Source organism: Tachyglossus aculeatus, chromosome 9, assembly GCF_015852505.1.
Source record: "Tachyglossus aculeatus isolate mTacAcu1 chromosome 9, mTacAcu1.pri, whole genome shotgun sequence".
Classification (NCBI taxonomy): domain Eukaryota; kingdom Metazoa; phylum Chordata; class Mammalia; order Monotremata; family Tachyglossidae; genus Tachyglossus; species Tachyglossus aculeatus.
The window spans coordinates 21,105,048-21,222,646 of NC_052074.1; the positions used below are offsets into that span (position 1 = coordinate 21,105,048).

The window sequence follows — 117,599 nt, forward strand, 5'->3', positions numbered from 1 at the left end:
TGGTTGCGGGTTTAAAAAACCCCCCAAATCTGTTGACTTTAATTGGCATAAGAGATTCAGACCACATAAAAGCCCCAAACCAAACTGATTAAAGATCCCTACCCAAAGGAATGTTTTGCTTTATTATTATTATTAATCATAACAATAGTGGTATTTGTTAATGAGCCCATTCTTCTAGACTGCGAGCCCACTCTTCTAGACTGTGAGCCCACTGTTGGGTAGAGACTGTCTCTATATGTTGCCAACTTGTACTTCCCAAGCGCTAAGTACAGTGCTCTGCACACAGTAAGCACTCAATAAATACAATTGATTGATTGATTGATTGATTAAGCACTTACTATGTGCCAGGCACTCTACTAACCTCTAGGGTAGATACAAGCAAATTGGATTGGACACAGTCCCTGTCCCATATTCATTCATTCAATCGTATTTATTGAGCGCTTACTGTGTGCACAGCACTGTACTAAGCACTTAAGATGAGGATCACAGTCTCAATCCCCATTTTACATATGAGGTAACTGAGGCATAGACTTACCCCAGGCCTCACAGCAGACAAGTGGTGTAGCCATGGTTAGAACCGATGACCTCCTAACTCTCAGGCCCATGCTCTACCCACTACACTAGAGAAGGAATGTCGCTCACTGTGTTCTGGAGGTTAGCTACCCAGAGAGCTCAAGAAGAAAAGAAATCCTCAAATATATAAAAGAGATTTTTCCTCCCCTCCTTTTCCTCTGGATCTTAAAATCAACACGGCCTTCAGAAGACTGCTCCAGTTGACTGTGTGTGGCAAGAGGAGGACATGAAGTTACATACCCAGCTGGGATAACCAGCCTTCCATCTGGCTGTGAGGCCTGCACCTCCTACAAAAGATTGAGCTCCTGGAGCGGTTTCAATCAATCAATGGTATTTGCTGAATGCTTACTGTGTACAGAGCACTGTACTGAGCGCTTGGGAGAGTACAACACGATGGAGTTGGTAGACACATTCCCTGCCCGCAAGGAGCTAATCAGCATCACCTCGAAGGGCACTCAACAACCAATGGCAGCCAAGATGTCCCCCAGCAAAGTCCCGGGACAGTTAGTTCACCAGCATCCAAGCCAAGTTCAAGGCAGTACCACTCTGCTGGGTGGGGCATGGGAGAAGACTGGATGACGGCAGGACAACCAAACGACCGCGACATAGGACACAAACAATACACGAATGCAAAATTTTCAGTTTTCAAGACACATCGAAGAGCATAACCTCAAACAATACAACCTAGCACGTTGCGTCAATCATCATTCTGATGTTCTTAAGCTTTTTTTAGTGGTATTTGTTACACACCAAGCGTCAAACACGGTTCTAAGTGCTGGGGTAGATACAAGTGAATTAGGTTGGACACAGTCCCTGTCCTGTATCTTTATATAGTCAATCTTTCCTCTTGTAACAGTCAGCCACCTCCCACCATCCTTACAGGAACCAAGTCTTGTTCACCCTTTATTGTATTCTTTCCCAGTGCTTAATACAGTGCTCTGCACCCAGTAGCTGCTCATTTAACACAACTGAGTGAAACCAATGACTTTCTTAATAGTACTTATTAAGTGTTTACTATGTGCTAGGCACTGTACTAAGTGCCGGGGTAGATTCATTTAATCGCCTTTATTGAGCGCTTACTGTGTGCAGAGCACTGTACTAAGCATTTGGAAAGTACAATTTGGCAATAGATAGAGACGATCCGTACCCAACAACGGGCTCCCAGTCTAAAATAGAAGTTAATCAGGCTGAACACCATCCCTGTCCCACATAGGGCTCACCATTTTAATCTCCATTTTACAGATGAGGTAACTGAGACCCAGAGAAGTTAAGTGACTTGCCTAAGTGACTTGGCTCTGCAGACAAGTGGCAGAGCCAGGATTAGAACCCAAGTCCGTGTTCTTCCCCCTAGGCCATGCTACTTCCCTGACTACCAGCCTGCCGGGTAGAAATCAGAAGACATGATGTTCTCCTAGGGCAAAGACTTGATCAAAACAGGGATGTAAGGAGACAGAGTCAAAAATAGAAACGGGCCTGGCATAGGGCAAGCCCACTAGTAAAACCAGGATCTGCCCTTCCTCGTAAACAAGGATGGAAAGTGTGTTGATTCTCCATGGCTCTTTTCACGGAGGGAGGACTTCACATTCTGTAAGGTCATCTTCAAATATGAAGGTCAGCTAAATATAGAATAATTAAAATGGAGACAAAATGTAATCCATTATTAGAGCTTAGTCTCCTAGTCCTTGAACAAAACTGTGTGCTTTACTGAGTGACTCGTAGTATGGAGAGTCCTGAAACAATATGCGTCACTTCAGAAGCCTCCACGAGTCACAAAATAGTCCTGCAAATTTGCCAACTGCACCTTTTAATAACATTTTTCCCTAGAGTTTACACGATAAATAGGGGAACGATGAACCCAGCATCTTAGAGATCCTCTTGGAAGTTTGCAAAAACACACTTTGAAACTTTGAGAAAATTTTTCTGCCTGTTCCAAAGTATATATTCAAAGTATTTCTTGCAACACAGCATGGCTGCATGTGGCAACATCCAAGAGTATCTCAAAGCTCTTTATGATGAGTAAGTTTTGAGTTGGAGGAAAAGAAGGCTTTTAATACTTGATTTTAAAGGAAGTGACTCACTAGTTCAGAGGGTGGGAGAGAGAGTTTTCCACATGAAAAGGCTAATATAAATGAACAGTGACTCCTTCTACCTCCAGCTACGGAAGCTCACAGGGAGAGGATCAAACGCCATTTTAAATGCCCTGAGTTTGCTAGCAAAAACAGGAACAATAAGGATTACTGCCAGTTACCCAGCCTTTGTGCACTTTGGAATCACCTGGCTCCTATCAACCTGATTAGAAGGTAAAGTTTTACAGTATTCGGACTAAATGATTAAAATTCCGGTGTTTTTTATTTTAACCTCAATTCTGCCATACACTTAGTCTGTTGCTGCTCCAAATCACACCTGAAACCTCCCGATATATTCCTCTTCTGTGATTAACAGTTACAAAGGGCAATTTTGCTAGCTAAAATCTCAACTGGGGCTCTAGCTCCTTTTTAGGTGTAGTGTAAGTAATCCAGGCAATCCACGCTTTAGCCTGCAGACATATGGATGCTTATTTTCTTGTAGCCAAGGGTCTGGCTTGCTACCTCACCTTGCTTAAAATCTCCCCGTTAAATTAATCTGTTCTTAGCACTGTACTGAGCATCGGGAGCTGAGCATCGGGAGGATACAACACAACAGAATTGGTAGACACATTCCCTGCCCACAATGAGCTCACACCCTCAAAAAGCATTCAGGACCCACTCTCCAGTATCCACGTACTACTGGAGTCCCACCTGTTGGCAGGTTTTCAGGTATCATCCAGAACCCCTCCTCTTACTCTTGGGTCGGGAGGTAGGTGACTCCCCAGATCAAAGGTGAACCTCAACCAAATCAAACTGGCAAACCAACAGCTGGCTGACGACCTATTGTCAGGAGGGGCTGGCTCAAGGTGTTCTATAACCCAGCACGTTCACGTCCCTTCTCTAATGTCAATCTACTCACTAGACTTTGATCTCGTCTATCTGGCCACTGATGCTTCGCCACGTCCCCCCTCCCCTTTCACATCCAGCAGACCATCACTCCCTCCACCTTCAAAACCTTATTAAAATCACATCTCCTCCAAGAGGCCTTCCCCAACTAAGCCCTCATTTTCTCTACTCCCTCTCCCTTGCCCTTGGATTTGTACCCTTTATTCGCCCCACTTTCAGCTCCACTGCACTTAATGTACATATCCACAATTTATGTGTGTGTGTGTATGTATATATAAAAATTCCATCCCCCACTCTAAAGTGTAAGCTCCTTGTGGGCAGGGAACACGTCTACCATCTATTGTAGACTGAACTCTCCCAAGCTCTTAGTACAGTGCTCTGCACACAGTAAGCACTCAATAAATACAATTGACTGACTGGTTTGGGACTTGAGGGAAAAGAAAGGTAAGTTAAAGCACAAACAGGAGATCTTCACCAATGTATTACTATTCTCCCCACCTTAAATCCCCCAACTGCCACTTCACAACTCCCTAGCATTCTACTCTATTACTTTCTCCTATCTAATTGATTTTCCCAGCTATCTCCCCCAGTGGATTGTAGGCTCCTGGAGGGAAGGGATCATGTCTTCTAGTTCTACTGGACTCTCCCAAGAACTTAATACAGTAGGTACCCAACAAATACTAATGATTGGAAAGAAGTGGAAAGCCTGAGAACTCAAAAGTGGGAGAGAAGGGCTCATTTAAACTGGCAGACAAATCCACAAACTACCAATGCAGAGCACATATTTCATCATGAAGTGATTTCTGTTGGGCTGTCAGAAGCCTTCCCCGCCCCAGTTTACCCTGTGATGCAAATGCTAATGAGCAGCAAAATGATCCAGAGAAAAGCAGGGGGAGGAAAGAGGGACAAAGGGACTGAATAACCACTGCCGATTAGATTAGAATTGGCCCCTGAGTTGGCTAGAGTGTAGGATGGAAAAACCACTTGGGGGGCTACCTGAAGTCAGACTCCTTAGCACAGGGCCTACTCCCTGGGTTCATGTCACAGCTGTTTTCTTTCTGGGGAGAAGAGCCAAGCAACATTTTCTCCCTAGCAACAGAAAAAGCAAGCAGAAAGTACACCTATGGAAAAAGCCGCTCACGCTTTTGGCGCGGTTTAAAAACACAAACAACATTTTCTATTAGAGGAAAAATCAGAGGAAAAAATCAGAGGAAAAATACCAGAAGAGTCATGTGAGCCTGTGAGTTGGCTTTTCTGTCTCTCATGTTTCCCTCCAATAGAGGAGTCTTGGATGAGATGGAGGGGAGGGGGGTGGGGAAAGAGGAGAAGGGGGGGGGAAAGGGAAAAATACAGAAGGGAAAGAAGACAAAGGGGAAATGATGGAAGGAAGAGGGGTGAAATAGTAGGAGAAGGGAAGAGGAGGCTATACAGGGATAGGGGAGAACCTGCTCCCCTCACACCTCCTCCACACCATTCTTTCATTCATTCAATCGTATTTATTGAGCACTTACTGTGTGCAGAGCACTGTACTAAGCGCTTGGGAAGTACAAGTTGGCAACAGATAGAGACGGTCCCTACACAACAACGGGCTCACAGTCTAGAAGGGGGAGACAGACAACAAAACAAAGCATATAGATAGGTGCCACTTGGGCCCTGGCCCAAGGGCCAGGAGGCTGCTGCCACTTGCTAATTCCCCTGCCAAAAGCCAAGTGAGAAGACTGTAGGCTGCAGAAGGTGATGGGAGGCTCCACGGTGAACAGCGAGAGAGGGCGACCAACAAGTGTGAGCAGGTTCAGGGGGCGAGTGTCAGCAGCTACTTGGCTATTCAACTTGGCCCTGCAGGTTGGGGGCTGGCTTTTAGGGCAACGTCGGCAGAAACATCCATCTGCATGGGAGACTCCCACTCTCTGTTGAGAGAGACTAATTCAACTACGGGGACGCTCAAGAACTTCTATACACCTTCACCAGCACTCGTGTGTAGATGTAAATACAGGGGTATTTATTGAGCGTTTACTATGTGCCAACCACCGTACTAAGTGCTGGGGTAGACAGAGTATAAGCAGACTGGACACGGTTCCAGTCCCATTTGGGGACTGTATGTACAGCATCTGGAGCACGAGAACAAAACGGGCTTTGTCCAATACAATCATCTCTTTTTGCCACTGCTTGCATTAGCTGTGTTTGTCTTATCTATTTGCTCGAGGTGATCTTAATATCCTTTCACATCCTACCAAGAAGCAGCATGGCTCAGTGGAAAGAGCACAGGCTTTGGAGTCAGAGGTCATGGGTTCAAATTCCGGCTCTGCCAACTGTGTGACTTTGGGCAAGTCACTTAACTTCTCTGTGCCTCAGTTACCTCATCTGTAAAATGGGGATTAAGACTGTGAGCCCATGGGACAACCTGATCACCTTGTAACTGCCCCAGCACTTAGAACAGTGCTTTGCACACAGCAAGCGCTTAATAAATGCAATCATTATTATTATTACCAAGTTCTCTATCAAGTTTTTTTACTGTATTGAGTCGGGGGTGGATGTCTATGTACAATGCTGCAGGAAACCTATTACTCCAATGTGAATTTAGCCCAACTGTTTTCTGGCTGTTTCATCTGATGGCACACCAATTTACTAGGCTTTGGAGGAGTAGGTGGGAGGGAGACTCTGTTGTAGATCACTGCAGGGTGGTAGTGGACACCCCCATACAGAGCTCCAAGGAAGCTCAAAGTTCAGCTGATGGAAGCACTTCTACTAGTAGGGATACCCAAGTTAGATGGAAGCCACGTAGCCTAGTGGATAGAGCACAGGCCTGGAAATCAGAAGGACCTGGGTTCTAATTCCAGCTCCGCCACTTGTCTACTGTGTGAGCTTGGGCAAGTCACTTCACTTCTCTGTGCCTCAGTTACCTCATCTGTAAAAGGGGGATTGACTGTGAGCCTTAAGTGAGGCAGACTGAATCTGATTAATTGTGGCTCAGTGGAAAGAGCCCGGGCTTGGGAGTCAGAAGTCATGGGTTCAAATCCCGGCTCTGCCAATTGTCAGCTGTGGGACCCTGTGTAAGTCACTTAGCTTCTCTGTGCCCTAGTTACCTAGTCTGTAAAATGGGAATTAAGACTGTGAGCCCCACGTGGGACAACCTGTTCACCTTGTATCCTCCCCAGCATTTAGAACAGTGCTTTGCACATAGTAAGCGCTTAACAAATGCCATCATTATTATACCTACCCCTAGTACTTAGTACAGTGCCTGGTACATAGTAAGCACTTAACAAATATCATAAAAAAAGATGATCCATAATCAGAGGGGGACAGCCAAATGTTCAGAGTATCCTTCACCTCTCAACCACCACAGATGACCAGTACAGCCCCTTGTGGGAAGAGTTTCAGACTTATCAAGCTGGGATCCCACTGTTGGGTAGGGATCGTCTCTGTTGCCAAATTGTACTTTCCAAGCACTTAGTACAGTGCTCTGCACACAGTAAGCACTCAATAAATACGAATGAATGAATGAACTCCATGTAGAGATGTTCTAGACACAGGAGGAACACATAAAATATACATATGTGAGGGCTGTGGGTGACTGACTGCTATTCTGGTCATTGTCTTTCAGGACTCTGGCTTGGAGTCTGTCCCAGGTGGCAAATGGAGGAAAGGGTCTCCTAGCACTACTTAAATTTCCTTCCATTCCCTTCTGAATCTCCTCCTGTCCTTATCTTTTTATTGCCTTTCTCAAATTCTCTCTCACATCTTAGAAGGAACCCACTTAACAGATGAGCCAGACACCTATAACAACCTATGAGGGTAAAAATAGGGATGCTAAGACAGTCAGTTGTATTTTGGAAAATCCAAGCGTACTAGAAAAAGACCTGTGCAAGGTTACAAAAAAAAAGTACAATTTCTACTACTCAGGAATTTATATTCTATTGGGGGAGATAGGACAAGAGCACACTCAAATAAGAACACATTAACAAATGATAAGAATAAGTACTGCATATTGATTCATTTTTGCAAAAGATACATTTCTGCTCAAACTCTCTCAAGAGGTTGGATACATCAGCAACGTTTCACTTACAATCCACAAACTCTTTTTGATCCACTCTGTCTCATCTCTGCTCATGGGTGTGTACCCCGATACCAGTCCCAGCCCCCTGGCATTTATATACACATCCTTTTACTCTACCATTTTCTTTATTTATAATTTAAGTCCCATCTCTCACTCTGGACTGAAAGCTCCTTGTGGGCAGTGATCATATCTATCAACTCTATTGTATTGTACTTCCTCAAAGATTTAGTACACAGTAAGTTCTCAAATACCACTGATTGATTACAATTAGGTTTCCACCCACTTCACTCCAATCAGACCAGACATTCTCCAAGGGTCCCAATTAGAGGGTCTCCTTGTAGTCAGTACCGCCAAGGTAACCGCTGTCATCTTCAGTGCTTAGAACAGTGCTTGACACATAGTAAGCGCTTAACAAATACCATTATTATTATTATCTTCCACAACCTCTCACCACCTTAGACATCACTGACTCATTTCTAGACTGTAAACTCCTCGTGGGCAGGGAACATGTCTACCAATTCTGTTGTACTGTACTCTCCCAAGTGCTTAGTACAGTGCTCTGCACACAGTAAGTGCTCAATAAATCCCACTGATTGGTACTTCAAACTCGGTACATTTCAAACAAAACTTCTCATCTGTCAAAAACACCATAATCCTCCCTGTTCCTGAAGTCCACAATTCCAGTGATAGACCTGACCTTTTCCTTTTAGTGCTCCTATGTAAATGCTTAATCCTGCCTATTCTTTCTTACCTGATTAATTCTCCAACACCCCAAGTAATGCCAACAGCTTTGCAATTATTTATGCACAGGTGCACCCCATGTTACAGGCACCCCACAGTACACGCACCCTGGGTACATTTATGTACTAATTGCTGACACACTCCAGTAACTAAGTCCTGCCCCAAGTTATATCCAATCATTCTGGTACATCATTTTTCACCCTGCCTCCTCCTCCCCCCACCCCCTCACACCACTCTGTTCTCACTCTCTCCTGGTCTAAACAATTTTCCTCACCTCTCCCAACTGGGAAGTTGGCTCTCCCCTACTACTGCCTTTTCCCACTGCAGTATTTTATTTTTTTAAGCGAGTGACTGATGCAGGCCCATGTTCAAGCCATGCACTACCCTTGGGAGGAGAGCAAGAAAATGTTACCGGGGTCCAGGCTGCGACCCTCCCAGTGGACAGACATCTGGCTCCCAGCTCTTCCTCCTTGTCCCAGGTGGCAGGGAGCCGGATTGGTCTGACCCAGGTGCCCCTCTCTCACTTTTCTCAGTTCAACTCCAGTCTTATACCCCCTGACTGAGGGCACCTGTGCTCCTCAAAGGTCTCAGCATCCCCTCTCCCCCAACTCCCAAAGGGCTCCAGTCCTTGGCCTGACAAGGCCAATGACCCTATGGAGCCTCTCCATAGGCTGATGTGAGTGGTTCTGGGGTTGTGGATTTCACAGATGGACACCCTAGTGGGTCTCCCTAGCAAAGGGATCAGCTGTTTGGCTGAGGGCAGAGATGGGCTCTGCCAGGGACTCAAAGAGGAAGGCGAGGTGGCGGTGGGGTGAATTGTCTCCCTCTTCTAGACTGTGAGCCCATTGTTGGGTAGGGACCGTCTCTATATGTTGCTGACTTGTACTTCCCAAGTGCTTAGTACAGTGCTCTGCACACAGTAAGTGCTCAATACGAATGAATGAATGCCTGAGGTAGAATCAGAGTCCAGGCAAGGAGACATCAGGATGGTCCCAGCCATACTTCAGTAACATTTTCTTGCTCCCCTTTTGCTGCAGTCAGTGTGTGTGGCTTGAGCAGGGTGCTGCATGGATCGTAAATTGGAAAACAAATAACGACATTGGAAGGGAAAGCAAGAAAACTAGGGAGTCTGGGTAGGCAAGGGCCACATCTGGGATACAAGGTTAGAGGGGAGGAAAGCCTCTAAGAAACATGGAGGAGAAGAGGTTGCATTACAACTTTTACTTACCACTAGTGAAGGTCATCATGTTGGGGCTCAGAACTAGCTATATGTTAGTATACAGGAAAAATGCACCTCATGATATAGCAGTCCACTATAGAGGAACATTTTCAGGGAACATAACCAGGCTATATCAAAGTATGTTTTTATGTCCTTCCTCTGCACATAGGCTGTGAGTGTGTGTATATATATTATATATACACATATTCAATTATTCAAATATTTGATCCTGATATTTTCAGCTTAATACGCATTTTATCCTTGTTCTTCCTCTTGCTCCCAATGCTTGTGAGGAATTTCAGTCTTCCTGTCTCCCCCATTACAACTGTAAAATTCTTGAGGGCTGAGAATGTGTCTTTTGGCTTCCGTTATGCTCCACCAAGGGTTTATGCTATGCTCTGTTCTCAGTGAATACCAATGATCAAAAACATACAAAAGGGCTAAAAAATATGAGGTATAGTAACGATTCCTGGTCCTTTCTACCTATATGAAACAATGACTATGATTAAACCCATGGTATGAATCAGAGTGAAACTCAAATTAAATAAACTGGGCCTAAAGGCTTCCTTGGGACATGGGATGGTGTATTTTTTTTTTCTTTTTTGCAGTCTGGCTACTTTCCTACGTGGTTAAAGAACGACCTGTGCAAGAAGGGTTCTCTACTAACCAAGTTTTTTTTTTTCACTGGGCCTTTACCCTCCTACCGTAGATTAAAATCTAAAGAGCAGCAAGGCAGTGGAGAAGGGTGAAAGGGACTTGTCTACTTATGTGGTTAAAGAACGACCTGTGCAAGAAGGGTTCTCTACTAACCAAGTTTTTTTTTCTCCTCCACTGGGCCTTTACCCTCCTATTGTAGCAGATTGAAATCTAAAGAGCAGCAAGGCAGTGGAGAAGGGTGAAAGGAACGTAATGTCCTCTTGAGTGCTTGCCAAAACAGGATTTATATGCGTGGTGAGATTCTTTTGGTTCAACGCCATCAACTGAAATACTGTTTGTTATATGTTGCCATAGATAATACACCAAAGAATCACAACGCTTTTAATACATGGGCCAGGATATGCACACTTATGGTCCAAATTAACTATAATTCTAACAGGTGAAGTTAAACCTCAGTTGCAGATATCCAATTCATCTCCTTCCTTCGCCCTCCACAAATACACTCCAGAAAACTCCAAAAGTTTTTAATCAGTTCTGGGGCAGAGTATTTCCGATACAGCCCCAAGAAACGGCGCGGTCATGATCCAAAGAAAACTTTTACTCAAACCGTTTCGCAGGCACACCCCTCTGAATAGACATTACTCCTCCTGACTCGTTCAAAGGTAAATCACTCGTTTCCAAAACCTGAAATCAGTGTGACTCACATATCAGCGTGCCCCGCCGGGAGGGGGGAAGAAAAAAAGCGCAGAGCCGTCCTCGACACGCGATGCAAATAGGGTGAAGTGAACCAATCGGGAGCGGATGGCGGTGATCGCACCAAAGTAGGTAAAAATGAGGGTTTCTCTTCTTTCTCTCCCCTCCTGCATTCCTCCTTTACCCCTCCTCCTCCAGTTGCTCCTAGGATAGCGTGCCCCGTCCATTCTCCCTGCTCATTCCCCGTTGTCCCTCCTCCTTTCCCATCTCCTCTCTCCCAAGCCCATTTTCCTCTTTGTTCCCTATCCTGTCTCCTCCCACCCCCTTCCAACCAGGCCCCGTTGACTGGCCGACGGGGCACACCTGGGCCAGGTAACTACTTCCATATAAGGGCAACAACCCGGGCCACGGGCTTTTGGGTCACGTGACCACACCCCCCTCCTCGTGGTCTACACCTAGTGCTGGGGGGGGGGGGGTCGCCTGATTGACAGCACGCACCGCCCGCCTCTGACTGACAGGCAGTCAATCAATCAGTCGTATTTATTGAGCGCTTACTGTGTGCAGAGCACTGTACTAAGCGCTTGGGAAGTCCAAGTTGGCAACAGATAGAGACAGTCCCTACCCAACGGTGGGCTCACAGTCTAAGGCAGATGACCGAGCCCCCCCAACCCCGCACAGCAGCGTGGCTCAGTGGAAAGAGCCCGGGCTTGGGAGTCAGAGGTCACGGGTTCTAATCCCGACTCTGCCACTTGTCTGCTGTGTGACCTTGGGCTACCTCATCTGGAAAATGGGGATGAAGACTGTGAGCCCCACGGGGGGCATCCTGATCACCTTGTATCCCCCCACAGCGTTTAGAACCGTGCTTTGCACATAGTAAGCTCTTAACAAATGCCATCATCATTATTATTACTATTACACACCGGCCGCCTCTGACTGACAGGCAGGTGACGGAGCCCCCCCAACACACACACACACCGGCTGCCTCTGACTGACAGGCAGGTGACCAAGCCCCCAACACATACACCGGCCGCCACTGACTGACAGGCAGGTGACCGAGCCCCCCAACACACACACCAGTCGCCTATGACTGACAGGCAGGTGACCGAGCCCCCCAACACACACACACACACACACACACACACACACACACACACACACACACGCCGCCTATGACTGACAGGCAGGTGACCGAGCCCCCCCAACACACACACACACACACACACGCCGCCTCTGACTGACAGGCAGGTGACCGAGCCCCCCCAACACACACACACACACACACACACACACACACACACACACACACCGCCTCTGACTGACAGGCAGGTGACCGAGCCCCCCCAACACACACACACGGGCTGCCTCTGACTGACAGGCAGGTGACCAAGCCCCCCCAACACACACACACACACACACACACACACACACCAGCCGCCTCAGACTGACAGGCAGGTGACTGAGCCCCCCAACACACACACACACACACACACACACACCGGCTGCCTCAGACTGATAGGCAGGTGACCGAGCCCCCCAACACACACACACACCAGCCACCTCAGACTGATAGGCAGGTGACCGAGTCCCCCTCACACACACACCGGCCGCCTCTGACAGGCAGGTGACCGAGCCCCCCAACACACACACACGCACACGCCCGCCTCTGACAGACAGATGACCGAGCCCCCCCCCAACACACACACACACCACGGCCACCTCAGACTGACAGGCAGGTGACCGAGCCCCCCTCACACACACACACACACACACCGGCCACCTCTGACTGACAGGCAGGTGACCGAACCCTCCCCAACACACACACACACACACCGCCTCTGACTGACAGGCAGGTGACCGAGCCCCCCCAACACACACACACGGGCTGCCTCTGACTGACAGGCAGGTGACCAAGCCCCCCAACACACACACACACACACACACACACACACCAGCCGCCTCAGACTGACAGGCAGGTGACTGAGCCCCCCAACACACACACACACACACACACACACACACACACACACACACACACCGGCTGCCTCAGACTGACAGGCAGGTGACCGAGCCCCCCAACACACACACACACCAGCCACCTCAGACTGACAGGCAGGTGACCGAGTCCCCCTCACACACACACCGGCCGCCTCTGACAGGCAGGTGACCGAGCCCCCCAACACACACACACACGCACACACCCGCCTCTGACAGACAGATGACCGAGCCCCCCCCCACACACACACACACCGGCCACCTCAGACTGACAGGCAGGTGACCGAGCCCCCCCCCCCCCCCCCCCCCCACACACACACACCGGCCGCCTCTGACTGACAGGCAGGTGACTGAGCCCCCCTCACACACACACACACACACACCCCGGCCGCCTCTGACTGACAGGCAGGTGACCAAGCCCCTCACACACACACACACCGGCCGCCTCAGACTGACAGGCAGGTGACCGAGCCCCCCTCACACACACACACACACACACACACACACACACACACCCCGGCCGCCTCTGATTGATTGACAGGCAGGTGACCGAGCGCCCGCCCCACCCCGCCTCGCTCTTCTCCCCTTCCTCCCTAAGCAGGTGAGGGGGACAGAGGGGACGATAAGGGCGGGTCCGGCCCGGAACCTGACGGACTGACTGACGGACTGACTGACTGACGGAGCGGGGGCCGTAGGGGGCGGGGGGTGGGGGGACAAGTGAGGGAAGGCGGGGCGTCGCCCAGCCGGGGCCCTCCCATAGCAACGGCGCGAGCCGGCCCTCCCGCCCGCGCGCGCGCCCGCCCGCCGGCCGGCCCTCCCGCGCGCCCAGGAGCGTGACGTGCGCAGCGCTTCCGCCGGGCTCGCGCCGCCGCCCGAGAGAGGCCGTAGTCGCCGCCCCGCGCCCGCCGCCACCTCGCACCATGGTGAGTGCCCCCGATCCCGTCCTCATCCCCCTGGTCCCCGACAGGAGGAAGGGTCATCATCATCAATCGTATTGATTGAGCGCTTACTGTGTGCAGAGCACTGTACTAAGCGCTTGGGAAGTCCAAGTTGGCAACCTATAGAGACCGCCCCTACCCAACAGTGGGCTCACAGTCTAAAAGGGGGGGGCAGAGAACAGAACCAAACGTACTAACAAAATAAAATAAATAGAATAGATGTGTACAAATAAAATAGAGTAATAAATATGGACAAACATATATACAGGTGCTGTGGGGAAGGGAAGGAGGTAAGATGGGGGCATGGAGAGGGGGACGAGGGGGAGAGGAAGGAAGGGGCTCAGTGTGGGAAGGCCTCCTGGAGGAGGTGAGCTCTCAGTAGGGCCTTGAAGGGAGGAAGAGAGCTAGCTTGCCGGATGGGCAGAGGGAGGGCATTCCAGGCCAGGGGGAGGACGGCGGGACAGGCGAGAGCGAGGTACAGTGAGGAGATTAGTGGTGGAGGAGCGGAGGGTGTCGGCTGGGCTGTAGAAGGAGAGAAGGGAGGTGAGGTAGGAGGGGGCCAGGGGATGGACAGCCTGGAAGCCCAGGGTGAGGAGTTTCTGCCTGATGCGCAGATTGATTGGCAGCCACTGGAGATTTTTGAGGACGGAGACGAGGCCCCGCTCCTCACCCCCTCCCCCGGCTGTGCCACCTCTTCCCACCGCCCCCCCCCCCCGCCAAACCTGCCTTTTCGGCCCGAGGAACGTCTCCCTCAGCCGGTCCGTTGCGTTCAGTTCACTCAGTCGTATTTACTGAGCGCTCACCGTGGGCAGAGCGCCGGACTAAGCGCTTGGGAGAGGACAGATACGATTGACCCCTCCCCTCTCCATCCCCCCCATCTTACCTCCTTCCCTTCCCCACAGCACCTGTATATATGTTTGTACATATTTATTACTCTATATATTTATTTTACTTGTACATATCTATCCTATTTATTTTATTTTGTTAGTATGTTTGGTTTTGTTCTCTGCCACCCCCTTTTAGACTGTGAGCCCACTGTTGGGTAGGGACGGTCTCTAGATGTTGCCAATTTGTACTTCCCAAGCGCTTAGTACAGTGCTCTGCACACAGCAAGCGCTCAATAAATACGATTGATGATGATGAAGATGACCCCTCCCCTCTCCATCCCCCCATCTTACCTCCTTCCCTTCCCCACAGCACCTGTATATATGTTTGTACATATTTATTACTCTGTATATTTATTTTACTTGTACATATCTACCCTATTTATTTTATTTTGTTAGCATGTTTGGTTTTGTTCTCTGCCACCCCCTTTTAGACTGTGAGCCCACTGTTGGGTAGGGACGGTCTCTAGATGTTGCCAGTTTGTACTTCCCAAGCGCTTAGTACAGTGCTCTGCACACAGCAAGCGCTCAATAAATACGATTGATGAGGATGATGATGACCCCTCCCCTCTCCATCCCCCCATCTTACCTCCTTCCCTTCCCCACAGCACCTGTATATATGTATAGAGGTTTGTACATATTTATTAGTCTATTTATTTATTTTACTTGTACATATCTATTCTATTTATTTTATTTTGTTAGCATGTTTGGTTTTGTTCCCTGTCTCCCCCTTTTAGACTGTGAGCCCCCTGTTGGGTAGGGACTGTCTCTAGATGTTGCCAGTTTGTACTTCCCAAGCGCTTAGTACAGTGCTCCGCACATAGTAAGCGCTCAATAAATACGATTGATGATGATGATAATTGACCTTCTAGACTGTGAACCCAATGTTGGGTAGGGACCGTCTCTATATGTTGCCAACTTGGACTTCCCAAGCGCTTAGTACAGTGCTCTGCACACCGTAAGCGCTCAATAAATACGATTGAATGAATAAGGTGCGGCTCCTCCCTGTGGGGCCGGGCCGCGATGAAGCCATCGCCAGCGGAATCGGGGGGCTCCTCCTTCCTGCCCCCTCATCCCTTCGTTAAAGGGACTGGTTGCCACTGGGAAAAATCGACTTTATGATCCAAAAATAAATCCCGGAGGGGAGGGAGGTTAGGATGCGGTTTCCAAAGGGCCTGGAAAAAGGAAACCATCGCCCGCGGGCCTTTTTTTTTTTGCCCCCTTTCTTGAATTAATTTTGTGTAATCATCCACCTCAGCCCGGAAAACAAGCCTCGTGTCCGAGAGGAGGTGTAGACGTTGGAGAGAGAAATGATCATTAACAAATAGGGTTTCTGGTTGATTAAAAACAGGGTCGTTTTGCAGCCTTTGTTTGTCCTATCTGTAAATCAGCTTCCAGCAGCAGCAGCCCTCTGGCGAAGGCTTGCCTGTCTGGAGGGTAACCCCTCCCTGCCGCATCTATCGATTTAGGGTCGGAAATTTTTGTTGGCCGAATAGACAGTTACGCCCAGCTGGAAATTGGTATTTCACCTCCTCCAGGAGGCCTTCCCAGACTGAGCCCCTTCCTTCCTCTCCCCCTCGTCCCCCTCTCCATCCCCCCATCTTACCTCCCTCCCTTCCCCACAGCACCTGTATATATGTATATATGTTTGCACATATATTTTTTTACTCTTTATTTATTTATTTAATTTATTTGTACATATCTATTCTATTTATTTTATTTTGTTAGTATGTTTGGTTTTGTTCTCTGTCTCCCCCTTCTAGACTGTGAGCCCACTGTTGGGTAGGGACTGTCTCTATATGTTGCCAATTTGTACTTCCCAAGCGCTTAGTACAGTGCTCTGCACATAGTAAGCGCTCAATAAATACGATTGATGATGATGATGATGATGGTATGCCAGGTGATGTCAACCCGCTCAATCCAACCGCTTTTAAAAAATATTGCCAAGTCATCCGCGCCACAAAGCCCTTCTTACCTCTGTATTCTGCAAAGATAACCATTTTTACCCACCATCGTCGAGGCTGAGGGGATCCTGAAGGTCAGGTAAAAGAAATTTCTCCCATTTCACCAAAGGCCACACAGCCTTAAGAACCATGACCATTTTTGGTCAATGATTTGCAAGCAGAGGCTCACCAGGCTTTTAGAGAGGACTGGCCTGTGTAACTGCGTTTTTAGAATCATTGTGTGCCGCCTCCATGTTAATGGTCTCAAAGGGTAGTCGAGCAGCCTGAGAATTTTTAAAAATTCAGGTCGATTTGGGGGGTCAGATTGTTTAAAATCAGCCCTTCTCAAGTGGCATTTCTATACTTTTGTTGAAAGAGTTTTAGCTAAGCTGCCTTCCCTGTGAAGGAATATATACGTAAAATATTTGAAACTGCAGCATGGTGTAGTGGCTAGAGCACGGGCCTGGGACTCAGAAGATCGTGGGTTCTAATTCCGGCTCTGTCACCTGTCTGCTGTGTGACCTTGGGCAAGTAACTTCGCTTCTCTGTGCCTCAGTTACCTCATCTGTAAAGTGGGGATTAAGACTGTGAGCCCCACGTGGGACAACCTGATCACCTTGGGGAAGCAGCGTGTCTCAGTGGAAAGAGCACGGGCTTTGGAGTCAGAGGCCGTGGGTTCAAATCCCGGCTCCGCCACTTGTCAGCTGTGTGACTTTGGGCAAGTCACTTCACTTCTCTGGGCCTCAATTCCCTCATCTGGAAAATGGGGATGAAGACTGTGAGCCCCTCATGGGACAACCTGATTACCTTGTATCTCCCCCAGCGCTTAGAACAGTGCTTTGCACATAGTAAGTGCTTAACTAATACCAACATTATTATTATTATTGTATCTACCCCAGCGCTTAGAACAGTGCTCAGTATATAGTAAGCGCTTAACAAATGCCATCACTATTATTATCGTTATTATTATTATGGCCTTCAATTTTGTGGCTCACCCTGGCTTGTGATATCAAAGAGCTTCTAAAGAATTGAGGATTATAGAGTCCTGTTGTTGGACTCTTGATAGGCTCGGGACTTAAGACGAAATGAAAGGTGTCTTGAAGTGCCGGACATATAAACTATTGTCTGAACTGTTTAGCTGTATCATTTGGTGGTGCTAAGATAGGATTATGCGCTAAAATAGGATTATGCAGTTTGACTCTTATTGGCCATACTCCTGGACTATAATTTGCAAGCCTATGCTTATCCATTTTTGATTGGAGAAGTGATCTGTTTAGTTAACAGCATTTCTCGTCTGAAAAAAATGAAGTATAATGAGGCAGTTTCTCCCATTGCCTATTCAAGAAATTGCCATTTCGGGGAACTAAATTGAATCCTTTGTGGCCTTGAAATCAAATCATCTTCCGCACCAGGGAGGACTGTAGACAGTGGGAGACTAGATCATTTTATTGCTATAAATAACAGCAGTTTTTTCCCAAAATTGAAATTTCTAAGTAGTGAGTTGAATCAGATACTTTTTCAGGTAATGAACTATCAATACTTGAACTTTTGGATGTTTTATTTCATAGTACTACACTACAGAAAATAACACATTTCTCTGAACCAGGATCCTTGAGCCCCATTTCTTGAACTACTTTCTTGCTCCTTGCCACTATTCTGGAAAGTTCAGGTTCTGATAGAGGGGCTAGAAGTTAAAGTCAGTACTGACTATATGTATATTTTTCATAGGTGTTTGGGATAGACTATAACAGCAGAATTGGGAAATGTTGGCCTCGTACTCCCAGAGTTAGACATAGGGTGAATGCTACACTGCAAGTTTTCATTAAACATGAGGTTCTACAAGAACATAACTACCATGTTATAGATCTGTGTGGACAGCCTTATTTGGACCTAACATTCTTTCCATAATGGTGCAAAAATAAAATCTTGTGTTTTAGCAGTAAACTATGTTATCCCTGGGCATTTAAGGGAGTGCTCTTTGGTTTTGGATTTTAACTACACTCTTGCTGCTAAACTTTTTCTGTTCACTTTTTATTTCTTATGCCTCTTCCGGGCATTAGAATGCATGACTTCATCAATTGCTACCTTTAGCATTTATGGAGAGACTAAACATTTGCACAATAGTTATTGCTTCTGTGTCACTGCACAAGGAAGCTAACTTGATTTTTCACTTCTTATACAAGTTTGTGCTCCCCTCTATGAATGGCAGCCAGCTTGTAAATAATAATAATAATAATAATAATAATAATGGCATTTGTTAAGTGCTTACTATATGCGAAGCACTGTTCTAAGCAGTGGCGGGGATTCAAGGTGATTAACATATACCATCACCATCAATAAATACAAGTGAATGAATGAAAATGAAATAAAACATATCTATGCCGTAATTGCACAAAAATTCTGTTTTCAAATAGCAACAAATCCCAAGTGGAACTAATATTCCCTGAAAGTAGAATGTAAGCCCAGTACTGAGTTTGTGAAGTGACCACTATGTGTACAGTGCTTGTTCTAGTGCTTGACAGTAAGGCACAAAGTTGGACAAAGAGGTCAAGGTTTAAGATATCAAAATTTATCTGAGAAGTAGCCATAGAAGTACTCTAGCAGATTAAAGGAGCATTGTTTTTTGACAAGCCTAGGGTAAGGTTATAGCAGGTATTGCACGCTAATCCACCACTGACAGTTTAAATGGAAGTATAATAGTGTTTGGTGCCCTACAGGGGTGATGTGAAGATTAATAAGTGAAATACTTGGATAATTCAACAAGGCAAGAAACTACTTAGGATGAGCATATATAATAACTTTAACTCTAAATATCTTATACTGTCAAGTCTTTCTTCCCTCCCATGTTACACTTCTCATATCAATGTAACATGAACGGTTACTGCAAAATGAACTGTAGACTAAGCTCCTTATAGGCAAGAATCTTGTCTATCAATTCTTGTATTTTGCAGTGCTCTGCACACAGTGAATGCTCAACAAATACCATTGATTGAATGGTGTGTGCTAAATTGAGCTTGATCATCTTATGTAATATTTTTCCTTGGGAAAGGGTATCTGTGCATGTGGAAACAAGGTTTTTGTACATAAAAATGCATGGTGTTTACTTTTCCCTGTTAGTGGGATTGGGGGTAGGGATTGTGAACATTCACGCTCAGATTTGATTTTTTTCAAATGACTTAGTCTGAGGAACACTTAAACCTCTGTTCTCTACTTCTGTTAATTTTTTTCTGAAGGAGTAAGAATGAACACATTTAAATTCAACTTCAATTCATTCCTAACTTTAAAGTTTGGTAGTAGCTGAGTTTAATTGTTACTGTGTTTTAGAGATTCATAGGCTCTTTTCGTGCCTGTGGAATTGATGGAGGAAACGTCCTACTCCATAAAACTGGTGAAAGTTGGCTCACACAGTGCATGATGATTAGGAGGCTATGTAAATATAGAGTAATGAATACAAATGACATGATACACGGCAGAAACAACCTGATTCTCACTATAAATATGTGACCAGCTTTGTTCCTTCACAGCAAGATGGCTCACGTACATGTCATGTGTTCAGTCCATCCTCATGCTTTGTGGAAACTTCTAAAAGCATACATTTTGATGTTGAATTTCTGATATTACCAAATCATTTGCAGTGCATGAAAAAATAAAATTTCACCTGAAAACTCATAATTTTTTTCAGGGAAAAAGGTCTCTAGAAAATACTTGTGTGAAAAAAAAATCAATTTAAAAAATGTAATTTCAACTCTTGCCATATTTTCAGGGCCCTGGATAAATTTAAGTAGAAAAATAAGTTTAATGGGCACTGTATTGGATGATTGGCAGAAGAGCTCTTTAACTGTGCTCCAAATGATTGAAGTCTTGTTAGATTGAAAGTTTAATATATCAACTTGATTACAAATCTTAGTGGAAAAAATGTATGACTAAATTGGATAGCCCAAAAGCAGGTTGGGGATGATTTATATTTTATACTGACTTTTTTTTTAAGGGAGCAAGGGACCTCTATTGTCCTTCCGTGTAAAATGATAGAACAATCACAGATAAGGAAAATTATTTCATTACCAATTATATTTTCTCTCTTAGGGAAAGGTATTGCTGCATTTAAAGTGATTCCTTTTTTTTTTTTTCCATTTTGACCAGGGTCATTTTCTCCATCCCCATTTTTAAAAATTTCCTACTGAAGTGGTTTAGAAAGATTTATGCCAAAAGTCATAAAGATCTGAGTGTTTTCTGGCCAAATTTGTCCTGATACATCCAACGTATCTTTAGAATGTAGCATTATACTCAGAAACTGGGTGCTGTGAAAACTCCTCAAATTTTATCTGTTTTTTTTTAAGACATTGTGATTGGTTAGAGCATATGCCACTTATATGGGAAAGTGGAAAGTCATGCTAGAAAAGTGATAAAGATTTGGCTGTATTCAGTTCAGGGTCTAATGATGTGTATTTTAGGGTGCTTAAGACACTGGTAGATATTATCACAAAGATATTAGTCATTGTTTTCCATGAGGCTTCAAAAATTGTGTAATGTCCTGTAGATTGAAAAGGGGGTGAGTATTTGGAACCAATGTAATTAATAAGTCAGTTACCTTAATTTTGATACCTGGGAAAAACATTCTAAAATAATTAATCAGTTTGCAAGCACTAAAAGAGTGTGTGATATTTAGGAAGCCACCAAAGAGGCTTTGTGAAGAGCCCATGGTGCCAAACCAATTAAATTTCCTTTAATGATATTGGCCGGCCTTTTTGTTGGGAGGGAAGCAATACTTCAACTTCAGTAAGACTGCCTTGAGTGACATTTCCTGTGATGATCTGGGAAAATATGAACTGGACTCATTTTTTTTTATTCTCTTTCATTTTGAACACATGTGCACCCTTCACCCTCTCTTGCCACAAGCTTGTAGGAACAACAGGTGATGCTTACAGAGTGCCTTTCAGGCTGCTCCTCATGTGCTTACCAGTCCAGTTTAGGGTGAGCCAGGTAACTTGGTTGTTTCCTGAAATCCTCAGGCCCTCTTCCTACTTATCCTTTCTTCTCCCACTACACCCCCACTCTCATGCTTTGTTCTTCCCAGGCCCTACTACTCCAGGTGCCTCCCTCTTATCTCTCCCACTGCTGACCTCTTGCCCAAGCCCTTCCCCTGCCCAAAATACCCTCCCGCTTCAAAGACCTCCTGAAAAATCACATCTCCAAGAGAGCTTTCTTGATTAGTTTCAACTGTCCTCCGTTTTGTCCACCTCCCCTGACAACTTCCACTTCAGCACTGCTCTGCCACCGGAGCACTTGTGTGTGCACAATCTTATGTACATAAATTGCATAGCGTATTACTTAGGAACCTAAGGTACATGCAGATGTATCCCTTGTTCTTTTCTCTCTCAAGTTAATTTAGTTTCTGCCTCCGGTTACGATTCTCAAGGTGTTTATATTTTATCTTACTAACTCTTTGGTATGCTCCCAAGCACTTAGTACAGTGCTCTGCACGAAGGCACTCAATAAATCCTATTGATTGATAGGATTTTCTAGAGGGAAAGCCATTTTTAGATAAGGTGTCAATCATTACTCTGATGACATTTGCTGGAGCAGAACCAATTTCAAGGAGGACCTGGGCTGTGTACCTTGGAGGAGGAAGAGGAGGGGGGATGATACCTACTTTAGGAAGGAAAGGGAGTCCTGGGTGTTGACCAAGCCAGCTGGATTCCAACAGGGAGGACCTGTGAGCACCATCACCACAAGGGATCTGCTAAAGGAAGTAGAGCAAGTAGAATAATTCAACAGGGTTGCAACCTCATGGGTTTATGTTAAGAATGAGTACCAGACAGGGATAGTGTGCTAATTCCTGGATGGGGGTTAAGATGCGGTAGCTGCTGAAACCTGGATTCCCAGTAGTTCATAACCAGACTGTACCTTTGTGGTGACCCTGCCAGTTTGAAAAGACTCATGCTCACAGGAGGGACCTGGGCATTTGGGATTCTCTCAATTGTGGATACAGGATGAGTTAGCTGATCCCCATGTGTTTCTCTTGCTTTTAAAGGGGGTCTGTCATGAAGAAATGTGGGATGAGTGCAGCAATTTGCTGAAGAATTATTGGGTCACCCTAGTTGGAGGCTGTGCCCTACCATAGCTATAACCAGCCATAGATACTAGGACACTGGCATGGCAATCTGGGCAGCCTCTGGCACCTCACTCCCCAAATGAAAAAGGACAAGATTTTTTTTTGTGTGTGTGAGTGTGTGTGCTTGGAAGGAGACCCAAAGCTGGCAGTATTCAGTATTACTTTGGCATACCAGGGATTTCCATCATTGCTCCATGTGGGAGTAGCCTGAATTCTTCGGTTAGAAGGGTTCCCAGGGAAGAAGTCTGGCCTAGTGGAAGGACCAAGTGTCTGGGAATCAGAGGACCTGGGTTCTAATTCCAGCTCTGCCACTTCTCTGCTCTGTGACATTGGACAAGTCACTTTATGTCTCTGTGCTTCAGTTTCCTCAACCATAAAATGGGGACTCAACACCTGTTCTCCTTCCTACTTTAGACTCTGAAATCTGTGTGTCAGGGACTCTGACCTGATTAATCTGTGTCTACTCAGGCACTTAGAACAGTGATTGACATATAGTAGGCACTTAATACCATAATTATTATTATTTTGTGCTAGTCACTGTACTAAGCCCTGGGGTAGCTACAAGTAAACTGGGTTGGACAATGTCCCTGTCCCACATGGGGCTCACTGTCTTAGTCCCCATTTTACAGATGAGAAAACTGTAAGAGGAGGAGTGAAGTGACTTGCCCAAAGTAATACAGCAGATGTCTTGGGGATTATACTCATATGGTGGCTGATAGCGCCTCGGTGTCGTAGGGTTTTGCAGGATGAGTTCTGGGTTGGGTATTCTTTAATATGCTATTTGTAACCTGTTGGAAAGAATTGAGTATGCTGATTGTAGCTGACATTGAATTGGGCAGAGTTGCTAATCTTGTAAAACAGAAAGGAAATTCATGTTTCTAGATAAAGTAGAGAAATGGCCCATCAAAAATGCTGGTTAAATTTATTGGGGACAAGTATGAGACCAAAAGAAAGAAATAAGACAAAAAGTATGGAAAAAACTGTTTAGGCCAGTTTATAGCTGAACATGATTTAGAGCCATAGTGGATGGATGACAAGGTGGAGGTCTGTTGTTGAAACCAACAGGACAGAATTACCTTACTGTGTGCTGTCTTGCATTTGGAGTGTTTTTCCTGAAGGGACTTCTTGTCTGCTATTTGCAGCTCACAATCTAAGTACCACAAAACGGAAGCAGTGTGGCTTAGTGATTAGAGCTCAGGCCTGAGAGTCAAAGGACCTGTCTTCCAGTCCTGGGTCTGCCACTTGCCTGCTATATGACCTTGAACAAGTCACTTAACTTCTCTGTGCCTATTACCTAATATGTGAAATGAGGATTAGGACTGTGAGCCCTATATGGGATGTGGACTGTGTCCAACCTGATTATCTTGTATCTACCCAGCAGTTAGTACAGTGCCTGGCCTGTAGTAAGTGACTAAAATGCCATTTGAAAAAAAAAAAAACTTGAATGGGGACCAGGGCAGAGATCCCACCCCTGGGAACTGGGATTACTTAACTCTTTAAGCATTAGTGTAAAGTAAAAGCTAAGTAGTTGATTAGCCCTTTTGCATGAAAATATTCTGGTCCAATTTACATTCTGATTGTAATATCTTTTCCTGAATGAATGCATATCAGAATATTTTAGGCTTAATAGGTACAGATTCCAAAAATCTTGAGTTGGTATCTTGGTTTTCTTACAGGGTGTTTCTGCAATTATTCCAGTGAGTCCTTTCCTTGTTGGGGTTTAGTTTTGGTTTTGGGGAGGGGGGGGGTTCTATCTAAATTGGAATCGAGATAAATTCTTAGCTATTAATGCTGCCAGGTTGGTAAATATTTAGTGTCTTGTGTTTATCAGTTCTAATTGTTTATGCCACTAAAATAAAATGTCTAGGGTGTTTTGTTTTGGGTTTTTTTGGAATGGCAGATATGAAGTTACACCTTATATGGTTTCATATGCAGAGTATTTTATGTTGATCCTTTAAATTTCATCTTTGGCTAGACAAAGGCTATTCTACCAGATTTAGTGATAGTTTTGGATTAGGAGACTCTGGAAATTATGATTCATGTTTAATTAGCAGAATGATGATCATACCTTGAATTTATATAGCAGTTTCTAGGAAAGATAGCCAGACTGTGGCAAACCATGTGTGGCTCTTTGGCTGTCCTACTGAAACTTGGACTACCCTAAGACTGATTCCATCTTCATGCATATTGTGCCCCATCCAGTAACGTGCAAAGGGATTGTGAGACTAGGGGACTGAGGATGACAGGACCTGCTTAATGTCCGTGATCCCTATATAGTGAGTTTTGGGGAAGTGGCATCGTTTCTTCTGATTTCAGAGGTTAGTGTCACTTCTGGGGGCTCAAACAGCTAACAGCCTGCTAGAAGTGATTTCTCAGGCCTCTGGACTTAAGAAATTCATATGTAGCAATGCTTCACACTAGGTAGATAGTAAATACCACTGATTGAAATGCCCAAATATTCAGGGGCTAGGTGTCTTCCTGTTCTTCTGTGACCTAACAGACTGCGAAGCGCTGCTTTTACACTTGGAAGAGTTCAATCAAGTTAATAGACTCAATCCCTGCCCACAAGTAGCTTATTATCTAGGAGAATGGCTGGCAAGACAGACAGTTGAAATAGGGTCTGGGTTCTAATATGGGCTCTGCCACTTGTCTGCTATGTGACTGTGGGCAAGTCACTTAACTGCTCTGTGCCTCACCTTACCTGTAAAATGGGGATTTTGTAGCTACCCCAGCACTTACAGTGCCTAGCACGTAGTAAGCATTCGACAGGTACTATTACAAAAAAATCTAACATGATTACATTAGGTAAGAAGGGGGCACTGGGACAAACCCAAAGAGCCTACAATAAAATCCATTTATGAAAACGTTTCATTTGTACTTCTAGAATATCTTGGATATGACAGTCTTACACATTCTAAAACTTACTTAAAAAACATAGAGTATTAACCCCCCACCCCCAAAGCTTGGTCTGCTTACCATAGTTTGCTTCCAAGTGATCGGAGAAAAGAGCCATTAAAACTCAGTTGTGGCTCCCACTTAGTCCCCTTCAGTAATAACTAGTGCCCACCACTAATGTGGAAGAATTGTATCTCTTGGGTGGGTGCCCTCTGCCTTTTTCTGGTTGGGGAGATTCTCTGCTCCATTTCCAGTAAAGCAAGTTTTCTTAAATACTTGGATGGCTACCTGGTGGTTAGGTTGGTTAGAAAGACTTAATTTATTTGCTTGCTTATAGAAATATTTCAGAGGTGTGGTTAGTGAGGCACACACCATAAATGCATTGCCAGAGGAGGCACCATCTTGTTGCTTCCAGTACTGTAGATAAGAAAGCAGAGGTGGACCTCCTTGAAGTTGGTGCTCTGCTTTCGGGTTGGGATGATTGAGAGAAATGGAAACGGCTTCTTCGGGGCCCTGGGATGGGAGGGAGGATGAAGCTGTTCAATCAGTTCCAGAGTAAAAAGGACCTGGCCCTTTCGTGTGGGAGAACAGTTGCAAAAGTCACTTGGGGTAGCCCAGTCAAATTGGTAGAAAAGAGGCAAATGTGATCTCTATTTCACAGATTGGGGAGAGGGAGCCTCTTTGAAGTCAAATTCTTTCACAAGTCTGACACAGCTGTGGCTGGAACCAAGATATCCACTTCTTGCTAGCAGTCTGTCTACTAGGCTTTCTTTGCAATAAGATAAGCATCTCTCAAGCATCCTGTATTTGGGATTTGAGTCTGTAGTATTTTGGCCTAGGATCTAATGAAGAATGAACTGAAAACCATGTTGCTTTTTTTCTCCGAACACTCTTCCTTGGGCAGGGTTGAAGCAGGGCAGAGGAGGGAGTTGTGAAGTTTCTGTGTATTCTTTCTAATTACCCTATGTGCCAACAGTGCCCAAACTGCAGCTTTTCTTCACTTGCTGTGCAGCCTTCCAGGAAAAGCCAGGTAGCATATGTTTTATTATTATTTTACCACCACTTGGGTGGCAGTGGAGTACATTCCTTGTTCAGTACCGCAGTGGGCACTTCTGCAGTCGTTGATGAATTGAACTTGTACTTCCCAAGCGCTTAGTACAGTGCTCTGCACACAGTAAGTGCTCAATAAATAAGAAAGAAGGAAAGAAAGAAAGAGAAAGAAAGAAAGAAAGAAAGAAAGAAAGAAAGAAAGAAAGAAAGAAAGACGGACAAAAGGGGAGGAATGTGGTGGGGTTTGGTTGGGGGGGTGATGAGAATTCCTCTCTTGTTGCTTTTACAAGTGCAAAACAGCCTTTCCTTTCTGTGGAGCATTGGCCTGATGCTTTTTTTTTAGATGTATTTCTTAAATTTAGTGAACAAAAAAAACCTTGTAGTTAGGTGGCACACCATGAAGGTTTGGTTTCACAGAAACTATTTTTAAATGGAAGTGGAGTTCTAGTACAAGGCTACTCTCCAGTGGTCACTGTACAGAACATTGAGAAACCCAAGTTGTGGATAACATATCTTTTTAAGGTAATCAGAAAGCTCTTGCTCTAATAGCAGTCTATTTTTGCTCCCAAGATTTTCCTAAGAACTGGCAGCAAACATTCATAAATTCTTTATTAAGAACCACAATTTCCCTTTAAATCTGTACTTTTTAAAAGTTTTGAAATGGGAATAAATTTGCCAATAATTTAAGCAGAAACTGGATTAGCCCAGACTTCTTGATGAAGTCAATTTTATATAGCTTAGAAAGTTGAAAAAAATTTTTGCAAGCATGAAGTTAACAATGAGAAAAAGACCGTACATGTTTTTGAATCAACTGACCTGTTTAAACGTGAAGTTTGACTTTGTGGGATATTATGAGTTAAGAAGTCATATGACATATTTAAAAAGCATTACTAATAAAATGTGCATGTTTTTACGTATGGGGAGAAACAAGGAGAAAGCTGTCCTGTTTGAAAATGACGCTATGAATGGTGACCTTTTGCATTGAATACAGGTGTGAGTTAAAACAGTGGCAAACAACCAACAGTCTCATTCATGTTACACACATATAGATTGTCCTTTGTTGTGCCGGTTGCTTTTGTAGCTCTTGGCATAGTTTTTTATTTTTCCACTTTGCAATCTTCTCAAAGCCTCGGCTTTAGGAGAGACACCCTCTCCCGAGCGCTGATCTGTCAGTCCCTTTGTCTTTCGGTTGTTCACTGTTGCACCATATGGGTTGAGAAGTAATTCCAAGAGCTTCCTTTGTTTAATTCTGTTTAGGAACCGAGAATATTGTCTTTGCCATTTTGTTTCTAATAAAGTACATAACTTCTAGCAAAGTGTTCCTCTCCGTGTTCCAGCAGTGCAGTGGTACCTTTGTATTCATGGCTTTTTGGTGTGCAATTTTGCTTCTCTGCGATTGCTTTTGCAACTGGACCCATATTCACCATTGCCCTGGCCCTGCAAACTCATCTGCCTCACTGGTTCCCGTCACAGCCCTGACTCTTCAGAGACTGGCTGGCCTCCAGTATATGATCTCTCCCCCACCCTTGCTTGCAAAGTCCAGACAGCCATGAACTGTTGAATAAACTTTCTCCATTTGGGTGTGGATGGTGTTTGTGGTTTCACCTCATTCTTGGGGGTTTCTCTACCCAATCCCCCAAGGATACTACTGAGGGACTTTTGTATATAGATAATAGTGATTTAGTCACTCTATGGCCTTACAAGGAAATTGATTCCTGGAAATGCCTTATGGTGAGACATGTCAGAATCAATTTCCTTGTAAAGGACAGTACTATAAATGGGGGCTTGTTTCTTGAAGGAAGGTTGGATACCCAGTTTTTACCAAAACTGCCCAGAGCCATGTACTCTACCATAGTCTAGACGTTCAGTCACAATACCGAAAACCCAAAGATATCATGCAGTGAATGTTGATGAAGTCCAGGATCCATAAGCCCGGCCCAACATTATGCCCAGTTACTGCAGGTAAGTCAATTTCCTCTCCACCCCTTCTGTCCCTGCAGCTTCCCAAACAGTGATTGGCAAGCCAGAATCCCTGCTTTGGCCTGGACAAAAGTGGCAGAAATGTTAGGCTGACAAACTCCTGCTTATATCCCACCCTGATTCAGTGTTGCCTTTGGACAAAGCAGAGAAACCCTCTATTAACTGTTCTGTCGTATCCACATGTTCCTTTCCCCCTTGCTCTCCCCACCCCAACTTTCCCTGTCCCTTCATTAAATCTAGCCAGGCCATCTCTTCTGTCTTAAATTTTTTGTGTAGCCTTTAGCCTCCTTTAGTGCTTCCGCCTCCCCTCTTCCCCACAGCTTCAAGTTAATGACTTGAAAAGGCGGCAGCGATGATGAGGAGAGAGCAGCAGCTTGGAAGGGGAATAAATGTCCTTTTTCCCCAGTCTATCTGCTCTTCCCTATCACTCTTTTCCCCATGACATGCTCCAAGTTTCCACCTTTCAGGCTGTCCTCCACAACTGCAGATACCTCCATGGTGATAAGAGGCAGAGATAACTGCTGGGAAGGCCAGAGAAGCCAGAGGGAATGTAGCAGGTCAAACCAAAGTGGCTCCCTGCTCTTGGGGCAAGGAGGCAGAACCAGGACAGGCATATGGCCCTCAGAGTCTCAGCCAGGTAAATTTTTCTGTCCCTTTTGGTGTCAGCAGCAGCACATGACTTGAGTGGGGCCTGAGCATGGCCCTAGTGTACAAAACAATCCTGAGTGGGATGAAGGGTGCTAAGGAGGCAGGGTTAGGGATCACGTTTTGGGGTGCGTGGGGCTCAAGAAATAATGGAAGTTGAGGAAGTGTAGGGCTTGGTTATCATGTCCCAGCTATCTCTAGACAGATCCTAATTAATTGCACGTAAGTCTGTGGGAAAAGTTACCTCGCTATGTAGCCGTTCACTACACATCCGTATTTCTGAGGCAGGCTTTATGGACATGTCCTGGAAAATGTCTGATGAGTCAGAGCTTCCACAGTAGGGCATTATTGGAAGTAACTGTCAGTTCTCCCTGCTGAATCCATCTGGCATTCAGGTAACCCCTCTCTCCCTCCTTGTGGCTGTCAAAATTATTTCCCCGGGCCATAAAGGAAGCAAGGGTTGTGAAGCTGAAACCAGTAGTATAAATGTGGAAGCTTTGTAAGTGCCTTTCATCTTAACTCGAAACATCAAGATGAGAACTGCCTGTAATGATATGATTTATCTTATTGATATCACCCATTTAAATCATAAAAATCACAAGAATGAGAGGCTCTTACCCCTGAAAGGGCATATAATAATGATGACATTTATTAAGTGCTTACTATGTGCAAAGCACTGTTCTCAGCACTGGGGAGGTTACAAGGTGATCAGGTTGTCCCATATGGGGCTCACAGTTTTCATCCCCATTTTACTGATGAGGTAACTGAGGCCCAGAGAAGTTAAGTGACTTGACCAAAGTCACACAGCTGACAATTGGCAGAGCAGGGATTTGAACCCATGACCTCTGACTCCAAAGCCCGGGCTGTTGCCACTGAGCCACGCTGCTTCTCTGTGGATATGGATTGTATCATTTTCCCCTCCCATTGCTCTCTCATGTCCCAGTTTTGTTTTTATGTTTTCCCTTTAGCCAGCAGGAGAGATTTCCAGTAGGGCTGTAGAAAATGAGAGCTGTGGAGCTGAAAGCAGCCAGATTAAACATGTCAAGAATACTAGAGAGCTTCCCTCTTGTCCTTCACCTTGCTCCTCAAATTCTTTTTTTCTCCTAATTACACACCTATTCCTCCTATTTGCCTTCTAGTCATTGGACTGTATAATGTTGACAGGATATCTAGAATTAAAAAACACCGAGCAAGTCTGATGGGAACATACCCTTGAGGATGAACGACTTTGTGATATAGTTTGGGGGATCCTGGATCGGAGGGAAACCACGGCTCCTTAAATCGTATTTATTGGGCACTCAACTGTGCAAAGCACTTTAGTAAGCATTTGGGAGAGTACAATACAACAATAGTCACATTCCCTGCCCGCAACAAGCTTCAAGACTTCGTACTAGGTGTGCAGCTTCACTGGAATCATGTGTCCACCACAGTCCTGGGAAAACACAAGTGATACAGAAAAACAAAAGTGAACAGAAGAAAGAAAAACAAAAGGAAACAGTGAATCAACATCTAGACAAGTACTGAAGGATTACAGTGCTGAAGTAGTTGAGATGATTGGAACCAGGTGAAGCCTTAGAATGTGGAGAAATCGAGTTTTGCAAAGAATGTGAGAGGGTTTAAAATTTTACAAAGAAAGGATGGCAGACTAGTTGGAAGGAATGGCAGAAGGGGTTCAGAAGGAGAGTAGGATGTAGGAAAGTAGGGGTCCTGGCTAGAGTGGAGAGCCAAGGAGTAGGGAATATGTGTTCCAACTTGTATCATGCCCTCCCAACTACTTAGTACAGTGCTCTGCACACAGTTAGCATTCAGTAAGTATCATTGATTGAGAGCCCAAGTTAGGCTGAAATAGCCAATCCAGGCAATTGGAGGAGTTTCTTAGCCCAGAGTCAGGTGGCCTAGTGGAAAGAGCAGGGAAGTCGAAGAGATGGGTTCTCATGCTAGCTCTACCACTCTGTTGTATTGTACGCTCCCTACTACTTAGTACAGTGCTCTCTGAATTTAGCGCTCAAGGATTTTTCCCCTTTTTTCTCCTTGCTTATATTTATTGAACACTTACTGTGGGGAGAGTACAGTACATCAGAGAAGCACATTATATAATGTTTTCAAAGCACTTAGAGCAATTTCTCTGGGGAAGGCAGTTCTTGAAAACAAGATTTGTTTTCTCATGGTGTTTTTTTTTTTTGTCTTGGAGCCACTGGCTTGTAAAATTTTAACTTGTGAGTTATGTGGTCTTGGTTATCGTCTATATCTGGAACACTTCCCCTGCTTCTGGCTCCCACCATTGCTAAAAAGAATGACACAAGCTTATCCTATAGTTAGGATCTGGTGGGCCATCCACATTTGGAGAACTGCTTATCAAAGTGAAGAGCTTGGTTTGGCTACCATTTAAAGGAAAGGGTGAAATTTTAAAACTATGGCAGGAAAACATGAAACTGGGAGAGGAGAATTATAATGTGGGGAAACAAAATGAGTGGTTCTATTGATGCCATCCACTTAAGCATAGAGATCCTGGAGTGAGTGTTCCAGGTTTATATACCGAAGTTCACATTTTCTGCTCAATTTCCTCCAAGCACTCTTATTACATAATCAAATTAGCAAGTTCAGCTGGCTTTAGGTTATCAATGCTCTTATCACCTAAACTCTCTTGATTTTATTCTTGATGTCTCAGTACAGCTAATTTTCAACCTGAAATATTTGATGAAAAATAATGGTCACATTATTAAGCGGCCACATCAAAGATAAGGAACTTACAGGTTCTTCAAAACCACTTCCTCAACCTGGAATAGCAAACAGCCTGGCTAAAAGCTTTTCTGGGCAATATGATGCCAGGTCTAACTTTTGAATCTTTGCAATAAGCCAAGGAGCTTTTTTCTCTCTCTTCTGTGATCTTTGTTTCTGTCTTAAAGATTCAATAATGAAAGTTAATTTTTGATGCCCCGTACATTTGCGGAAAACATCCTGTAAAAGTGAATATTGATTACTCTTCATCTTAAGATACAAATGGAGTAAGCTTGAATTTTTCATTTCTAGTAAGGCAATAATATTAGCTTGGTGGACTTTGGGGGATGATTTTTTTCCAAGACTCACCTCCTCAATCTAATGGGAAACTTTTGTCAAATGGGCAACTGACTTCTCGTATTTAACCTTAATTCCCTGGTAGGCTTTAGGCTTTGTAATTGGCAGATGTGATACCCAGCATTGGCTACACTATTAAAGCTCTGTGGACATTTTGCCTCTTGCAAGGTGTCATGTTTGAGCTTTTACTACGTAATAGTTTTGGTTGCGTCTGGAAACAGTGTCCCATGGTTTCAAGCACTCGGTCTTATCCAGACCTTGTTTCTGAGCACCGAGGTACCCCTGAGGATATGTTATCGTAGCAACTCCAAACTTGTGCAAGTGTACGTTTCAAAGGGTTGTCTCAGTGCTGGATGGAATGGTAAAAGGGTTCAATAGGGAGTGCCCTGGGAGCACTATAGCATGGAAGCCAAATCCCTCGCCACCAGTCCATCAGTTGTACTTACTGAGGGCCTACTGTGTTCACAGGATCAGACCTGGCACTTTGGAGAGAGTAGAAAACAGAAGTGTGGCTCTCAAGGAGCTTAGATTTTAACTGGGGAGGTATATACAAAATAAGGTAGGAGAAGCAGAGACTGGAAACACCTGTGTGGAAAAAGGAGTGCTTCAATAATAAAGTGTGTATGATATGAGTAAAAATTCTCCTGGTGGTTGGGAGTGTGTTAATACTAAGATGGTGGTCGTCGTGGGTGCAGTATGACCTGGGGAGAAAAAATATGAATTGGGGCAAGGCTCTTTGAAGAGGTGGAATTTGAGAAGGGCTCTGAATGTGGGCAGAGCTGTGTCCTGGCAGATTTGGAGGAGGGGGTTTCAGGCAGAGAGATGGGAGTGAGCAAGGGGTCAAAGGCAAGAGAGTGGAGATTGAGGCATGAGAGGAAGGTGAGCTTGGGAGGAGCAAAGAGTACAAGCTGTGGTGTTGTGGGAGAAGGCACACCTGAAGGGAATACTTTAAGTCCAATCTATCAGTCAGTGGTACTCATTGAGTAACTACTGTGTGCAGGGCACTGTACACCGAACACTTGGGAAAGTACAATAGAGTTGGAGGATACGATTATTGTCCCCAAGAAGCTTACAGTGTAGTGAGTTTACAGTCAGTGGGCCAGAGTTTTTGCTTGTTGCGAAGAAAAATGGGTTACCATTGCAGATTTCTGAGGAACAGAGAGATGTGTGCAGAATGACATTCTGGAGAAATGATCCTGCAGCAGTGTGAAGTATGAGGTGGGCGAGTCAGGGAGGCCTGTGAGGAGGCTGTTACAGTATACTAGCCTGCATAAAACAAGTGCCTAGACCAGGGTGGTGGCCTTTTGGATGAAGAGGAATGTAGAGGAGTGCCGGTTGTCTCTGCGTAAAGCAAGTGCCTAGACCAGGGTGGTGGCCATTTGGACGAAGAAGAATGTAGGGGAGTGCCGTTCTTCTCAGCCTTGGGTCTTCCACTGCCACCAAACATCCACTGCTATAAGGAATTGCCCTGCCCCTGAACCACTTGCAGTTCTCAGACCAGTCCTAGGCAAGAGCCTGGGTGTGTCCAAGATATGTCTGAGCTTGCCTAAACCCCACTGGGTTCCTGGAGAACCCAGCTCAATGTGGCTTGTGCTATGCAGTCTTCCCCAAATCTGTATAGGGCCCTAGGAGAGGCCTAGTATAGAGTGGTATGTAATGGAGAAAGCCTACATATTAAAATCTGTGTTAGTGTGCTGGTTCTAAGGGGATTTGATTAAGTTTTGGAGATTCCTTGTCACTTTGCCATCTCTTACCAGTTGTTTGGCTTCTCCATAGCCATGTAAACCTCTGAAACTATTTGTCTAGAGTTGAGTGACTTTATAATCAAAACTTCATAAAACATACTTTTATCCGAGCTATTAAATTTGTAGTTATTCCATTAGCAATAGGGAAATAGATAAGGCAAAGCACATAACAGTGATCACTGTGGTATTTAAGGGTTTACTATGTGTCACACACTGTAATAAATGTTGGGTAGATACAAGATAATCCATGTGGGCACAATCCCTATCTCAGGTGGAGCTCAATCTAATTAGGAGGGAGAACAGGTATTTCATCCCCATTTTTCAGATGAGGTAACAGCTCAGAGAAGTTAAATGCCTTGCTCAAGACTTAGCAGGTCAGGGTCAGACCTGGGACTAGAACCCAGGTCTCATAATAATAATAATAATAATAATAGTATTTGTTAAGCACTTAATATGTGCAAAACACTGTTCTAAGCACTGGGGTAAGTACAGGGTAATCAGGTTGTCCCATGTGGGGCTCATACTTTTAATCCCCAGTTTCCAGATGAGGTAACTGAGGCACAGAGAAGTTGTGACTTGCCCTAGGTCACACAGAAGACAAGTGGCAGAGTCAGGATTAGAACCCACATCCTCTGACTCCCAAGCCCGTGCTCTTTCCACTAAGCCACACTGCTTCTCTCCTTACTCCTCCAACATCCACATCATCATGGATAGAGAATACCATTGATTCTGTCATCTGCAAAGACTAATCTATAATATATTGGAAGAGTTACCATGGAATTTGGCTCTCATACATTTTGATTTTGTGTAAACTTATTGATACTTATGGCTTGCCATGCATAGGAAAAGCTGGGAGAAGAAACTGTTTTATCCATGGTATTTTACAATAATTATCTTTAAAAGAAAATAGTTTGTAGGCAAATCACTTTGTTCTATTTAGTGCCTTTACTTCTGGACAGTTGTATAATATGCCCTTTGGCCTCTTCTTCCAGAATTGAATTTGTTAGTCTTTGTAATTCCAGTGACCCTTACAGGCACATTTTTCATTTTTCAACATGCCTTAGACTTCAGCAGTTAGCCATACTGAAATTGTGACAGCTACAGAATCTTCTGTATGTTAATTATAAATCTTATTCTCCAATCAGAAAAACTAATATTAAATACTTGAAAGCTACTTGAAATGTTTGAAAAAAAAAATTGCCTTGGCATTATCTGACCCAGGCTAACTGGAAGGTTCAACTAAGGGATCTGCATTCCAGCCGTTCTGGCTTCAGAGACTGGAGATTAATGGCTGTTTGACAGGAATTTACAAGCAGAGATGTATCTTAAATAGGGAGTTTGAATGATTAACTCAACGTGTCTCTATGTTCTGGTTAATTATTTCATAATAATAATAATGATGATGATGATGGTATTTAAGTGCTATGTGCCAAGCACTGTTCTAAGGACTGTGGGGGGGCGGGGGGGATACAGGGTGATCAGATTGTCCCATGTGGTGCTCACAGTCTTAATACCCATTTTACAGATGAGGTAACTGAGGTTCAGAGAAGTTAAGTGACTTGCCCAAGGTCACACAGCAGGCATGTGGCGGAGCTGGGATTCGAACCCATGACCTCTGACTCCCAAGGCTGGGCTCTTGCTTCTGAGCCACGCAGCTTCTCAGTGTAGCCTTACTTTCCTTACTGAAATTTTCAATCTCACATGCCATAATCATGAAAACCATCTGAATCTTTACCTTAGGTTAGCTTAGAAATGGTTTATTTTTGACAACTTCATTGAGATTTAGGCATGAATACCAATCAGGGGTAAGTTGTGTGAGGGAGAATGTTTTCTATGTCTATCGTAATGAGGCTAGTGGAGCTTCCTGCTTTCCTTTTTCCAGGAAACCCACCATATTTACCTTCAGAAGCAAAAATACTTTATTGTCTAAAAGAATCAAAAACACTTAATAGTGCTCTGCCCTCACACACCATCTTAACAGAATTGTATCTACTAAAAACTACTTTCAGAGCACTTTATTAAGTTCTCAGGTAGTGGGTAGGGGAGAACCCAAGTGGGAGTTAGACATGACCCCTTTGTAGGATAGGGAGAAGCAGCGTGGCTCAGTGGAAAGAGCACGGGCTTTGGAGTCAGAGGTCATGGGTTCGAATCCCAGCTCCACCAAATGTCTGCTGTGTGACCTTGGGCAAGTAACTTCACTTCTCTGGGCCTCAGTTACCTCATCTGTAAAATGGAGATTAAGACTGTGAGCCCCCCATGGGACAACCTGATCACCTTGTAACCTCCCCAGCGCTTAGAACAGTGCTTTGCACATAGTAAGCGCTTAATAAATGCCATTATTATTATTATAGGGACTGTGTCCAATCTGATGCTCCAAATTTCGGCAAAGAACTTAGCATGTAGTAAGCAGTTAACAAATATCACTATTTTAAAAGCAAACATGTGAATGGTATAAGGTGGGGATAGGAGATTTTTGTCTGCTTTCAGTGATAATTGAAAACTTCTGTCCCTCAGCAAGAAGGATTTGGGAATCCTCTATGAAGAGATAATAGTTGAATCAGTGTAAGCAGATGAGTTCTCCAAGAGTGAGTGTAAAATGAGAAGGGAAGGGGACCCAGAATTGAACCCGAGGGACACCCACAGATAGGGAGGGAAGGCAGAGGAATAGTTGGTGAAAGGCTGACAAGTGGCCAGAGAGGTAAGGGGAGAACCAGGAGCAAAGTGTGGTGAAACTGAGATTAGATGGTTTGAGCAGGAGGGAATGGTCCAGTGCTAGGGCTGCCGAGAGGTTAAGGGCAGAGTCGAGTCCCAGAGGTCAGATCCAGGGCTTGAAATTCCTGAGGTTCTACTCACTCACATGCCCTAGAAGGACTTCTCAAACTCACAGCCTCCGCTAGAACAACCAGGGGCATCCGTGATGAAACAGGGATGCATGCCCTTCCTGTCATTTCACGTTCCAGATCCACCGCCCATCTTAGCCGTGCACTGGAATCATGAATTTGGCCAGCAGCCTTCCTTCTCACCTGATACTTTTTCACTGTACAACGAGTGTATTCTGTAGTTATAAGGTGGCATTTTAGTGCTGTGCCCTGTGGAACAGCAGAAGCATTGCTACCTACTTCTTTTACAGGTGGCCACTTTAAGCCCTTGTTAAGCCAGTCAATGTTTCTTATTATTATTAGCAATAGTAATAATAATGCTCTTAAGCAAGTACTATGTGCCAAGTACTGTTCTAAGCACTGGGGTAGATACAAGATAATCAGGTTGGGTGCCAGTCCCAACAGGGGAGCATACAGTCTAATTAGTATCACATGAATCAGTGGTACTTGAGGGCTGGCTTTCTGCAGAACGCTGCTGCTTTACCTTCAGAGGGGAGTAGGTGAGTTGTTTTCCTAGACTATGCACTTACAAGGTTAAAAGCAACCTTTCAATTTCCTAAATTGAAATACTTATTCTTAAGGGATAATGCTGCCTTGAATAGAATAATGATGTTTCAGTCAGTAGCTGAAACTTATGTACTTTAGCCCATTTGTTTAAAATAGGAAGAAATGCTTAACTTATTCTTTATTTTAACAGGCTTCAGGAGTGCAAGTTGATGATGAAGTATGCCGTATTTTCTATGACATGAAGGTTCGGAAGTGCTCCACACCAGAAGAAATCAAGAAACGGAAGAAGGCAGTTATCTTTTGTCTCAGTGCAGACAAAAAATGCATCATTGTGGAAGAAGGCAAAGAGATCCTCGTAGGAGATGTCGGTGTAACCATTACTGATCCCTTCAAGCATTTTGTCGGGATGCTCCCTGAAAAGGATTGTCGTTATGCTTTGTATGATGCAAGCTTTGAAACTAAGGAATCCAGAAAAGAAGAGTTGATGTTTTTCTTGTGGTAAGCATCTCTGTAAATGTCATATTTACTTGCATAACCGCTCCACTTCTGCAACACAGACAGGGGAGGGATTAAGGAATTAAGTATAGCAATTAGAGGAGCAGGAGAGAGGTGGAGAAGAGAAAGGTAAGAGGGACCTCATTACCACAAAAGTACTCAGCGATATGTAACACTTCTTTGAGTGACTTTAGCTCATTTTAACACTCCTCCTCCTCCTACCCTAGAGTGCAAAATGCAATCTTGTATTTCCTCTTCTAATCTGGGGGATGGAAGATATTGTACAAGTGACTACTTTAGCTCATCTACATCAAGACTTTTCCAACATCTACCCTGTGGCCATCCAAACTTAAGTGACCCTTTTCTGAGTTTAATGGAGAGCAGTGGAGGAGGAGGTGGTGACACACCCTAATCAGTGCTGTGAAGAGTGACAGGCAGGCAGAGACTGGCTAGTTTGGAGGCTAATCTAATTAGTCCCATCCCCAATTGGGACTGCTCAGGTCTCTGCAGAATTTCACAGCCCCCAGGGGATGGCATCCCCTTCTTTTATTTTGGTCTACCCCCCAAGTGTTGCCAAATGAAAGAGTTGACACAGCTCCCCTGCTCTATTTGGATTTTTATAGCCCAGATCACCCCCTGGTACCTTGTCCTACTAGCACTGTAGAATATTGAACCCAAAGTGAATCCAGCAGGATGTTTGCCTCATATAGATGCACTTAGAGTCTTTCAGAAGTTAGAAACTCTCATGATCTAGGGTAGCTGCTTGAAGCTAATTTTTTGACTGATTCCATTTTATTTAGGGCTCCGGAACTCGCACCTCTCAAAAGCAAAATGATCTATGCAAGCTCCAAGGATGCAATCAAAAAGAAATTTCAAGGTAAAGTACATGAGTGTTCCAGCTGGGTGATAGAGCTAGAGCCCCAATCTTGATCAGAGGTGGAGGTAATGATGGCATTTAAGTGCTTACTATGTGCAGAGCACTGTTCTAAGCCCTTTCTACAAAGAGCGGAGACTGGGAAACTGGTGTGGCCTTTCTTGCTGTTCAAGAGGGAGCAGGTTCACTAGAAAGCCAAGGAGAATGAAGTAGCTCTAGACATGTGGCTTCAGCCAAGTGAGATTGGTGTTAAACTCTTGTTTCAGAACACATTTTAAGTTTGATTTTGTTAGAGCCATTTGATTCCACTGGAGCTCTCAAATAGAGGGTGGGGGAGTTAGTTTTATTTCACCTATGAATTGTAAACTCCTTGTTCACGTGAGTGGCATGAGTGACTGGCTTTACAGGTGGATTGTCCATCTTTTTCACTCATCCCCTCCTCCTTCTGTTGGCCAGGCCCTCAGGCCACTTTTTCAGTCAGAAGGTGAAACCACAGCAGCCCCGTGTAGCTTACTACCACCTTCCTCAAGCTCTGATGGCAGAGATCTTTCCACTCTTGCCCCAACTCTGTGTTACAAAATCAGCTTAAAAGCAAGGGATCCATTTATTTTAAACACAGTCATACCCTACAGCTTTGCTGTTAATAACAGTTCTATCATTTGTGTTACTGAATCTGATGTATTGTGCCTTGAGACCTAAGGACTTGTCCCTGTGACCCCCTATCCATGTCGTCCCACCCCTCTTCCCTTCCTCACCCTTGTTAGCCTGGATCCCTTTCAAAATTGCAAGACTCTTTCTGTTCTAGTCCTGTAACTTCTAGTTCTCACAGGCCAGCTCCCCATCTGAATTCATCTCAAATGATCAGACTGAAGTAAATTTTTTTGTACCATCTTAGCCCCTATTTTGCTAAAATATTGTTCAACTCCAGTTGGAACTCAAGGGCCAGAGTACTATGAACTTCGCTACCAACAGGGGAAAAGCAGCAAAATTTGACAAGAACTGTCATATCGGTTAAGGATCAACTACTAAATTCAATCAGCACTCAAAGCTACACTACATTATATAGAAAAGCTACAGTTAGAACCAGATTCTCATTATTTTTCTGAGTGAACTACCTCATTTTGCACAATTCATTTAACATGCACTTTTACAAACTGACTGGATCAATTAAACACCGAGGCAACATTCACTCCTAAGAGAAGCAGCATGGCTTAGTGGAAAGAGCACGGGCTTGGGGGTCAGAGGACGTGGGTTCTAATCCCAGCTCCGCCACTTATCTGCTGTGTGACCTTGGGCAAGTCACTTCTCTGGGCCTCAGTTACCTCATCTGTAAAATGGAGATTAAGACTGTGAGCCCCAAGTAGGACAACCTGATTACCTTGTATCTACCCCAGCACTTAGAACAGTGCTTGGCACATAGTAAGCACGTAACAAATACCATAATTATTAACTAAGCCAATTCCAGTTGTAAATATGTTGTGGGAATGAATGAGTCAGCAGACTAAATGCAATTTCCCTTCTGTAATTCTTCTTCCTAGGGATAAAACATGAATGTCAAGCAAATGGGCCAGAAGACCTCAACCGGGCTTGTATTGCTGAAAAGCTAGGTGGTTCCTTAATCGTAGCTTTTGAAGGAAGTCCTGTGTAGACTACCATTCAGTGCCACAAGTTGAAAAGCTTCCACGTTTAATGTATCTTCTTGCTAAATATGTAAAGCAAATATATTTAGGCCAGGGTTTCACTGAAGGGGAGCTGTCTTGTCATCTTCTAGAATAAACCAGATATTAGTTATATGAACCTGTACAAATGACCCTAAATAAACCTAAAGTCTAAAGTTTTCATGGTGTGAATTAAATTTTTAATGGCCAGCTGACTGCCTGTCTAATGGGCAAGTTAGTATTAAGATTAGTCTCGAGCTCAGGGTTTTTAGTGCTTTAATAAAGATTAAAAAGTGGCCATAAAAGTGGAATGGAAAATCATCACATCCTCAGTAATGCCTGGAGTTACTTTGCCTCCGTCACCTGCAAGTTGGTCCTGATTTGATCGTAATTTGGACCCTAACATTTTTTTTTCTTGAGCTAAACTGAAACTGGGTTCAAAGGTGACCGTCTTAATATTAAAAGCATTTCTTCTCGTAAGTTCTAGTACCAATTCTAAACCAACACATTCACTAGATACAATAGTAGGTAAGACCGTCTTCACTTTAATCTTAACAGCTACTGTGTGATAGACTACCTTGAAACTGTATACGCGTGTAGGTAATACTAATCCTTCAAAGCACTGTTTGAAGCACATAGTCAAGACACAGGAAGCTACTTTTGGGGCCAAGGGTAAGTTCTTCCATTCACTGGCTGCAAGACATTGTTCTGATGAAATGTTTTCATTCCAGAAATCAAGGTGCATTTAGAAATGATGGTGCATTATCTTTATGCTTCTCAATTCACTAGGCAAATTGCAACTGTCATAATAAAAACTTAAAGCCTTTGTGTACATTGACAAGCCAAGAGGCTTTTTAATGGTGCACTCGTCAGGACATTGCTGCAACTTGTTCTGTAAGTCATGGAAGACCCAGATAGGGGAGGCTCTTTCCTATAGCGGTATGTTGATTGTCTCTAAAGGGGAAGCAGGTATAGAACATAATATTCACTATTATATAAAAGTTTCAAATGACTGTCTTAACACCATGGACATAACACTTTTGAACTGTAGAGATGCACAAGTAATTGAACCTAGAGGTAGCAGTATTGGCTTTATTTAATAAAGGAAGCGTTTTTAACTAGTCTCTGGTGTAAGTCTTTTTGTGCATTTTTCCCCTAACCAACTTGGTCCCAGAACTGAACAGCACAGGGTGGGTGGGTTAACTATGATGGGATTTGGAATAGGGCCGGTAGCCATGAAGCTCCCTGGCCATTAGCCAGACCTCTGGGCTGAAGGTATACCTTGATTAAAATAGCCTTCAGTAGCCACGTACTCCTAGCAAGAGAACAATAGGTCCAAGATAAAACTGTCAAAATTTAAGAGCACAAGTTAGCTTTAGTGCATGTATTAACTCCATTAAGGTGTGCGGAGGGAAGGAGATGGCGAAGGCACACCCACAAAATCTAATCCCTACTTAAGCAACCTTATTGATAAATTCCTGGCTTTTCTTCTTCCCATTTTCTTGACTCCCCTCCTTACCAAATACAGCAAGTTCTTAATTTGTTAGGGAGTTTTGCCAGATCTACAACCAATCCACAGGACCAGAGTTATGCAGTCCCGGATGCACGCCAACTTTTAACTCTTGAGGAACAGTCGATGGGGCGAATTTTCCCAGAGGTGAAACAGCCAGGCCCCTCTTTCCTGGCTTGGGATATAAGCCTGTGGCCTCTTTGTGTGCGGGAAAGGGAGACAGCCCAATTCTAGTGTGCACAGAGACACAGCTGAATGCATCATCCCTCAGCCCTTTAAAGTGGCAGTCTTACAACCAAATACTCTCACCTTTAGTGTCATCTTTGCAAGTAACTATCAGCAATACCAGTCAGCGTTTCCAGTCAACTGAAATAGAAAAGTTTACACATTCTGAGTTTTTCAAAGCTGCGCCTATCCTGTGACTAATATGCTCCCCCTGCATCATGTTGCCTGTGGAGACCTTTTTGAAAGAACTTGCTTATGCAGCCATTTCAGGAGGATAAGCTTGGTAGCAGGGTGACCTAGTAGATACCTGTGTTCTAATCCTGGCAAGTCACTTAACTTCTGTGTGCCTGTTTCCTCAACTGTAAAGCAGGGATTAAACACCTGCTCCCCTCCTAGTAGGACAGAGCCCCAGGAGGGACAGGGTCTAGGTCCAATTTGCTAAGGCCTTTGTGCCGAGGTAGAGTATATGCAAAAATATACATTCTCTCTACCTGAGCACGTAGGCCTTACGAATACCAAAATTAGTATTAAAGGACATTAGGAAGCCACAAGATGAAAGGTAGATCAGCCCTCACTAAACTGGGTGGAGCCTGACACTGATTTTGGGGTTGCAGGCCAGGCCCCAAGTCCTGCTGGCCCACTTTGCTGCTCCCTCCTTCCCACCCTCTTCCACCAGCTGCCATCCCAGCCAAAATAGGGTGACTTACTGAGAGCCTATTGTTCATCATCATCATCATCAATCGTATTTATTGAGCACTTACTATGTGCAGAGCACTGTACTAAGCGCTTGGGAAGTACAAATTGGCAACATATAGAGAAAGTCCCTACCCCACAGTGGGCTCACAGTCTAAAAGGGGGTGACAGAGAACAAAACCAAACATACTAACAAAATAAAATAGGATAGATATGTACAAGTAAAATAAATAGAGTAATAAATATGTACAATGAAGTACCTAACTAAAGGAAGGAAAAGTAACCCCGCTACCTCTCCCTCAAGATCTCTGACTGTTTACATGGACATTGGGATTCTTAAAGGAAGAGATAAAATATGTACCTAAACACAGTGCTCTGCACATAGTAAGCGCTCAATACAATTGATGATGATAGAAATAAAAAGTTAATTGTGCCTTCCCTTCTGTAATTCTATGTCTTTGCCCCCTTTCCCACCCCCCCCCCACCCTCACTCTCCACCCTTCTACCTTCCCACCACAAAAAAAGGGGGCAGGGGGAGATCCAGTTGCAAAAATCCTTCAAGGAAACAAAAGATGTTGAAATGGCCCCGATCAGAAATCACAATGGTACTTTTGGATCCAGCATGTATTTTGTTATTGACTGGCTAATCTCTAGAAATAATGAATTTGATGAGTCAGACCTGTAAACTGCTTTGTTCAGCCAGCTTGCAGCAGACAAATCACAATGTTCTTTAAAAAGACCAGAGTGGAACATTATGCTGTTGCTAGGAGGCATTCTGGTCAATTAAAATCACCTGCGTGAGGTTAGTCACATGATTCTTTCAAAAGCATGATCTAGAAACCAGCTTGGCCTTGGAGATTTCTGGGTACAGATGAGCAGACTGAACTTGAAAAAGCCAAAAAATCAGAGGGGTTACCAGCTACAGAAGCACATTATTTAGCTCGGGCCCCCAGTGCCCAAGAGCAAGTAGGCTGTGGGCTTATGTAAAACTATTTTAATCAAAATTGAAAATAGCTCATTCCTTAGTTCCTAAGAAGCCTGCAGTTAAGTCTGCCTCCAGAGGCATTAATGGCTGGAAATCAAGGGGTTGTTACTGACCAAAACGCAGCCCCAAGGCCAATTTTTGAAAGGTAGAGTGGGGGGGGTGGTAAAGTGCCATGGCCAGGGGAATGATAATAATAATTAACAAATACCATAATTATTTGTTAAGCACTTACTATGTGTCAAGCACAGAACTAAGCACTGGGGTGGATACAATAAAATCGGGCTAGGTCTGGGTAGGGTTCAGGAGATGGCATAGGGTAGGAGTAGGACAAACATAGAGGACTTGTTTGAGAAATACAGTTAAAACTATTGCTGGGATTTGGTGCCTGGCACATTTGACTTTCGGCATTTAAAATTTGACAGTTCCAATATCTCCACCTATCAGTCTCTATCAACATGACTCTATAAGGGGGTCAGATCAGTGAGCCATTGCAAAACCAGAAATAGGCTTCAAGCTTCAACAAAGGAGCTTAAAGGGGGACCTTTAGTCCCTCTGATGGCAGGAAAATACAACCCAAGGATCAAAGCCCAAAACCCAATTATTCAGGCACAACTGCTGCCACGAGTCCAAACAGGACTTCGCTCCGTCAGCTTAGTCATCACGACCCCGCTCACCCCCAAAACAAGGGTTTGCCCTGTATTCCGGGACCTGACATCACCTCATTCGGGATGATCTTCCCTGCTAAAGGAAGGGCCTTGTAGAACCACTTCTGCACCCCTTTGGTCCCCGGGATTTGAAGTAACACTGGACTTTTAGACACTTCCAGGAGGGCTGGTACATCGGACAGGGATGGATAAAACACAGAGGTCCAGCTTGTCTCTCCTGCCGATTGCCTTGTCACGGAAGCGGTCATCACAGTGAAGTTTTAGTTCACGTCATGTCCTATGGACTCTGCAGTGGATGGGCAGCTTCCATAAGGAGGATGTCCCATTTGGAAGGAACAGAAAACACTCCCTGGAAGTAATTTGGCTCGCTAAAGCTCCAGAGGTTCCATACAGGCAGGCCCAGAGGGTTTTTCAGTTCCTAGGGGCAGGGGAGGGCGAGGGGGAGTGAGGAAGGTAAACGCTAGCAGGCCAGCAAGCTGATAGGATTCCTGGAAACCCTTCAATTTTATACCTGTGGATTTTAGCAGAAAAACTCCCCCAGGGCTAAAGGTGCTGAGGGCATAAAGTTAAGTCCCTGCACCTTGTGAAATACACAACTACAAGCTACCGACAGCCTGTGGATCACACGAGGAATACCAACGGCTCACATGTGTATAAGGTCACAGCAGGGGGACCAGGCTATCACATTGACATAGGACTTTAATCAACGAGAAGAAAGGGTACTGGGTTTCCTGTGCCCCAAGACATCTTAGGGCAGGCTACCGGCCACTTACCTGCATTCCCATACTTGATCAATCAAATACGATTGATTGATTGATCTCCTGTTCTTGGCCAATTTAATCTCTGCTAAGTGAAGTGACACCCAACTCCTTATTTTCCTTTCACTCTGTGCCTGTCCCCTGCCCCTCCCGCCCCACCCCACCCTCAACACCCTTACCTCCCTTACCAGGGTGCGATGACCAATGAGGCCAGCGATAAAGTCAGACATTTCATCGGCTTGGGCCAAGGTGCTCAGGGCTCCCAAGACGGCAGTCAGGATGCTGAAAAGAAACCACTGGCATCCACACCCCACTCTCCAGGTTAATAGATGTTTGTGGGAAGCAGGGGGCCGGGAGGCGGGGATGGTAGCTTGGGGCTCTGGACTGAAAGAAAGCTCACAAGCGGTTGGGCCCTCTCCAAGCCTGGTGACTGGGGAGCTGAATGGGGCACAAGAGTGACAGACCTGGTTGTCGGGTCCTAGGCTGGTGAAAAGTGGCTTGTGGATATGAGGGGTCTGCCCATGCTGGGCAGTTTGGCCACTTCCCGAAACTAACACTGGATCCAAAGCTCCCAAACTGGGAGCCAAGATGGATGGGGATTGCGGGGGGCTGCAGAGGAAGCCCACAGATCCAAGGGCAGGGTGGTCTCCCCAGTACCTGGGGCCTGCTGGACCCCAGATCTGGCTTCTTCCTGGGGAGAACAGGCCACCCAGCACCAGAAGCCCGAGGAGAAAGCACCTGCTCCTCCATGAACCACGGTTCCCACTGACCACGTGCAGGATGAGTTTCAAGAGCAAAGTTGCCTCACCCCCAGCCCTAGGGACTCAGGGACCCAGGTAGCAAGATCCAGATCTGACCCGACTGAGGTGTTTCAACATTCCCAAACCTGAAGCAGAAAGTTGGGAAGGACCCAGGAGGTCCTGAACCCACTCTCGTCCCCATTCATTCATTCAATCGTATTTACTGAGCGCTTACTTTGTGCAGAGCACTGTACTAAGCGCTTGGGAAGTACAAGTTCAATTCATCAATGACTGCAGAAGTGCCCACTGCGGTACTGAACAAGGAATGTACTCCACTGCCACCCAAGTGGTGGTAAAATAATAATAAGACATATGCTACCTGGCTTTTCCCGGAAGGCTGCACAGCAAGTGAAGAAAAGCTGCAGTTTGGGCACTGTTGGTACATAGGGTAATTAGAAAGAATACACAGAAACTTCACAACTCCCTCCTCTGCCCTGCTTCAACCCTGCCCAAGGAAGAGTGTTTGGAGAAAAAAGCAACATGGTTTTCAGTTCATTCTTCATTAGATCCTAGGCCAAAATACTACAGAACTCAAATCCCAAATACAGGATGCTTGAGAGATGTTTATCTTATTGCAAAGAAAGCCTAGTAGACAGAGTGCTAGCAAGAAGTGGATATCTTGGTTCCAGCCACAGCTGTGTCAGACTTGTGAAAGTATTTGACTTCAAAGAGGCTCCCTCTCCCATTGTCCCCTGTCCCACGGGGGTCTCACCTGGTCAAGAGGGGAAACCCCCGGCTTGATAAACCCCAACTGGCGGGCTGGAACGACAACCAATGCAGGTATTAGAAGGGCCAGGTGCCCCTCCAGGGGTGACACCCCCACTCCACCCCTTCCTATCAACCCCCTCCGACCCCTGGCCCTTTCCCAAGTTCCCTGCATCCCCACTGCTGCTGAGCCCCACCAGAGCTCTGGCAGGGCCTGTGGAGACAAGACTCTGACCAGCAGGTTGGCTACAATGTGGGATTTTAATAGCATCGACACCCAGAAAGTCACACTGATCTCTTGCTGGCAAACACACGTGGCGGCCGAGGGCTCACGACCCTGCCGCCACCGGGCGTCCACTGACTCCCCCCCGCCCCCCACCCCCCCGTGCACAGTTTACCCTCCACTTGAGAGAAAAAAAAAAACAAAAACAAAAAAGAAAACAGAAAAAACAATTGCACTGATTGATGTTCAGAGTCTTTTTCCCTTTTCACACATTCACGGATTCAGTTCGGACAGACGTTAATTAAGGCCGTGGGGTTTGCTCACTGACACAGTCAGTCTTACCCCAGGGAACCGTTTTACAAACATTACAAAGATTCCTTTATAAATTTTGCACCTGCAGTATATATTTTGTAAATCTAAGAGGTTTTGGTTGGCTAATGGCTTCTCTCTCTATAGGAAGTTGAGTGTACGTTTTTTGTTTTTGTTTTTTTTTTTAAGGAATGTGTAAGGCATTTTGGTCAGTTGAACAGTAACTTCTCATTCCCCCGCCGGGCTCAGACAGAAGTCCCCTCCTTTCCGCTGCTTCCGTCCTATGGAGGAAAAAAAAGATGAACCGGATCAGGCGAGGTACCAGCCCTCCGAGGGCAAGGTGGAGGAAGGGAACGCGGAGTCTGAGTGACCTCTTTTTCAAGAAGCAGTACGGCCTAATGGGTAGAGCGGGCCTGAGACTCAGAAGGACCTGGGTTATAATCCCGGCTGCGCCACGGGTCTGCTGTGTGTGACCTCGGGCAAGCCATGTCACTTCTCTGGGCCTCAGTTACCTCATCTGTAAAATGGGGGTTAAGACTGTGAGTCCCATGTGGGACAAGGACCGTGCCCAACCCAATTTGCTTATCTGCCCCCAGTGCTTAGTACAGTGACAGGCACATAGTAAGCACTCAAAAATTTCTCAAATTATTATTATTATTAATAATAATAATAATATTAAGGGGGCCTTGCAGGGACTAATGGCTCCTGGATCTGAACCCAGCCACTGTTGAGCCATTGGCAGCATCTGCAACAGTGACAGGACAGACCCAGGGAAAGAAAGGAGTCTGTTGAGGGAGGTTAAAGAGGAAGCTGAGGGTGAGCTCTCCAGCGACGTCCCCCACTGATGCTGATGCGGCAACGCTGGTCCTTGGGCCCTCCCAGCTCTCCAACCATCAAAGTCACCACCTGGGAAGGAGGTCACCGTCCGTCTGTCCACCATCCGCCCCATTCCCCAACCAGAGCCATTGCAGCAAGGCCCCGGTCGAGCCACCTGGCACTGCGGCCGCCGAAGCAGAACCCTCGTGGGGAAGAGGCCGCCTGGGCTAGGACGAGGACCTGAACTGTAAGATGCAGGGCAACTGTGGGCTGATTTGCTCCTGAAATAAATGTCCTCCCTGGGCCCCACAGACACGGGCCTGGGGAGTTCTGCCGCTCCAGACCCGGCCCCCCAGGGCCTCATCTCCTCGTGGTTCAGGGCGGGACCGCGGGCCTGAGAAAGAGCTTGCTCCTCCCGGGGCCAGACTAGGCCCCAGACTCTGGAATGAGGGTTGCTGCTGGCCAGCTGCGGCTGGAAGCCAAGGCAGCGGTCTGGGCCCCCTGCCCACTCCCTCTCCCAGCACTTCCAATCAAGCTCCACCTTCCCAAGGAGCCACGTCTGCAGTTCTACAGCCGGGTGGTGGTTGTTGCAAGGAAAAAAAAAAAAAAAACGAAACCCGTTCTTGGAAGCAGGAGTGGGAAACCAAACCACATACCCTTGTCTCCAGCTGCTCCTGCAACTTCTTTACTGTTTCTTTCTCCTTGGTTAGTTGCTCCTGAGTCGTCTTCAAAAGCTCCTGGAGTTTGGTAGCCGCTCGACCCAAGTCCTTTGTTAACTTCTTTTCCTTTTCAAGTCTTTCCTGCAGGCAGCCAATTATGGGTTTACTCAGAATGAATCCAACTGACCCAACTCTGACAGTTTCTGGGGCTTTAGACCCTGGACGAGGGCTGGGCCTCTGCCCTCGGTGGGGCTTTGGATAGAAGGAAATCCAGAGGTGGCCATTCTAAGTGGAAATGCAATGTCCTGGCCTGGGTAGAGGACAAGCCAGACGGCGGGCTGAGGTCAAAGATTAAAGTGGGGAGGCAAAGGGCTGATTAAGACCAGCAGGGACGGTCCGGGATGACTGTGGGGGTTGGAGTCAGACTCTCCCACAACTCCCAAGGGACCAGGCCGGGGGACCCTGGGGAGGGCGAGCATGCCTGTCTAACTGCCGACCATGCGGGTGACCCACCCCAGCCCCTTACACCCTCCTGGGGAGGTAGAATCGCCTTGGCACGGTGCCAGGGGCTCCTCAGGTGGGCCTCCCCACATTTACCTTCAGCTGCACAGCCGCCTCTGATTCTGAGGACTCCAAATCACGAGAGGATCGAAGAGTCTCCAATTCTGCTTGTAAACTACTTGCTGAATTTTGGGCCTTATTTCAAGAGAGATCAGGAGGGGAGGGAGGAAGAGGAGAGAGAGGGGAGATGTTCATGTTAGATAGTCCAACTGTACAGGGCCAACATGGGAACACGGGGCCCAGGTCAGAAACCGCTCCTGTCCTGCCCCACCTGAGGAAGGAAGAAAGGCTACCATCCTTCTGGTGGGACCTGAGCCTCAGAAACAGGCATTGGCTTGGGGGCCTCCGTCCAGTATCAGTGGTATTTACTGAGTGCTTACTTTGTGTAGAGCATTGTCCTAAATGCTTGGGAGAGTGCAATACAATAGAGTTGGTAGACACAATCCTTGCCTTGAAGAAGCCAGCAGGCACAATCACCTCTCAAGTCTCCACTGGCTTGTGCTTTCTTTCAATCAATGGTATTTATTGAGTGCTTACTGTGTGCAGAGCACTGTACTAAGTACTTGGAAGAGTATAATACAACAAAGTTGGTAGACCACAATGGATTGTAAAGCTCAACTGCAACAGCCCACTCAACTCAGCGAATACACCATCCACCTGAAGATGATGGTGAAGATGATGGATGCTCCCTATCTGCCAGCATCCCCTGTAGGAGTGGGGGGAACCTGACCACACCCTGGGGGTGTAAGAAGCTTCTGGCCCCCTGACCATAGATGATGGCCTGGCCTGGAGAAATAAGGAGCCTGCAACCTGTTCCCATCCAGCAGTAATGTGTTGCACTATCGCTCTTTATTTTTGTACTCTTGGCTGAATTAACCCTTCCATCCTTTTACTCCCTGTGTGCCCGTGCCCACGGCCGCTGGGGACCCCAGAATGGGATAATAACAAATATGAAAAAAATAAAAAACAAAAACACAAGAAAACGAGGGCAGAGTAGGCAGCAGAAGAGAAACAGCTAATAGTGAGTTAAATTATTAGCTTTCGTTTTGACAAAGGATGGTTTAGGGCTTCTGAGGGCACAGATTCAGGGGGTTGGACCAGTTCGGCTCTTGAGGTCTGGCAGGTGTCCCCATTCTTTTCCCAGTCATCTGCAGCACAGACTACCTTGAATTCATGCCAAAGAGCAACAAGGGACCCTGGGTTTTAGAACAATTCAGAACCCTCATATTGTTAAAATATTATTCTTACGGTCAGGCTCCAAAAATGTTTCCCAGCTTACAAAGTTTTCCCCTAGCCTTCCCCTAGTTCCGCTGGCTAAAGGATAGTACAATGATGGACTCGATTTCTTTTTTTAACTTACTTAAAACAGACTGTTCTCTTTCAGGCCTGGAGCCTACAGGCTAACAGGGTCTGCACGGCCAAACACTGTAGACTTACCTCCTCAAACTCAGCGGTGAGCTTCTGCCGCTGGCTTTGCTCATTCTCCAACAGAGCTTTGCTCTTTTCCAACTGTGTCTTCAGCTGCACAGAAACCAACACAATTATACATAGTGGTCAGATCATCAAATTGGGACAGGAAATGTTGACCACTGAGACTTCTGGCCTTTGGCACCTCAGGCAGGCCAGAACTCCTAAGCCACAGGACTTCCTGGACTCCGTCCACCACTTAAGGCTCCCTCCCCTCCAAGCCTTCACCCTGCCCTCATCTGAGTCCTCAGGCCTATGCTCTAGGAGTCTTCTAAAGCAGAAGCAGCGTGGCTCAGTGGAAAGAGCCCGGGCTTTGGAGTCAGAGGTCATGGGTTCAAATCCCGGCTCCGCCAATTGTCAGCTGTGTGACTTTGGGCAAGTTACTTAACTTCTCTGTGCCTCAGTTCTCTCATCTGTAAAATGGGGATGAAAACTGTGAGCCCCCCGTGGGACAACCTGATCACCTTGTAAACTCCCAAGCGCTTAGAACAGTGCTTTGCACATAGTAAGCACTTAATAAATGCCATCATTATTATTATTATTATTCCAAAGCCTTCCAATTCTCTGAAGTCGGGCTGCAGATTTCCTGGAGGCCCGCAAATGGTCACTGCGCTTCACTGCCATATGCCATCAGTCCCCAAATGGAAGAGAGATGGGAGGGAGAGGGACAAGGCCATCTCCATGGTCTTATTCTCACGGCTAAGAATGTCATTTTAAGGAGGAGCAAAATGCTCATCAGCTATCCACTGAACACAAAACCTGCTAAAGCGGCTTCACTCACCCCGAGATGGATAACGGTTCTTACTAGACCATTTCACTTATTGCCTGGGTTTCTCCTGCGGAGGTCAAGGGCAAATGGAGAGTGCAAGGAGGTAAGCCTGGTGGGGGAAATAATTTTGTGGACTGGTCAACCTCGGGTCCCTACGTGCACGGTTACTTCAGAGCCTCTGGTGACCACCCCCCTTCCAAAGAAGGGCCGGCTCAGAATGAAGACACAGTGTTCATGCAGTTGTGAGCAGCGGAGACAGAACAAACAAATGACGGGGTTAGTGATGGACGACGGATGACTAGACAAAGAGCCTCACCGCCCTAACCTCGAGAGGTTCCTGCTCAGTTGGGTCAGCCTGGGACCCAACCACTTCACCGTCCTGTACATGGTTCTTCATTTCACTCAACTGCTGCCTGACCTGAAACAGGGATGAGCAAGTTTCCCTCAATACGCACCACCACCAACGTACACGATTTTGGGGGAAAAGACCTGAAACGGGGATGAGCAAGTTTCCCTCAATACACACAGCCACGAAGGTACAAGATTTTTTGAAAATATATTTTTTTAAATCAGCTACAGGATAAACAGCGTGGCCTACTGGATAGAGCACATACTGGGAATCAGAAGGACCTGGTTCTAATCCCAGCTCTGCCACTTCTCTGCTGTGTGACCTCTGGGCCTCAGTGACCTCATCTGTAAAATGGGAATTAAGACAGCGGGACGGGGACTAATTGTATCTCAGTGCTTACAACAATGCCTGGCACATAGTACGCACTAAACAAAAACCATAAAAAATTGGCTATGGAGCGCTTAAGGGGGAAAAAACTCAACTTGTCTTTGAGGTAAGGCTACTGGGATCTTGAAATGCAAGTCACTTAGGGCTGAGAACGGCTGAATTCTAAGACTGGCCGTGGCTCCCATAGGCCCCTTGGGAAGTGTGGCTACTTGGCAGAGCCCAGAGCCGAGCCTGGCTTGTCCCACAAGCTCCAAGCCAGAGCAAGCCTGGAGAGATCTGCCCAAGGTCTGGGTGGTAATGGTTCCTTCCTTGTTTCAGCCTGCTTGGGCCTAGACCACGATCCCCTAGCAGATCTGGCAGTGAAGCGGGGTCTCCAAATGTGCTTTCTCAGATTACAGGCCTCAGTAGCATACAAAGACTTCCTGTTCATGCCTGCCTTCTTTTTTAAAAATGGTATATTATAGGCGCTTACTATGTACGTTCCAGGCACTAAGGTTCTAAGCACTGGGTAGACTAGGGCTAATCAGGTTGGATATGGTCCATGTCCTATGTAGGGCTCACAGTTTTAGTCCCCATTTTCAGATGAGGTACAGAGGAAATTAAGTGACTGCCCGAGGTCACACAGCAGACAAGTGGTGGAGCCAAAATCAGAATCCAGGTCCTCTGACTCCCAGGCTTGTGCCAACTTGTACTTCCGAAGCGCTTAGTACAGTGCTCTGCACATAGTAAGCGCTCAATAAATACGATTGATTGATTGATTTCCACTAGGCCACGCTGCTTCTCCTTCTCCCTTGCCCCCTGAAAGCCAGCTTCCTCCCACCAGAGTTAGGCCCAGTCAGGAGTGTGGCTGGGCACTGCACCTACATCCTTCCTGGTGTTTGGCTTAAGCTGTTCCACATTTCCAGTATAAGTAAGGATTTTTTTGGTTTACCCCACACCTAGAGGAAAAAAATCCTTTCTTTCTAGGATCTGACACTCCCTGCTACTGGCCTAATCTTTTTCCGAGTCAGTCTGCTGAGGCAATGACAAACCTATTGGGTGACTCTGCTCTTTTCATTAGCAAGATGTCAGGGGTGGCTACAAAGAATCGTCTGCAACTCGATTCTTAAAATAGCAAAGTTAAACTAAGTCTTGTGGTTTCTGTTTCAGCAGCAACATCTCCATCAACCACAGAGTTTTCGTTGAAAATTTATCAAGAAATTCTCCATGAAACAAGACAGACCACCCCCAAATCACAACACCAAAACCTTTCAAGCGGTCTTAATTAATCTGAGTTGGTCCTGCTTAAAATTCATATCATCTTTGATCACTCACCATCGCCCCTGTTCTCCACCTAAATCATAATTCAATCCCTATTCCAAGCTTGGCTACTTTGTTTAAAAGGAAAAGATGTTTGACTATTGATGCAATATTTGGTTTGAATCAACTTCGGGCTCAAAACCATGTGTTATTCAGCCTAAGCAGATAACCGCTAAACCAGATGGGTCAAGACACATTTAGCAACATTTCATTTCCTCGGTTTTCCCCTAACTGGATGGGTTCTGAGAGTGCCCACGTGGCAAACAAAACTGAGAAACCCCAGCTGAGAATGGTCCTGGAGGAGGCAGGGGAAAGGCAAGGCCTTTTCTCCCTCAACAAAGCTTCTCTACAACTTTTCTGTGGTGATGGTCTAGCAGATGATATAAACGGGCTATAAATACAAGGTTAACATATATACATTTCTCTCTAAAAAAATTAATTATGTCCAACATCAAAGGGAGGAATATAGTTACCAATGCAAGTTCCTTGCTCTGTTTCTGTGCTTCTGTTTTTGTTGCACTCAGCTCCTCTTGGGACTCTACTAAAAGTTGCTTCAACTTCATTATTAATAGCGGAAAAAGATGGAAAGGAAAGGGCGGGGAGAGAGCAAGGTGGGGGACAAAGAAAAAAAAATTAGCCTGATCAAATATTTAAACTACAGTAAATGCAAAACTATCAAAACTAAAAATAATATTTCAGTGGTGGATAAAAACAAACTTAAGGCATTCCCTACATATTGGGTTTCTTTTTCAAGAGGTCCAAGCCTAATCTTCATAATCTTTTCCAAAGGCCAGAAAAATGTGTTAAGATGGTTTCCTTGCATAACAAGAAATTTAACTGCTCAAGGGCTGTTAGATCTGAATTAGAAGCCTTTCCTTTAGAAGCCTCTGCCTTTGCTCCTATCAGCTCAACGTTACTAGAAAAACTGCATAGCTTTAAATCTATCCATTCTGAAATTTTAGCCACAAATATATATATACACACACACACACACACACACACACACACAATTCTGAATAGTTGGCCACTGCACAGTCAAGTACTCCGTGAATTCATAAAACAACCACCCTATACTCCTCTAAATCTGTCAGAGTTGAGTAAGTGGGCAGGGACTATCTCAACATTTGAATGCATGGATGCTCCAGAATATCACTAATAATTCTGGGTGGCTGAGAGCAGGGGCAAGCAGCTCGGGAGGCAAAAAATATCACCAGAGGGCAGACAAGCCAAGAGGGCCAACATGATCTATTCAAAAAGGATGTGGGTTTCGGCATCAGAACACCCTGATTCAAGTCTCCAGCTCTGCCACATGGCTGCTCTGTGACCCCGGGCAAGTCATATAACCTCTCTGGGCCTCTGCAAGGTGGGAACAAGAGCCCTTAGCAAGGACGTTGTGAGGACCAAATGAGGCAATTGATGCAAGCACGCTTTGGAAAAATAAAAGTACAGAAACAGTATGGCAATGGAAATTTGTACTGCTCCCACACAGATCAGATTCAGCACCTGCACTAAGTGAAAATCCAGGCAAGATTTATGTGCCCACTAAGGCTTGAGGAAGGGGACAAGTTGGGGAACCAGCAGAGCCTACTTACTAATGCCATCTCTTTTGTGTAGTTCTGACATTCTGCACTGGCTGTTGCCAAATGACTTTCCAACTGGGCCTCCAGAAGGGATGTATATTCTTTTACCTAATGCACACACATACATATTACCTGCCATAAGTGAACTGTCTAAAATGCAGGATATTTCTGAACCAAAGTAAACAGCCCAGAAATGGCAACAACAGAACTCGAGGATATTACTATTACTTGACAATGATTCAAGTAAACTATAGGCAGTGTCTTTAGGGAGTTAAAGCAGTTACTTTCTGAACAATACCTGATCTGCATTCTGGAGGTCTCCTTTTAATTTATCCACAGTTTCTTCAAGATGTTTCACTTTGGTATAGGACTGTAAGGAATTGGAAAAAAAACTAATAAATGCTTTGGTCCGTTCTGACCAACAGAAATTAAATTGCATTTTACTTGTAATACAGTGAACTTTGGGGGATTAACCACACTTAAATTGCCCCGGTTTTTTTTCACCACCTTCCTCAGTGTTGACCCAAGGCCAGGGGCAGATTTGCAGTACATCCTGAAATGTTAGGGGGTAGAGGAGAAGAGAAGCAGCAAGCAAGAAAGAAAAAAAACCCACCTGACTATTCGTCAGTTCTTCCCATGTCAGACAGCCTCATTTATCTGTGTTTAGACTTGGTGAGGTACTCAGTGAGAGAGTGAGAGACAGACAACTGCTGAGAAGTTAGAGCAGGAACGGAACCAACACAAAGGAGGAGTATGCTGGGAGCAGAAGTTGCAAGGTAAGAGAAAACTTCCAAAAGAGGGTCAAGGGAAAGAGACGGCTACCGTTCAGGAAGAGATTGTTTTAAGTCTGCAGAAGAAAGTAAGGATTGAAGCACATGCTGACTGGAGAGTACAAGGCGGAGCAGGTTTACTTGTTATCTGTCCCCACCCCTGCAATTTCCAGCACCCATTTTCTCTAGGCTGAAAACCTGAGGGATAAAAAGATGGACTACAGATGCTGCAGTGCACTAGCCCTTCCTTCTCCACAGCCTACAAAGGGAGAGCAGCCCCCTCCCAGGGGATAAATATAGGTAAAATAGCCAAAACAGAAGGTTAGAAAACTGGGGTGAAAAGGACCTCAATCTGAAGTCACAGGGAGAATCCCAGGAAAATGTGAAATCTCCCCACAACAGCCCCAGAACTGGACTGTGGAGAACAACCTTGCTTCCCTGTGGTAATAACTGCCCATATTTTAAAAGTTAAACCAACCTAGAATTACTTCGAAGTTCTGTGAAACAAATGAATATTAATATAAAGAGTTTGGGGTTACCTTGCTATTTTGAAACAACTGACATTGACTGATCATTGAAGGCACACTGTAGTTTTTTTTTATATATATAAATTCAGGAACAAAAAGTGTTCCTATTCCAGAATTCTCCCCCGCTGCCATGCAGCAGAAAAACTCACTCAGTTCTTGGATTCGACCGATTTTGTTCTAAAGAACTTTAGGGTGCTCAACAAAAACAATGAGCCAGAAATTTTACAGTAAAAACATTCAGAAGTTCCATCTGCTTCTGCATGATCTTCCCACCATGGGTCCCTGATGTTACCCTAGTCTACTTCAGCAGGCCACAATTGGGGTGTTTTAGGGTATATCTCTTGAAACTTAAAAGTAAATGAGAATTCACCAAGACTTTACCCAAAACAGTCCTTACTAAAGAGGACTGATGACAGATCCTGCTGCCTCAAAAGTTGGACCCAAATCTTGTGTTGACTTTGTGTTAGGATGTAAAAACAATATCCACCCAATTACTTATGCAGCTTGACATAAAACTCGGGTGATTTATGATTCCTAACCTAACCTACTGCTTTGGATTTAAGGAGCAATGTAATTGCAAAGTGCTTTATTATTCTGATTAAGGTCATCATCGGGAAAGGCCTAAAAATGATGCTGATTTTGACTAGCCAAAGTGTCAGCAACTCAAACTGATTAAGAAAGGGCTTTTGCCCTACAGACCTTTAAGAATCTGGCATCTAAATCCTGCATATAGTTAGGGGTCACGAGGTATCAACCAAGACAACAACTAAAACATTTACCTTTTGCAGTTCTTCTTCGGAAACTGTTAATTTTGTTTTCCATACAAGCTCTTCTTCCTCAACACTCTTCTGCAGATCTTTCAACATGCCTTCCTGTTGGGTCAAAGAGTTGGTTTTCTTGTTAGAATTATGCCCACCGGTTCAATCATTCCAGTGCAGGTGCCCCAGAGGTGCTGTTTCAGGTTGATACAGGTGATTAGTGCCTGCTCTCTCCACAGATCACTACTGCCACTGCCTGCTCCATCCCAAGAAGCCACAAGAGCACTACCAGCTTGAAGTGAAAGAGAGGGGTAGCAGTGTGACCTGGTGGAAAAAGCACAGGGCTGGGAGTCATAGGACGAGGGTTCTAATCCCAGCTCTGCCACTTGCCTTCTGCTGCACCTTGGGCAAGTCATTTCACTTCTCTATTCATCAATCTTATCTTACAAATCCTCATTTGTAAAATGGGGATTCAATACCTGTTCTCCCTCCCCCTCAGAATGTCAGCCCCATTGAGGCAGGGACTGTGCCCGACTTGATTAACTTGTAAATGGACTTGTAAATTGATTAACACTAAGCACTTAACACTATTTTTCAAAATGACTGACCTAAAGCAAACTCTGGCTCCAATTCTCCATCAAAAAATTTCTATTCTTGGTTCTGCCATACAGTCTAGAAGGCCCCAAACAGTTTTTGCCTATGGCTCCTACTTTAGAGTTCTTCCTCCAACTCTGCCCTTCTCTTGGATTCCCCAGCTAATGTTTCACGATACTTCCCGGCCAAAACAGATATGTTTTAGGGAAGCAGTGTGGCCTAGCAGAACAAGCACAAGCCTGGGAGACAAAGACCCTGGGTTCTAATCCCAGCTCTGCCACTTGCCTGTTGTGTCATCTTGGTCAAGTCTCCTCACTCTCTGCAAAATGAGGATTCAAGACCAGTTATCCCTCCTACTTAGACCATGAGTCCCATGTGGGACCTGTGCTTAATAGAGTGTTTGGCACAAAGTAAGTGCTGAAAAAACACCACAATTACTTCATTCTCCCTTGAGCCCTCTTTCCCTCACAAATTAAAAGGGTTCCCTGCTCTTCCTCCCAGGAAGTACAATCACTTGTTTCTCCTCCTCCCGACACCTCCATTTCCTAGCCCTGACTGCACTGTGGGCTCCCGACATTCTCTGAGCCTCCGCTTCAGGAGGTATCACCTTCGGGAATCCTCAGCTACTGCCAAATCTTCCCAATGCCACACACAGAGACGGGATTAAACCCACCGTTTCTGCGAGGATAGTTCTGTACTGGTCACATTCTGATTGTAAAGTGCTTTGAGCTTCCTCTGCTTCTCTTAACTTAGGGGCTAAGTCCTGTAAAGGTGAAAAGAGTTAAGATTTCTGTTAATCGCTGAATATTTACAAACTGCTACCGCCTAAGGAAAGGCAGCAAGCATTTCTCCGCTGCCCTCCCCCATCAAAAGGCCACCTGAACGCTTTAGGCTTGTCTCCCGTCACACGTCACCCTTACAAGAAAAATTTCAGCAAAGAAACCAGGATTCTCAAGGCACCAACTCACCAAAGACTCTGATTCAGCTGCCTGCTGCTTCAGAACTTCACAGCTCTTTTCCTTGAACTCTTGCAGCCACCCATCGTAACCCTGAAATGCCCCCAAAAAAGAAATGAGTCAGAACTGGACAGAGTGCGGCCAGTAGATTCAAATAAATTTCCGTCTCAGGTCTGCCGAGTGTGGCCTTCATTTTTACCTGTTGTGCTGCTACAGTGACCTGGGGAAAGAGAGACTGCAGCAGCTCTTTCGTCTGTGTCTGCATGAAGCGGAGTTGCTTCTCTGTTTCTTCCTGAAAGGACAGGCGGTAAGTGCATGGTGAGCTATTGATGACCACATAGACTGGGCACATTTAGAGTGGATTTATTGTTCACACTTAATTTTGAAACGAAAGAACATCTCAACTCTTCAGTGGGAAGGACATCTGTGAGTTGCTTGTGGACAGGACTCATGTCTACCAATTCTATTGTACTTTCCCTAGTGCTTAGTGCAGTGCAAAAGTCTCCAGACGGGTTCCAATTGTTCCCACACCCCACCTCCCTCCCCAAATGACCCAGCAGCATTCATTCAATCATTCAATTGTATTTACTGAGCACTTATTATGTGCACAGCACTGTACTAAGTGCTTGGGCGAGTACAATATAACAATAAACAGACACATTTCCTGCCCACAACAAGCTTACAGTCTAGAGGGACTGTAGGCAGAAGAAAGGCTTGGTGTGCATGGACGTCCAGTACACGGAATTAATCTGGTCAAGGGCAACAAAATGGCTCAATGAGATCAACAATAGGCTGTACACTAATTGCAGCTCTGCTTCTGGCAGGGAGGTAAGTCAACCACTGAAGACAAGTCTGTTCTCATATAATAGTAATAATGATGGTATTTGTTAAGCGCTTACTATGTGCAAAGCACTGTTCTAAGAGCTGGGGGGATACAAGGTAATCAGGTTGTCCCACGTGCGGCTCATAGTCTTGATCCCCATTTCATAGATGAGGGAACCGAGGCACACAGAAGTTAAGTGACTTGCCCAAAGTCTCACAGCTGACAATTGGCGGGGCCGGGATTTGAACCCATGACGTCCGACTCCAAAGCCCGGGCTCTTTCCACTGAGCCATGCTATGGGGAATCTATTCACAAGGCTGCCATGAGGGTTTATAAAAAAAGTTTCAATATATGTAATCCATAATGCCTTATATTTAGATAATGCTAGTATGCATATATGCAGCATGTAATGTACATTTTTCCATGTAATTAAAGGGTAGTTAGGTAAATATGGTAGATACTTGCAGCCCACAAGAGAGAGGCAGTGTGGTTAAAGGGCAGCTAGACAGATAGATCAATCAATCGATGGTATTTATTAAGCACTTACTATGCAAAGCAGTGTATTAAGCGCTTGGAAGAGTACAGTACAACTCAACAAGCAGACACTTTCCCCACCCATAATGAGCTTACAGTCTAGAGGGGCAGACAGACATTAATAGGAATGAATAATTTATAAAATATAATTTAAAAATAGGTACATAAGTGTTGTGGGGTTGGGGGTGGGGTGACTCAAATGCCCAATGGTCACAGATCCAAATGCAAGATAAATGTGGAAGATACATGCAGTTCACAAGAGGGAGGTAGTATAGCCTGATGTAAAGAGCACAGGACAGATAGGGAATCAGGAGAACTGTAGTCAAGTCCCAGATTTGACCCTAGTGTGCTGTGTGATGCTGGGCAAAGCCCTCGCTGGGTCTCAGCTTTCTCATCAATACAATGGGGATAAGGAAAGCACATAGCTTACCTCAGATTTTGAGTTCTGTATGTGCAAGGAGCTGTGTCCACTAGGATTATTTTATATCTTCCAAAGCACTGAGCCCTAGTAAGTGTTTAATACGCTAATATATAGAGTCAATTCTGCCACGAAGTGTGTTTAGTATTCTATCCGAAATGTATAATGAGGAAAACACAGAATTAGGGAACACTCTTCTGACAACAACCCTGTCTGGACACAGTGTGTCGCGAAGTCAAAAGAAAATGTAGTACAGCGGCATTCTAGGCCTGAGTATGACAACATATGTTTTCCATAATGGAAGTGTCTTCAAATAATTAAGGTATTTATTGAGCAATTACAAAGTGCCAAGCTCTGTGCTGAGCTCTGAGTAGATACAAGATCACTGGAGTGGACACAAGTCCAGCCCTAAACCCCATGATTAAAAAGGAACCGTCTGTAAATGCTTATACACAAATACACAAGAAACTAGGATTAAGTTGTGTGAACATTTATCTAACTGGTAGGAATAGCATTCTTCCATTTTTAGTAAATTTCTGAAACTCCTCCATATCATCTGAGCACTGACATTCTCCATGGCAAATATTTTAACATTTAGAAACAAATGCACACTAGAAAGATAAAAATGAGTTGTTTAAAGGCCCACACCTTCAAAAGACTAACAATTCATATCTGATTTATTAAAGCTGCTTTTTAGCTTTGTGGTCAAGTGAGTTTTTCGATTAGTAAGGGTGAAAAACTAATTCATAGAGTTGGAAAGAGAATAACTCGTGCCAGGGCCAATGCTATTTCTTCCAATACCTTTTCATCAGTGTGGTGGCTTTTTTAAACTGTATTTTGGGAGAGTATTTCTTAAGTGTTTACTACAGTGCCAGGCACTGTTCTACGTGCTGGGGTAGATACATGCTAATCAGACTGGATCCAGTCCTGTCCCACATGGGACAACCAGTCTTAACCTCCATTTTATAGGTCACACAGCAGACAAATGATGGAGCCAGAATTAGAACCCAGGTTCTTCTAACTCCCAGGCCCAAACTCTGTCCACCAGACCACTCTGCTTCTCCTTTAGTATCACCGAGTGTCAGACCTAACTGAACTCACTCTCAGTAGCGGTGTGACCATATTCAAATAACAATAATGATGGCATTTATTAAGTGCTTACTATATACTACACCAAGTATACTACACCACTATATACTAAAACAAGATAATACACTGGCTGTTAAGAATTTGGTCAACCTCTCAACAAAATCCAATACAGAATCTCTAACTTATTAGCAGTGTTTCTGTATTGGTTTCTCAAGGGACCCACTGAAGCTTGAACTCTTAATGTTTACAAAGTGAAAAAATCTCATTCAAGAGAAGAAAATATAGTACTTCCAGAGACTTGGTTTCTTGAAGGATGTGGAATACAAAGCCAAAGCTTACTGAAAATTCTACGCACCATTTTGGGTGAGAATTGGAATTTAGGGTGGGTTTTACTAAATGGACAAACATTGTCAGTATTTTCTTAAGCATTATTATAGAAACCAGAGAGGGAGTGGGACCTTGGCTTTGGTGGAAGAACTCAGCTTCTCCTCGCAAGCTTTCTCAGCTGAAGATAGAGCTTCCATGGCTTTCCAGTTTTTCTCCCGGAGGTCCTGAAAGGACAAACATAGAAAGAAGAATGAAAACAAAATTAAACGTACTTCAACAAAACAGACAAATTTATAAAGTTGTCATGACACCTTTTTTCCCTCCGAGGGTGGTTGGAAAGCTACACATTTATTCTTCTTAATATGGCAGCAGGTACCTTTATCTTGCCACAAAAGAACCTAACTGATTTTTTAGTAATACCTCTCTGCAATCATTTCACTAGATTTCCCATTGTCACTGCCTGGAAATTTTTAATCTCCATGAACATTAATGTATTGATTTAACATGGTGCCCCACACTCAGCTATAAGTGGGCAAAGTATGAAAAATATTTTTTAAAGAAGCTCCACTCTAGAGCACATCTCCATCTTGCAGCTCCATCTTGACCTCTTGACCAAGTCTTGCCTCTGGCCTGCAACGCCCTCCCTCTTCATATCTGACAATTTACTCTCCCCACCTTCAAAGCCTTATTGAAGCACATCTCCTCCAAGAGGCCTTCCCTGACTAAGCCCTCTTTACCTTTTCTTCCACTCCCTTCTTTATCACTGTGACCTGCTCCTCTTATTCATCCCCCCTCTCAGTCCCACAATACATACACATATCTGTAATTTTATTTATTTATAGTAATGCCTGTCTCCCCCCTAGACTGCAAGCTCTTTGCAGACAGGAAATGTGTCTGTTATACTGCTGTGCTGTACTCTCGCAAGTGCTTAATACAGTGCTCTGCACACACTAAGCGCTCAAAAAATATGACTGATCGACTGACTGACCGTCTCCAGAGGTTCTGATACATTCTGGGCATGACAATCACACCACCCTTTGATGTCCCAGATCCCAGTTAGCAGCAATGGCTATCACTGACACTCACATTGTTTTTTGTCTTTTGCTGTTCAATGGCCTCCTTCAACTCTGTGGCTTCCTTTTCCAAGGTCGACAACTGGGCCTCTCTCTCCTGCAGCCTGAAAGAGAAAGCCCCAGACTCACTTCCAAGTAGCCACCACAAAACTCCGCTGGGATCTGCTTGAAGTAGTTGGCTTCTCAATGGAAAAAATATATCAGTCACCATCTCTTTGGCTCAGTATGCCTCTTGAGGACTTTCTGGCCCCTTCCTCTCTCACCCTAACCAAACCTCTCCCCTTGCAAGTGAGCATCATGTCAGTTAACACCTAGGTCAGAGCACAGATAAATCTAATGGACGGGAGCAGCAGGGGCTAAACTAGGACAATGCCAATGCTTCTGGCTAGCTCACAGCCATATTTCTCTCAGGCCCAGGGACTGTACTAAACTTCATGGTGCCTTCGGGACCTGGCTAATAACGTCCCCAGTTCCCATACAGTGCTAGAACAGTTTATACTCCTCCTCCTAGCTGACTGCCTCACTGATCTTCACATACATACACCACAGAATTCTTTTTCTTTTTGATATAAAGCCTAAGGTGAAAATTCCACAAAAAGTTTTGACACGATTCACAAAGTTTCACCCGCACTTAGCAACTTCCACCCCTTCTATGGGTCCTCATTTCTATAAACAGTGTAACTCTGAGTAGCTATAACCACACAGATTCTCAAGAAAGTCCAGGAACTGCAAGGCAAAGTAGAGATCACTAATTGTATTTCCGGCCCCTTGCTTGATTCATTGTAGTCACTGGCAAGAGCTGATTTGCTCATTTCTCCCAAGAATCTGATGATACAATGTTCAAAATCACACTTCACTGCGGAAGGGTGGAAGATGCTGAAGAATTTTTTTTTTCAAATTATCTGCTTAGTCAATATTTCAAGTTCTTGCTTTTTTGAAAGGTAGTCCCTATCCCAGAAGCCAGTAGGACTAACCAAAGATTCTGACTTCACATAAGCAAACCAACATCCCATTTTCCATCCTGGAAGACAACAATGGATGGCAGGGCCTCTGAAATCCTTCCTTCCATGTTCTCCCACAGGCCTTCAGCTGCTTTTTAAAGAGCATGCCTAACACACACACACAACACACACACACACACACACACAGTTTTGCCTCAGAAGGAAGTACACAACTCAAACAGGGGTGACTCACCTAGTAGCAGTGGCCAAAATAAGAGAATGGTGTTGAAACAACATATTGGATACATCTGTATTCCAGCGGTGCAGGAAATGTGCAGTGTCCAAAATGGATTTATATGGATGAAAGGGCTTTGTTCTCTGAGCAAAGTAACCCTTCTGTGACTGTTAACTCTGATACACTCATCCCCTGTGATAATAAACTGTATGCCCTCTAAGGCTACATTCATTTGGGGGGCCTATCAGGAACTCATTGCTGGCTCTTAGCAACACAAAACACAAACAGTAAGGGACTAGAGGACTTTTATTTAAAATATTTTTGAGCGGTAATATTGAAAGAATGTAGTATTGGTCTATTGGCTTGCTGATACCACGAAGTTTCAGAGAGGAATTCTCTCATAAGAACAAGTACTAAGTTGTTCAGATTACTACACTTTTGACCAGTGAAAAGAAATCAAGATCAGGGCTGTCTGGGATTCGGGAATCAAAAACTAGCTAAAGTAGGAGTTACAATGACCCCTCCTTCAAGCTTTCCAACCTTATCATTAATTATTAATCATATTTATTGAGTGCTTACTGTGTGCAAAGCACTGTACTAATCTTCCATGTTACAATCCAGACACGCAAAGTACAAAATATCTGCCAATTAACCAATTTTTAAAGCCAGCTCATCCTCCATCCCCACAAAAGTGGATTTATAAAATAAATGAAATTGGCAATCTTCTCTCCCAGCTAAAACTGTTACTGTCCTTGAGACACTGAAGAGTGGGGAAGGTAACTCTGATTTATTCTCACTACAACAGTTTCCTTCAGCCAACAGCAGCTTCCAAAGTCATACTCTTCCCCAGATTCTCAGTTCTCATTTGAAACATTTCTTAATGTCTATGCTCTTGGTGCTATCAGACAGAGCTGGATCTGCTACAATCTCAGAGTTGGCTAAGGTTCAACATGAACAAAATGGTCATTCAGCTTTGCTGATCTTACCTTGCTTGCAGCTGGTTCATCTCTGCTTGGAAAGAGGCCTACAATTAGAAAGAAAACGTGCATTTATTTATCATGACATCTATTCTTTCCATTTCCTTCTAGCCTTGGTTGTGTGCAACAGCCTTACAAAAGGGGTGGAAATGATTAGCTTTGTCTTTTCATTCTGGCCCCAGACTAGGTGGAAGTCAAAGGACCTAGAATTTACAAAGCACTTCTCGTTTGGTGAGATCAGAGCAAAAGCGGGAGATGTTCACTTATTTCACAGTTCCTTCTGAAGGAAGGAAGCTTAATCAAGAAAAAAAGCTTGAAGCAGGCTGACCTGCTCATCTTTGGCTTCTTTGGCTTGGCCAGCCTCCAGGAGGGCCTCAATGGATTTAATTCTTTCTGTAAGCTGTGCATTTTCAGAACTGGCTTCAGAGAGCTTTCCTTTGAGATGGCTTAGCTCTTCAGACTTGCTTTTCACCTCTTTTTCTGTGGACTGCAATTTACTGTGCAACTCTAGAGTGGGAAGAGAAGGCAAAAAGAACGGGTTAAAAATCAGGAGAGTACATGCTGAAGGATATCCTTCTGTCCTGCTTTGCATTCATGCTGCCACAGCACCTGGATCTTGTAGCATTTCTCACCCCCAAAGGATTTAATTAGTTGCTTAAAGCCAGAGTTGGTAGCCAAATCCTGGAACATCAATCTAACTCAATGTCTTACTTCTGGAAAACTCATCTAGCTTGATTCTTAAGGAAGGGAAAAGCACCCAGACCCCCACGAGTGGAGATTTCACTGGTAAGATTTCCCAGAAATGAACTCCCCTGTGGGTTCAGGGTCACTTTAGGAGAGAGCTCAGGAGATGGGATGTTGGAATAGCAGGTTTTGCCACATTCTTAAGTAAAATTAACAGGACTGAACTTTAACAATGCCCCTTTACTACACTTTTCCCTCCAGCAGCTGACCCATTCCCTAAGGCAAAGTTTGACAGTATCCCAGAATCAGCCAAATTGTAACAAGATGGACTTTGTGGGCTCCAAAAAGATCACTGTGGGGGGAAAACACACACAAGAAGCTGCTAAAATCAAAACATGAAGACTAAGTCCTTCCATTGTTAGCGCTTGTTCAGAGCAGCCTCTCCAATGCCTCATTAAATGCTCAATTTTTTTAATGGTATTTGTTAAGCACCTACTATGTGTCCAGCACTATTCGAAGCACTGGGGTAGACAGGAGTTAAACAGGGATTCTCCCACATGGGGCTCACAGTCTAAGTAGGAGGGAGAACAGGGATTGAATCTCCAATGCTGCAGATGAGGAAACAGCCACAGAGAAGTTAAATGACTTACTCAAGGTCACACAGCAAGTCCAGGGCTTAATCGATCAATCCATCAGTGATACTTACTGAGCATTTGCTGTGTGAATAGCACCATATTAAGCGCTTGGGAGAATTTAAGAGAGTTGGTAGACATGATCCCTGAACAAGGAATTTACTCCTTGCCCTGTTAGGAACTTGCCTCTTTACTACCTTTCCAACCCTTCTTTCGTTTCCAGGGCTAGCTGCTCATGTCCTCCCGACACCCGCATGTGTCTGTCTTAGTGTCTGCTTCAGCCTAGGCATGTGCCCTAGGGGATGATTTTTAACGGTATTTGTTAAGCGCTTACTATGTGCCACGCACTGGAATAGAGACAAGGTAATCAGGTTGGATACAGTCCATGTCCCACATAAGGCTCACACTTAAACCCCATTTTACAGATGAAGTAACAGGTTCCAGAGAAATTGAGTGACTTGCCCAAGGTCACACAGCAGACAAGTGGCAGAGCTGGGACTAGAACCCCAGTCTTTCTGACTCTCAGGACTGTACTCTATCTACTAAGAAGCAGCGTGGCTCAGTGGAAAAGAGCACGGGCTTTGGAGTCAGAGGTCATGGGTTCAAATCCTGCCTCTGCCAGTTGTCAGCTGTGTGACTTTGGGCAAGTCACTTAACTTCTCTGTGCCTCAGTTACCTCATCTGTAAAATGGGGATTAAGTCTGTGAGCCCCCTGTGGGACAACCTGATGACCTTGTATCCCCCCAGCGCTTAGAACAGTGCTTTGCACATAGTAAGCACTTAATAAATACCATTATTATTATTATTACTATTATTATTATTATTATTACTAAACCAGGCCACTTCTAATTCACACTGCAACAGGTTCCTTGGTGTCTGACTACTGCGCCTGTGAGCCTCCTCCAACACGATGGACAGGAAAGCCCATTCACGTCCCCTTTGTAGGGGCAGAATTCCCAGCCCCATCTCCTTGCTACTCACACTCAAAAAAAAGGTTTTTAAATTTCTAAACCACTGGCTATACCATCATAGTAAACCCCGATCTTTGGTACGTTTTTGGCACACAAATTATAGTTACAACAGCTTCAGCAATTTAGAAACGAGAGAAAAAAAGAAGGATTGAGTGAACTCAGAAGCAGCAAGCTGGAACTTCCAATTCAAGTGACCCACGGAACCCAGACCCCAGGGCAGCAGGCAAAGGTCAGAGGGGTGGGGACCCAGGCGAGAGAGGGCAAGGTGACTGACCCACCCTGGCAGCTGTCCCTACAACTTCCACCATTTCGCCTACTCCCAGCCCCATTTCCAACACAAACAAATCCCAGAAAGCAGGAGTCCCAGCCCCCGGCTTTACCCTCTGCCTGGGCCTCCCGACCTGAAGATGGCCAATGGCCACCTTACGGCTGGATGAAGAGCCTTGCCAGACCAAAGGTAGGCATGAACTGGCTTGGTTTCTTCTTTACACCCACATTATCTGGTGCGTACAGACATACAAAAACGTTTCCTAACCAGCAATGTTCTTCTGCTCTCCTCTGGCTTTCTCTGCCTCTGCCAGCAGATTTCTGTAGCTGGTATGGGATTTGCGCAGCTCCCCGCTCACTTCCTCCAGTCTCTTCTGCAGGGTACCCTCAGTTTCCTTTTGAGAAACCTGCATAAAAAGGAAAGGAGAGAGCTGAATTCCCAAACCTGCCTATCTGATATTTTACCCCACCAACAGGACCATGTGGTCTCTACTCATTCACTGTCAGCTTTGGAATCATCTCTGAAATCATTATGCATGTGCACAACACCTATGTAAGTCTCATCCGGGCGAGCGGGACAGAGGCCTTGAGCTAAGATGAAAAAGGTTTACAAGAAGTAAACTGCAATATTCAGGGAGTTGAGGGACAGATACTAAGTGAAGGGCTGAGGGAATAGTGGGGAGTTAACCTGAGGTAAACCTCTTAAGAATGCTGCATTTACCCTCATTTACCTTACACAGCTTAAATTAAAGCACTCTGGCAACCCTGCTGAAGAAAATTATTTGAAGAAATTATACTAACATTTTGTGGTAGGAAAAGATTTTTCCTAACGCAAAAAGCAATCAAGAATGAGCATTCCCTTTGCCTGGAAGGGACAAGAAATTCTGAGTAGAGAGACCCAGTGCACAAACTGGAGTCCAGTCCTTTGACACAGAAATGTTCTAGTGTGTGTTCTTTGACACATAGCAGCCTAAGAGCAGGGGCGAGGAGCCACATTCCTGACCTGGAGCTGGTTTATTTGCTTCTCATAGGCCAGAGCTTTTATCTCCAGGTTCTTTTTCAGCTTCTCTTCCTGCTGCATGGCTTCGGTTTTGTCAGTCAGTTCCTTCATGAGCTTACCGCACTCTTGACGCAGCCTTGCCAACTCAGCGTTCTGTCTGAAAAATAGTTGCACAGCATGACTTTAGCACAGATTTAGCATGCTTAGGAGCAGCATGGCCTAGCGGGAAGAGCCCAGGCTGAAAGTCAGAGGACCTGGGTTCTAATCCCAGCTCTGCCACTTGTCTGCAGTGTGATCCTGGGCAAGTCACTTAACTTCTCTGTGCCTCAGTTTTCTCAACTTTATATAAAATAGGAATTCAATACCTGTTCTCCCTACTTGAGGTGTAAGCCCCATGTGGGGCAGGGATTACGTCCAATGTAATTAACTTGTAATTAACGTAAGCGCTTAAAACAGTGCTTGACACATAGTAAATGCTTAAATACCATTGCTGCTATTATTATTTATTATAACATCCCAAACCCAATGGCCTCAACCTCCATGGAATGCTGGACCCCAAATATGAAATTCCAGCTAGACAGGAGGACCTATTACCAAAACACCAAAAAATATGTCAGAAGCCAGCAGATGCCAGTTGGTGATGGAAGTGGAAATCCACAACTAGTCCCCTTGCCACGGCAAGTGAGATGAGTCAAAGGGTTCCTCAACCTAAGGTCTTTCTCCACTTGCAAAGAAGCATGCATAAGCATATATGCATCCATGGGACAGAACAGAACTGCTTCAAAGCCATGACCAATGAAAAAAGAAGTAGCAAACCACAGGCCCAGAGTAGAATTCTGGCTTGGAAGAGTTTTAGTCTCACTCTATTGTATTTCACAGTACCAAAGTACACGCTGCAAGAAATGGCCTTTTACTTTAAATCTACTGAGATGACCTTAGAGATGCCAAAGAAAATAAATTTGCAGATGCTACAGGGAAGCTAAATGTCGAGCCACGGGATGCATCCCGACGGGTGGTATTTTCAGAGATTCGGTTCCGTGCCAATTCTTGGAAGGGGAGAGGGGCAAAGAGTCACCACCACCTGCTGACAAATCAGTATATTGGCTAACTAAGGCTGAACAGATCAATAACTACAGAAACTCAGATGCTTGGATGACTATCTCCCCTCCGTGACATCTGCAGCAGCTTTGGCCAATGACTAGGTTGAGGTTGATGGATTTTATCTGGCCAGAAGCCACCCTGGGAAAATCCACTTTGGGTGGGACATTCCTGTGAGCTCAAGATGCTCCAGAGCAGGCTGGAGAGGGGACAGGGAATCAATCAATCAATCAATCGCATTTATTGAGCGCTTACTGTGTGAAGAGCACTGTACTAAGCGCTTGGGAAGTACAAGTTAGCAACATATAGAGACAGTCCCTACCCAACAGTGGGCTCACAGTCTAAAACGGAAGGGAAACATCAGACGACATACAGAGTTCTCCCACTCCCTTCTGCATCACCCTGACTTGCTCCTTTTATTCATCCCCTCTCCCAGCCCCACAACACTTTTGCGCATATCTGTTACTTATTTCTTTCTATTAATGTCTGTCTCCCCCTCTAGACTGCAAGCTTGTCATGGGCAGGGGATGTATCTGTTTTATTATTGTATCGTACTCTCCCAAGTGCTTAATAAAGTGCTCGGCACACGATAAGTGTCCAATAAATACGACTGACTGACCGACTCCTCCTCAGCAGTGCTTCAGGAGCTGGCCCAGACCAGAAGCTCACCCAGAAAAGATCAGGGAGATTCCAGAGTTATGCTGGGCTTGGGGTGAAGCAGGGGTGGTAGCCTCCCAGCTCAGCCATGTTACAGCAAGCTGCAGTGGCTGGCCAGTTCCCTCTTCCTTTCTCTCCACCTCCTTCTCTACTGTCCTCCCCCCTCGATAGCTTTATAATCCACACCACCACAGTGAGGAAGTCGGGCAGTCCCTGGGGGCGACCCCATCCATCAATCCTATATTTTCCTCTGCTGTGTCAGTGCACAGCTTGTAGGGAATAAAAACACTCTGCCAGACAAGCTATGCTTTCATGTAAGTTGTAAGCAATTGACTTCTCATAAGCACACGTTAAAGTAGCATCATCCAAAGCAGCAGGGCATGAGAGAAAGCTTGCACCGCGGCAAAGTCTTGCAGAAAAAAACCTCGAACTAGGAGTCAATTTCTGGTCCTGGTTCTGCTACTGAAATGCCTTGGGCTAATCAATCAATCAGTGGTATTTATTGAGCGCATACTGTGGACAGAGCATTGTACTAAGCGCCTGGGAGAGTACAACCGAGGTGGAAGACATGAAGCCTGCCCTCAGGGAGCTCAGTCTAACTTGAGTTGAGAAGCAGTGTTGCCTAGTAGAAAGAGCATAGGCTTGGGAGTCAGAGAACCTGGGTTCTAATCCTGGCTCTGCCACTTGCCTGCTGTGTGACCATGGCCAAGTCCCATAACTTCTCTGGGTCCATTTCCTCACCTGTAAAATGGGGGCTCAATCCCTGTTCTCCCCCTTAAACGGCAAGCCCCCAAATAAGCTTTTAACAAATACCACAATTATTATTATTACTCCCAACTAAAACTTGGCGATTACAAGAGCAGCCACTACCAACCTCAAAGGGTAAGCATACGTGAATGAAAAGGATTTTCCCAAGTCTTGTCAAGAAACCAGTATATAGATCAAGGTGCCAGAGGCACCTAGAGCCATGTGAGCACTAACCATGAGAAACCACAGCACAGTAAAAGTAACGCCTAAAGGTTTGGGCAGAGGGTAAGTCCCAGAGACCGGATTTCCGACAGACTTCAGATCACAGCTAGAGAACCACGTAAGATCTCTGTAATGCCCTTTTGGAGACAATACAAACTTCTTGTCATAGGTCTTAGGAAGCTTAGGAGTCTGGATACACAAGCTTGAGACCTGGAGACCATGATGAAGATTGACTGGGCAGATTAACCCCAGTATAATCATAAGAGATGCAAGCAGCCAATGTCTCCATTCTTCACAGTCCTTAAGCAATCAGCTCCTCCTCCCAAGACATGGTCTCATTTTTTTTAAAAAAACGGTATTTGTTAAGTGCTTACTATGTGCCAGGGACTGTATAGTACTGTCAGATTTGGACACAGTCCCTGTAGCACCACCACAGTGAACTAGTTCATATTATTCAGTATCGAATTTCTCTTTCTTCAACTTACTTGCTCTCCATCTGGCTAGTTGCTTGGTTCAAAGCATCCCTTAGAATGGAGTTCTCTTGCTGTAAACGAGCCAGCTGGGTATTGGGTCCATTTTCCAGCTGTTCTTGAAGGCTTCGGATCTGCAAGAGGAATTTGGAGAGAGGTCAGACTTTGCGATCAATGAATCAAAGGTATTTACTGAGCGCTTACTGTGTACAGAACCCTGAGCACTTGGGAGAGTACAATACAACAGAGTGGGTAGACACATTCACTGCCCACAATGACCTAACGGTCTAGAGGGGGACATAGATATTAATATAAATAAATTATGGATATGGACATTAGTGGTGTGGGGCGGAGGGTAGGGCAAATACCAAGTGCCCAAAGGGTACAGATCCAACTGCAAAGATGAAGCAGTAGGGGATGAGAATGAGATGAGAAACGGATGGGATTAGAATAACCCTGGTATTTTTCCTTTCATACAAAAAGAGCTTTTTCTGGAAGAAAGGAAAATGAGCTTTACCAGGCTAAAGGAGAAAACTTCAGAACGCCAAACAAGGGTGCCAGTTGGGTGAGTCGCAGTGCAAACCGGGAGTGATGTTTCCTACGTATTCCCACTCTTTCTTGATGTATTACTGAGTTTTAAAAATCCTAAACCCAACCCTCTGTAAGAGTTAGCCTAGAGATGCAAAAATGTTCCACTTTACTTCATTTGAGGTGGGCTTGAATTGTCTTTGATGAGACAAAATAAAAGCCACAACCAAAATCTTTAACCACCCAAGAGGAAGATGCACTTTATTCCCTGCTCCTGACCCTGTGCTGCTTTCCAGAAGATAAAGGCAGGGGAAGCCATTAGTAGCTGTTAGTTGAAACCTGCGACAGGTGTGGGATGAGAAGCTCCTTCCCAGGGCCCAAACAAGAGGACTCGACCCTACCTCCCACCACCCTCCGCTTAGCAAAACCTCGGCCTAACCTCAAAACAGTCTTTGGTCTCTTTCCAGCTGCACAGCCGCCCTCTAGATTCTAGGGTTAAGTTGAACTGCCAGCCAAGCATTTCCCCATCTGCTGTTAGGGGCAACTCTTAGGAACACAACAAAGCCCCCCAAAACACCATCGTCCCATCCAACCATATGTTTCCTCTCCCAGCCGGGCTAAGGTTCAGGCTCTGCTCCCCAGGGCAGGGCACATCTGCCTGCAGCAGGATGCTGAGTCTCCTACCTTTCCTTGCAGCTGCTGGACTTCTTTCATGTGGCCCTGGTAGCTGGCCTGCATGCGGGCTTGCACCGCGGAGAACTCTTGCTCGTGAGCCATGAGCTGCTTTTTCAACTTGGCTTCTCCAGCCGCTGCTTTTGATTTTTCAACTGCGAGCTCCTGGAAAGAAGGAGACAAAGAGGGTGTCACTGGTTGGAAACGGAAGAGGCTTATAAGACTGGTGCCCATGCTCTGGCCATGCAGGATTATCTTCCAACTGATGTCATAACACAGGACATCAATCAGGGGCTGAGAGCAGACTGGAGACCAAAAGGCATATCATTCATTCGTTCAGCAGTATTGAGCACTTACTGCATGCAAAGCACTGTACTAAGTGCTTGGGAGATACATTATTACAATAAACAGACACAGTCCCAGCCCACAATGAGCTTACACAATGGTTGCTAAGCGCCAATATATAACAAAGCTAACTCCAGTCAAAAACTGCAATAATACTGTTTGCCAATACTAAAGACAAACAGCAAGAAAGCCTTTTCAATCGCTTCTGGAGAGGCTGCTACATTCTGTACCTCAACACCACCAAAGAAAGGAAAACTCCACATATCATACATGCTACGCTGTACCAGTTTTCCTTAGTCCCGCTTTCTGACTGCAGTGGGCTTTGAGTAACCATACTACATTTAAAATAGTCCTGGCTCCATCCAGCAGCATTACATCTATCTGGGTCCCCCAGACTGCCATTCCAACAATGAAATCTTCGCTGAAGAGTGGAGGGCAAGAAGGTGCGCCGAGTGGGAGGGAAAATATCAGTTCCTTCTCTCTTTTTCTCTCTATTTGGACATGGCAGCAGGAACATTTGCTCCTCCTTTTCTAAAGACTGATCCAGCAATACAAACTCTAAAAAATCAAAAAGCGACAGAGCCTGGCATCTGAGCTCCTGAGTTTCCCTCCTGCTCGATGGAAACCTGATAGAGCAACACTTCCGATTTCCCAGGAGGAAAATCAAGTAGTTTCTAGATCAGGGATTGGCAAAAAGGTCAGAGGAAAACAGAGGTGCGGGATAAGGTTGTGCTGAGCTGGAGTGACCACAGGATGCCAGTGTTGTTCTTCTCTGGGGGAGCGAAGGAGACTATGGGTCACACAACTGAAGAGGCCTGAGGAGCTGAAAAGGATCTGCGTTGACACCTGTGAGGGATGCATTAAAAACGGTCCCGGCAAAATGAGGATCTTCTAAACCTCATCTGCAGGTGGTGGGAAAAAGCCAGGCAGCAACTTAACTCCTGGACCCTTGAAGGGTTTTTGTGGGGAGGGAGGGAAGGGATCACACAAAGGGTGCCCAAGATGATGAAAGCTGTGGCTCCAACGGAGCAGGAGTCCCTTGGGGAAGAGTCACCATCCTATTCTAGTGTCAGAAGACGAGGTCACTGACCAGATTTCTTTCAGTAGACGCTCCTGGGCTCCCCGGAGCCACAGGTTAAGAAAAGCTTCAGGTCACAGGGAAATTCACCAAATGCCAAGGACTTGTGAACAACTCCCTCCCCTCGACAGCTCAGAGGCTGGAGGCTGCCTTCGGGAAAGACCCCCGCAGGCCCTTGCCGAAGATCCCATTTCTGAAGCTTCTGTGGAGTGAGATCTGGGAAAGAGGGGGAGCAAACAACCTCCACCCTAAATGGATGCCTAATACTGTCAGAGAAAAAGGGAGACAAGGAGAATCTGGATTCCTACTGTATGAAGCACAGACATGGCACAGGATGGGGATGACAGACTGGGGGTGGGGAAAAAATTAGGGGATGTGTAGAAAACAATGGGGTAAAAATCACCAAGACAGTCCAGGAATCCACACGGATTAACCCAGATAAATAAAAATCCAAATAATTACGTAGGATCCAGTCCCAGTATATAGAAACAAGATATTTTCAGTGGGGAAAAAGTAAATGCAAGTCATTCCCATTCTTGAGTTGAGCTTGCAAGCAGCACTGACACCACCTTCAGTTAGGGGCTTCTTCTTCCCAGGAGAAGCCCTGGACAATAATAATTTCCCAGTTCTTCCAGGAGGCCCTCTAATCACCTTGTCACCCGAAACTACAGCTCTACCCAGAACACCTTCTCGGTGTGGTTTCCTCCACCCTGGAGTGCCATCCCAGGAAGATGATTCCTCAGTGTTTATAAGTGTTATGCTAATGGTTCCCACTAGAGTCAGATTCCCACCTAGGAGCAGGCTGGGAAGTCGCTGGGTGGAGCCAAGCCAAGAGGCAATTTCAACTCACGTGGATTAATGATGGTAAGATGTAGACAAACAAATCACACAATTATGAAAGACTAGGTAACAACCGCAATGAGTTAAGCCCTTCCGTGAGGGAAGTCACCCTGGGGTGGCTCCTTCCAGACTTCAGGTTGGCTGTGGAGAAGGCAAAGAAGTCTCAGAGAGGAGCAGGGTTGAAATTGTTACTCCACTGTCCGTGGCGAAATACAGGGAGACAAGAGCTGCCACCTACAGAAGTGGCTGGTTCTGGCACGTCCTCCTTTTCATGAAGGGAGAAAGGTGGTGGCTCCCACTGTCCTGTGGGGAAGGAAGGCCCTTGGGACTTGGCTTCTTGGGCAGCAGGCCTGACAGGCCTACAGCACCTGCCAAACACACCCTGATCACCAAAACACTCCCAATTCAACCAAGCCAGGAAGTTCACATCAGCACTCTTCAGTCTGAAGCAATCAGGAGTTTGACATTTTTTCCCCCTCCTTTCCTTCTGGGTGTTTCCGGGCAGGGAAAACCCAACTTCATCTTGATCCACTTGCTAACTCTCCCTTTAAATTGTTCTGAGATATATGACTCTGCCAGTGAGATCTGGCTGCAAGGGGCTATTTTATTTCCTTTAACTATTACTATAGGGTTATCGCCAGCAGGGCCAGTCCTCAGACCTAAGCTAAATTTACTCTGTTTGGAGAGAACTGACTGGAGAAATGCCTTCCAGCACTCTCTACACAGAAACCAAACAATATTCTAATCCCGGGGTGCGCCTCAGGTGACGTTCTAACTAAATACCTGAAGAGTATTATTAGCTTCTTATAAAACCAGGGGGGATCTTGTTACTCAACTCCTTTTGTACTTTCTTTGGCCTAAAATTAACAACATCAGTGTCTTGCGGTGAAGCGGAATGATATTTTGGCACATCCACTTCAGAGGTCGACCTTTACCTTCCTGGGAAGCTGAGGCTCTTCCTGCTGAAGAAGGTACAGTTACGGGGGCCCGGTACTGTCAGGACCCTGGGAATGTTGAACACTTTGAACAGCCCTTACATACCAAGGGTACTTGGGAAATGGTTACTGGTTGGTTGGCAAGAGCCCTCACACTGATTCTAACTTGGAATTTTTCATTGATTTGAGTGGCTGAGTGTGGATTAAGACTCATCAGCCACACTTTTAACCGATTAAGGTGTGGGCGTCACACTGACCACCACAGGCTGTGGGTGGGGAAACAGCTGGGATGGATATGCTCTACTTAGAGCCGGTAGCCTTGGATCTCTGGTTCTCACTTCTGATTTCCACTTAGGGAAAGACTTTCTGAGCATCAGACTCAAGCTCAAGACCAGGAATCGGAGCCTGTTAACCTTCCAGTAGAGAATGGTCTGGACACACCAAAGATTGGCATCCATTCACACAGAGAAGCTGCACGGTTTAGGGAAGGAGCATGGCATAGGGGATAGAAATCAGAAGGTAATGGGTTCTAATCCCAGCTCCACCACTTGCCAAATGTGTAACCTTGGGCAAGTCACTTCATTTCTCTGTGCCTCAGTTCCCTCATCTGGAAAATGGGGATGAAGACTTTGAGCCCCACATGGGACAGAGACTGTGTCCAACCCAACTAGCTTGTACCTATCCCAGCACTTAGAACAGTGTCTGGCACATAGTAAGTGCTTAACAAATACCACAATTATTACAACTGTTATAGGTCTCATCGCCAACACAATGGCACCCAGAATAGGCGATGTGGCAGGTCTGCTTGCCACAAGGCAGGTAATTCTCCATCTATTACCCCAATTTCTTGACCACAGATCCTGAAATAATACCATCTCATCCCTCAGTTTTGCAGTGGAGTCTCAATGCAGCTTCTTAAGACTACTACTCATAGAGTAACAATCAGTGGCATTTACTGAGTGCTTACTGTGTGCAGAAACTGTACACAGTTAACTGCTCAATTAACTCAATTTGAAAAATCAGATGGGTAGGGAAAATATACTACCCTAATTTGGTTGGTTCAAAGTCCTTCTGGAACAAAAGGTTATGCTGGAGGTTTGGGAATTATCATAGAAAATGGATATTTATCATTTACAGAAGTCAAAGAGCTCAGTACCTTCCCCTCCCCGCAAATTTCCCCTAAGTTTCCAGGGCTGCGATCATATTAAGTGATGATGGAACGTAAATTTCATTTCAAATTCCTCTGAGATGAGGTGATGGGAGGGGCAAGTACGAAGCAGCTCTGAAGACAGACCTTTTGTCTCAATTCTGACACAGACCACAATTCCTACGTTCTCTGTCTGCACAGTCAGAAACCTGCGCCATATTGGACAATTACCCTAGAACACACTGTGAATGAGGAAGTATTTCCACATGCAAAGGCAATAAGCAGAGCAGCTTCATACGATACTGAGATTACTGACGGAGGTACGCACAGGCCCATCAAGTTTGGTGAGAACCGGAAAAGTCTGAGCCTTGCAATATCAATCTTTGACTAACTGAGCTAATGAAGAGTAGCCTAAAAAAGAACCCCAGAAAAATCAGAAAACCCCATTTTAATGGCTAGGTTCAACCTCCTTTCTTCTATCCCAGCTAAAACCTCATATTCCAGTTCTTCAATAGCAACAAAATGGACTGAACTGAAATGCCTCTCCTTTCTTCATTCACTAGCTCAGATAGTAGCGAGCAGGGTCATAGTCAAGGGGTGGGCACAAGAAGAGGAGCAAAGAAAAATCCCTGGGGCCTAGCTAAGCCACAAACTGGGGTGCTGAGTAATCCACAAATGATGATTTAGTTCATTAAATCTGACCACTTCAAGCCACAGCTCTTGCAAGGGAACAAAGAAAATTTTTAGCCCTGCTTCTAAGTTAATAGGCCAAGCCACTTCAAGTGAACGTGGGATAGCTAAGAGAAAAAAAAATCATCCCTGGGGCAAGTGTTCTGTAACACAATATCCCTAGTTGAACCTGATTACCTTACCCCAGCACTTAGTATAGTGCCTGGGGTAAGCACTTAACAAGTACCATTGGAAAAAAAGGGACTAATGGTGGTAAGTCACTTGGGGAGATGACAGAGGTATTATGGCTAAGGGGAGGAGGCTAGGAGTGGAGATGATGACCACTGCCCCTCAAAAGTCACCCTGCCAGAGTTCTCAATGGATGAGAAGAAGTCTGAGATTCTATGGGGAGCTTACCTTGTTCAGCTCCCTTAGCCTATTTTTGACCACTGCAGCGTCTTCCTGTTCAGTGGCGAGCAGCTTTTCCTTTTCTTCCAACTGGCGTTTCAGAATCATCACAGGATCACCTTTCTGTGAAGCCTAAGCACAAAAATACAGCCAACGCTTTAGTTACCAGGATGGGCCCCATCTCAGCACAAAGGCTTGCAGACCATTTGTGAACTCTCTCTCAAACTACCAATTAAAGTCAGGTTCAGGCTGTACTTCTACCCTTAGGTTAAGGCTCCAAATAAAGGGGAGAAGGGGCTAGCGATCGGCAATTTCTATTAAGCTGATGCCGGCGGCGGGTCGAAGAGCTGCAGAGTTTAGAAAACTCCTTCAAGGGATTGTCTGGTCCAGGCCCTAAGCAGCCAGAAGGAAACACCTCCCAAAAATACAATACCTTGGCCACAAATATTATTATTCAGGATTCATGCCACAGTGCATGCAGAATCCTAAGGGATTCAGAAAAGACAGACCTTGAGAAGTTTTAAGCGTCCAGTGGCGAAAAAAGTGCAAAGACAGTGAAAACTCAGGATGATAGGAGTTGGTAAAATTACAAACAATGCCTGATAGTCTACACACTGTATCCAATTATCACTAATGGCATAAAAACACACACTCACAGGCCCACATAAACCACCTGTGATGTTACTAAGGCTGGCAGTAGAGCTCTTCATAAGTCTGGATAAGTCCATAGGTCCTGAGACCTTGGGATTCAGTTTGGTCAGCACAAAATTCAACCTGCCTAGGCTGTCAGTCCTTTGGCCCTTTGCTTGGAGAGTTACTGAATGAACCTGGAAGTGGCCAGAAAGACGTTTGCAAGAGGTGCTCAGCTTTTGGGCCCACAGAACGAGTAGATACATAAGCTAGTGCAAGTGAGCTCTAGGACACTTCTGGTTTGGTCAATCCAAAGTTTAGTTTGGCAAGTGTTCCTACCACCACACCACAGCTGGCACCACTGGCAAGGGCTGGTACCAAGCCAGGACAGGCCCAGATAGGAGTCCAGCAGCCAACGTCTCTCAACAGCTCCCATTTCTACCAGTGTCTCTCCCTCCCACTGCCCCCAACCCAGGGAAAGACCATTTGTGTCACCCAATGTTCCCCAAGTGGATAATCGTTTTTCACAAAACTGAAAACAAAACACAAAGTTTGAAAAATGCTAATTTTTCCTCATATTAAAAAGAAAACCTAACATAAACCCAATCACTGTTAGACTGTGCCGCATCACACTACAACCAGTCAACCTTGGGTGGGAAGTGGAAAGCACAACACTTGCATGGTGATGAAGACCAGTTTGTGGTCAGTTAAAGAAGTCACACTTTCCTTCCCAAACCCTCAAAAAAAAAAAACCCAAAACCACATAGGGAGATCTTTTTAAAAAATATAAAAATAAGGTTTGATCGATTTACAAGCATTCTCATCTTAGCTTAACTGTGCCAGCTAGGAAGATAGTGATTTACATTTGGGAACACATCCACACGTATATAGCTGCTTCTTGCTGCAGGGGCTGCCAGGATCGGGGCTTCAAAACAATTCTCATTTGTTTTCTCTTAGTGGGAGAGGATATTTTTAGGGGAAAGAAAAAAAAAACCTAGCTGCCATCGAGACATCCAAACAGGCAGAACGTGCCCTACCGTATGCCAGGTGTCTTGAACGATGCCCGCTTTCTCTGACAAGATTTCAAGGAGCTGCTGGGCCTCCCCATCACTGAAAGCCGTACTGCCAATGCTGGACACCAGGGCCTTGAAGGGGAGATAGAGAGGTCCTTCTCCATCCACAAAAGCTACGGGAGGAAGAAGAAAAAACATTGGCATACGGAAACCCAGGAGAACTGTCCTGGGCCCCCAAGAAGATGGAGCTCCATATCAGAACTGAGAGAATGAAGCAACAAAGACAATTACCCCACACCTGAGCCTCAGAAGGGAGGAACTCTGGTCTACTCTGGGTGACTCACTCTTCATAACACAACTGAGCTAACAAAGACATTAAATCCTCACCAAATGACGTTTTATCAGTAATCCAAACTCAAAAAGGGGGTGGGGGGGGGGGGGCCTTTAAAAAAATATAGAGAAGGACCTCACTTGGTCTCTCTTTTTTACTACACTGACAAAAGCCTGAGATGGTGATGATAATGGTGATAGTATTTGTTATGCATTTACTACTTACCAACCACTGAGATAAATACAAAATAATCAAGTCATATTCAGTCCCTGTCCCACAAGGGGCTCACGGTCTAGCGGGGAGGAAAACAGGTATTGAATCCCCACTTTACAGGTGAAGAAACAGGCTCAGAGAAGTTAAGTGACTGGCCTAAATCACAAAGCAGGCATGAGGCATAGCCAGGATTAGAACCCAAGTCCTCTGACTCCCAGGCTTGAGCTGTTCCACTAAACCATGCTACTTTCCATTAATCCCAAACTGCCCTCTCTGCAGTTAGTGGTAAAATTCTAAAACGAAAATATTCTCCAGAGAATTTAGACTTCCACTAGTCTCCCTGCCCCCACTTTCTAACGATATTTTTAAAGTCTTTTATTTTAAAGTGTTCCTCGATACTCTCCCGCCAAACTGTTCAGAAATTACAAGGTGAAAAAAGTAATCTCAAGAAGACATGTGAATTTATCTAAGGGGTTCTAGTCAACTACACCTGGGCCTGTACTATTTTGCACTAATGCTTTGCATCGTTTTCTCAAATAAGAGGATACTATAGATGCACTACTACAGACATAGAGTTTAGTCCATATTTTTTAGTAGTACTAATAGTATCTATTAAAGTCTTACTGTGTGCAAAGCACTGTACTAAGACACCGGAACAGAATACTCTGGTGGGAATTAGATATGGTCCCTGTACCTTGGGAGGCTCACAACCTAAGAGTGTAAGTGGGGACAAGGATCTGAAGACAAACATAACAGCAATGATGAAACACTACTCACAAATATATAAATCAAAACAAAACCAATGGGGCGCTGCGGCTGGAGGAATGGAATTCCGGCTTCTTGTGCCCTATAAAGCTTTCAAGGAAAGTGGGTAACAGGGTTCAAAAGAATAAGACTTGGGGGAGTGCATATCTTCTTTGCAGGAAGTTTGGGAGGGCACTTTACTCAGATGGATATTTGTCCAAGAATTCAGTGTGTTGTATTATGTGTTGCACAGTAAATGCTCAATAAATACCATTGATGTTGGTGATGAAACAGATAAATGAGACATGTGATCTTTCTACTACCAACTATGACTTGGGACTACAACTGGCAGCAATTTTCAAGAAAGCAGATGAATTTATAAAAGTGATTAAAGACCTTGAAGGAAAGGGAAGTTCAAAGGGCACAGATTTTCAAAAGGAACTAGCTTGCTAAGATGTGAACAAATTCTTCACAAATTTTAAATGAACAACCACCAGTCAGCAGAACAAGCTTCTACTCCTGCAGACTCCTGCAAAGACACATTTCATATTACAACCCTTCAGTTAGTGTATTTTGATGTTTGGCTTTGAATTACTTTACAATTAACAACAGTTTAATGAAGTAGCAATAACATTTAGGTGCTAACTGCGTGCACTTACTAAGCTCTGGGAGAGGCTGCACAGATGGAAATTAGATATGGTCCCTGTTCCAAGGGGCTCAAGTCTAATGATAAAAAGAGGGAAGGGGATTGGTGACAGACACAGACGGAGAAATGAAATAAAAACACCATCATCGCTCAATCGTATTTCATTCAAATGTATTTATTGAGCACTTACTGTGTGCAGAACACTGTATCATCATCATCAGTGGTATTCACTGAGCACTTACTACATGCACAGCACTGTACTACACCCTTGGGAGAGACTACAGTCAACAGAAAGGCAAAAAAACAAAGATGTGTAGGGTAGTATGCCTAGAGGAGAAATGCAGGCTCAAAATCCAGTTAATGTTACAGCATATAGAAAGTAAAGGAATATCATATTTTTCCAGAGATTCCGGAGCCCATCCTAATTTACAACAATGAAGTCACTGGGAGAGCACACAGCAGCCACTCATGACCCAGCGGGACTTCTAAAGAACTAACCCCAACTTCTCAGGGGATAGCCCTCTGTACTAATAATATCTGAAGGGTGGAGAGGTCTACATATTAAGATGGACTGAAACGATTAGGACTCTTTGGTGTGGAAGGACACATATTGATGGGGCACGATTGAAATCTATAAAATGATGCACAGTGTAGTCAGGCAATCACACACTTCTTAGTCATCAAATCCTCCCACATCACTGAACATGTAAGTGGTAGCTTTAAATAAACACCCCCAAAAAGAAAACCCTTCTTCATCAAGTGGGAAATACATGGAATTAATTATTAAAGGAAATTGTACAGGGTTAAAATATCAGAAGGTTCGAAAGCGTTTTGGAAAAACAAAAGATCCGTTTGCTAGAAGGAGAGTGAGGCATGTAGAGGGGGGACGAAGACATGTTCGGTAATACATCCTTGTTTAACTAAGATGAGTGTCAAGAACAGTGTCCATCACACTGGACCTCCAAGCAACTTGTCACCTCTTTCAGACACAAAACAGTGGTTTAGATGGCATTGCTTACATTCTTAATGACCTTTCCAAACTGCAAGTGGCTTCATGGAGTCAGAAGTGGGAATTCAACATTTTCGGAAATCAATCTCCAAATCACTCTGTGAAGATCAAAGACCCCCCACCCCAACCCAAATAGAAAGATTTCTGATAGCACTGATCCTTCAACATTCTCCTTTCCCTGCGCAATCTTGCCACTTAATTTCTCAGGACTCTCAATCTGATGATGAGCACTTTCTGGTTTCCTGGACTAAGCACTGCCCATGCCCACAAACTAGGAACAATTCTCCAAAGACATTCTCTCAGGAGAGTTGAAGACCTCCATTTTACTTATTTAATTCTGGGTGTTGCTTTTAAGGAGACGCAGTGGGATCAAACATGTCTACTAACTCTGTTGTAGTGTACTCTCCCAAGTGCTTAGTTGAGAAGCAGCATGGCGTAGTAGATTAAAAACAGGCCCGAGAGTCAGAAGATCATGGGTTCTAATCCTGGCTCCGCCACCTGTCTGCTGTGTGACCTTGGGCAAGTCACTTAACTTCTCTGTGCCTCAGTTACCTCATCTATAAAAAGGGGATTGAGACTGGGAGCCCCATGTGGGATAGAGACGTGGTCAACCTCATTGGCTTGTATCCACCCCAGCGCTTAGTACCGTGCCTGGCACATAGTTAACGCTTAATACATACCATAATTACTAATTATTACTATGACAGTGCTCTGCACACAGTAAGTGCTTGTAAATACCATTGCTTGATCATCTTCGAAGCAAACGAGGTGGTATATACCTCTCTGACGACATTCAATTTGGCCTTTTTTCTGCTTTGAGAGCAGTTCCCTTTGGTCAGATGCAAAAATCAGGTAAGTCAAAGAATTCAACTCTGATTTTCACTCCTAACACACACACAAACGCACACACACACAGCCAACTGCCTCTTTTAGTTGGCTTGGGGAGTGAGAGAAAGGAGGAAAACAGAGTCCTTGATGGAAGAACTGTAAACAAACACAGAAAAAACCACAATCACAAACCAGCCGCACAGTCACCGAAGACAGAGGCTTAGAATAAGAGCACAGATGTAATGAGCAGGTGCTACTTTACATCTTTTTCCAGGCACAAAGTACCTAGGTGAGTAGGCAGGGTCTTCCCCGCTTAAATTGAAGATTGCAAAGATCTTGGAAAACCTCTGGAACTGAAAACACCAGCCCAGCCACTGAGAACTGGAGGCTGTCGTGATTGCCTGAGCACACAAGTACTTACTACAAGTTACAAATGCAGGTCTGGAGACTTATCTATTTAGAATGAAACATTACCAATCAATCATTCAATGGCTTTTATTGAGTGCTTACCGTGAGCAGATCACTGTACTAAGCACTTGGGAAAATACAACAGAGTTGGTAGATACAATCCTTACCCACAAAGAGCTTACAGTCTATAGGGGGGAGACAAACCTTAAAATAGAATAAAAGACTAAAGTTCTATTAATATCAATTCCCCAAATACCCAAAGTGGTTCCCATAGGCTACATAGGAGAAGCAGAATGGCCTAATGGATAGAGCATGGGCCTGGGAGAAGGACGTGGGTTCTAATCTCAGCTCTGCCACTTGTCTGCTTTGTGACCTTGGGAGAGTCACTAAACTTTTCTCTACAATGGGGCACTGTGGGACAGAGACTGTGCCCCACCTGATAAGCTTGAGTCTAGCCCAGCACACAGTACAGTGCCTGGCACACAGTAAATGCTTAACAGACATAAAAAAAAAAAAGTTGGCCAGAGGGAACATCAGGTCAGTATTTTAGGGGAATACACACTAACAGCTATGGTCTGTGGTAGTCTCAGCAGCGTTTATTCATTCATTCAATTGTATTTACTGAGCGCTTACTGTGTGCAAAGCACTGTACTGAGCGCTTGGGAAATACAAGTCGGCAACAGATAGAGATGGTCCCTACCCAACAACGAGCTCACAGTCTAGAAGGGGGAGTTTACTGAGCATCCTGTTGGTGTGGTGCACCACAGTGAGCACTTAAATGATACAGAAATAAAGAAGGGACCCAGTCCCTCCCCACAAGGAGCTTACACTCTAAAAGTACAACTCAAGTGGTCACTAAGGTCTGGGCCCATCACTCCTCATGCCCCCCACCTTTAGGTTGAGGTTCCAAGGGCATAAGAAAAAGTGCATCTATTATGCTCCTCCATTAGCCTAGGTGATGGAGAGGGCACTGCTTTCCACCCCTTGGTATTTAGTTAACATATTTCCTTATCCACCTCATTCTGGAAGAATCACACTGTGCCCAAATGATTTAACATTCTACAACATTTTATATCTGATTTAACATTTGGTTGAAGAGACCCTGGTCACAATGTGAAATTCGGTGACCATAAATCAGCAGTGACCAATATGGTAGCTTCATCTCTATTCCTATGATATACCTCTTAACAGGTGGCATTAATATTTGGAAGCCTGTTTTTCCTAGTCAGACAATGAACCAGTTAACCATTCAGTTTTATATGTGGGTGTCTCTCTCACTCACAAGGTTCAGTTCTGATGTTTTGTTCTTGTCTCTCCTCCCTCCCCCTTCACACCTGACAGACTCACCCCATCTTCAAAGCCCTACTGAAATCACATCTCCTCCAGCAAGCCTTCCCTGACTGATCTTCTGGTTGGGAGATAAGGATGAGGAAACAGAATGTTGTTAGCGCCTAAATCTTTTCATTTCAGTCCAACTGGACCCCAGCTGACTCCAGAAAACTTCAGAACCAGCCAGCCTGGCCTGACACTTTTAAAAACTTGGGCTGAGGAAGACACTGGAGTTTTGCACACCCATAGGTTCCCTTTAAGTCATTTCCAGGGCTGCCTGCAGGCCTCTGGCTTCTACGGCAAAATGAAATCAGTTTAAGAGACGGGATAGTAAACTCCTGGCCTGGGGGAAGGATGTGTAATCTCTTCCTCTATCCTCCTTCAAGAACAGGATCACCTTTGGGGTTTTTAATGGTATTTGTGCCATCCACTATACTAAGTATTGGGTAGATACAAACTAATCAGGTTGGATACAGTCCCCGTCCCTCACGGGGCTCACAGTCTGATCCCCATTTTATAGATGAGGCAACTGAAGCATAGAGAAGTTAAGTGGCTTGCCCATATTCACACGGAAGACAAGTGACGGAGCCAGGATTAGAACCCAAGTCCTCTGACTCCCAAGCCCAGGATCTTTCTACTAGGCCAAGCTGCTTCTCCGGGACAAACAACTTTTCTATAGGAGTGTGGGGGTGGGAAGGGGACAGGAATTTTAGAGGAAGTGGCAGGTTTCCAGGAGTTAAACCAGAAAGCCACCATTTCGTAAACTCTCAGATCTTCGCAGAGACCTGGGATGAATGAGGCTTCAAATCCAATTAAAAAAAAAAAAACAACTGTAGGGGCAATTTCTGCCTCATGTTGGCATCTAGATCTTCTGTGTGTTTTTTACATTTCCCCATTGACTGTTCTGGTGAGTTCCTTCTCCATAAAATGTCCAGGGAGTTCTGGCCCAAGAAGAGCAACCGTGGGCGTGGTGGGGGCAGTTGGCAGGTCCATGCTGAATTTTCAAGCAGAGCTATTGGTACAGTGCAGCCAGATACAGTCAGTTCTACCATGAGGTGTGTTTTTCATTAGGCATTCTGGTCCCAATGTGATGACAAAACTAAGGAACTTTCTTCCGACAATGCACGTCTGGCTGGATAGAACACAAAGTGGTGAGGAAGAGTTCTAAAAAGTGTGTTTTCCAAGATGCAGGCTTCTTCAAGAACACCCTCTCCATGCTACTGGAAAAAATCGGCTATGTCTTCTGTATCACAGCCCCCACAATCACCGGCAACAGCTGTCAGGAGAGCAATCCAAGTACCCACATAGTGGGAGGGACTCAGACCCAAAGTGGTGGAATAAACATTATTTATTTATATTAATGTCTGTCTCCTCCACCGCCCATAAGCTCAATTATGGGCAGGGAATACCATTGATGATGATGCTGATGATGATGATTGATGACGATGATGATGTTGATGATGATGAAGAGCAGATGTCCTAGTTCTAAGACAATCCCAAGATTTCAGGTTTTGTCCTGCCATTCACTTTACGTTCTTCGGGACATCTGAGTGTCCTACAAAAAGTAAAGCGTGCCAGGATGAAATCTTTTCATTCACTTTCCTTTTCTCCTCTTCTCTTCTTTTGCTACGCAACTTCTCTCCCTGGCTTTTTTCCTGGATCCCCATCCTCTTTTTGAGATCTGCAGGGTTTTGTTTTTTTTAATAGCCCTCCCACCCCCCACCCCCCCAAAGGTGGCCAGAATTCTAGCTCATTTTGGTTTCCAAGTGCCAGTAAGGGGCTGGCCAGGACCAAGCTGGAGCCAGTAGGCTAACAAGTGCCAGGGAACTGCTGGTGCCTGGGGATTGGATTCCCCCCCACAATAATGGGTACCCAATGGATGGCTACTGGCCCTGACAAAACATCAAACATCTATGTCAGCCAAAAACACAACCTTCAATCCACATGGATTTCAGAATCTCTAGAATGTGCTTTTTTAAAAAAAAAATGTTGTCTAAAGCTTGTTTATGGGTACTACAGAGGACTGAATTACTTGGACAAAATTCTAGCTGAGACATTAAAACAGATTTCCAGATTGAACAGAAAATGTAAACTGGGAGGCCAATTATTGCCTTGTTAAAACTGCGTAGTTCTAGAGGAGGGAAGGAGCTGGGTAAAGCAAAGAGACACAGCTATTGGGAAAAGACCGCTGAGGGATCAAAAATAGATTTTCAAAAACATTTCCTGCACATACAAAAAACACACATGGCTTTCCTTAAGTAGATGCCAAGAAAAAGTAATGATTTAACTAGTTGAGAAAAAAAAAATAGATCAGTGATGGTTTCACAAGGTGCTGGCAATACACAAGAAAATGTATCAATGTCCTGCCATCTCTTGAATTTGCTCCTGCTAGAAATTTTCAGGTCAAATCAAGAATTTCTGTCTTTTCCCCACTAGTCTTGTAATTTTTTCATTTTAAATTATTAATGGATTTCACAGCAACCAACCATAATCAGAAAGACAAAGTGGAGATGATGTTTTAATGGTATCTGTTAAGCACTTACCATGTGCCAGGCACTGTACTAAGTGCCAGATATTACTATTCTGACTGAATACCTAAGGATAGTATGGGAAAAAACAAAAGAGCCTAGCCTAGTTGATGCAGCATGAGACAGAGTCAGAATGACTTGGGTTCTAATCCCAAGCTGTGCAACCTTGGACAAGTCACCTCACTTCTCTTGGCCTCATAAATTCCCTCATCTATTAAGTGCAGATTAAGACTATGAGCCCTATGTGGGACAATGACTGTGTCCATCCTGATTACCTTGTATCTACCCCAGCACTGAGTAAAGTGCCTGGCAATTAGTAAGTGCTTAACAAATACCAATACAAACAAAAACTGAAGAGACAAATTATGACAGTAAGTTCCTAGTGGACAGGGACTGTGTCTACCAACTCTGCAGTAGTGTACTCTCCTAAGCAGTTAGTACAGTGCTCCACACACAGTCAGTTTTGATAAGCACCACTGATTGACTGAAAGTGCACCTTCACAATGTGGCCTAGTCTGCAGGAGTTCCTTGAGGCTTAGTCACCACAAATGGGATAATCATAGTTATCATAGAGTTGCCTGGCTCACCAGGTAATGCAACAGAATAAACTTTCTAATTCTAACCCGAAGGCCCCAACCACTGAGCTTTATTATGGTGGTTATGTCATATATACCTATCTTCAGGAACTGCCCTGAAACCACCTATTTCACGTAAGTCAAGGGGCTGGGAATTCTAATACGCTGACAAAATATTGGGTGTCACTGGGCAATTTCCAATCCTCTCGGTTCAGTATGTCCAATCTACCAAATAGGACCTGACAGAGTGACTTCACTCCAGGGAATGAAATGAAGAATAAGCAAGACAAGAGACTGCCGGACTCTTTTCTAATCTAAAATGCTACATCGTAATAGGAATTCAGCCAGCTGAGTCCCATAAAACACTCTAGGAAATTTTTGTATTTCATCATCTCGCCTTGTTCCTCCCTGAACGACATTTCTCCTCTACCATTCCTCTGACTTTCTATTCTCTTCATCTTCCCCACGCTTGGAGCTCCTTACCCTCTATGCCCTGTGCCACCCAACCTTTCCCAGGGGTCCCAGGTGGAGAGAGGGAGATCAAAGGCAGGCACTCCAGCCAAGCTAGTGCCTGTGAATGGGCCACAGGTGGTTGTTGGGTTTTTTTTTTCTTCCAAACTCTGCTTGAGAAATTCCATCCCTTAAAAATGATCAGTAACCTAACACATTTTAGGAAAGGAAACCAGTGAATAAAACACTTTAATTTTTTTCCAGATACACCGCCAGTGGGCAGAGCTACCAACCAGGGAGGAGGGACAGCGATCCAAAAATTGGGTGGGGAAGAGGTACAAAAATAAAGGAGTGAGTGAAGAGAGAAGCAGGGGAGAGAAGGTGAGGTGTGCACATGTGTGTGCGCGCGCACACACACACAAACACACACAGAGCAGACTTTTTTCTCTCGAACACAGATGACAGCAGCAGCAGGAAGAGAAACAGGTGTGGGCAGCATCCTCCTCCAAATTTTTTTTTAATGGCATTTGTTAAGTACTTACTTTGTGCCAGGCATTGAACCAAGCACCGAGGTAGATATAAGATATGTCTGCCAGATGCCCTGGCTCTGAATTTCAGGCTACTTTACCTCGCTAGCAGCATTACCTCACTGTTTTCCTACTACCACTCAGCCTGGACACTTCAATCCTCTAATGCCAACCTACTCACTGTACCTCACTCTCATCTATCTTGCCCTGACCTCTCTCCCACATTCTGCCTCTGGCTTGGAAAGCCCTCCGCCTTCATGACTGAAAGGCCACCACTCTCCTCACCTTCAAACCCTTATTCAAGGCGTATCACCTCCAAGAGGCCTCCCCTAAGTCCTCATTTACTCCTCCCATTCCCTTCTGCAGAAATGTGTCTACCAAAGTCTGATGTATTGTACTCTCCCAGGTGATTAGTATAGTGCTCTGCACACAGTAAGTGCTCAATAAATACAATTAACTGATTGACTGCAGAAGCCCAGGCTGCTGCTGGTGCTGCTCCTTCTTGAGGTTTTTGGCACATGTAGCAAGTGGCATGAGAGCGGTTCCTAGAATCCTGGAAATTTAGAAAGCAGCAGCACCAGCTCCTTGGGCATGCAGTGGGAGCCAAGACCCAAGCTGTAACTTCCTTCTACCACCCAAGGCAGTTAGTAGTCCTGTGGGCCACAAAGAGCCTCACAGGGGGTCACGTGCCACCTGACAGTCTCACAGGCCTATTCAAGGTATTCCTAGTAGGTGAATACCTTCTGGGGGTGCCTGAAGACATTCCCTCTAGACTGTAAGCTCCTTGTGGGGTGGGAACCAGGGAACTTCCAACTCTGTTATATTGTACTTCTTAGTACAGTGCTCGGCACACAATAAGCGCTCAATAAATAGGGCTTATTGATTCCCCAAGCACCCTGTAAGGTGGGGGATATGAAGATGTGAAGTCACTTGGAAGAAAATGAATGCACACTTTCAGTATGGGTGGTGGTAATAACAATAATAATGATGGCATTTATTAAGCGCTATGTGCAAAGCACTGTTCTAAGCGCTGGGGAGGTTACAAGGTGATCAGGTTGTCCCACGGGGGGCTCACAGTCTTAATCCCCATTTTACAGATGAGGTAACTGAGGCACAGAAGTGAAGTGACTTGCCCAAAGTCACACAGCTGACAATTGGCGGAGCCGGAACTTGAACCCATGACCTCTGACTCCAAAGCCCGTGCTCTCTCCACTGAGCCCCGCTGCTGCAAGTGGACATATAACTCCCTGGGGATGCTGCGTCCCAAGGTCCTTTACGGTACTATGGATTTTCAAATCTAAGATGCCCGGCAGTTCACTAAAGTGAGAGTTTTACGTACAGCTTCAGCCTCACCAAGCAAGCGTCTCACCAGGAAAATGAGCAAGCCCAAGTCAGCAAGCAGCCCTTTCTTCAGTAAAGGATAGAGAAGGCATGGGGCGAAGGCTATGGCTACATTTGCCTGACCAGTGGAACAGTTACATGGAAGTTAAGTTGAAGCTCCCGCACATGCCATCTTGAAATCCTCTGATCTTTCAAAGTTAATGCATCAGCAGGGAGTTTTAAAATCTGGAGACCAGATGCTAGCTCCCAAACTGATTTTTGTAGTATCAGAAAGGCAGAGAGAAAGAGAAAACCTACAAATCCTCCTAACACATTCAGTCCTTCACACTCCCTTCCAAAATCTCAAAATCTTCTTTCCAATCTCAAGTATAGGGTGAGGACAGAAAGTGATCCTATTTTCCAGAGGTAGACCCACATATTCATTTTAGTAACAAGTATGGATTTTGTCTGTTAACACATCTGATTGATGTGCTGTTTGACATAAATCAAAATGCATGGAGAAAAGTCCTTCTGTGAGTCTTCAAGAATAGAGCCCAAGGCTCAGATCCCGGTCAGCCACTCTCCCTACTCTTTCCAAGCTTCAATTGACCATTAATACAATGGGGAGAGCAACTGGATAGAGCGCGGGCCTAGGAATCAGAGAGCCTGGGTCCTAATTCCAGCACTGTTGTGTGACCTTGGGCAAGTCACCTAACTTCTCTGTATCTCAGGAACCTCATCGGTAAAATGGGGATAAAATACTTGTCCTCCCTTCTTCAGACGCTGATTCCCATGTGGGACCGGGACTGTATCCGATCTGCTTATATTGCATCTATCCCAGCACTCAGTATAGTGCTTTACAAATACTACAATTATTATTATTATTGTTGTTTAACACTAACAGCAACTGCTCCCTCCTCTCCTGAGAGAGAAATGAAGCACCGGTGAAAGGTGTTGAGAGCCCTTTTAAACCTCCCAGCATAAAAAAGCTATAAACACATTAATCTCATATTTGTGGTTAAGACAATTTTGTGGAAAACTATGTACAAGACTTTCAAGCTTGGAACCAGGAACAATTCATGGAGCAAGGACAATACCGATTGTGCTTATTCCACCATCTATAAAGGACAGTTTGTGTAGCCTATGGGAGACTGTATTAAACCTGTGTATCCACATACAGTGAGTACATTTCATTTTGCTCCAAAACCATGAGGATGTTTTCAGCCCCAAAACTCAAGAGGCTTAATGTTAAAAGAGCAATCTAAGTAATTACACTCAATCAGTTCCATCACCATCGATGGTATTACAGTGGGCAAATCACTGTACTTGGCACTTGGGAGAGTGGTTTAACAGAGTTGCCGAAGAGTTTCAGCACAAACCCCATTTGACCAAGCCCCGTTTGGGCTTGAGTGGCCTCTCAGCATCTGCCCCCAACTCCCTTCCTGACTTTGCCCAAGCTTCTATTTGGGGCAAAGGAATTATGGGCATACCTGAGGGAAGCATGACAAATCAAAAGTAAAACCGGGCCCAAATCACAAGTGACCACCCAGTCCACAGGGGCAGCTCAGTGACCTCGGTGACCATCAACTAGCCAAACGTCAGCTGGTCCCCTGGTACAAATACACAGTCCATGCATGGCTAGAGCAGACACCACAACTCTCCTTTCACCACACAAGCTGCCAAAGGTGGGGGAGCCGAGGGGGAGGAGAGAATGGAGGCTATACAGGTTTAGAGAAAGGACAAAATCTGTGTCTTTGCTAGGGGGCTGACTTTCTCTGTCCCTCTCTGTTTTTGTCAGTCAATCATATTTATTGAGTGCTTACTGTGTGCAGAGCACTGGGAACACTGTACAAGCGCTGTTTGTGAGCAGGACAATGTTCGTCTCCAGACGCCTTCTCAAACCAAGCCTCCACCCACCTCCTACTTTGAGAAGTGAATAAAAGACAACCAAGGGACGCAGAATGTCAGTTAATGACAAAAAGTGAAGAGATGGGAGCCCAACAGGATGATCTACAAAGACAAATAACAGACTCCTAGTTGTGTGAGAAAAAGTAAATGGAGAAACACCTTGTTCTTTCCCCCATTCTGGAGCACTCCATTTTAAGTTGGAGACGGGCGAGGGGGTCAACCTGATTTCAGAGACATATGATACAAATAGCAAATAAATCCAGACAGCTTATTACACTCAAATAGCTGGGGCAGAGACCTACGAGATCGTAGAGTGAGGCAATGAAGAACTATGGCAGTGGACTCCACAAGCCCCCCAGACTGTAGATGTCAGAGGCTTTGTTGATTGCATCTACCTTGACGTCTGGCAGATGGATCTCCGGGCCACTTAGAATAAAATTAATATCATTGTCCCGTCCTGAGAACGTTCCCCTTGCCTGAGGACAGAGAAATTTCAGCATTAGGTGCTAGAAAAGCACAATGGATTTGGTCCCTATGATTTGCAATGACAGCTGCAAACCCTGACAGAGAGAGAATGTCTGACACAAAAAGAGTTTGTGTCTACTCTTAGGACACAGTAGTAGAGCAATACTTACACTGCACTTACTTCCCTCTTGCATGTCAAAGTTGTGAAGGATTTTACCTGCTATGTATCTCCCTGAGCCATGAATGGGTGGATTCTCAAGCCAAGAGACACAGCACTAAGCAAAGCTCGGTTCTTCACAAGCTATGGTCATTTCCCTGCATTTGTATTGTAAAAGCAAGAGCTCCTTGACGATAGAGAACGCATGTTTTGCTTCAGCTGTACTTTCCCAAGCACTCAGGTCCCTGCTTTGTGCTCAGAACATACCACTGATGAACAATAGTTTTGTTATAACTGGAAGTAGAGCTCTTTTTTTCCTGAATTAAGATCTCAAACACTTTTTAGAAACAAAGAACACAACGAATCAGACTAGCATGAATTAAAAGATGGATCTAAATCCCTCTTTCAGATAATCCTAGTTCTATCACAATTTTAAACTCCAGGTTTTTGGCTGAAGCACTAAAAACAGGATTTCCTGCATCATTTCTTATCAGGATATGGCTTACATTTACACCAACTATGGGCAAAACTAAAATATCTACACAGGATTTTTTAAAATCAAGAGTTTAATTCCTTTAGAGGGTTATAATTATAAATGCATGTCCAGCATGAAAAATCACAAAGACAGATGTTGACTCCAAGTTCTATTTGGTTTAAAGCTGGTAACCCAGAAAAAAAAATTTCCAAAAGTTCTATCTTTCTGGCAAAGCAGGCGAGTCAAGAAAGTAAGAAAAAAGGAGAGTTTGCTGAGGATTTGGCTACTTGGCAGTGCAAAGCATTCACTACATCCCAATCTACCAATATACTGAAATTCACTGATGTCAAAAAGGAATGCAATATATCAAAATTAGAAAAGAGGCAAGAAGTCGGTAAATATGCGGAGCCTTGCAACAACCTGTGCATAGAGGTAAAGCAGTGGCGACGGTGAAAGGAAGTAGTCCCAGCTCAGTAAAAAAGTCTAAACTGACTGGCCCTGGGTCAAATATTTCGTATATCTTAGGAGAAGTGTCTTTCAATCCAAACAGTGAAATCTCTATGCTCAAAGTCTTCTTTAAATTACAATTAAAAAAAAAAAAATCCAATGAATTGGAGGGTTGGGGGGATGGGGAAGAAAGGGAAGAAAAGGCCTACTGCCCCAACAGGAGTGAAGGGCAGGAAGAAGCGGAGATCCCCCAAAACAGCACTTCCACATCCCTGGGGTCCAAGGGTGATGGAGGACCACCACATTCCTGGAGGGGTGGGCTCCCTTCCCCCAACCAGATGTCCCATGGGATTGGAGCCTGTCTCCCCTACTTTCAGAACAGAAAGAGGGATGTAGCAGTTTCCCATGCAAGACACTGCTGAAGCAGTGAGCTACCCCAAAACTGCGCTTCTAAATAGTTTGAACTACATAGTAATAATTACTGTATCTGTTAAGCGCTTACTATTTGTCAAGCACTGTACTAAGCACTGGGGTAGATACAAGATGATCAGGTCCTACATGGGGTTCAGAGTCTAAGGCAGAGGGAGAACAGTTTTTGCAGAGGAAGGAACTGAGGCACTGAGAAGTTGAGTGATTTGCCAAGGTTACACAGCAGACAAGTAATGGAGTTGGGATTAGAACCCAGATCCTCTAATTCCCAGGCCCATGCTCTTTCCACGAGGCCCCACTGCTTCCCAAGGCGTACATGTTTTAGGGCTGACAATAACTGTGGCATTTGTTGAGTTTTACTATAATAATAATATGATAGGCATTTACTATGTGCCCAACACTGCACTAAGAGCTGGGATACCAATAATCAGATCAGACACAGGCCCTGTTCCATGTAGGGGCTCACAGTCTAAAGGGGAGGGAGGACAGGAATTTAGTCCCCATTTTACCCTTGAGGAAACAGAGGAAAAGAGAATTTAAGTGACTTGCCCAAGGACACACAGCAGGCAAGTGATGGAACTGACTCCTGACTCCTACTCCTGTGTTCTTTCCACTACGCCACTCTGCTTTCCTGAAGACTGATATTTTGTATTGTTCAATTGAAACTTGGGTTTACTTTTTGATTGGATTATAACCCTATTATTCTTTGTATCTGACCCCTTCTAAGCTAATAACTATGTTTCAATTGATTTTCTGTTATTTACACCAGCAGTTAGAAGTGCTTTGCAGAATATAAGTAGTATGATAAATATTCTAATAACAGTTATATATATAATGCTTCAAATGAATCTAGGCACTTTTGGAGATGCAGGAATACTTTGAACAGATCTCTGTGAGGACACCCGTTTAAAAAAAAAAAAACAAAAAAACAAAACTAGCCTTTTTCTCCCTACATTGATTTGAGAAATATTTAACAGCAGATGGACATATACCTTCCCTTTACATATATTTAAAACGAAAAGCCCCAGGAGACTGGGAATTTTAGGAAGTGAAGGTGGCTGTGTGTTGATGAAGCAGGCACTTGGCCGGGACTGAAACAACCCTCTAAATGCAGAAATCATGACCATTGGGTCTACAGAGGGGATCGGTTTATAAGCCAGAGAAATCAGACAGGCTTACTTGGTTCACTCTTCTTCTTGGAAACAGATTTCTTCTTGGCTGGCACCTCTTGCTTCAGGTCAGCATGGTTGATGGCCACCTCCACCTGCTTGTTCGAGGCTGAGCCAATTGTCAGGGTGTTCATCCGGGTCCCCACAGGGGGGACGGCGACTACGGGCACTTCTTTGGGAGCCACCTCCAGGACCGAGGCCTTGGAGGAGAGAACGTGGATTGAACCCAGCGCAGGACATGGAGCCGGTTCCACCTTGGCTACCTTCTTCTCCTTTTTTCTTTTGTCCTTCGGTGAGGAGGCAAGCTGCTCTTGCGTGGCAATAGGCCCAGGGGCTGCCGCTGCTGCCCCCATAGAACGATCAATAAGGACAGGCTCCACTGCTATGGATGACTGTGCCTGCTGGGGCTGCTTCTGCTTCTTCGGCTGCTGCTGTTGAGGCTGCTGCTGCTGAGGCTGCTTCTGCTGCTGCTGCTGCTGCTGAGGCTGCTTCTGCTGCTGCTGCTGAGGCTGCTTCTGCTGCTGCTGCTGAGGCTGCTTCTGTTGCTGCTGCTGAGGCTGCTTCTGTTGCTGCTGCTGAGGCTGCTTCTGTTGCTGCTGCTGAGGCTGCTTCTGCTGCTGCTGCTGAGGCTGCTTCTGTGGCTGCTGCTGCTGCTGAGGCTGCTTCTGTTGCTGCTGCTGCTGCTGAGGCTGCTTCTGCTGCTGTTGCTGCTGAGGCTGCTTCTGCTGCTGTTGCTGCTGAGGCTGCTTCTGCTGCTGTTGCTGCTGAGGCTGCTTCTGCTGCTGCTGCTGCTGAGGCTGCTTCTGCTGCTGCTTCTGTTGCTGCTGCTGCTGCTGAGGCTGCTTCTGTTGTTGCTGCTGCTGCTGAGGCTGCTTCTGTTGCTGCTGCTGAGGCTGCTTCTGTTGCTGCTGCTGCTGCTGAGGCTGCTTCTGCTGCTGCTGTTGAGGCTGCTTTTGCTGCTGCTGCTGCTTCTGTTGCTGCTGCTGAGGCTGCTTTTGCTGCTGCTGCTGAGGCTGCTTTTGCTGCTGCTGCTGCTGTGGCTGCTTTTGCTGCTGCTGCTGCTGTGGCTGCTTTTGCTGCTGCTGCTGCTGTGGCTGCTTTTGCTGCTGCTGCTGCTGTGGCTGCTTTTGCTGCTGCTGCTGCTGTGGCTGCTTTTGCTGCTGCTGCTGCTGCTGTGGCTGCTTTTGCTGCTGCTGCTGCTGTGGCTGCTTTTGCTGCTGCTGCTGCTGTGGCTGCTTTTGCTGCTGCTGCTGCTGTGGCTGCTTTTGCTGCTGCTGCTGCTGTGGCTGCTTTTGCTGCTGCTGCTGCTGTGGCTGCTTTTGCTGCTGCTGCTGCTTTTGCTGCTGCTGCTGCTGTGGCTGCTGCTGCGGCTGCTTTTGCTGCTTTTGCTGCTGCTGAGGCTGCTTTTGCTGCTGCTGCTGAGGCTGCTTTTGCTGCTGCTGAGGCTGCTTTTGCTGCTGCTGCTGCTGAGGCTGCTTTTGCTGCTGCTGCTGCTGAGGCTGCTTTTGTTGCTGCTGCTGCTGAGGCTGCTTTTGCTGCTGCTGCTGCTGAGGCTGCTTTTGCTGCTGCTGCTGCTGAGGCTGCTTTCGCTGCTGCTGCTGCTGAGGCTGCTGAGGCTGCTGCTGCTGCTGAGGCTGCTTTTGCTGCTGCTGCTGCTGAGGCTGCTTTTGCTGCTGCTGCGGCTGCTTTTGCTGCTGAGGCTGATTTTGCTGCTTCTGCTGCTGCGGCTGCTTTTGCTGAGGTTGCTTTTGCTGCGGCTGCTTTTGCTGCTGCTGCTGCTGAGGCTGATTTTGTTGCTGCTGCTGAGGCTGCTTCTGCTTCTGTTGAGGCTGCTGCTGAGGCTGCTTCTGTAGCTGCTGCTGCGACTGCTGCTTCACCTGCTGTTGAGGCTGCTTTTGCTGCTGCTGTTGTTGTTGAGGTTGCTTCTGCTGCTGTTGAGGCTGCTGCTGAGATTGCTTCTGCTGTTGTGGCTGCTTCTGCTGCTTCTGCTGCTGTTGTTGCGGCTGCTTCTGCTGCTGCTGCTGTTGTGGCTGCTTCTGCTGCTGTTGCTGCTGCTGAGGCTGTTTCTGCTGCTGCTGAGGCTGCTTCTGCTGTTGTTGAGGCTGCTGCTGCTGAGGCTGCTTCTGCTGCTGCTTCGGCTGCTGTTGAGGTTGCTTCTGCGGCTGCAGTTGCTGCTGCTGGGGCTGCTTCTGCGGCTGCTGGGGCTGCTTCTGCGGCTGAGGCTCTAGATCCTTTGGGAAATTGCTAATGACAGGGAGAGGTTCCTGTTCAGGTATTTTCCCATTTGGCTTATCTTCCTTTTTCTTGGCTTTTCCCTTCTTCTCAATAGGCTTTTCTTTCTTTTTCTTGTCTACCTTGTAATGGTGGGTCTTCTCCATTTCCTTGCGCTGACTGGCCAATGCTTCTTCATATGACATCTCCTTCATGGAAAAAGTGGAAACCAAGAAGATTCCAATGGCCGAAATGACCATGAATCCACCAAAGACCACAGCCCCCAGTGTCTGAGGGTCATATATATCCATCTTGGCTTGTTTTTCTTTTACCTGAAACACACAAATACAAAAACTAAATTTAGTGATTACTAGCATTCACATTTGTTCCTTCCCTCAGAGTATGGGATTTGATTAGTTCTTCGAAGGCTACTAAAAACCCTCCTAACTAGTATCCATTACCTTGGTCTCATTTGTTTGGACTAGCAACCTAAGCTTCCAGTGCGGCAACACTGTCCCCGTGCCAAGTGGATGTCTACAAGGTCAATGTTAGGCCACTGGACAATAGACAGCTTCTGCATTTCCAAGGCCAGAGTAATTCATGGATCCCTCATCATCACCTTGAGACTCACGGTGACCCTAGAGAAGCCTCAGTGTCACTCCAGGAGATTCCAGGCCTCTATTTTTGCACACCCTACCCTCAACAGAAGTTCAGATAAACTTGAGTGAGTAGGAGGGCAAGAAGGAAGATTGGGCATAGGGGGTCCCTAAGTCCATCTAGATGCCCCAAGCCACAGGGACCACTTTGTCATTGCTTCCAAAACAATTTTTTGAACACCAACTATCCTTCTAAGCCCTCTCATAAGGAGTTTCAACTCTTCAACAAGGAGATCAGAGATCTCAACATGTTAGCAGTTCAGAATAACGTGTGTGTGTGTGTGTGTGCATGCGTACGTGCACACACACGCTAGCTCTATAGTGTTTTCAGAAGTGGGATAAACCATTATTTTTGGCCTTCCACATGACCTTTAAAACCAGAAATTCAGATAGACTAACAACTGTCTATCTTGGAGTCAATAAAAGTGATTTAAAAAGTATTCCATAAAAACTATTACAAAATAATATGTTACCATGTCTACGAAAAGTAACCTTCATACGGAAAAAAATCGCTACAGATTTACTACATCTATAACACAGATTAAGATGGGAGAGGGGTTTACATGGATTACACAATCCTGAAAATCCTGGCTTTCAAAAGGATATTTCGGCCTCTCCGGCTAGATATTCAGTCATTCAATCATATTTATTAAGCGCTTACTGTGTGCAGAGCACTGTACTAAGCACTTGGGAAGTACAAGTTGGCAACATATAGAGACGGTCGCTATCCAACAGCGGGTTCACAGTCTAGAAGACAACAAAACAAATTAACAAAATAAAATAAATAGAATAAATATGTACAAGTAAAATAAATAGAGTAATAAATATGTACAAACATATATACAGGCTAGATAGCTGGAGCAGTTGGATATTAATTTCTCTATAAACATTCCTGAACTGGGGTTAGTAATACTTAGACCTTCATTCTCATCTTTTTTTAAAAAAAACCTATGTATTTGTTAAGCCCTTACTTTGTGTCAGGCACTGTACTAAGCGCTGAGGTAGATACAAGAAAATCAAGTGTAGACAGTCCGTGCCCCAAATGATGATGATGATGGCATCTGTTAAGCGCTTACTACGTGCAAAGCACTGTTCTAAGCACTGGAGGGGATACAGGGTGATCACGTTGTCCCACGTGGGGCTCACGGTCTTCATCCCCATCTTACAGATGACGAAACTGAGGCTCAGAGAAGTTAAGTGACTTGCCCAAGGTCACACAGCAGATACGTGGAGGAGCCGAGATTAGAACCCATGACCTCTGACTCCCAAGCCCATGCCCAAATGGGGCGCTCAGCCTTAATCCCCATTTTACAGATGTGGTAACCAAGGCCCAGAGAAATGAAGTGACTTGCCCAAGGTCACACGGAAGACAAGTGGTGGAGCCGGGATTACAGCGCAGGTCCTTTCAGATTCCCAGGCCTCTGCCCTATCCACCAGGCCTCGCTGCTTCTCGACCAATAGGAGCATATACTGGAACTATGAAAGCCTAGGCGGGCACGAACCTAGTGGCATTAATGCTTTGTAGGTAACCAGAAGTATGTTAAGGCAAGTCCCAGCTTGCATTCCAGAGGGAGGCATGCCAAGCCCCTCGGCCTGGCACGCTGACCTCTAGCAATGGGTGGCCATCATTTCCCACACTTCCAGAGTTTCAAACAGTCACAGTGCTGCACCTAATCCAACAGCCCCGGCACAGGCTCAGCGAGCAGGGAGCCAGGAACTGAGACAGCCGAGCAGTATAGGTGAAGGCAGAATCAATCAATCAATCGCATTTATTGAGCGCTTACTATGTGCAGAGCACTGTACTAAGTGCTTGGGAAGTACAAATTGGCAACATATAGACACAGTCCCTACCCAACAGTGGGCTCACAGTCTAAAAGGGGGAGACAGAGAACAAAACCAAACAAACAAAATAAAATAGAATAGATATGTACAAGTAAAATAAATAAATAAATAGAGTAATAAATATGTACAAACATATATACATATATACAGGTGCTGTGGGGAAGGGAAGGAGGTAAGATGGGGGGATGGAGGGGGGACGAGGGGGAGAGGAAGGAAGGGGCTCAGTCTGGGAAGGCCTCTTGGAGGAGGTGAGCTCTCAGCAGGGCCTTGAAGGGAGGAAGAAATACCAAGGATGCAAGAGGTCCAATAAAACAGTATCCACCCCACCACTTCTGCCCATTGTACTTACCTTTCCCTTTTTTGCTCCCTCACCAGAAAACGAGTGCTGGTCAATGCCTGCCGGCCATATTTTTAGAAAGGCTAAATATGTGGCATCCTCGTTTAGTTACTGTATTCGAGGAGTCTTCATAAAAGTAACATGAACAGTCCATTTAAAATGAAAAGCTGCAGTCCTGACCAATAAAGTGATGAAACACTTACGGCTGAGAAAGTTTAGTTTGAAATAGCATAGTTGCCCCTCCCCGCCAGGGACGTCTAAGAAATTTTTGGTGGTCATTGTTTGGAGAACAATGACAAGGACTTAGACTGTAAACCCCTGAGGGAAAATATGCTGTCATGAAAAGACCATGAGAGTCTGGAAACCCAAGTCTTTGTCCCAATCCTGCCACTGCTGGCTGGGCAAATCATTTTGTTTGTCTCAGTTTCCTCAACCTGTAATATGGGAACAATGATTGCCTCTGACTGAGCATCCATGTGGGGCAGGGGCTGTGTCTGATCTCTTCTACCTCCTCCAGCAATCAGTGGTATTTATTGAGTGTTTCCTCTATACAGAGCACTGTATTGAATGCTTCAGAGGATACAATACCATAGAGTTGGTAGACACGATCCCTGCCCGCAAAACGGACGGGTGGTTTGAAATTAATCACACAGAGAGTCAATGACAGGGTGTAAGGAAATGTACTTAAGTGCTGTGAGGCTGGGGAGGCTATAAAGTCCTTAAAGGGTACAGATCCCCATACACAGAGAACCAAAAGGGAGAACGAACATAAGAAGCAAGTACTTCTTAAATGTCATCAATTTAAAAAAAAAAATCAGGGGAAGAGAGATTTAGGGGATGAGAACAAAGAAAAAAATTAATAAATTCCTGCTCAGCAGGGCATGGAGCACAGAGCCTCCATCCTATCACTCTAGCCAGAAAGATGATGTAGGTTTACCCAGGAAATTCACATAATTTGGGAAGGGGTGGAGCAGGATTCCTTAAATTGGCTCCCATTCCCAACTGGCTCCTAGTGGAATGTGGGTACCTGCCTATCTCAAGAAGCTACTGCCAAACTCAAGAACAATAAGAAGACAAACAACCTGATCAAACTGTTCCTTGGGCAGGGGCTGACCAGGGAGAAATCAATCGATCAATTGTATTTATCAAGCGCTGTGTGCACAACACTGAACCAAGGGCTTGGGAAAGTACCACAAAAAGAGAGTTGGTAAACATAATCCCGGCCCATAAGGAGCTAATAAACTACAGAAGGAAGTGGTAATGAGAGTATGGAAGAACTACTACTCAGCCCTAAAATCATGATCTTATCTCCAGGGAGCTGCACTTTGTGTTATAATGCTACAGCTTATTGTTTAGTAAATATGAAAATAAGACTTTCCACATTAAAGATATGCTCTGTTCTTTAATAAGACAAACAGTAAAATACAATAGTATTCTCCTATATTAATCCATGCTTACTTTTTGGGGGTGACTTTAATTGAAGATTCGGTATATCCACAAGTTGGTACAAATCACACCTCATCAAGTGGCTCTATTCTTCAAGGACAGTTTTGGATTGATCATCTCCCATGGGAAAAGTTGAAAAATATTTTGCAGGCCTCATCCCATTAATCCACATCACATTCCAGAGTCCCCTTTTAGACTGTGAGCCCACTGTCGGGTAGGAACTGTCTCTATATGTTGCCAACTTGTACTTCCCAAGCGCTTAGTACAGTGCTCTGCACACAGTAAGCACTCAATAAATACTATTGATTGATTGATTCCAGAGGAGTAGATGACATTAGTGAGCATTCTTCCCCCCCGCCTCCCAAGATAAAGAAGGGGAGGAGGAGATCACTGAGCTACCCAAGGTAATCGTGGTTGAAAACTGAGTTTGGAAATCTCTCAAAATTCATTTTACTGCCCTATTTGCTAGGCTCTGCAAGGAATATAGCTAAACCAGATAGGCATCCTAGGGAGTGAAGCAAATCCATTCTTGATTTTTGTGAGATGTTAAAGTGATGGTCTGTATGGCAATACTTCTCATATTGCAATCGGCAGACCATGAAGACCTGATGGACAATCCACAAGGACTAGGATTTTAAAGCCTGAAAAATAAAGTCTCAAAATCTCCTTTCCCTCATTAGCTGAAGGCACATTTCCCAGTTTGCCACTCCACCGGCCAAGAGTGGGGAGTCAAATGTGTCACCATAAAACATTCTGCCCAAATTAAGCCTTGGTCATACTGACAGGAACAAAGCCGGTTGGTAGTTAGAAGAACTCTTTCAAAAGGACCCACATAAATGAAAGCTTCAAGAATAACTGATACCAATCGATGTTTTTTAGTGTGACCACTGTACTCAGAGTGTGGGAGAGTACAATATTGTAGACACAATCCTTGCTCTCTAAGATCGTACGGACTCAAGAGGGAGACAGATGTTAAAATAAATTACATATAAGGGAAAATGGTTGAGTATAAGGATGTGTATAAAAGACTATAAGCCTGTTGTGGGTAGGGAATCTATTTGTTATATTGTACTATCCCAAGCACTTAGTGTAGTGCTCAGCACAGAATAATTGCTCAATATGAGTGAATGAAAGTGCTGTGGGGCTGAAGTAAGTATCAGAGTGCTTAAGGGTTACACAGCCAGAAGCAGAGATGACACAGAACAGATCAAAAGGAGTTCGTGGAGTGTAAATGGAACATTGCTGATGTAAGCCAACCTCTTAGGAGAATTTGGGTAGAAATGTTTCATTTTGCATACTTACTCTTATCACTTGTTAATGTGTTTTTATTTGAGTGTGTCCTTGTCCTATCTCCTCCAGTAGATTATAAGCTCCCTGGGAGTAGAGACTGTACTTTTTTTTGTAACTTCACTCAGGACTTTCTCTGGTTCTCTGTGGATTTTCATAAATACAACTGACTGTCATATCTGCCATATTTTTTTCCACAGTATCCCTTCTCTCAAAGGAGGGAATAGGTGTCTGGCTCACCTATTAAGTGGGTCCCTTCTATAATGCCAGAGAAGACTGGAGTAAGACATGTACTAAGTGTTGGCAGGGGTGGGTGGGTGGGGGCTGTAAATTAAAGTGCTTAAGAGTACAGACCCAAATGCATAGGTGACTCTGAAGGGAGGGCATATAGGAAAAGTGAGGGTTTAGTCACCGATTGCCTCTCGGAGGACAAGGGGCTTTCACAGGGCTTTTAAGATAGGAAGAATGGTGGACTGTCGGATATGAGGAAGTTCCAGTCAGTCAATCCTACTTGAGTGCTTACTGTGTACAGAGCACTGTACTAAGCACTTGGGAATGTACAATATAACAGTACCACTCCCTGCCCACAACAAACTTACAGGCCAGAAGGAGGACATGGGGAAGGAGTCAGTGGCAAATGAAGAAACTGAGGTACAATGAGCAGATTGGCATTTGAGGAGCAAAGCTGAACGTGCCGAGTTGTAGTAGGAAATCAGTGAGGTAAGATAAAAGGGGGCAAGGCAAGTGAGTACTTTAAAGCCAAAGGTAAGGAGATTCTTGATGTGGAGGTGATGAGCAACCACTGGAAGTTCTCGAGGAGTGGGGAAACGTGGGCTGAGTTTTTCTTAGAAAAATTATCTCTTCCAGGAGGCCTTCCTCAATTAACTTTTATTCTTTAAACTGTTAGCTCGTTGTGGGCAGGGAATGTGTCTATCAACTCTGTTGTACTGTACTCTCCCAAGCCCTTTGTACAGTGCTTTGCACACAGTAAGCACTCAATAAATATCACTGATGATAAACTCCCCACCTTATATCCCCACCACTGCACCTTCAGCTCTTCAACTACCTAAACATTGCAATACAAATATCCTCATAATATTTAGGTAGACCTTTTTAGCTTTTCATTTCTCCAGCTATACTTTATTTTAGAGTTTGTCTCTCCCGCTACATTATAAGATCCCTGAAGGCAGGGATTAGGTCTAACTCCTTTGTACTCATCCAGGTACTCTGTATAGTGCTATGCACACAGAAGGTAGTCAATAAATTCTACTGATAGACTGAATGACCCTAGATTATAATATACATGCTATAGGACTCAAAGTACTAGCATCTTCGGTTAAAAGGGCTATTGGACTCAAAGTACTAGCATCTTTGGTTAAAAGAGCAGTTGTAATACTGCCTTGGATTTCTATAGCACTTTTCCACCCAAGAGCTTTCTCAAAGATTAACTCATTTATCAGGGAGGGGGTTAGCCTAGTCCCATAATGCCAAGAGACATGAGGAACTAGAATCCTGGTTTCTGATTTCAAGATCAGACTATGCTACTAAACCATGCCCCTCCCTTTACATTTCTTTCAAATGGACTCTTTTACCTCTGCTTTTTGGCTGATAATCTTGTCTAAGAACCACTTGGGCTTTTGTGGAAAAAAAATCCCTCATTTAAATGAACAACCCGTACAGTACAGAAATGCAGAAAGATTCATTTTACCAGCTTCTCTTTATGTTACCGTCAAGCAAAAGAGTTTGACCAGGAAAATCCAGTATTACCGTGTGAGATAATTTTCTTCTCTACTAAAGATTCTTCTCTATTAAATGCTCATCCCTACTTAGCAGTCTAATGTAAGGGCAAAGTATTGGTTGTTCAAAGTATTTTTTTTTCCAGTACATCACAGTTTTAAGATTTGCACATGTGTTCTACATAGTTTTTGCCCCGAGTCTGTATAGGGTGAACCTCATGCTAAGTGCCTAATTTATCTGTGATTGAGCCCTGCAGACAAAAACAGTTACCACGTCATTTGCCGTTAGTACTGTGCCGGAGTTCACTTCATTGAAAGGGAGAATTTTACACCATTCTGCAAAAACACTCTAGGATTATGTGAAGCTGGCAAAATGGCAAATATGACATCATGATGGTATGCTGCCTTCCGGCATAACGTAGGTGACATCACATACATCTCCTTGCCCTGTATTCGGAAGAGCCATCAGCGGCTGCCCTGATAATCTTACCTAAATTTTGGCCAGTGGACTCCAATGATATGTCACTCTGTGACAAACAGTGCTGATGATGGTTTTTGGTATCATGGGAAGGGAACAAATCCCTAAACACTCAGATTATTTCATTACAGGACCACGTTTGGGGGCATTAAAGATGTTCATTTGTGACAGAGATTGTAAATTACGTTTGACAAGTCAAAAAATCAGATATCATCAGCTTCCCTGTTTGCCACCCTCTGCCCAAAGAAGATGCTATGCACCTGCAGGCATAACACTCAAAGTTAACTTTTTAACTTCTTCACCCCAAAATACTAGTTCAAAATGCTGCATTCCCCCAAGTCAAAATCCTTATAAACCCAATTCCTGTAGAATATGTGTTTTTATGACAAGTTTTGGATAGAACTGTTAGGGAATTAAGGAATGTTCTTCCAACAATGCACGTGTACCTGGATAGAACAAGACCACAACGTTAGAATAAACTACTGAGCTTGAGTGTGTGGCATCAATCAAGGAGTACACACTGCAGCCTGAGTTTTTCTGCACATGAGGTTCATAAGCTTGAAACACCCTCACCCCACATAAGATAATTATCGGTATGTACGTAAGAGTCTCCAAAATTATAAACTCCATAACCCAACCTCACAAATTACATTTGCCCTACTAACTGGGCCAGAGAATTCACACACCCTGGTTTCATTAATTCTACTCTGTGTACTTCATTGAATGTGAAGGGGATAACACTGTCCTAAGAGCTTTAGTACACGTTATAAATATTCCCTATCCTCAAGGAGCTTGCAGTCCAAAACAGAGGACAAGATATTCCAAAGTCGACATTATGTACAGACATAATTAGCAAAGAGTTAAAAAATGGCACCAGGACATGGTTTGTAATAACAATTTTGGTATTTGTTAAATGTTTACTAGTCAGTCATCTAATCATACTTATTGAGCGCTTAATATACGTAAGGAACTGCACCAAATGGTTGGGAGAGTACAGTACAATAGACACGTTCCCTGCCCACAACCAGCTGTGTTAAGCACTAGAGTAGATTCGAAAGCAGCAGACAGTTCCTATCCAACATGAGACTCACAGTATAAGGTGGAAGGAGAATGGGTACGTCAGTTTTACAGATGAGGAAAATGAAGCACATAAAGTTAAGTGACTTGTCCAAGGTCACCCAGCAGTCAAGTAGCAGAATAGATCCCAGGCCCATGCTCCTTCTATTAGGCTGCTTCTCTCAGGTGCCTTTGATAACCACTGAAATTTTCATTGCCTATTATTAGCCAGTTATTTTTCAGAATTCCCACTAGTCCTATCCACCTCACAGAACACCCTAAGTGAATTTTTGGTCAGAAACCTGCACTACTGTTGGGGGCGGTCCCATCGGAAAGAACTGGAACTAGGACCCAGACCTCCCACTTCCTAGATCACTGCCCTTTTCCACTGGCCCAACTGCTGGCAGCAGCTAAAAGAGATCTTTTAGGAGATCTACTAAGAGAAAGCAAAAAAGAGTGCAAGCAGGAAAAGAAAGTGGATAAGAGAAGCAGCTCGTGGAGAACCCAAAGCCAATGGGTAGAAGTGTTTAAGCAAGAAGGATGGACTTTGAGGTCATCTAATTAACAAATACCACACACAGAAAAATCTCCCTGCCTCTAGGCAAGACTTAATACTCCCTCCAAAACAGCTGTTGCTCATCTCTTCTATTTGCTGATTCTGCTCTAGTTCTAAATCCATACATGTTCGGAGTAAGTATGATTTACTACGCCATTACATTGTTACATTCACTGTTTTCAAGATGCAGCTGTTCTATGTTTGTAGAAATCTGGACCTGGTACGTGCAGATTCGCTCTAAAAGGTGAAGGGATGGGAAGGTGGGGAGAGCATATTTTGAGAGAGAAAAGTGAATTCCCACTGCCACTGTTCCCCTCCCACCCAATCCAGTGTCTCCACTGCTACAGGAGGGCCCAGGGAAGACCATGCCTATTGTAGAGGGGAAAGGCCAAGGGCAAATCAGTCATCATCAATCGTATTTATTGAGCGATTACTGTGTGCAGAGCACTGTACTAAGCGCTTGATCAGTCCTGTGAACATCCATCCGTCCTCTGACTCTACCGCCACGCAACCAAGCAGCAATAGAAAAATGGAGGGAGGAAAGGAGGACGGTTCACAGGAGTGAGGCTGCAGTCACAGAAAACCCTAGTCATAGCCTGTTCCAATAAACGCACTTGTGACAGTAATTGAATTTGTGCTCCAACATATCACTTAATTTCCAGTAGAAACACCTATTAATATGTGGTCTAATCTGGAGGGGTGGGTGAGGGTTGAGAGGGTCTTGGCTTTCTTCCTTCACAGCTCAAAAGATAGGCACCCTGTCCAGTATACGAATCCTTGTGTTAAACAGTCACTTACAAAACCTGAATTAAGTTGCAAAAAGTCACTTAACTTTTTGGTTGGTAGCTTTAAGTCTCGATTGAATCCACTGCTTATCCGGCAGTCGCTTTATCAGTTTAAGTCCGATTTTTACATACGAAAAGAGTCATCAGTTTAAAGCATCTGTTTGGTGAAACCGACCTCCCCGTGACCTAATCTGTATTCCACAATTTAAAGTCATTTGGCTTCACCTAATTACTGCAGCCTGTCCAGACAGAGAAGCAATGTGGCTTAGTGGAAAGACTACGGGCTTGAGAGTCAGTGGTCATGGGTTCTAATCCTGACTCCGCCACATCAGCTGTGTGACTTTGGGCAAGTCACAACTTCTCTGTGCCTCAGTTACCTCATCTGTCAAACAGGGATTAAGACTGTGAGCCCCAAATGGGACAACCTGATCAGCGCTTAGAACAGTGCTTGGCACATAGTAAGCGCTTAATAAATACCATTATTATTGTTATTACCTTGTATCTCCCCCAATGCTTAGTACAGTGCTTGGCACATAGTAAGCACTTAATAAATACCACTATTATTATCATTACCTTGTATCTCCCCCAATGCTTAGTACAGTGCTTGGCACATAGTAAGTGCTTAACAAATACCATCATTGTTATTATTATTATATGGCTCATTTCCACAGATCACAACCGCTCGACCCAATTTAAACACCCACGATTTACTTTAAACAGCCTCCCCACTCCACCTGAACCCCTGGTAACTATTTAATCTGATTTCGGAATTTCCAAAGATCAGCCCTTATCTACGGGAAAGGGATTTGCCTGGAATACTGGGAAACAGAGGCAGGAGTGGCAGCGATGGCTGTGCGTGCCGTGGGGTCGGGGATGGCGCGGGGGTGCCCGGGGTGGAATTGGGGCACCTGCTCGGCCCTTTCCCCTCTAGCCCCACCCCGCCCCTTCCCGTTCTAACTTGCCCGCACCTCGAGACTCTTTATTACTGCATTTTTCCCCCACACTCTTCCTACAGTGTTCCGCACCCCATAAGCGCTCAGTAAATTCACTCATTCAATCGTATTTAGTGAGCGCTTACTGTGTGCAGAGCACTGTACTTGTAGCCTCCCCAGCGCTTAGAACAGTACTTTGCACGTAGAAAGCGCTTGGTAAATGCCATCATTATTATTATTACTAAGCGCCTGGGAAGTACAAACCGGTAACCTACAGAGCCGGTCCCTACCCAACAACGGGCTCACAGTTTAGAAGTTGCCGACTTGCACTTCCCAAGCGCCTAGTCCAGTGCTCTGCACACAGTAAGCGCTCAATAAATACGACTGAATGAATGAAAGGGGGGAGACGGACAAAATAAAACAAGTAGATAGGTGTCAATATCATCAGAATAGAATTACAGCTATAGGCACACACATCATTAATAAAGTAAATATAGTAAATATGTACCAAAAAAAACAGAGTTAAATACGATTGACTGAATGAATGAATGAATGAATGAATGAATGGGAGAGATCTCCCCAAGTTTTCCTGGGTTGGGCGCGCAGAGCGGGAAGCCTGGGCTTTTCTAGGCTGGGGGAGGATCTTCCAGGAATTCTTTTAGGTTTCACTTCCTCGGCACTGCGGCCCGTCTTCCTCCTGGCCCGGGTGGTGGGGTGGTGGCGGGCCTCGGCGGGGACCCTCCTTCCTCCCCAAAAGTGTGGCTTCCCCCTCCTGGCACCGGCCTGGGGGCTCCCTTGGCTGGGGCGGCCCAAGAAAGGGACTGGAGGAAGGCTGGGGACACAGGGAGTTTAAGTTACTTTTCCGTAACCGGAAAGCAGCCCGGCGCGGGGAAAGGCAGTTAGGATGGTTGTGCTGTGTTGTGCTGTTACACCTTGGGCAAATCAGTTCGCTTCTCTGTGCTTCGATTACCTCATCCGTAAAACGGGGGATAATACTGTGAGCCCCATGCGGGACATGGACTGTAACCAACCTGAATGTCTTATATCTACCCCAGCGCTCAGTACAGTGCCTGGCACATAGTAACAAATACCATTTTTTTAAAAAATGTGAAAATCGACGGTTCCAGCTGCCAACCTCACCTGGAGAGGTCGGGGGAATGGGGAAGAGGCCAACGCCCGGCATCCTCCGGGGCCCTCCTTCCTGTCCGGGCACGAGAAGCCCCATTCATTAGTTCCAAGAAGCAACGTGGCAAAGATGACGGACTACAGGCCTCGGAGTCAGAGGGATCTGGTTTCTAATCCCAGCTCCGCCACGTATCTGCTGTGTGACCCTGGGCAGGTCACTTCACTATAGGCCTCGGTTACCTCATCTGTAAAATAGGGATTAAGACTGAGCCCCGGGGACTGTGTCCAATCTGATTAATTTGTATCTACCCCAGCGCTTGGAATCAATCGCGTTTATCGAGCAATTACTGTGTGCAAAACACCGTACTAAGCGCTTGTGAAAGTACAATATGGCAATAAAGGGGCAATCCCTGCCCACGATGAGCTCAGAGTCAGGACACTGCCTGGCACAATAATAATAATAATGGTATTTGTTAAGTGCGTACTATGTGTCGAGCACTGTGTGCTTAATAAGTACCGTAATTATTATTAACTATTATTAGGAGCTCACGGCCCTGCATGGGCAACTAGATCACGGCCCGGATCCCCGTTAGTCCTCAGAGGACTGCAGAAAGCCTGACACGTCGCTACACCCCTCCCTCCCGACTGTTCTCCGCAGGCCGAACTGGGAGAAGAAATTCCGGGTCATTTTACTGTCCCATGGCGCTTAGAACAGTGCTTGGCACATAGTAAGGAGGCCTTCCCAGACTGAGCCCCTTCCTCCCTCTCCCCCTCGTGCCCCTCTCCATTCCCCCATCTTACCTCCTTCCCTTCCCCACAGCACCTGTATATGTATATACGTTTGTACATATTTATTACTCTATTTATTTATTTATTTTACTTGTACATATCCTATTTTATTTTGTTAGTATGTTTGGTTTTGTTGTCTGTCTCCCCCTTTTAGACTGTGGGCCCACTGTTGGGTAGGGACTGTCTCTATACGTTGCCAACTTGTACTTCCCAGGCGCTTAGTACAGTGAGCACACGGTAAGCGCTCAATAAATACAATCGATTGATTGAGTAAGCGCTTAACAAATACCAACATTATTAAGGGGGAAATGTGGGGAGGGGAGATTGTCTACCTGTTCTGCTTTGCTCCCTTCTAGACCATGAGCCTGCTGTTGGGGAGGGACCGTCCTGGTTGCCGAAATGGACTTTACAAGCGCGTGGTGGAGTGCTTTGCACACAGTAAGTGCTCAATAAATGCGATTGAATGAATGAATGAATAGACGGGGCCACTCGAGTCCCATTCGGTTGTACCTCGGGGCGGGGCGCGCGACCAAGGAGCCGAAGTGGAGGTAATGGGCCGCCAGGGGGAGCAGAGGAGCGCGGCCCCGGCCCGGGCGGACGGGGGCGCGCACGCGCGCACGCACACGCACACACGCACGCGCACCAGCGCGGCTCGGTGGGAGAGCCACGGGCTTTCATTCATTCATTCATTCAATCATTCAATCAATCGTATTTATTGAGCGCTTACTGTGTGCAGAGCACTGTACTAATTGCTTGGGAAGTACAAGTTGGCAACATCTACCCAACAGTGGGCTCACAGTCTAGAAGGGGGAGACAGAGAACAAAACGAGTCATGGGTTCAAATCCCGCTCTGCCAATTGTCGGTTGTGTGACTTCTCTGCGCCTCGGTGACCTCATCTGTAAAATGGGGGGGTGAAGACTGAGCCACCTGATCCCCTTGTAACCCCCTCCCCGCGCTTAGAACAGTGCTTGGCACATAGCAAGCACTTAGTAAATGCCATCATTAGTATTATGTCCAACCTCAAGTGGGAACAGTACGGATTTATTACTCTATTTTACTTGTATTATATTTTGTTGACGAGGTGCAAATAGCTTTAATTCTATTTGTTCCGACTATTTTGACACCTGTCTACACATTTTGTTTTGTTGTCTGTCTCCCCCTTCTAGACTGGGAGCCCGTTGTTGGGTTAGGGACCGTCTCTATCTGTTGCCGACTTGTACTTCCCAAGCGCTTAGTACAGTGCTCTGCACACAGTAATAATAATAATGGCATTTGTTAAGCGCTTACTACGTGCAAAGCACTGTTCTAAGCGCTGGGGAGGTTACAAGGTAATCAGGGTGTCCCACTGGGGGCTCACAGTCTTAATCCCCATTTTACAGACAAGGGAACTGAGGCCCAGAGAAGTGAAGTGACTTGCCCAGTCACCCAGCTGATAATTGGTGGAGCCGGGATTTGAACCCATGACCTCTGACTCCAAAGCCCGGGCTCTTTCCACTGAGCCACGCAGTAAGCGCTCAATAAATACGATTGAATGAATGAATTTCCAGCTCGGCCTTCCTCCTCCAGATGGCCCTCGGCGGTCCTCTCGCAACGGCCCCAGGCTCCTGTGTGTATATACATATATATATACATATGCTTCTGTATATATGTTTGTATATATTTATTACTCTATTTTACTTGTACATGTTTATTCTATTTATTTTATTTGGTTTATATGTTTCATTGTCTGTCTCCCCCTTCTAGTTGGGAGCCCGCTGTTGGGTAGGGACTGTCTCTATATGTTGCCAACTTGTACTTCCCAAGCGCTTAGTCCAGTGCTCTGCACACAGTAAGCGCTCAATAAATACGATTGAATGAATGAATGAATTTCCAGCTCGGCCTTCCTCCTCCAGATGGCCCTCGGCGGTCCTCTCGCAACGGCCCCAGGCTCCTGTGTGTATATACATATATATATACATATGCTTCTGTATATATGTTTGTATATATTTATTACTCTATTTTACGTGTACATGTTTATTCTATTTATTTTATTTGGTTTACATGTTTTGTTGTGTCTCCCCCTTCTAGACTGGGAGCCCGCTGCTGGGTAGGGACTGTCTCTATATGTTGCCAACTTGTACTTCCCAAGCGCTTTGTCCAGTGCTCTGCACACAGTAAGCGCTCAATAAATACGATTGAACGAATGAATGAGTGAATGAATGAGTGAATGAATGAACGGCCCCAGGCTCCTTCCTTCTCCCCAGGCCCGAGGATTTCCTTTCCTTTCCCATTCAAACCCTCCAGGCCCCGCCTCCCGCCAGCTCGTACTCCCCAGTGGGGCAACGTCATCCCTCCGGCTTCTCCCTCCCCCCCCCCACCCCGCCCCACCCCCATTTAATTCATTCATTCATTCACTTAACCCTTTCTTCTTCCAGCTGTGAACGTGGCTCCCGAGCCGCCGCCGGAACTTTCCGCCTCAAGTCATTCATTCATTCACTCAATCGTACTGATTGAGCGCTTACTGTGTGCGGGGCACTGGACTAAGCGCTCAATACGATTGAATGAATGCCACTGAATGAATGAATATAGAGCCGGTCCCTACCCAACATTCATTCCATCGTATTTATTGGGCGCTTACCGTGCGCAGAGCACTGTACTAAGCGCTTGGGAAGTCCAAGTTGGCAACACCTGGAGCCGGTCCCCTACCCAACGGCGGGCTCACAGTCTAGAATCAATCAATCAATCGTGTTTATTGAGCGCTTACTGTGTGCAGGGCACTGTACTAAGCGCTTGGGAAGTACAAGTTGGCATCAAGAAGTCCCGAGCGGGGCAGGGCCGGCCCCACTCCACGGACTTTGTGGGACTGTGCTAGACGAGAGGCTCGCACTTTCCGACGCCTATCGGATAACTTCCCTCCTTTTTAATAATAATAATAATAATAATGGCATTTTAGGCGCTTACTAGGTGCAACTCTCCTTCCTCTCCCCCTCCCCACCCCCCCCACCCCCGCCTTACCTCCTTCCCCTCCCCACAGCACCTGGATATATGTACGTATTTATTACTCTATTTTACTTCTACATACTCTATTTTATTAATATGTTTTGTTGTCTGCCTCCCCCTTCTAGACGGTGAGCCCGCTGTTGGGCAGGGGCCGTCCCTATATGTTGCCAACCTGTACTTCCCAGGCGCTTAATACAGTGTTCTACACATAGTAAGCGCTCAATACGATTGATTGATTGATCAATACGACTGTGGGAATGAATGAATGAAAGCTCCGTTCCACCCTGTACTTCCCAAGCGCTTAGTACAGTGTTCTGCATACAGCAAGCGCTCAATACGATTGATTGATTAATACGATTCTATTTATTTTATTTTGTTAGTATGTTTGGTTTTGTTCTCTGTCTCCCCCTTCTAGACTGTGAGCCCGCTGTTGGGTAGGGACTGTCTCTGTTGCCAACTTGTACTTCCCAAGCGCTTAGTCCAGCGCTCTGCACACAGAAAGCGCTCAATAAATACGATTGATTGATATCTATTCTATTTATTTTATTTTGTCAGTATGTTTGGTTTTGTTCTCTGTCTGCCCCTTCTAGACTGTGAGCCCGCCGGTGGGTAGGGACTGCCTCTATGTGTTGCCAACTTGGACTTCCCAAGCGCTTAGTCCAGCGCTCTGCACACAGTAAGCGCTCAATAAATACAATTGATTGATTGCTCTGTGTCCCCCCCTTGTAGACCGTGAGCCCGCTGTTGGGTAGGGACTGTATGTGTTGCCAACTTGGACTTCCCAAGCGCTTAGTCCAGCGCTCTGCACACAGAAAGCGCTCAATAAATACGATTGATTGATTGCTCTGTGTCCCCCCCCTTCTAGACTGTGAGCCCGCTGTTGGGTAGGGACTGTCTGTGTTGCCGACTTGGACTTCCCAAGCGCTTAGTCCAGCGCTCTGCGCATAGTAAGCGCTCAATCAATACGATTGATTGAATGAATGAATGAAGGCCCCGTTCGCCCCCCTCGAAACTCGTCTTCGGAAGCGGGAGGGCGGAGGAAGTGGCGTCCAAACCTCTGCAAACACTGTTGGGGGAGGAGGCCGAAAGGGAGACGTGTCACTTGCAAATCCAGCGGAGAGCCCACTGTTGGGTAGGGACTGTCTCTATGTGATGCCAATTTGTACTTCCCAAGCGCTTAGTACAGTGCTCTGCACATAGTAAGCGCTCAATAAATACGATTGATTGATTGATTGATTGACCCTCCCTCCCCCTCGGCCCCAACACTGGGGCTCCGCACACGGTAGGCGCTCAGTAAGTACAAATGGATGGATGAATGAATGACCTCCCCACTAATGGACGATGGCAGGCAAAAAAGGCCGGCGAGGGGCAAGTTTTCTACCTGCACGAGGCGTCGAAGGAAGAGGACGGGAGGCCGGTCAAGGGTCGAGGAAGCCGGTGAAGCCCTCCGCGCTGGGCCGCTGCTCCCGGAAAGGAGGGAAGGTCGGCGGGACAACGGTCGCACGCTCCCCGCTCCGCCTGCTGCTGCTGCTGCTGCTGCTGCCGCTGCCTCCTCCTCCTCCGCGGGCGGCGAGTGTGGAGTCGTGGCACTTTCCCCCCCTCGGCGCCGGCGAGGCCCCGCCCCCTCGCCGCCCATTGGCCCGCTCCCCGCGCGGCCCGCCCAATCGGCGCGCGGGCCGCTGCGCTCGAGCGGCCCCGGCGCGCCGCCATTGGTCCGGGGGCGGGGCCGGCGCGGGCGGGACCAATGGGGGCGGGCGAAGGTTGAGCAACCGCGGGGGGAGGGGGGGAAGAAGGAGCAGGGGGGGGGGGAGGGGCGGGAGGCCCGAAGCCCTCCCTTCAGGCCCAGAGTTGGGCGAGGGACTTCGGAGTCGATCAATCAATCAGTCCTATTTATTATCACCATCATCAATCGTATTTATTGAGCGCTTACTATGTGCAGAGCACTGGACTAAGCGCTCTCTTCCTCCCTTCAAGGCCCTGCTGAGAGCTCACCTCCTCCAGGAGGCCTTCCCAGACTGAGCCCCTTCCTTCCTCTCCCCCTCGTCCCCCCCCCATCCCCCCCATCTTACCTCCTTCCCTTCCCCACAGCACCTGTATATATGTATATATGGTTGTACATATTTATTACTCTATTTATTTTACTTGTACATTTCTATCCTATTTATTTTATTTTGTGGGTATGTCTGGTTCTGTTCTCTGTCTCCCCCTTTTAGACTGTGAGCCCACTGTTGGGTAGGGACTGTCTCTATGTGTTGCCAATTTGTACTTCCCAAGCGCTTAGTACAGTGCTCTGCACATAGTAAGCGCTCAATAAATACGATTGATTGATTGATTGATTGATTGATTGGAAGTCCAAGTCGGCAACCTATAGACACAGTCCCTACCCAACAGTGGGCTCGCAGTCTAGAAGGGGGAGACGGGGAACAAAACCAAACGTACTAACAAAATGAAACAAATAGAATAGATATGTACAAGTAAGATAAATAAATAAATAAATAAATAAAAAGTAATAAATACGGACAAATTGGCAACCTATAGGGACAGTCCCTACCCAACAGTGGGCTCGCAGTCTAAAAGGGGGAGACGGAGAACGAAACCAAACGTACTAACAAAATAAAATAAATAGAATAGATATGTACAAGTAAAATAAATAAATAGAGTAATAAATATGTACAAACATATATATAAATAGAGTAATAAATATGTACAAACATATATACAGGTGCTGTGGGGAAGGGAAGGAGGTAAGATGGGGCGTGGAGAGGGGGACGAGGGGGAGAGGAAGGAAGGGGAAGGAAGGGGCTCAGTCTGGGGCCCCTTCAGCTGATGATGATGGCATTTATTAAGCGCTTACTATGTGCAAAGCACTGTTCTAAGCGCTGGGGAGGTTACAAGGTGATCAGGTTGTCCCTCCGGGGGGGCTCACAGCCTTAATCCCCATTTTCCAGATGAGGTAACTGAGGCCCGGAGAAGTGAAGTGACTTGCCCAAAGTCACCCAGCTGACAAGTGGCAGAGCCGGGATCTGAACCCATGACCTCTGACTCCAAA

The 117,599-nt window shown here is 45.3% G+C and overlaps 2 protein-coding genes across 2 annotated transcripts; one reads left to right on the forward strand and one right to left on the reverse strand.

Annotated features, from left to right (window-relative positions):
* The first annotated feature begins 13,761 nt into the window (after positions 1-13,761).
* On the forward strand, positions 13,762-41,702 carry DSTN (destrin, actin depolymerizing factor). The gene is made up of 4 exons (XM_038751649.1): positions 13,762-13,824; positions 37,745-38,052; positions 38,850-38,926; positions 40,462-41,702. The coding sequence occupies exons 1-4, from the start codon at positions 13,822-13,824 to the stop codon at positions 40,569-40,571; spliced, it is 498 nt and encodes a 165-aa protein (XP_038607577.1). The 5' UTR covers positions 13,762-13,821; the 3' UTR covers positions 40,572-41,702.
* Positions 41,703-47,164: 5,462 nt separating this feature from the next.
* On the reverse strand, positions 47,165-116,081 carry RRBP1 (ribosome binding protein 1). The gene is made up of 25 exons (XM_038751129.1): positions 115,932-116,081; positions 98,550-98,877; positions 96,345-96,725; positions 80,401-80,549; positions 78,743-78,865; positions 73,324-73,476; positions 72,127-72,245; positions 68,921-69,074; positions 68,186-68,324; positions 65,692-65,870; positions 65,373-65,410; positions 63,224-63,314; positions 62,269-62,361; positions 59,146-59,238; positions 58,959-59,039; positions 58,664-58,753; positions 57,418-57,510; positions 55,640-55,711; positions 55,354-55,449; positions 54,235-54,318; positions 52,052-52,144; positions 50,928-51,011; positions 49,527-49,625; positions 48,927-49,070; positions 47,165-47,735 (listed from the first exon to the last, which is right to left on the reverse strand). The coding sequence occupies exons 2-25, from the start codon at positions 98,854-98,856 to the stop codon at positions 47,700-47,702; spliced, it is 2,991 nt and encodes a 996-aa protein (XP_038607057.1). The 5' UTR covers positions 98,857-98,877; positions 115,932-116,081; the 3' UTR covers positions 47,165-47,699.
* Positions 116,082-117,599: the final 1,518 nt, after the last annotated feature.

Excerpts from the sequence above, each read along its gene's own strand:
- DSTN (XM_038751649.1), top strand. Across the intron at positions 38,053-38,849 it reads GAGTTGATGTTTTTCTTGTG|GGCTCCGGAACTCGCACCTC; the intron begins GTAAGCATCTCT and ends CATTTTATTTAG. Across the intron at positions 38,927-40,461 it reads AATCAAAAAGAAATTTCAAG|GGATAAAACATGAATGTCAA; the intron begins GTAAAGTACATG and ends TCTTCTTCCTAG.
- RRBP1 (XM_038751129.1), bottom strand. The coding sequence starts at position 98,856 with ATGGATATATATGACCCTCAGACACTGGGGGCTGTGGTCTTTGGTGGA. Across the intron at positions 65,411-65,691 it reads AAGAAGCCAAAGATGAGCAG|GCCTCTTTCCAAGCAGAGAT; the intron begins GTCAGCCTGCTT and ends TTCTAATTGTAG. Across the intron at positions 52,145-54,234 it reads AGAGCAAGGAACTTGCATTG|GTCAGGCAGCAGTTGAGTGA; the intron begins GTAACTATATTC and ends TCCCTGTTTCAG.